General features: G+C 45.1%; 1 protein-coding gene across 5 annotated transcripts; it reads right to left on the bottom strand.

Moving 5' to 3' along the window:
• Positions 1–22,514: 22,514 nt before the first annotated feature.
• Positions 22,515–101,194, bottom strand: ZBTB40 (zinc finger and BTB domain containing 40). Of its 5 annotated transcripts, none has more exons than XM_058553174.1 (20): positions 101,059–101,194; positions 82,148–82,345; positions 77,704–77,795; positions 60,495–61,263; positions 59,909–60,042; positions 51,539–51,731; positions 50,781–50,923; positions 46,676–46,868; positions 44,750–44,883; positions 44,139–44,340; positions 43,630–43,763; positions 41,845–42,013; positions 41,061–41,525; positions 40,067–40,273; positions 36,069–36,233; positions 33,229–33,443; positions 31,831–31,993; positions 31,015–31,101; positions 29,557–29,783; positions 22,515–27,811 (listed from the first exon to the last, which is right to left on the bottom strand). In XM_058553174.1, exons 4-20 carry the CDS (start codon positions 61,177–61,179, stop codon positions 27,617–27,619), a joined length of 3,711 nt encoding a protein of 1,236 aa, XP_058409157.1. In that variant the 5' UTR covers positions 61,180–61,263; positions 77,704–77,795; positions 82,148–82,345; positions 101,059–101,194; the 3' UTR covers positions 22,515–27,616. The 5 variants fall into 5 exon arrangements, with proteins under 5 accessions (XP_058409157.1, XP_058409159.1, XP_058409155.1 ...); XM_058553176.1 differs by having other exon boundaries at positions 60,495–61,253; XM_058553172.1 differs by lacking the exon at positions 77,704–77,795.
• Positions 101,195–141,135: the final 39,941 nt, after the last annotated feature.

Genomic DNA, 141,135 nt, shown 5'->3' with positions numbered 1-141,135 from the left:
TGAATTTATGAACCAACTCACAATGCAACAGCTCTGTCCTGAGCCCCTCCTGGGTGCCAGGTGCCAGGAATGAGATGGTGGACCACACAGACCTGGTCCTTCTTCTCATCGAGCTTCCATCTAACGGGGAAGCAGATAATCAAATAGGCAATTACAAAATCCCCTTCCACATAAGGGAACATTTCAGAAACTGCAGGCACCAAAACTTAAAATAAAATTTACAGTTTAAAATATTTCAAAAAAAAGTCCTCTTTAAGCAGAAAATAATGTAATTTAGCCCTCTCTCAGTGCTCAGGGTCATCGCTGTGAACAAAGAATCACTGAATCTTGATGTGGAGAAGGACCTAGGGATGAGTTAGTTGAAGCCACTGCTTGTGGGACAGAATATGGCAGAGGTGCGTGGATCTCCTTGCCCTTATAGACTAAGGACCTCAGGCTTCTCTGCTTGAATAGTGTTTCTGTCTCCTCCCTCTCTCTCAGGCTGTCAGCCGCCTCTTCTTCCTGCTGCAGGGCCCCTGCCTCTGACAGTTCCCACCAGCCCCCTAAATTGCTGCTTCTAATCTATTGTGGACTAAAAAATATATATATATATATATATATATATATGAATGCTTATTAGAATTGTATGTAAAGTAAGAGTCAGTGGGTTCTAAGTGAGGGACCTCCCTAATAGTGAAGAATGTGAGTTTAGAGTCAGCGACTGTGGCTGCTCAGAGGTCTCTTCTGCTTATTCCCGGTTGTTCTCAGGTTGGAGGGTAAATGAAGTGTCGTTATAAATACATAAGAGGCTTATTAATGGCCGGGCATGCACAGACTAATTGCTTCCTACTGTTTACATATAATCAGTCACTTTCACTTTTTGGAACCACTGGCAAGCAGCAGAATGGAGTAGAGAGATGACTAGATTGGGATGGGCCTCAGAGGTCTGGGCTGCTCCATCCTTCATGCTCAAGTCTTTCCTGTCCTGAAAAAATCCAAACCAAACCAACCCTTTCTCTCTCATTCCCTTGCCTCCTGCCTTCTCCCTGTCTCCTCCCCTTCCCAGCACACGTCTTGAAGGAACCGTCTCTTCTCACGGACTCCGTTTCTTTCTCTCTCAGTCTCTCCTCGTTCATTAGAGCTTCCACAGCCCCTCAACCACCACCTGCCCCAGACCGACATGCCACGATTCTCCGCCCCACACCTGGCCCTCGTCCGGCACCACGGTCCGCCCAGCTGTTCCACTAGGAACCTGGCCTTTGTCCCAGCACCTCCTTCTCCACCAGCTGTGCATCCACGACGCCCAAGTCCTTTGACTTCACCACCAAAACCTATCTTGAATCTGTCTGCTCCTCGCCATCTCCCTCTCCACTGCCACCAACCCGGTCTGAGCCCCCGTCACCGCTTACCTGGGCAACTGCGGTGGCCACATCTCCGTCCTCTCTGGACACTCTCTGGCCCCTCTGGTCATGCACCACGCTGCAGCCAGGAAGGCCATTCAGTGCAGAAGATCGTGGTCGGCCCCTGTCCCATGCCCTCCCCTCCCCGGGTTAGAACCTTTCCAGAGCCTTCCACCGTTCTCTCTGGATAAAGGGCCCGTCCAGGTGGTCTGGACTCCGCCACCTCTCTGGTCACTTCTCCTCTGCACTTCCTCACGTGCAGCGTGCCCCCCACACACACAGCCTGTGCCTCCGCAGCTCCCTCTTTGGGACACCACCCGCCCCAGGATCCCCTGTTCCTCCTCGGGGAAGCCATGCCTGACACTGGCCTGAGTCAGCTCTCACAGAGCCCAGCGCAGTTTGGAATCCGACTGCACGTGTGTGGCTCCTTGATCCACGCCACCTTCTGTGAGAGCAGGGACCCCCTCTGCTCCTGCTGGGCACCAAATCCTCTACAGCTGGCGTGCGGGCAGCCCTCCATAAGGACTTTCTGCCTTGGCCCTGGCTCCCTTTTGAGGCCTGGCCCAGACCTGGAACGGAGGCCAGGTTCTTTGCCACGAACTGCCTGTGTGTGGTAAACTGCCTGTGTGTAACTTTAGGTAAATGGTGTTACCTCTCTGGGGTGCTGATCAGCCTGGGGAGGGCTCTCAACATCTAGGATAATAGGGCACAACAGTCACTATTCTTATTCATCTTAGGAACAGCCCCTTGAAGTAAGTTCTATTATTATCTACACTTTATAAGTGAGGAGAATGGGGTGGGGGGGCTGACATGATTTGTCCACCATACCACAACTCTTAAGTGGCAGACTTGAGATTCAAACTCGGATCCGTGGTTCTGAAGCCCAGGTGATTAGTCGTGAGGCAGCTGGGAGCGGGGAGAGCAGCGGGTACTCAGATGAGTGGAAAGCCCAGACCAAGGGGTTGGTCAGCGGCGAGGGAGAGAGCAGAGGCCACGTGGGCTATTGGTCTGTGGGTGAGCTGACGCTTCCCCGAGCCCTGCAGACTCTGCCAGGAAGGCAGAGGACCACATGGCCTGAGGAGAGGCCACCGCTGGGCAGCCGCAGGGGATGGCACATGGAGGTTCTGCCAAATCTGGGGTCTCCAGGGACTCCCTGGCCCCTGTAGGAAGGCTGGATTATCAAGCAGGGCCTGGGCCAGGCCAGAGCTGGGCTTGACCTGTCTGCTTGACTGTGGGGTAGAGCAGGGCCCCCCCCGTGGAGTGTCAGGGTGATGGGGTTCCCGGGCAGCAGCCGGGGGGAATTTGTTGAGAGGGAGCAAAGAGCTTGGGCCCTGGAGTCAGACCTGGTTCGAATCCCAGGCCTGACCCTTCCTGTGTGCAGTGTGGCTTTGGGAGGCCACTTTACTTCTCTGAGCCTCAGGTCCAGATCTGTGAAATGAGGACCACACTATCTGCTCTTTAGGGTTGTGGAGATTAGCAGGCGCCTGGCACACAGTAGGCCCCCGTGCATCATAGCCCTTTGCCCCCCCCTGCCCCCCATCAGCCCCAAGACTTTCCTCAGGGAAAGGGAGAGATCAGGCCGTGGCTCATTATCAGAAAGAGGAGCACTAATATCCTTGATATTAAAAAATAACCTTATCATCATTCTGCCTTGTCGGGAGGAGATGAGCCCACATCAGCATTCTGACAGATGGGAGCGGCTCTCTGTGTTTGCGATGTTTGTGGGAGAGAGACAGACAGACAGAGAATGAGGGAGGGAGGGAGAGAGGGAGAGAGAGACAGACAGAGGGGGTGTGGGGTGTGTGTGTGAGCCTGGGGGACAGTGACTTGCTGGGGGGCAGAGGTTGTGTGAAGGAGAATGTGTGGGTGGGTGGCCATGGCACCTCTCCAGAGCAGGGAATAGTTTGAGGAGGGTGACTTGGTAATACCCAATATTGAATGTATTGAAATGCTAAGCAGCTCTAAAGATCTGTGTCTGATTTTCATTAAAGCTGCAGAGGCAGGGGTGTGATGGGAGGGGCAGGGGCTCCATCACCGCCTGGCAGGTCTGATTACAGGAGCCAGAGCCAGGTCCTGGCCAGCACCGAGGCCACCCACACCACTGCTGCCACCTTCCCAGCCGCCACCACCGTTGCCAGCCTGCAGTCACCTCAGCCCGGAGGCGGCCCTGGCCCTACGTTAGACCGTCTTGGTGACTGAGCAACCTTAGCTTCTGCTGCTACAAACCAAGGCGTGCCACCCCCATGCTCCACTTGGGCAGACCCCCTCCCCCTGCCTCCCAGGCACATCTGCTCCTCTGTCACACGGGCAAAGAACCCCTGTGCCACCTCCAACCCATTCCATCCACGCTCATTTTCCGAGGCCTGACGGTGTGGGGGCAGGGGGCAGGGAGCTTTGCTGGGCGCCAGGTGTGGGGGACACATCACTTGTCCTCTGGGAACTGTTAGTCTGATGGTACAGTCAGATCCAGAATAGATCATTTCATGGCAGTGCGGTGGGAACACCAAGAAGCTACTGAAGGGGCAAAAGGCGGGAGAGCTAAACAGTGTGGTGCCAGTGCGCACGTGGGAGGAGGGGGGGAGGGGTCAGTGCCCAGAGAGGGGAGGTGATTTCCCTGAGGTCACACAGCCAACAGCAAATCTGGGACCAGAATCCAGAGTCCCGGGCAGCCAGGACATGGAGAGGGGTTTGTTCACATGTCAGGCTTGTGGAGGGGTGGGCGGTGGGCATCTGTGCCCCAGCAGGGCAGGGAGGAATAAGCAGCTGAAGGAGGGTCATCACTGATGAGGTGCCCACTGTGAGCTGGATGTTTTGCAATTCCCCTCTCCAGTAACCCCACACCAAGGCTACAGGGGTATCATACCACTTAACATTTGGCTCCCTGAAGGTTTCAGAGGGGGAGAGCAAGCTGTCCAAGGTCACCCAGCCAGGAAGCAGCAGAACTGAGATGTGAACCTAAGGTTATCTGACTCTCAAGCCTGTGTACGTCCCCTTGGCCAGACAACTCCCTGGGGTGGGTTTCTGGGGAAGGACACAGAGTGTAACTCGGAAGCTGGAGACCCATCAGTGGCTTGTGGTCACCTAGAAGGAGCTCCTGAGAGTCCAGTTTAATCTGGAATTGTCCCAAATGCAGATTTACTTCCTGGGATTTGAGTGGAAGAGGGGGCGAGAGCCCAGGTCTGCTGGGGGCCCAGGCTCTTTGAATTCCGGCCAGGCTGTTTCTGGCCCTGCCCAAGGTCATTTGTTCGGGGAAGAAAGCAGCTTCTCAGCCCTGTGTGCCCCGCCTTCCCCGCTCTGCGCTGGGAGCTGGGGGAGGCTGAAGGACAATGTTTCTGGTGAAAGCAGATTACCCGGTGAGAGTGAGGGGCTGGCTGGGTGGGATGGCACTGTGGTGACAGGTCCATCAGGCGCCTCTCCGAGGGGATGTTTCCTGGGGCTGCTGGTGACAGGCCTCGGCTGCGGAGGGAGTGCTGATGAGGTGGAGACGGGCTGGCCCCACGGCTGGAGATGGTGATCCCCACGCTCACAGTGGCCTCGTGGGCAGGGGCTCAGCCGAGTCTCTGATGCCTCCTCCCGAAGCCGGAGGAATCTCCCATCACCAGGCCTGTTCTAGCTCAGGACCACCCACTGGATCCGTCCCCTCTAAGCCCATCGCACACCCGATCCCACATCCTACCCTTGATACCTCGGCTTCTGGGGGCTGTTCTGGGTTCTGGCTGGATGCCAGCTCTGTTCAGCCAGACTTTAGCCAGGACTAGCACCCCCCGCAGCCCTCAACCTCTGGACCCTGAGACTTCTGAGCAGCTTCCCGGGGTGGGGGGCATGGAGGGGCTGCTCCTCCCAGTGCAGGAATTCACAGCTCTCCCCTCTGGCTCTTCCAGCCCCATTTCTGCGGCCCCTTGGCTGACTCCTAGAATTCCTGACCTCATCCAACTGTGACCTCCTGGCTTCTGGATCTCGCCTCCTGCTTGTCCCGGGATGCCCATCTTCTCACTCCACATCAGCCTCTTGGCCTCACTCCACCTTCAGCGTGCTGGCTCTGTGCAGTGGCTGGGGATGTGTTTCCAACCCTGGACCCCGCTGGAGGCCCTGCCCCGGCCCTCAGTCCAGGCTTGGGCTTGTTCTGTCAGCATATCCCCCCACCAGAGCTTTGAACCCAACGTGGGAGCTCAGCACTCTGGCCCCACCTCTTCTCCCCACCACCGCCAAGGGGCTGGGGGCTGGGGATGATGAAGTCGTCTGGGAAGGAGGAAGCTAAAGATGTAAACGAGCCCGTGAAATCCCCGATGACAGCCGTGACCACTGTGGCTCCAGCCATTAAACACGGAGCTTTAACGGCCCCCGAAATACACCTGGGGCACTTGTCAGAAGCTCCTGCTCATCACACGTGCACATGCGAGCCATGCACACACGTGCAAACGCATGCACACACACACACAGGCTCAGCAAGCAGCGCAGAAGGCAAGGATGGGGGACCCTGGGAGACGGTTCCAGTGGTCCCCTTGGCCTAAGGATGGGGAGACTGGGGCCCAGGGTGGGGGACCCAGGCATCCTTCCACAGTCTGTGTCCCTCGTGGCCTCCCCCTCTTTCAGATTGCACTTTACATATGCATCCTCTGCATCCTCTTAAACGGCTTTGATGTGGGTTGGATGCTATGGAGTATCCGCCCCTCCTCTGGTGCCGCAGCGCAGCTCCACACATGCAGCACGGTGCCTGGCACACAGCAGGCACGCGGAGAAATGTGTTGACTGCTCCATCAGTTGCCTTAGCATCACGGAAAGTTCCTAACCGAGAAGCTCGTGCTTTGTCTAAGGCCCACTTGGTCGAGCTTAAAGTCCTGGAGGGGGAGCCTGGGCTCTGAGTTCTGGCCGTGCCACAACTCCTGTGTGATCTTGGCCTCCTGTGTGACCTTGGCCTCCTGTGTGACCAAGGCCTCCCCCTTTGGCACTGGTTTCCTTATCTGAAAAGTCCCTGTCCTGGCCTGGCCATCGGGGCATCCCGTGGTGGTTGTCTGAATCACGTGGTGAGTGGTGGCTGACCTGTGGTCCCTGGCCAGGGATGCTGTTCTGGCAGCTGTGGGAGCTCAGAGCCTGCTGGGCACTCGGGGCTGAGGAGGCTCTGTTACGGGTGCTTCCTCTGTGGGCAGTCATCATTGTTCACACAGCACTAAGCCCACGGCACGTAGCAGATACTCGGGGAAGGTTGGTTAGTCTGAACTTGGCCACCAAATCCTGTAAGAGTGCATTTTCAGGAAGCATTCAGGAGTCTCTCCTTGTGTGTCAGTTCCCCACTGAGGGAGTTCTGTGTCCTGATTCTTGCTTACCTCTCTAGCCATGGGTCTCACCACTCCTACTGTCCCACTCTATGCAATAACCACTCTGAGCTTTCAGTTTTCCTGGTCTGCTGTGATCTCTCTGGCTCCCCTCTGCCAGTCCCTCGGCTGGCACACTGCTCTTTCCCTTTGCCTGGTGAACTCAACTTCAAACTAAAACTTCACGTCTCCAAAAGCCTTCCCTGATTGCCCATGCCTGGGGTGGGTGCCTCCTCAGGCTGCCCAGCCTCCTAAACTTCTGCCGTCAGAGCTTTTCCCCGTGACCTGTCCATGCTGGGCTGTCTCTCTTCTCCAGGCGCCTGGGGCTTGAAAGGGCCCAGGTGGCGTCTTCCCCAGGCTGGGCCTGGCACATGGTGGGCACTGACCTGGACCTGCTGAATGAACGGAGGACCCAAGGGCAGCTCAGGGCTGGCAGGGTCTACCGTACGCTCCTGTGGCCCCACTGGTTCCACCTCATGATTTCAGTGCCCACCTGGCTCCGCCTGAGGGCTGCCACATGCGGCCATTTCTGGGGCCGAGACCCCTCCACTGGGCTGCCTGTCCTGGAGAGCCCACGGCCAGCTGCTCTTGCGCAGTGGGCTCCACCCATTGTGCTCAGCTGAGACCATCCTTCCAAAGTGCCAGGCCCAGGGCTGGTGCGACAAATGCTGGCCATTCCCTCCTGGGCGCCCTTTCCAAACACAGCGGGCCCCTCGCTCATGCTCCCAGGGGCCCTAGGGCTCTATCCTCCCCTCTTAGCCTCAGTTACTGGTGCCCTTTCCAGGGGTCACCTGTCATAGGTAAGGGGAAGCAGGGTCCAAGGACGTTTATTGAAGTTCTTGAGCAGAAAACCACCTGTGCTTGCCCAGCGGTGGCCCGTAATGAGACCAGACCCCAAAGGATCATCTGTGGTGGAAAAGGTTAGGGCAGACCTTTGCAGGAGGGGACAGGTAATGGTGGAAAAGCAGGCAGGCCGGGCTGGAAGGGATGGTGACTCCAGGCAGGCAGAAGGAGCGTGATGGGCCCTTGTCCGGCAAGCCACCATCGTCAGAGGGCTGACAGCAGGGTAGGCAGAGGGTTGCCAGGGGAAATTTAAGTGCAGACGGTTGGCGAAGGGCAGGCTCAGGACAGAACTTTAGATCCTGGGATTGGGGACACTGTGGAGTACCAGGAGAGGAGGATGGGGGGAGATAGAAGGTGGGGAGGAAGCTACTTAACTCCTCTGGCCCATTTCCTTATCTGTAAAATGGGGATAATAATAATAGCTTCCCCATAGGTTGTTCTGAGGAGGAAATGAGTTAACATAAATACAGCTCTCAGAACAACTCCGGATGCGTATTTGCTATGATAATGATGATTACCGACTGTACACGTTTTGCTGTTATTGTTTTAGTAATGACGACCATTTGCTGAGCAGCAGCGCTGCTGGCTACTCACATAAGGACTCATTTAAGCCTCACCGCACCCTGTGGTAAATTCCCGTATCCGGACTTGCAGAGGAGGCCTAGAGGGGTGAGGTCAGTTACCGGGTCACAAGGCTGGGGAGCTGCAGAGGGAGAAGGACCCGGACACCAGCGTCTTAGAGAGCCCACGCTCAGACTTTTCCCCAGGGCCTCCTGCTCTCCGTCCAGGGCTCCTTCCTCTGTTTCTTGCTGCTTCAAGGACACAAGTCATTGGTTTGGTGATCCCCGGGGGAGAGGTGGGGAGCCCATAGGGCAGTCGCATCTTGGCCTGGTAAGGCTGGCAGTTGACCCAGTGAGCATGCTCTGAGGGGGCCACTGGTGACCACTGGTGGCTGGGCATGTTGGAGAGTGGGGGGGCCCCCACTCCCTGGCCCTGGGAGGGTGGCCCTGCTCAAACCCTCTGCCCACCTTCTCATTTCCAACAGAGACTCGTTTAAGAGCAATGACCAGCTTGCTAGAGGACTTCAAAGGTAGTATTTGATGAATTTTAGCAGCTTCAGCAAAACTCTAATTTGAATTTCAGGCGCTGGTGTGTGATTTCCTCGGTGACAGCTCCAAGGGATGCTTGGGCTCCGCTGTCATCCAGTGGGGCCTCTCGCTGGCTGCCGCGGCAGCCGCCTGCCTTCCCGAGGAGGGGACAGGAGGCTGAGAGGAGCTGGAGCTCCACTGAAGCTCAGGGAGGAGGGGAATAAACAAGTGACAGGGAGAGAGGGGTGGGTGGGGGAGGGGACCCGAGAGCAGAGACGAGGGACAGAGGGAGACGCTGAGACAGCGGGAGGAGGAGGAGAGTGAGGGTGGGGTCAGGGGCACTGGGGAGAGGCAGAGCCACAGAGGACAACAGAGACGGAGGGGAAAGACAAGAAGACCCAGAGGTAAAGAGGCGAGAGAAGGGGGCGGGGGGGAGAGAGAGACACCAACAGGCCAAACTCCAGACTGAGGGAGCTGTGAAGAGCCCCAGGACAGAGGTGGAGACAGAGACACAGGGAAGACAGCAGAGGGCGGGAAGAGACAGGGAGTGGAGGACGAACAGAGGCAAACTGAGAAAGACGGGAGAGGGGTGAGGAGACCCCGAGAAAGAGGCTCATTCAGCCGACCCACGTTGACTAAGCACCCGCCCAGGGCCAGGTGTGGGGGGTGTAGGGCCCTGGGGTCCCAGGGGCGAACAAGAGAGGCAAGATCCAGGGGGGTGGAGGGGGCCTGTGCTCAGGGCACTGGGTGAGTGGCAGAAGGGAGTTCTGCCTCCTGCCCCAGGCCCGCCCACCTTAGCTGGTACGGCTGTTCCAGAGGTGAGGGGGCAAAGTCCTGTGTCTCCCGACTCCACAGTCCTGCTCTGAGCCCGTCCTCCACCCGCTGCCCCGACCCCCAGCAATGGGGCAGCTTGCAAGCAGGAACTCTGATGCCCAACCCCAAGGCTGTATGTGGCAGGGGGCTTATTTCCCATGTAGCCCTCCACCACACAGACACACACACACGCACACGCACGACTGGGAAGGAGAGAGGGAAGGGAGAGACAGAATGAAAGAGGGATCTAGGAGCAAGGAAAAGAGCCACTTGGTCTCTCTGAGCCTCAGTTTCCCCCTCTGTAAAACCCGGGGCAGAACATCACACGTCTCAGGGCTCTTGGGAGGTAAACTGAGAGGATTTGGGGAAGGGTGTAGCCCAGCACCTGGCCCAGATGACTCTGAGCTGAAGGGGCACACATTCAAAACAATGGAACTGGGTTCTGAGATCTATCTTCCCCATGACGTCCCCTTCCTGGGGAAGAGGAAGCCAGTGCCCTTCTCTCCTCCCAAGCTGGCATGGAGGGAAGCCTTATGGGGCTGCCTGAACCTTCAAGGCCACGCAGGACTCCACCAGCCTCAAAGCAGAGCTCTTGGGGTCACAGGCCTGTAGCTGCCATCCAGGCTGGCCCGTGGCCAGGGAGGAGGGACTAGGAGAGGAAGGGCAGCCCAGTCCCAGCAGGAGCCACAGCCCCCCTGCATGGTGAGAGTAAAGGCTGGGGGCAGGACACGACATGAATTCTGGCGCAGCACGGTCCACTATGATAGCCACCAGCCAGCATGGCTACTGAGCACTTGAAATGTAGGTAGTCTGAACTGAGATGACTTACTATAAAAAAACATAAAATATCTCATTAGTATTTTTATATTGATTACATGCTAAAATGAGAATAATTTGGATATATTGGGTTAAATATATTAATTTCACCTGCTTTTTACCCTTTTAATGTGGCTATTAGAAAATTTAAAATTGCACGTGGCTCATATTATATGTCTGTTGGACTGCACTGTTCCAGAACATCTGAGCTGGAAGAACCGTCAGACAGCCAAGACTTGGATCCTCCGTTGTATAGGTGGGGAGACTGAGGCCCAGAAGGGAAGGGACTGGCTCCTGGTCACACAGCCAGCAAGGAGTGTCTGGAAAATTCAAACTTAGGTCTCAGGGACAGAGTGGGAAGGCACCAGTCTCTCTTGTGTCACCCTGGCCACTAGTTCATTAGGACGGGATGAGAAGACATCAGTTCTGAGAGTTCTAACAACTGCGAGGTGGATCAGGAGCTTGAAAAGACTCCTACCAGGGCCGTCGAAGGATCCCGACCTCAGGCCTGAGGCCCTCACCAAGGATGGGGGCCAGAGAATTAATGATGCCACAGCCACTGAAGGAGTGTGCTCATTTAAAAAGAAAAAACAGGCGAAGCTGCACTGTGGACAATTAGGAAGTCCTTACATGCTTGATACAAGGCAGAATGGGAGTGCTGAAAATACGACCTGCTCCGTGTCTAGGGCCCTCGGGGCCCCAGCAGAGGGCGGTGCAAGGAACAAAGCCAGCGTCTGTAGCCGCATCTGGCTGGGGGCCTCGGCCAGTCCGTCAGCCTCTCTGGGCTTGTGGATGTACTGGGTTAAATAAAATACGTTATTTATATTTTCCTCGTTCGTGGCCCAATGTCTTAAGAGTGCAGGCTTTGGAATCAGACGAACCTGGCCACTGGCTCTGATACGTTATCAATGACCCTGAGCCAGTCACTTAACCTCTCTGGGGCCCCACATCCTCATTTGAGAAATGTGACTAACTCCTACCTCAAAGGACTGCTGGGAGGATGGGCGATGGCAGACGTGACGTGCTCAGCCCCTGCCGGGCACACAGGGGCATCTATCGGTTCAGCAGATATTCACCTGCACCTGCACTGTCCTGGGCACAGGAGCCAACAGTGAACAAGACAGGCTGGGTCCCTGCCCCTGTGGTGCTTATGGTGTAGGTGAGGAGATACACCAGTGAGTGATTTATAAAAATTTAGATGGCGCTAAGTGCTATGAAAAAACTTAAAGGAGAAAGGCCAGAGAGTGGTAGGGGACTGTTTTAGGCAGTGTGCACAGGGAAGGCTCTTTGAGAAGTGACATTTGAGCTATCGTTAATATTGCCAGAATCTGAGAATCCTGGTGTCAGGAGGGTCTACGAAGGCCACCGATCTCAGTCCTCCACCTCCCTGTCCGCCCACCAGGAGTGTTCTTCCAGCACGGCTGAGATGCCCTGATACCAGACTTCCGGGGTTCAACCCCACTTCCACCTCCTAGCAGCCATGTGACCTTGGGTAAGTTCCTGTACTTCTCCAAGACTCCGTTTCTTCACCTGTATAATGGGGATAATAACACATGACGAGGCCGCACTGGCCTCCCTGTGAGGGCCAATTGGGCAGTCTGTCCACCCCCAGATGCTGACTCTGGCCCGGGCATGTGCTGGCAAGGCAGACACGGAGACAACTGCGCTCCTGCCCAAGTTCCAGGACCCAGGAAAGGATAAGGTGCAACAGAAGCACAAAGGAGGACTTCCCAGAAAAGACGACATCTGAGTCACAGCTCACAATGCCTTCAGGCACAAGCAGGAGCTGGCCGGGAAGGAGGAGGACGGGCCTCCTGGCTTGCGGGAGAGCACAAGCAGAGGCTCCAGGAGCAGGGAGCCGCTCTTCCTTCTGGCCCCAGAAATGGGGCCAAGCACAATGTGTGGGGGGGCTACTGGCAGTTTGATAACCTGGACAGTGAACTACGAGGCAGGAATCGCGAGTGATGAGGCTGGGAGGCTGGCAGAGGTCAGATCTCGGAAGGCCCTGTCTGGCCAACTAAGCCGCCAGGACTTCATCTCGGGTGCCGTGGGGGGTTGGAGCCAGGGCATGATGCGGTCGGGTCCGTATCCTAAGCACATCTCTCTGACAGTTGAAAGGTCTGTGAAGACAGCTCTAGGGCCCCTTGGGCCTTCCCTTTTCCGGCTTGGGGTCTCCAGGGCCCCCAGCTGCTCCCGAGCCCGTCTCCTCAGCACATGCTCTGCTTGTAAATGGCACCCACCAGAGTGAGAGATCGTGGCTCTCAGACGGACAGCCCAGGGCCACCCATGGGAAAGCTGAGCATAGAGGACCTGAAGGGCCCGGTGCATGGGCCTCCCTAAACCCAGCCCTGCCTGGGTCTTCTCAACCCACCCAGACCTGCTTTCAGCCGGTGGTTTCCAATCCTGGCTCCCCCACTTACTGACTGTGTGGCCTTGGGCAAGTCATTAACTTCTCTGTGCCCCAGTCTCCTCACCTGTGAAATGGGGAGGAATCTCCTCATCACAGGTGTGTGTGAGCAAATGAGCGCGTGTATCCAAAGGCCATGACCGATGGCTTCCATGTGCCTCCCCGCATCCATCACCCGTGGGAAGGAGATGGGGGAAGGGACGGTGGCCTGTCCCAGGATGCTCACTCAGCACATCAGGGCACAGCTGGGACCAGGACTCAGGTAGTGTAGCACCTGGTCTGGAATTTTTCCCACCGTATCAGGTTGCCATCAAGAGCAATATCTCAACTTGAGGATGAAGCTCTAATGGGGGGATTCCAGACAGCTTCCTGTGGTGAGATGTTATTTTTGAGCTGAGGATATGAAAGAAGGAAATTCTCAGCCTTCCCTCAACCCACTCTGCACCCCACTTACCCAAAGGAACCCCTCTATGTAGGCATCTGCTTACTCTGCCCCTGGACAGGGAGCTGGGATCCGAAGGCTGGCCACGCCCAGAGCTGTGTATTCACCTGTTGCAGCAGCCCTGCTTGGCCCAGTCTCTGGAGCCTTTCTGATGCTAGAGCCCCGCCCCCGCCTGCACCCCCGCCCCCAGCATGGCTCTTGTCATTGGCTAGAGTGATTGCCTATTTTCTTGCCTGCCCCTCACTAGATTGTGGCTTAAGGGCAGTGTCTCTGATCTTGGTCGCCTCTGTCCCCAGCACCAGGACTGAGCCCTCTGCTATTGTGTGGTCAAATGAGTGTGTGGTCCAAGTCCTGACCCCTCCCTCTCCTAACCTGGGCTTCTCACCGTTTTTTTCAGTATTGCTCCCCAAGGAGCCTTTTAAGACATTTTCTCCCCTAATTTCCACTCCCATGGGATCTTAATACTACAGCTATACTGTATATCTGTGCATGTACTGTATGCATATCTGCACTTCATACATAAAAAGTAAGATTTTTTTCACCCCCCAGTAGTCAATTATCGTCTCCCTTGAGAATCCAAGCCTTAACCCAAGTCACTTGTGAGTCCTGCAAACTGCAGACCACACTTGCTAGGTTGACTTAATTGCTTCACCACAGTTACTTACTTCTTGGTGGAACATGAAGACGGCAAAATCGATGTCAGGACACATCTGCTGGTCAGATGGGTGTTACAGGAGCAGGAAGCCAACACGGATCCCTCTCCCAGCTCTACCCAAGCTGTGGGGGCCCAGCTCAGAGATGGGCAAGCACAAGGTGGCCTCATGAAGTTACGAATTGGTGGGGCCCTTAAAGATTGTCTGGTCCAAACTCATTTTACCAATGGAGAGCTTGAGACCAAGGGAAGTATGGGGCGAGGGGGCTAGAGAGTTTGTAACCAGACTGTGATCCTGCTGAGGGGAAGCTGTATCTTACTCATTCCTGTAACCCTAGGGCCTGACACTGTGTCTGACACAGGTGAGATGTGCAGGGGATGGATGGATGGAGGGATGATGGATGGACAGAAAAACAGATGGAGGGATGGACAAAGCAAGGGCAGACTGCAATGCCTGGTCTCCTCCCCACACTAAGGAGGCGGAGCCCAAGCTGCAGCCTGGGTCTCTGGAAAGCTCTAGTGATGCCAGGTGCCGGCTGGGCCTCAGAAAACGAAACAGAATGCTGGACAGCGTGACCTCAACATCCCCAACTCGAGACTCATGCCGCACCTGCCTGCTCTACATCTCTAGCTGGGGGTTCAACTGGCGTCTCCAACTTAACAGGCCCCAAAGAGGACTCCTCATCTTTCCTCCCAAACCTGCCTTCTCGCGGTTCTCCCATCACAGCACACGGCAACTTCTACACTCCCACTTTCAGACCAAACATCTCGGGAGTCATCCGAGTCCTCTTTTTTCTCAGCTCCCACGTCTAACCCATCGGCAAGCCCTGTTTGCTCTACCTGCAGCCTCTGACTCCTCCTCACCACCACCCTGGGCGAAGCCATCATCCTTTTCTTTGCTTGGCTAACAAACGCACCACTCAGAAACTTATTTTGGTTGCAGCCTCATTTTTGTTTTTGATTTTTATGAAATTCTGCTGTGATGAGATACTGCAATACGCCCTAAGTAATCTCCAAGCCTCCACCCTTTCTCCCTGTATTTATTCTCTACACAGCAGTTGCAGCACTAGCTCAAAACCCTCCACTGGCCTAATCCTTAAAATGACCTAGAAGGTCCTGTGTAATCTGGGCCGTGATTACTTTTCTGACTTTATCTCCTACTGTTCTCTCCCTTGCCCACTCTGCTCTGGCCACACAGGCCTCCTCGCTGTTCCTCAGACAGGCCATGTGTACTCCTGCCTCAGGTCCCTTGCACCGGCTGCTCCCACTGCTGGGAATGTTCTCCCCTAGACACTCACATGGCCACTCCCTCAAACGTCAGGTCTTTGCTTGGGTCATTTAACAAGCAAGGCCTTTCCTGGCCACCCTAAAATTGCAACATTGTGTGACACTTCCATAAGCCTCCCTACCTCCCCCGACCCAATTTAACTTTTCTCCTTGACGCTCAGCATTACCTAGCATACTGTATACTTATTTACTGTCTGTCTCTCCTACTGACCTCCATGAGAGCAGGGGTTTCATTCTGTTCTGCTGTGGTGTCTCCAGCACCCAGAACACTGTCCAGCCCGCAGTCAGTGCTCAGTGGACACCTGTGGAACAAATGAATTCTAGGAGTTTGGTGATGGGTGAGGGCGTGGCAGGGACCGGCCTGTCTCAGGAAGCCTTAGGCATGGCATCAGCTTCGTTCTTTTGGCCCTTCATTTGCCCCTTTTACCCAGTCACTCAGCAGAGGCACAGGGCTCTGTGGAGGGTTAAGACATGAACACAGACAAATCTGTATAATTCCACTGCTATGAGAAACTTAGACTAGTCAAATTCATAAAAAGAGGGAGTAGAGTGGTGGTCTCCAGGAACTAGGGGCGGGGGGGAGAATGATGCTAACAGGTATGGGGCTTCTTTCAGGGTTGATGAAAATGTGTCATGGGTACAGAGCTTCAGTATGAAATGATGAGAAAGTTTTGGAGATGGATGGTGGTGATGGTTGCACAACAATATGAATATGTCACCGAACTTTACATTTAAAAATGGCTAAAATGGGGGCCGGCCCTGTGGCATAGCGGTTAAGTGTGCGTGCTCTGCCGCTGGCGGCTCGAGTTCAGATCCCGGGCGCGCACCGAGGCACCGCTTGTCAGGCCATGCTGTGGCGGCGTCCCACATAAAGTGGAGGAAGATGGGCACGGATGTTAGCCCAGGGCCAATCTTCCTCAGCAAAAAGAGGAGGACTGGCATGGATGTTAGCTCAGGGCTGATCTTCCTCACACACACACACAAAAAATGGCTAAAATGATAATTTTATGTTATATATATTTTACCACACAAAAAAGTAAAAACAACACAAAAGGACAGGAACACTGATTACCACATGCTCAATACTGTGGGTCATACAAGGTCTCAGGGGAGTCCAGGGGAAGACACTTTTGGCTGGGGTGACTGGAGGAGACTTTCTGGAGTGGGAGACATTCAGGCTGGGCCTTGAACGATGGGGAGAAGCTGGCAGGAAAAGGCAGGTGGAGGGCATGGGTGGAGGAGGGGACAGCTTGGGACAGGTCTGGAGGTAAGTCTGGCCTAGAGTACGTGTGCCTGGCTGGGGTACGCAGGGCCCCATGCTGGGAATCTTGACTCCTGTCACCACCTCCTTCCCCCTGGCACCTGGGTGTGAGCCCCCAGGAAGGCTTGTGGAGCAGCCCATGGAATGCAGGGACCCTATCTGCTCAGGCCTCCTGAGTGGTGGGTTGAGGAAGCCCCCCGTAAACCTGGGGCTCTGGTCTTGATCACCCAGCCAGCCAGGCAGAACCGGGAAGACTCAGGACGCAGAAGCACCAGGCTTCAGGGCTTGCTGCTCCCCGTGAGCTCAGGGGTGGGTTTTCTGGCCACAGATGGCCTTTCATGGCTATTATTTTATAACCCTAAGAGGCAGGCAAGTACTATTATCCTCCCCATTTCACAGATAAGGAAAATAAGGCTCAGAGAGGTTAAGGGACTCGCCTAAACGAGAGTGCTGGGCAGCAGCAGGCTGACATTAGACCATGTGACTCCGCAGCCCTCAGCCCTGGGGCTACCCTGGGCTTGCTTCAGACCAGGGCTCACAGGGAGGGCAGAGCCACTGTCCCCAAGCCCCACTCTCCTCCCGGGGCAGCCCCCCTCCACTAGCCCTAGGAAGCTTCCCTCTTCCAGGCCTAGATGCTTTTGTCACCTGTCCCTGCCAGCTCCTCCCAGCTGGGCCAGTGGTGGGCACGGGCCCCTGCCCACACTAAGGTGAGGGAGAGGCAGGGCTGTACCAGATGGAAGCTGCCACAGGAGGCTCTCTGGTATAGCTCTCAGCACCTGTGCCAGCGTCTCGGCCCAAGAGGAGACGTTTCCCCTCCCACCTAAGGACAGAGAGTTCTTCCAGTGTCTCCTCCCCGAGCAGGGCGATGAGGTACTGCCGGGTACTGTGCACGCAGCACAAAAGCCTATCAGGGCCTTCACTGCGCACTCGCCACGTGGCAGCCCCTGCCGGGCTCAGTCCTCACAGCACCCTGTGGGGGCGGCACGTTACAGACGAGGAGACTGAGGCACAAAGGTAAGTCGCACAATGTGCAAGCGGCAGAGTCAGGCCCAGAATCCCGATTCCTCTACTATCTGTGCTATAGAAGGAACCACAGACTACTGGAGATGGGCCCTTAGAGGTCATCTAAGCCACTTGCTGGGGTGGAGCTGAAGAGATTTGTCCAAGGTCATGCAGCACGTGAGTGACAATGAATTTAGTTTTCCCATGACTTCCATTATAAATGTGCTGGCATGTTGCCACAAATCTTGTTAGTTCCAAGATAAACAAAACTGGAATTTAAGATTATAGCAGGCTTTAAAAAAAATGTGTTTAATTGAGGCAAGTACCTTCTACTGCAATGTCAGAAAGCCACAAATACACAAAGGTGAGCCTGCCCCTGACAGCATGCCTGGCCCTGCCGCCCCCCCTATGTGGACAGCGGCTGGTGCCCAGGCAGCAGGCTCAGTGTGATGGTGTCTTCTCAAAGACGGGGAAGGGAGAGGGCTTCCTGGCTGCCTCTGTGGCACCTCCTAATTTCAGTTTAGCTGTCTGGAGCTGGAGAGAAACCAGAGCAAGAGTTGGGCGTTTTATGTTTACACCACTGTGACTCTTGCGGAAAAAGACCACCCAGCTTGGACAAGTTTCTCAACCTTTCGAGCTTCAGTGTACTCATCTGTAAATGGGATAGCAGTATCATTACTGTAGAGTAATTATCAGGATCAGTCACGATGGAGGTAGAGCCCCTGGCACAATAAATGGTATCGACAACTATGAGGACGAAGACGAGGAGGGCACAGAGCAGTGATGGTACTAACGGTACAAGAATAAAGCAAGAGATAGCCTGAATGAATGAAACAAGTATTCTGGACCTTGCAACTGATGTTTACTGCCTGAGTGCATTTCCTTCCAGGCACTGGGCTCCAGTGGAAATGTCATGGGCTTTGGAGTCTGACAGACCTGGGTTTGAATGTGGACTCAGCCACTTCCTGTCTGACTCTCATCCCTCAGCCTCCACCTAGTTCTATGCCATCCAATACAATAGCCACTAGCCACACGCGACTACTTAAATTAAAATTTAAAATCCGGTTTCTCAGTCACACTAGCCACATTTCAGGTGCTCAAAGCCACATCTGACTAGTGGCTCCCATATGGGACAGTGTAGAATAGACCACTTCCCTCACCACAGAGAATCCTACTGGACATGCTCCTCTGGTGACCTGAATGCAGACGTGGTGCCTGCATTGGGGATGATGCGCACACGGCCTGGCCAGGGCAGAGAGTGACGAACGGGCGTGCTCAGCCCACCCCTGCTGCGAGGACTCTGGCTGAGCCCCGAGTCTCCACACTCCCCTAGCCTAAGTTGTGCTTTTCCTGGCACAGTGGATGTGATGCGGGGTCCAGCTGCCCTGACTGAGTTCTGCTGCTGCCTTACCATGTGACCGAGTAACGTGGACTCCTGGAACCTCAATTTCTTTATTTGCAAAATAATTCATGCCCTTCCAGCCTCAGAGCATTGCTGCCAGAGTCAAGCAAGTAAATGATTGAAAGTGCTCTGAAATATGGGGACCATAGTGACGCAAGGGACAGCAAGGTGAGGTGGGACAAGCCTACATGTGGTGTCAGAAAACTGGGCTGCAATTCCACCTCCCACTAGCTGAGGACCCTTAAATCCACAGAGGAGGCTGGGTCTGAATTCCTTCACTGTGAAAGGGGTAACAATGAAGATACTTACTCTAAACTTCCATGTTACTGTGAGGATCAATAATGTATATGAAAGTGATCTGAAAATAGCAGAGTGCTACTCAAGTGCAAGGCATTGTGGGACTACGGTTACCTGTACAAAAACGAGGGAGGCCAAGTTGGTCCAAGCATTTGCCACCCCCTCTCCCTTCTGTGCTCCACCTGCCTGAGAGCCCAACTCCCACCTGCTGAGGCCTCTCCTGCTCCAAGCCAACAGACCACAGTGGGACAGAAACAGGGACACCAAACGGGTCAAAACAACCTGTTGTGCTGACGCCAGAACAAGACATAACTCCACTGGGGCTGCACGGCTGGGACCCCGGGGCACCGTCAGATCCAGGAAGTGCGCCTGCATTTGTGACGGCCCTTTGGGCTGCAGGGTCTTACCCTGGGTGGCTCCGGTGCAGCAGGGAGCGGCGTAAGGAACACGGTCCGGCATCCACAGAGCCAGGCTCTACTCCTAGTTCTGCCACTCACCTAGTCACACAACGGCTGTTCCCTGGCCACAGACATGTGCCGGACACCAGGGAAATGGGGGATAGAAGGACGGCTGAGACCAGGCCTGACCTCCAAGGACTCTGTCCAGCTTGCCCTCTTTTTCACCTTCCACTCCCCCCAGAAGCCCCCCCTCCTGAGCCCCAGAGCACCCAGCGGGTCTCTCCACTGGACGGGAGCTTTGGGTCCTGACAGCATGAGGGTATCGTTTTTATTGAGCACTTGCTACGTGCCATGACCGTACAGTCTTACATGGGCCACTCTAATCTCCACAGTTAGCCCAAGGGTGTGCATTACCTCCATTTCACAGACAAGAAAAGTTATCAAAGTCACACATCTAACAAGGGACAGAGCAGGGATGTGAACTCAGAGCTGAATCTAACATGGGGCACTGAACCACTGCATTTAGATTGTCTTCTGATCTGATACTCTTCAATAAAATGGTGGTTGTTCTGGAAATCATTCTTCCTTCAGGAGCCCAGGATTAGGGGAAAGATGGGGAAGTCAGAGAGGCCAGGATGCTTCCCAGAGCTGCCTGGGTTGGGGAACCACCCTTGCACATTTGTGCCAAGCACCGTGTGGGCTCAGCTGCCCGTGCGGGAGCTCAGGCAGGACCTGTGGCTGTCCTTCTGCCCTCCCAGGAAGCGCCCTGACTGGGCCATCAACGGTCCACTGAGGAGGTGAAACTGTGAGGGCGGCAGGGGCCCTAGGCCACACAATCTAGTCCCCAAACAAGGCAAAGGACATGACTCCTGTTGCTACTGGACCCCACGTTTCCAGCAGAGAAAAGCAGAGTTTCAGGCCTGGCTGGCTGTCTCAGGCAGGATGGAGAGAGGGGAAGAGAAAGGAGAGAGCAGGTGGGGAGACTTGGCAGGTCTATGACAACAGTCCAGGTGTGACAGACCAGGCTGCTTAAGGACTGGGAAGTATGGCTGAGTGGGGAGTAAGCAAGAAATGCTTGCATGTAGCATGGTGTTGAAGAGCAAGCTCTGGAGCTAGACAGCCGGGGTTCACACCCAGCTGTGCCGCTCACCAGCCATGTAACTCGTCAGGGCACGTCTCAGTGCCGGTTTCCTCCCTGTGCCACACCTACACGTCACGGTGTGGGTGACATAAGAACTACATAAAGCTCTTTGTCCAGTGTCCAACATGTAGTAAGCACTTAATAACAGTAAGTATTAATTATGAGAATATTTCTCAGAAATATTAACACGCTTCCTCCATGAAAAAGACAAAAAAGAGAGAAAGAAACACAGCATCTATAGGTACTTTAGGCCTGGAGTCTGGACTGGCATGGGTGTTTGTGGTACTTGTTTCTCACATATAATCCCTGCCTGGCCAACTAGGTTATCAGTCCCCTAGGAGCAGGCATCACGCATCATTTTAGCTGGATCCAGCATCTAGCAGGGGACATAATAGGACCGCAAAGACCCCAGAACTTCAGGTCTAAAAGACACCAGATGTGCAAGGCTAACTGTGTGTGCGTGCGTGTGCGTGTGTTAACAAAAAGGATAACGCAGTTCTTGCCCTTGAAGGGTCACAGTTTAGTGAGGGAGAATCTTAAGTCATCCTGTGACAATCGAATAATCCCATGCTCCCACACCCACACTCGCTCTTACCTGACATCCCTCTCACCCCCACAGTCACGCGTGCACGCACATCTCGCTTCAGTTCCCTGGGCTCACGGGAAGCTGCAGCCCTGGCCTCTCTGGAAATGCTGGCTTTGGTCTGGACCCTGTGTGGAGCACAGAGGTTTCAACCTTAAATGGAATGAAAACCTGCTCAGTCCTGTGCCAGCCCCATGGACCCTCTTCCCCACCCCCTGCCATTTTTACCAGACCCTCCTGGTGGCAGGTCTATGAAATCTCCCCTGGAGGGGACTGTGGGTCCCTGGACTGACCTTGTCCTGGTGTGTTTGATCAGCTGTTTCTGGCCTGCGCTGGGGGAACCAGTGCAAAAGGCGGCAGAAGTGGTGTTTGATCAGAGCGGCTGGGGAGCCCCGGGCCTGGCGAGCTGCTCTTAGCCTTCTGCTAATCTCTCCTCAGAGGACAAAGGAAGGAGGATGTCCTGATAGACCAGCCCGCAGGTAACCTGGGGAGCAGCCTCACTGGCAGGGGTGAGATGAGGAAGCTGGCTTCTTCCTGAGCGGCCATGAGGGCAGGTGAGAGGAACACTGCCTGGTCCTGGCTGAGCGCCCCGGGCTCACCGTCTGATGCCAAGTGTGTGGAGGAGATACGGCGTCTCAGTGGACAGGGGCCCTACGCTCTGGTAGCACTGGGTGACAGGGCAGAAGATGGGACAGATGCACAAGGAAAAGCCTGAAGAACATTCACAACCAGTAAATGAACTTGGTTCTCGGTGAAACCTTGAGTCCTGGGGTATTTTCCAAGGAAGGGTGAAGACACTTGGTCTAGGACACGTCCACGTGGAGCCATTTTTCCACCCAAACACACCCCTGAGTATAAGCTCCCGGAGGGTAAGATAAACAGTGAATATGAAAGCTCAAGTGGCAAGGCAGGAAGGCCAGAAATCACCACCCCAGTGTTTCCATTTCCCTTGCCCTCACCACGTGTTCCCACCTGACGCTCAAGTCTGTGCTTTACTCGACACAACCCCTCAGCTGTGGGACCGCGGGGCTGCAAGTCCCCACTCCAACCCAGGGGACCCTGTCCCCTCTTCTCACCACTCGCTCTGGTCTGGGACAGCGGCTCTGGGGTTACTGTTAGTGCAGCGCAGAGGTAAATCTTACATTGGTCCTGGGCACCCCTGCACTCCATTCCAGGCCTCTCCCTAGGACGCAGTAAGCATCCTCCTTTCCTGACCCCCCTGCCCTCTTCCCCAGGCCCCTTTAAAGTATTAGAGACGTTAACAGACATCATTTATGAAGCATCTACACCATGCCAGGCATTTTACAATGGTTAACTTCCTCCTCACTCACTGTGAGGAACACTGGCCCAAGGTCACACATCTGTGCAGAGAAGCTGGAGTCCACGCCCTTCCAACGTGTTGCTCAGCCTCTCACAGCCAGCCCGCGGCCCGGCCTAAGATGACAGATCACCAGGAGGCACTCGGCCCATTTCCTACCTCTGCTCATCCCTCCTGACCCGCAGCAGCACTTCACCTCTGCACAACTCGCCTCCACAGCTGGAGCCCGGCGGTGTGTTACAACTACCCCTTGCGGCTGCTGGGACACTCTCAGGATTATTGCTCCAGACACGACAGGCAGCTCCAGCCTCTCTCCAACGACACAGCTGAGGCAGAGGTGCATTCCTTCATGAAGGCCGTGGGCTCTGGACAGGGCTCAGTACGTGCTGCTCCAGCACTGTCCCAGGAGAGGTTAGCACAGAGCCACCCCCTCACCCGCCCCTCCCCCAGCCGCGGGGATGACCTGAGCCTAGAGCCTGCAGGATCCGACGCACCTCCACTTGCCTTACAGGATGGATTCTTACTGCAGAAATGCTGTATATCCTACCTGTGTGTCTGCCTCTCTTGTTTCCTTGTTGGCTGCCAGCAATGTGACATTTTCAGCTGTTCACCACGAAAGGTTTCTGCTTATTTTACAGTTATCTGCTCAGCACTTTGTGCTCTGGGGGAAGCTGAGATTCAAGAGATAAATGAAAAGTGGTGGGTGCTACAGGGATCTCTAAGGATTCAGAGAGAGAGGAAGAAGGGAGACCCGTAAAGGTGCGGGAATGAACATTTTCCTCAGTGCTAGAAATCGCAAGGAATGGCTAACCTGTATGTGAAGGACTTTATTAATAACAACTAAAAATTTCCACACTAAATCCAGGCTTTTAATTAGTATTACAATTCTGTGGGGGTAAATACAATAATGTCCCTCATTTATAGATGGAAGCTCAGAGAGGTAAGCATCTCACCTCAGGTCACACAGTCTGGAAGTGGCATAGCTGGGACGTACCCAGGTCGGGCCCACAGCCTGTCTCAGACGCCACACCACACTTGCTCCCTGGGCGAGGTTTCAGGAAATGAGACTCCAGCTGACAGGAGAGCTTCCTCCCTCACCCCCAGGCCCTGCTAACACGGCCCGAAGCTCCTCAAGAGCCCTAGGAACCAGGCCTGTGAAGCCTGTGCCCATCCAACTGCCCAGAACCCAAGAGAAAACAGGTCTATGTCCTCACAGGCCACTTGAAACTCAGGCGGCATAACTTTTTTCAAAGCACATATTTTATTTCTATAGAGTAGTGCAAGTTGCACGCGAATAATGGTTTCTAATCCAGTTTACACAGCATCACGTGCTGGCTAGCTGTCCTGACCACGGGTGGTGGCAGTGGGGCTGGCCTCTGTAAGGGAAACGATAAACACTCCACCATTTGGAAGTGATCTCAATTAGCCCAGGGATAATTTCTTTTCCCCTCCGACAACGTAGTCCCCAAAGCACAGGCAGCTTCTCTCTTCCTTACAGGCCACGGCGCAGGTGTAGCAAGTTTCTGGGTTGTGGCTGTGCTTCTGAGCTTTTGGCCCAAGAACTACTAGCTCCAAGGTTTTCCATGGCAAAAAAACAATTATCAACTTGCCTTCGACACTCCCTTCAACCCCAGATCTTTCTTTTACTCCCATTTTCTTCCTGCCTCCCAAGCATCCCAAGGATACACCATGCCAAGCAGAGCGGGGCTGGGCTGCTGAATTCTTCCTGTGGGAGGACTGATTATGGCCTCCCAGTATTCTCTCCACCAATGTCCAACTGTCTAGCCCCATTTAATAGAAACACTGCTTATCCCCTAGACCCATTCTCTGTAAGGTTAGTAGTTTCTTCCATCCCTTAGTCCATCCACAGACCTCAGGCACATGAGATTTTAAAGGCACAGTGAGCCCATTACCATGTCATCAGCCTGTGGAGACTGCAACATCACCTGGGGTGAGAGACTCTGGGCCCCTCTCATCTTTCTCCTCGACTCGGGGAGTATTGCTGCTTTAGACTGTGAGCAAAGAACAGGGACCTTGTCTCCCCTTCACCCCTGTAGGACTAGACCTCATTTCATCCCTCAGCCTCCAACTGTCAGAGCTCTTCCCTGGGGACGAGGCTGATGTGCGGTCTGTGGTCGGTGGGAGGGAGAGAGAATCAGGATGCTTCCTCACAGAGGACCTGAATCGCCAGAGGAACCCAGTATTCACACTGCACACTGTGGTACTCACTGGGCTCAAAGTTTTCCAAACACAGAGCTTCTGAGACAGAAGAGACAGGCATTCTAAACAAGTACATGCCTGTGTCTCTGCCCCTTTGCTGCCCCTCTGGTCCCAGGTTCTGCTCACGTACTTGGCCAGTCCCATCTTCCTACAGCAATCTTGCTCTTGAATCATCTATTTGCTGTCTCACTTACCTGCGAGGGGCAAATCCTGTTCCATAAGTGACCCCCTTTATTCCCACACCATTAGACTCCAGCTTGGAATCTGCCTGCCCTTCCCTCCTCACCAGCTGATTCATGAGCTCTGGGAGCAGATAGGCTTGGGGTCCCCCTGAATAATTCCAAGTGTTCCAAGAAGCCCAGAGACTCCTTCACACCACGGCGAGTGCTCCAGGGTTCAGCCCGGAGGCCACAAGGGCAGTACCCAGAGCAACGAGGCAAAGAGAACATCACTGCCACGCAAAAGTAAGTGGTGTGGACTTAGGAGACACGGTAACAATGTCCTCTGTGGCAGTAATTCAGAAGATCTTTGGGGGCAGAAGTGGGAGAAAATAATAAAATGGCTAGAAAAAGTCTTCCTACAATAAAATCCATGCTTGGGGGTGTCCAGGGAGCAACACTGTAAAATCACTGCCAGGGCGGCGTCTTGCGGAGGTCCCCTCAGATCAGAGACTGGACTCAGAATGGACCCCTCCCTCATCCTTCCTAGAACCGCACGGGGCGTGCCGCCCGCCGCCGAGTATGCCGTGGGGACGAGTGCACCCAGCAGGGAATCCCATCTCTCTGTTTGCTCCTGGCAAAGCGAGTTGCAAGTCTGGTGATTCTGAAGAAAACGAGTGTCCTGCCACAATCTGGGTCTCCGTCAGAAACCTGAGACAGGGTTTCTCAGTACCTGAAAGGATCTGAAACTTGGATTTAAAATGCATAGCTTTCTTTATTCAGAAGACTTTTTAAAAAAGAAAAATCACTTTCCCCTACAGGCCCTCAGCAATTAATTTTTAAATTTATGTTGTTTTTTGGCTAGAAGAAGTCCTGATGACACTGCGATTCCCAACTCTCGCCTGCAGCTTGTGAGGAGCCTGCTGTCCGCTGGGCTTGGCCTCCAGGCCCTATGGGCACGGGCCACTCCACTCTCTTTCAATGGGTTTTCTCTGGTGCCTAGAGGAGATTCAGTGCCATTTTGCCACTTGCAGATAAGAGCTCTCGTGGTCTGCCAGCTCACAGGACTGAAATCCTTAAGAGAGAGACAGCCTCAGCAGAAGCAGTGAGGCCTTCCATGGAGGCGAAGTCTTAAAGGTTTGAGCACCATCTTCTGGTCAGTTTTTGGCTTTTGAGGCCCACGTGCCTTTGACAACTTCATTTACTTCGGAATGGAAAGATCCCTGAGCAGACCAGCTCAAGTGATTTGCATATCAAAATGAGGACACACTCGGGGCTGGAGTAGACGCCTGGGGTAAGCCGGCCCAGCTGCCTGCACAGAGCAGGATGGCCAGCTGTGAACATACCGGTCAGCATTAAGGTTCCACTTCCTGCCTTTCCAGCAGTGTGTGGTGGCAATAAAAGTCCTGACCACGACCCAGATTGAGCCCCCCACCCCTTCTTGTACCTGGTGATGTGAAATGTGCTTAGAAAAAAGGGGTGGCTTGTGTTCTGCGGCCTGTAGCTTGAGGGCAAGTGATATAATTGGGCACTAGCCTCTGCAAGGGGTTAGGCCACACCACATGGCAGGGAGCCCTGCTGGACGTGTAAGCACTGCTCTAGCCGACTTCAACCTTCTGGCACCGAGGACAGGAAGATAAATGCAAGTAATTCCCTCCAAACAGCGGGAACCTATATCCATCTAATTGCACTTCATAATGGATTCCACAAACCATTAATTATCAGATTATATTTTAGGAACTGAAGATAAAAAAGCTTTGTGAAATTCAGACTCCAAAGGATCACTGACCTGCAGTAATAGTGGTAGCCAGGAAGAGCTCCAACAGCAGGCCACTCACAAAGCATGCAAGACCATGGCAGGAGGAAGAGCCAGGGACAATCACGGGCGCTACTCCACCTGGCGCTGGTTCATTAGCTATAGTACATGCTCCAGAGGGAGGGGCATGGCCTCCAGGTTGGGTAGAAGTTTTAGGCTTTGATTAGGGAAAGGGGATGAGGACAACACGGAAAAGCTGCAGGAACCAGCCTTCAGGTACAGAACACCACAAAGAATATCCTGGAAAGGCAGAGTCTTTGCAGCTGGATGGCCTCACATGGAACAATTCCAGCAGAATTGTTGTGCTGGAGTGGAAACACTCCAAAGGCTTCGTTTTGGGAAGGGCTGACTGTACCGATAGGGTGGGACTCAGCATGGAAATGAGGCCTTCCTTCATTAACACGCTGCCACCTGTCCTATTGCCACAACAATGGGGGGCTGGGTGACCCAATCAGGTGGGAGGACTTCTGGAAGCAAGGAAGGGGCCAAGTGTGCTCAAGGCTGGGGTCCCTGGATGGTGTGCTGGTGCTTGTCTCTCACTTTTAAACGGTCAGAAGGCACTGGCAGCATTTGCAGCCCCGCTCTGTGGGCCACAGACCCATGTCTAATGGCCATTCTGCACACTGAAGGCTGCTGGCACCCGCACCTCTCTAGCTGCCCTGAGAGCTCCTATCCACTGCTCTTTCAGACTATTTCAGAAGCTCCGCTCCACTTGGGGATGGACAGTGTCCCAGAGGCCGCAGCAGCAGACTTGTGGGGAAACAGGCCTGCCCGCTACGGAGGGCAGTGGTGCTGGCGGTGATGACTCACACATCGTTGGTTCTATGAGAACAGTGGCACTTCTGTCTGTTTTCCAAGTGAGACCATTCTGGCTGGTGCTAGGCTAAGATGCTCCCCACTCAGGACCGCCAGGGGTGGGGAGCAAAGGGCAAGCATGTTCTCTGCTGCAGACGCAGGACCCTCCATGGGAGGAGCAGCCGCTCACTTGGCCTCACCGCAGATCAGGGTCACAGTACCGTCCAGCAAATCCTCCACGGTTACCGCCACGAGCTCAGAGCTGGTCTGAGACGTCTGCGAGTCTGGCAACGTCACAAACACCTGCGACCCAGCAAGCTGGGTCTCCTCCAAAGTGATCACTTGCTCTGTCGGGGCTGCCGGCTCTGGGGTGTGGATCACCTGTAAAGGAAAGACCACGAGGCTGCTCTGGGCAGTGTCCACAGTCAGCGCCCCGGAATTTACATGGTTTTCATCTCACGCTGTAATGATGGTATTTATGCTTTCACCTGAGGAGAGCAATTACCTGTGCCTAATGGGAAGAGGGAAATCTAACACACCAGTGATGCAAAAGAGAAGGCTGGCAAACGATTTAAATAACTGTGTGCTAAATTGCTGTAATTTAGCCCAGCCATCTCAGGGCGCCCGACTCTATGATTACACACCAGCGAGTGCTGGCTCCGTTTCTCACTGGGTTTTCCTGTCTCAAGGATCACACTGTTGAGGTAAGTGCCGTGTGAAGGGAATGCTACTGAAAGTGGTTAGTTTCACGCTTGAGCCATGGAAGCAGGAATGGTTTACCAGAAGCCTCGGTTTGCCAAAGGTGGCATCTCTGGACCTTGATCAGGCTAAGAGCCTTCCTTGGAGGCTACATGGCTACAGGAGGAAGAATGGGTGGACAAATGTGACTTTCATCAGCTCACTCGTGGCTCACCAGGCTGGAGGGCAGGCCACACATACCCCTTCCAAATCTGCATCACCTGTTAAAGATGACTTCCCTCTCTCCGGGAGAACTAGCCTGTAGGTAAGTACACCCGGTTCCTGCCTGAACCTGCAAGTTGATGCTTCTGACCCCTGAAGCTCAGGACAGGTTGATGCTCCCTGATATTATCAATCCAGAGTGCCCACAGAGGGCACAGCCACCATGGCTCTGGAGAACTAGCTGAGGGCAGAGAGCACCCTGCACTAGACCTGAGTGGGCAGAAATGGGGAAGCCAAGTGCAGCCATGTCTCTGTGCGATGGGAATGAAGAGACCAATTATGATGTTCAATCAAAAATCATCTAGGATAGTAGTTTTCAAACTGTTTTTCTCTTAGCAATGGAATCCTTTTTTTGCCCCCAAAGGACATCTTACCAAGAATCCTAATATTTAAAAAAGATAAAAGCAGAGCCTGGTTGATATGGCAGCAGGAGTGTCACCCAGAGGCCTGCCCACCTGACTTGCTCTCTGCTCCCCACAGAGGCCAGTAAGAACATGGTTTACAAACACCTGCTCCACGGGACTGGGCAGTGGACAGTCCCATCAGTTTACAGCAAGAGAACTGAGTTTCTTTTCCTCTTCTGCCCGCCGTCTCCGGAGAAGACAGCAAGAGCAGTAAGAGGACCAGAGACACAGAGAGGGGCTGGAGCAAGCTTAGCCTTGAAACATCAGAGGTGGGCTTTTCACTCAGGTAAAAGTGAGAGGCCCAGACATGTCCAAATGTGCCCAGCCCAGAGGAGCTAGCAGAGTGTATCAGCTGAAGGTGGTCCCAACAAAGAGCTCATTCATCCCCCTCTGAGGTTTCCTGCGACTCGCACCACATCACATAGTGTTTCGCAGAAGGTGGGAAAGTGTGTGAATTGGGAGGAGAAGCCAAGGTCAATCTGCTTTTGGAAATGCTGCAGACTCTGGGACACTGTCCATCCCCAAGCTCCCTCTACCCAGGCGCATTTCAAATGTAGCCATTAGGAGACTAGAATTTTCTGTTCTGTTTGGTAAGAGGTCCAGAGACACTCTTGTACAAGATCCTCTTTGTCATGAATGCATTACTTTTGGGACCCTTTGAGCGCCCCAGTGAAAAAGGCTGGGTGTTGTGACAGAGCTGCCTCCAGAGAAGCCTTAGGAGCCCCGTGTTAGCACCCTCATATCCGACGGCCCCAGAATCACCTGCACCATCTTTGAGGATGCTGCTTGGGTTTCAGTGCCCGTCACCTTTGGGTGTTCAGATTCCAAGTGACCGTCAAGCTGGGACTGGGAGGTGAAGAGCTCCCCACAGAGCTCACAGGGGAAGGTGCTCTCCGACTGCTTGAAGTGCTCGGTGGTGACGTGGTGCTGCAGTGCTCCCGGGAAGCGGAAAGTAGCCGCACAGTACAAGCACCTGAACGGCTGCAACCCTGAAGGAGGGGAGACAGAAGGGACGGCTATGGGTGGAATGACTTAGAGAAAAAAGAGCAGGGAGAGGAGGGAGCAATGAGGATTGAGGTGCAGAGTCAGATCCAGAGGCAGATCTTCAGGTTCTGTGGGACCTGAAGCTTGTACAATTTGGGGAGCCCTCTTTAGGAAAAATAACACAAAATTACAGGATTAGAGACAGAGCTTTGGAAGGCTCCCATGCAAACGAGGGGCCCTGAAACCATAGCTTCATTAGTGTTAGATTCAGGCTAAATCTGTCTCTGCTGAAGCCCATTATTCTTTCAACTGTAGATAACGATGCTGACAATACTGTATCTCATCAACTCTAAGAACATCTCCGAAATGGGATCCATGGCATCTTATGGCTGCTATGGGCTAGGTGGCAGTTGGGTGTAATTGTCAATGACTGCACCTGCCCCACAGGGCAGCATCAAGACTTGTAGAATGCATGTCCACGGCTTGGAGGCATCCCTAAGACAGGAGTGGTGCATATTTTTAACTCTCAGGAGTCAAATGGTTTAGGAGGGAGGAGGTAAGGGCTGGATGTTCAGCCACATTCCTAAAGCAGGAATCAAAAGTAGACTAGTTTTAAATAATGCTCAAGAGACTAAACCCAGTGGCCTTAGCATGTGCTCCATCACCAGTGCTCTTGATGGCAGAGTATACCACCACATGGAATAACGTGCATGTCAACAATCTGAATTGACAGCTACTCTGAGAAGCTGGATTCTTACCTTAATCAACTTATTTCTTATGTTTCCCTTTTTATGTATGCATACAAGAGTGCATAAAATCTATGTCAAATTAAGTCCAAAACAGCACCTAGAATAACCTGCAAATTCTAAGTGATAAGAAAGCACAGTTTAATTGACAACAGTTTCTCTTTCTTAATGGTGCATTAAAAAGGATGCATCTTATAACTGGCATTTTAGATTTGATGAGGTATAGGAGTAACAACCATAATCACAGGTAACACTTAAGGGATGCTTACAGGTGCGAGGCTGTCTGTGTTTTCTGAGTACTAACACATTCAGTTCTCACAGCTACCCTATGAGGTAGGCACTACACTTGTCCCCATTTTATAGAGGAGGAAACTGAGGCACAAGTGGGTTAAGTAACTAAGCCTAGTTTGCCCGGCTGTGCAAGATGGAGATGAGAGTCACTCCTGGGCCCAGGGGTCCAGCCCCGCAGCGTCTCGGGAGGGGCACTGACCTGAATGCTGGCACTTGATGTGAACCTGCAGCAGAGCCGGCGTGGGGAAGAGCTCCTTACACTGGTCACATTCGTGGAACTTCATATCTGTGGAGCACACGAGGAAAGAAGTGGTGGGAAAGAGCAAAAAGATGGCTCTCTCAGGCTGGAGAGTAACAGGGCTGGGGGTGGGGTGGGGGTGATGGCTAACACTTGGCAAGCATCTACCAAGTGCCAGGGTCCTTATACCTATGACATATTAGTGCAATCTAGTGGTAAAGGGCACCAGATGCGGGTCCAGACTGCCTGGATGCAGAGAGGGGTGTTGTGAGAATTAAATGAGACAACACACAGAGTGCTTAGCACAGTGCCCTGCACACAGGAAATGCTTCATAACTGCTAGCTGTTGTGATTATCCCCAAATTTACCTGCAAGGTAGGTATTAATGATTGACTTTCCAAAGAGAAGGAAACAGGCTCAGAAAAGAGAAGTCACTTGCCAATGTCATGCAGCTGATCAGTACTGGAGTCAGGATTTCCACCCAGGCCTGTGTGCCACCAAAGCTGCCACTCTCCCCATGTGCTGTGACTGATCATGACACTTAGGGGCTGGTAGGAGCTTACACTGCTCTAGGTCTCCGGGTGTGAGAACCAGTGCCACTCAAACTACTGTTACTGATGGACCTTCCGGTGTGCTGGGGCAGAACAAAGGTAATTACCACAGCATACCAGTCTAGCACTGGGACACGGGATTTGGGGATAGAACCCAGGATCCTATGTCACCAAGCCACTCCCACTCATCAGCTCACACTCCCTATCTATGGCACCCCAACTTCACCTGCATGCTCCGCTTTGATGTGCTTCTTGTGTTCAATGGTGTTGGAAAAGGTTTTGTCACAGGAGCTGCACTGGAGTGACGAGAACTTGGAAGATCGATGGTTCTGAGCAGCAAACACGTCGGGGTGGTGGGTCCGATTGTGGTACCACAAACCAGACAATTGCTGCAAGAAATCTGGCAAATGTTAGGGCTTAGAATGTTCCAGCAAGCTGGAGACTTCACAAGGCCCTCATGCGAGAGAAAAATGTTCTCAGGTAAGCTTATGGCTCTGGAATCACACTTTTACCTACTGCACCAAATGTTGACATGAGAGGAGAGGGAATAAGGACCTATGTATTTATTGAGGCCACTACAGGGCAGGGCCCAGCTGATTCCTTCAGAAACTCTCATTCCTCACAACAAGCCTATGAGGGAGGTGTCAGAATCTTTCCAGTGAGGCAAATGCTGAGGTACAAGACTTGCCCAAGGTCACACAATTAGTAAACAGTGGGACCAGGATTCAAACCCCAGCCTTCAGACTAGAGATCTGTTCTTCACCACTGGGCTATATCTCATGCTTCAGAGGCCCAGGGTGCAGCAGAGAAACCTGCTGGAGCAGGGGGCGTGTGCTGTCCCTGCTCCATACACAAGTGCCCCCTCCTTCCCGGGTTCCAGAGCAGCATCGGGACGCTCTCCCTACAATTCCATGGTTTCCTAGAGACGAGGCCCAGGTCTTACAAGGCTTGGCACAAAGTCAGCTCTCAATTTTTGTTGAGCTGAAATTAGCTACTGTGCTTCTCTCTATATACAAATCTTATAGATGCCAGCAAAGACCATTCTTTTTTTTTTGCCGAGGAAGATTCGCCCTGAGCTAACATCCACTGCCAATCTTCCTCTTTTTAAGGACCATTCTTCTCTCTGTGGTTTTAGAGTTTCTCATAGATGTGGTTTCTTTTTAGTTCTAGATGGGGTTTCACTTTAGTTACATACCAAAGTCTAAGGTTAAAAAGCAGAGTCCTTCCCTGGGAGTTTTAAAAAACCCCAATAATTGTGCTATAAACAAGATAATTCCAGGCAGTGTTACACACCCCATTGTCATTCTCACCTCCTTCGACACATGGGGTCAATAGGTTCTAGAGAATGTGAGACCCAAGGGGGAAAGCAGCGTTCAGTTCATGACCAGGCTGAAATCTAAGAGGAGGGGTAAGAACTCTGCTCCAATTAAAGCTCCCCGACTGCATTACTCTGACAAGATCACCTTAGAGAATCTAATAATTACAAGCTGCATTCTTCATGAGAACCAGCCAAATCCTGAAGGCAAGATGTGCTCCACAAACCATAAACACGGGAATCAAGGAAGGCCAAAGGGAGAGTAGGTGAGGGATGGGGGGAAGAGCTCCCAGCAGAACCTGGGGTCACCTGGTAGGCCTTGTTGCAGATCCCGCAGCTGAAGGGCTTCCCTCCAACGTGAGTCACCATGTGCCGCTCCAGCATGGAAGGGGCACTGAAGATCTTCCCACAAGTGGGGCAGGGGTGGTATTCCTTGGAGTGCACCTCGTGGATGTGCTTGCGGTGATCCTGCAGAGTGGGGAAGCTCATCCTGCACTTCTTGCAGTCATAGGGATCTTCTATGTCTGGTTCCATGAGGGACGTCCATAAGAGGAAGGGGGAGGGGAAGAAAAACACCACAGGCAGCAGTCAGTGAGATGTAGGCTGTCGTACACAGCTCCAGATGCAAGGCCCTGTTTAGAGGGCATGCAGTGTCACAGACTCCAAGGACCAGAAGTCAGTGCACTGATCACCTGACTACCCCTACCTTCACCCCAGGAGGTGGGATTCCTCCAAGGCTTGTGGATTAACCACCTCTGCAGAATCAAACGTTCAACTTAATTCCTCATTTTACATCTTACAAGTTAAATTCTATTTTACTACTTTCCAGGGAGTATCGCCCTTGCTCTTCGTCTGCAGTGGGCATTTTTGAGTTTTCTAATTCTCTCTGGAGATTTCCAACACGCTCCCCGGAGCATCACCATTCCCTCTCTTGTCAGTAGTATGACTGAGGGGAGGAATGCCCCCCCCGCTCCCCACTTTAGATTCAACAGTGAAAACATTTTCATAGGTAATGTTTTTTAATGAGTGCTATATGACAGGCATATTTTAAGTACCTTAGACGTATTAACTCACTTAATCCTTCCAATAACCCTATGAGTAGGGTCTCTTAACAGTCCTGTTTTACTGATTAGGGAAATCAAAGCTTAGAGAGTGCCCAACAGCACAAGTAGGAGATGGCTGAACTGGGCAACAATGCCAGCTTTCACTCCCAGGGCTGTGCTCCGAGCTACATGCTTAACTGGACATGCCAACTCTTCAGAGGACATGCCAACTCCTCAGTGGCACCTCAAAAATAAGAACTAGCACTGAGGAAGAACACATTTGCCATCCCTATGGCAAGAAACTTTAGTCTTTTTCTGAAAGCAACAGAAAGTGGAATGTTTTAGTAATAAAATCCTTTGCCCACAGGAAAGGTCCAGCCCACAAGCCAATCTCATGTGTGCACTGATTCATATTCATTCAGGAATTCTGATATGCAGCACCATTTGGTATCATTAACTAGTTTCCCTGTGGATATGAGCTCTTGAAATCTCAGTTTTACATGTCTTGTAAGATACTTTGAAGCATTTCTCCATATGCAATGATGTGGTCCTATGAAAACAGGCAAGGAACAGTCAATGAAGGAGGCGCCTGGATGCTGGGCCCACTGCCGATGACATACCCTAAGGCATAGCAAAGTATTGTGGGTCCTTTCCATTCTGAAAATTGATAATGTCTTCCTCTTTCCTGACTCCCATGCAATGCTACTGGGAAAAGGAGACTAAAGCAGAATGTCATTTAAAGAGGTTGAGAGGACATCAAAATCGTGGCACTGGATCCAAGCCAAATCTCACTCATCTGGAAGTCTATTGCAACTGGATCTTTTGGACAGCCTTATAAACTCCTTGGGGGACGGGGTGGCACTCTATATTCCTCCTGCAGTGCCCGCTGTCCAGCAGCCACATGCTGGGCACATAGCGGAGCTCTGGCAAAGCCCTTTGCTGGCTGGCTGACAATAGACTTGAATGTCTTCACAGAAGGCAGCTGTTCGTGAGGCACTGTATTTGCTGACAGCTAGAAACTGGTGTGTGGAGAACAGGGGTGTGGAGGGGAGAAGGGAAGAAAGGGATGCAAGGTGCATGGTATAAAAAAAAGACATGCTTTGATGGGACAAATGGCACCTGAGAGGGCTGCTCTTGTCACCAATAATAGTCTCTGGCATTTGTTGAGCATTTCCTAGGTATCAGACACGGAGCTTCATACTTTACACGTGGTATCTACATAATTCTTACAACAATCCAAGGTGGTAGCAGTATTTTCTCTAGTTTACAGAAGGGGCATAAGAGGCTTAGAAAGGTAAAGAAAGTTGTTTAAGCTCTCAAGGAAGTGAATGGCAGGGTCAAGACTCAAGGCCAGGCTTGTGGTTGCAGAGCTCAAGCTCTTAGCCTCCCTGATGCGCTGTATGATCACACTCCTGCTGCAACAAGAGCGGCGGAAGAGGACGTGATGTGGCTGGCATATCGGTGACTTCCTGATGCTGTAATGAGGGATCACAGCGAGTCCTTCTCCTTCCTGTGTCTGTTTTTGTTTGTGTCAGTCCTCGTAGAAGGGGAGAAAGAAGAGGCAGACCCTACTAACTTAATGAATACAACGGCCCTTGGGAGAGAGTGCTGGGCAGAGGCTTTTAAGGGCGCGTGACCAGGGGCCACTCACAATGGCATACATTAACTCAGACAGGGTTCGAGGTGCTTCCATGGGGAGAGGCGGGTAGGACTGTAAGATGAGAGTTGGGGAAGGAGCGTGGGGGTAGAAAATGGAAGCTCGGTGGACTAATGGGAATATTCTGGGGCTCTGCTGGCCTTCTGTTATAGAGGCTCTTTCCTTCAAACATAATTTGCTTCTCTCAGCCAAACATGGCCAGGTGCGCTAAAAAGGAAGACAAGGAAACAGCCTGGACAGAGAAATAGGCATCACACAATGACATGGTAAAATGGAATTCTTCTTGAAATAGGAATGAGGAACTCTGGCTTTTTCAGGAGAATAGGGGAGGGGAAGGCACTAACGGGGCCCAGCTCTGGTGGAGTGACAACTTCTGTCATGATTTTTACATGCCTTCTCAGGGCCAGGCCTGGTGCTGAGTGCCTTACACGCACAATCTCAGTACGTACTGTGAAAGGTGTGCAGGTGGATGGAGAGGCCATTGGCTTGCCGGAAGCCCTTGCCACAGTCCCTGCAGACATAAGGCTTGTCCCCGGTGTGGGTCCTCACATGGCGGGACAGCTCAATGGACTGGGCAAACACAGCATCACAGTACTGGCATGCATACATTTTTCCTGGAAATACACATGAGTTTATTAGAGCCAGCACTAAACATTTATAGCATTCCTAAAAACAAAATCACATTCTAAGGCATGTATCAGGGAAGTATAATCTGGGAGATGACATTAAAACCTCAGGCAATTTGTATATACTGGGTGAGAGGTCTGAGCCATCCTATCAGATGGCACCTCAAACACAGCCGATCACACAGGGAGGGGGTCAGGGTGGTCTCCTCACCCTGGGGAATAAGGACACAAGATTCCCCATCTGTTAACCAGGCTACACAAGTATGGAGGAGCTCTCTCCATTCCAAGGCGACAGATACATGCTTGTGCCCAGAAATAGCTGAGTCTGGATTCCTTGCAACATATCCAGTGAGGATCGTAATTGCACACAAAGGTGAGAGACGTGGATTCAGAATGAAAGCCTTCTCCCAGTGACTTGCTATCAAGTTATTACAAATCATTTGGCTTCTCTATTTTCTCATGCACATAATGAGAATATAATGACCAGACTGACAAAAACTATTAGAAAATATAAGTAAAGAGCAAGTCTGGAAAACCGGCATTTGTAAAAAACACTAGACCAAGCGTTCCTCCAAGCTCCCTTATGGGCCAATAGAGAAGTGGGGAATCAAGGAGGTGAGGGCCAGACCCCTCAAATCCTGGGGCCTACTTCAACTAGAGCAATCAACCTCATTTTTTTATATATTGGACTTTGAAATAAGATTTTGTTACAAAAAAAGCATTTCTTGATTCAAGAGTTGAAATTATTGAGAAGCCCAGGACTCAGTCCTTGGGTTTCTTCTCTACCCTCACTTTCTAGATGATCTTATCTCAGAGCCTTACATCCCATCTGTACACTGATGGCTCCCACATTTATAGCTCTAGCTCGCAGCTTTCCCTAGAACTCCAGACTCAGATATCCAACCGCCTGTCCCTCTATTTCTCTACTTGGAGGTCTGATAGGCATCTCAAATTTATCATATCCAGAACAGGGCTCCTGATTCTCTGTCCCCACCATACAACACACACACACACACACACACGCTCCAATTTCCCCCACTTCAGTAGACGGCAGCATGATTTACTAGTTGCTCCTGCCAAAACCCCAAAGCCATCCTGAATTCCTCTCTTTCCCTCACATCCCTCATCCAATCCATCAGTGCCGTCACTTCCACTTTCAACAATATATCCCCAAACTTGAACGTTTTTTACATCCTCTCCCCCCTACTGCCCAGCACAGCTCTAGTTGAAAACCCTCTCACCTCTACACTGGACTCTGCAATGCTCCTGACTCCCTGTTTAGACCATACTCTTGCCCTATTACAGTTTAATGTCCAGAGTGGCCAGAATTAACTTTGAAAAACATAAATGAGATCCTACCACTCCTTTACTCAAAACTCTCCTATGGCTTTCTGTGGCAGACAGAATAATGGCCCCATATCCCAATGTCCATACCCCAATCCCTGAAACTTGTGAATGTTACCTTACATGGCAAAAGGAACTCTGCAGATGTGTTTTTTTTTTTAATTTTATTTATTTATTTCCCCCCAAAGCCCCAGCAGATAGTTGTAGGTCATAGCTGCACATCCTTCTAGTTGCTGTATGTGGGACGTGGCCTCAGCATGGCCGGAGAAGTGGTGCGTCGGTGCGCGCCCGGGATCGAACCCGGGCCGCCAGCAGTGGAGCGCACGCACTTAACCACTAAGCCACGGGGCCGGCCCTCTGCAGATGTGATTAAGTTAAGGATCTTGAGAAGGGAAGATTACCCTAGATTGTACAAATAGACCCAATGTAATCACAAGGGCCCTTGTAAGAGGGAGGAAGGAGAGTCAGAGGAGGAGGCATTGATGACCGAAGCAGAGGAGGCATTGATGTGGCCACAAGCCAAGGCAGGCAGGCAACCTCCAGAAGCTGGGAAAGGCAAGGAACAAATCCTCCCCTAGAGCTTCCAGAAGGAACACACTCTGCCAAAACTTTGCTTTTAGCTTCATAAGACCTATTTTGGACTTGTAACCTCCAAAGCAGTAAGATAACACACTTGTGTTGATGTAAGCCACTATTTGTGGTAATTTGTTACAGCAGCAATAGAAACTAAAACACTTCGCATAAAAACCAAAGTCCTGACCTTGGCTTGTCAGACCCTCTGAGATCTGGCCTTTGGTGACCTCTCTGACCTGATCTCTCAACACTCGTCCCTCGCTTGCTATGCTTTGGCCCCTTCTAGTTTTCTTTGGTCTCAAACAGGGAAGGCTCCTTTCCACATGGGGAGGGGGGTTCTGCACTGAGACACGCTTTTCCTAGATCTTCCATTGGTTCCATCTCTCACTTCATTCGGGTTTCTGCTCAAATCTCCTCTCTCAGAGGCCTTCTCTGACGATACCAATAGGGCCCCACCCCCAACCCTGTCCTCTCACTGCTTACTCTGCTTTACTCTTCTTCACAGCAGTTACTACTGTCTGAATTTATTTGTTTATGGTCTGTTTTACCCACTGGAATGTAAGCTCCATGAGAGCGAGGTGTGTCTAGTTACACCATCCCCGGTGCCTGGAATAGTGCTCAAGAAATTCATTCACTCAGTACTATGTTTACCGAGGGCCAGCTATTGCTAAGTACTATTCTGAGTGCCACGGATGCAAGCAGTGGAAAAAGAAAAGACTACCAGCTCTACCCTCACGAAGCTTGCATTCTAACAGGGGGAGACTAACTATGAACAAAATAAACTAATAAAGCAGATGATAATATCATATGATAAGCACTATGGAGAAAAATAATGCAGGGGAACTGGGGCCGAGTCACCGAGATTTTACACAGGGTGGTCAGGAAAAGCACTCACGGAGAAGGTAAAGTGTGAGTAAAGACTTGAAGGAGGTGAGGGAGTGAAGCACGGAGGTGTCTGAAGGGAAAGCGCTCCAAGCAGAGGAACCGCAGGAACACAGGCCCTGCAGCAGGTGCCTTGCAGCTCTGAGGCCTCGTGTGGAGGCTGCAATGGGAGCACAGGGCACGTCGGGGGAGAGCAGGCACAGACGAGGTCAGATGCACCCAGGCACTTGCTCATGTGGGGCCCGGCAGGCTATCCTAAGGCCTTCAGATTTTACACTGAGTGAGGTGAAAAGCCTTTGCAGGGTTTTGAGCACAGAAGCGACAGGATATGGTTTAGTTTCAAAAGGATCACTTGGGCCTGTGTATTGAGAACACTGTCCAGGGAAGGGGTGAGAGCAAGGAGACCAGTCAGGAGGCTACAACAACAATCCAGGTGAGGTTGTGGTGGTGGCATTACTACTTACACACAAATGCTCCACGTGACACAGAGAATCCCCTGAGAAGCCTTCCCTGACCACACACCCCCTCCCCTCCGACTGGACTACAAACTCCTGCCTCCTTCTTCTGTGTCTCCCTAGCAGTAGTCCACGTTCCTCCACGGACGGCTCTGCCCCACAACTGTCTCTGTACTAGCCTCTCTAGACCACCAGCTTGTGAGCACAGGAATTCCAACCAGTCACTCAGCATCCACCACTGCCGGATCCACAGCAGGTGCTCCACCAACGTTTTTCTCATGCTTGACCTCCACCTCAAAGCCCAGGGAATTCCTGGCATTACAGAAATTCTACAACCGTAATGCCATAATACGTCAGCCAGCCTCTCTTCAGAAACTCTCACCATAAGCATTTTACATGCCTGTGCACGTAAGTAGTCCTAGTCATCTGTGTGCGTAGAGGTTTTGTGTTCTGTTTTTGTTTTTAATCTCCTTGAGATATATATCATGCCTAATTCCAAATGGGCTTTTAAGGAGCTCACACAGTTCAATTCTGCAGCAGAAATGCAGAAAGTCTCCAAGGCCTTACCTTCTGAGTGTTTCTTCTTGGTGTGGTAGGCCAGGGCAGAGGCCTGGGTGAAGGTCATCAGGCAGTGCTTGCACATGAATGGGCGGTCCCCAGTGTGAAGGCGAAGGTGGTTCTTCAGGGTAGAATTGGCTGCAAACTTAGCCCCACATTCTTCACAGGAGAAAGGCTTCTCGTCGAAGTGCTCTGTCAGTTTGTGGTACTGCATGCCTAGGGAAGCCATGCCAGGGACCAGAGAGATACCAGTAATCAATGTTATGAGTCCAGCGTGAGGATACATAACAGCTCTGTCTCAGGCTAGGCCTCAAGAGGAAGCACAGCATGGACCACAGGACACCAGGCCACGCTCACTCGGACCTCACATAGCCGTGCTGCTCATCTGCCCCCCACCTGGCACTCCAAAAGTCACCTTGGTCCCACTCCTGGTTGGATCAGGCGTGAAGTGTTCTGTGTTTATCTTTCCTATCCTCTCTCTCTCTTAAATAGGACCCAGTCACCCAGAAAGAGTGAAACAAAACTCACTTTTATGTTTCATTAGGTTTATCCAACATCTGGGGCAAGGGAAAAGAAGTCCAACTATACATCCCGGGGTTTCCGTGATTCTCGTTTATTATCAAGAAACAAGTGCTTCATGGAAACCAGGGTCAGGTGTTCAACAGCTGGTTATTATTATGAATAATAATCACCACAATTTATTGAGTATTAACTCTACTGTAGGCACTGTACTAGGAGTTTAGCTATATTATCTTAAATCTTCCTAACAATCCAAAACAGTAAGTGGTAGCAGGGTGCCTATTTAACAGACGGGGAAATTAAAGCTCAGAGTTGATTCCAGAGCTCATGCTCTTCTCAGAACCTTACCCCGCCTCTGTAGGAACCTGCTCTATTTTCTAGGCCCATCCACAGCCCTACCGCAAACAAGTAGAGGCAAGGCCTGGAATCCAAACTACAGTATTCAGAATTACCATCCTCTGCTACCTCCCCTTCTTGAATGTACCTGAGGCATGAGCAAATTCTCTTCCACAGAGGTCACACGTCACCGGAAGCCTCTTCTTCCTCTTCTTGGGGACGTCAGGCTCTCCAGCTGCACCGTGGGCTTCCAGCTGATGTTTCTCCAGCTCCTTCCTCGAATCCCTGGTCTCGTTACACTCCTTGCACTGCACCTGCTTGCTCCTGGCCACGCGGCAGCGCTTCACGTGCACCTTGAGGCGGCAGTAGAAATGGAAGCTTTTGTCACAGGCCTTACAGACGAAGCTCTTCTTGGCAGAGTCTGGGGAGGCAGAAGTGCCTTCCTCTTGCTGTTCTGGCAAGGAACCAGTCTCCCCTGGGTCGTTCTGCTCCGCAGACTGGCAGCCTTCTTCAGCTGGCTCAGCCACCTTTTCATCTGCTTCACTGTTGGCTTCAAGGTGAAATTTATTACTCACCTTCCACCCTTCCTCTCCATTTTCCTGAGCAAGGAAACCTGCATAGGAGAGAAATCGCATGGCTCTGGGAATTCTCTGTGTTTCTACTTTGCTTTCTAACCTTTGCTTCTTAGAGGAGAATGGAGACTACTTGGGACCCTCATAAAACTCTGAAGCAATATCATTGTCATCATTACTTTCTGATAAACACAAATAGCATCATTTTACGTCTATGTCTGTGACTTTTCTAAGTACTGAGGGCATATAAAATAAATAAATAAGGCAGTGATGGATGAACTCTTAAATGAACTGCTGCCTTTTCTCGCCAATAAGGTGAAAAGCTGGGGGCCTGACAGGACCCTACCCCCCGTTTCTTACCAGTGTATGCTAACTCCTGCATGACAGGCTGTAGGCCTGGGAAAGATCTGTGGATGCTGCACAGGAGGTGACATATTTCAATGGCTGAGACGGATTTTTCCATGGCTCTGCTCAGCACTGCTCTCAGGGAAGCTTCAGGGCTGGCTGTCTCAGAGGAAATGCTCAGAATCTAAATGAATACCATGAGACAAAGGTTTGTGGTTAATATCAGCAGATTTTCTCCATGGTTTTCAACAACAACAACAACAACAACAAAAAGCTAATTTCAGGATGGCATTGTTCCATCTATAACAAGTTTACATTTCTTGTGATAAATGTAGTGGAGCGCCCTCTTTTCCAAAGAACAGGGAAATTAACAAAATAATAAAAAGGAGGCACATGTCAAGACAAATGTGCAAATACAGAGAAGGTGTAAGCAAAGAAGCATTAAGCATTTTCTATGAGAAATATCTTCTCAAAAACCAAGAGTCACCCAGAGAACTTTTCTAGCTCTTAATATTAAAAGCTTAAAACTATAGGATTTGGTTGCTGGCATTTCTGTCTTGAAGATCAAGATAATTTTTCATAACGCATCAACGTCTGGAAGTAATTCTGTACGATCAGTGGCTTCACATTTTTAGATACTTAGATGTACCCTTTTAAACATCATTTTCTTTCATAAAGAAACAGCTTTTTAAAGGTTCAAATAGGGGCTTTAAAGAGGCCAAGAATATTATTTCAAAGCCATCTTCTTTCAGAATGTTAGAGCTATCAGCAGAAAGACTCAGTACATGAGAAAATAAAGCTAAACCATCCACAGATGGCCAAAGGAATTTTCACTTTGGAAGATATTTTATTTCTGCTCTTTTCAAGTCTATCTAAATAAACCTGATGTCTCTGGAGGCAGGCATGAGACTAATTAGTGAGGCTAAAACTGATCAACTGCAGAAGCCCCATCTCTGAAGTATGAGGCATGCTAGAGAGTCTAGCAGATGAATCTCTCCTCTGAAGCCGCTCAGACATGTGTGCCATCTTCTTCCCATCTGAGAGTCAGACTGAGGTGGGGCTGTCACCTGTGTAGACAGAGTTAGAAACCAGCCCTTCTGCACACCTTGTATGCCTAACTTGGATCAAAAGCTTCTACAGGTGAATGTGCAGTTTAATTTTATGTTCCTTTATAATTCTTCCCCACTCAAGATACACATGATCCTGGACTGGACATCCATGAATGCCCCCCCAATCCCCACCTGGTTTTTCTGGGATGCTGCCCACACTGTGAGAAGCCTTTCAGAAAATGAGTTGGCACTATTTGCTACCCCATATGGGCAAAAGCTTTGTTCTTTCTATGTTTATCTTGGCTCTTTCTAGAAGGCAGAATAGAGCATGTAATAAGACCAATTTTACTTTCCTTTCTCTGAAAGAAGTTGCTTCTTAGAACATGTTAGAGAACAGTATCATGGTTCCCTTTGAGTTTACCTAGGTTCAGACAAATGGGATAAATCTAGATTTGAGTCACATGAACCAGGGTTCAAATCTTGGCTTCACCTCTGCCCAGCTGGAGCATTCTAGACATGTTACTGAACCCCTTGGAGCCTGAGTTCCCTTATCTGTAAAATGCAGATGACATCGCTAGCCACTTAGAGTTGGGAGGATTACAAGAGCAAGTGTTATGAAGTGTTAGCTCAGCACAGGGCCCGGCAAACAGCAGGCGCTCTACAGAGCTGGTTCCTCCCTTAGGAACAAGATAGTCTGAGGCATCAACTCTGTAAAACTCCCTGAAACAATGTGTTTTTATTCCCACCACACCTCTTTCACAGTCTCTGCCAGGTTCTCCTCCTCTGAGGTAAAGCACTTGAGTTCAGTCCTTTGTTGGATGGCCTCTAGGATCAATTTGTGATGCCTCAGGATGGTTTCTAAGGCAGCACTTTGTGGCGTGGTCACTGAAAGAAAGGGGGATCGGAAACTCTTTAGTAAAACTATGAGCATCATTTTTTCCCGTCACCTTTTCTCAACTCAACTCTCCATAATGAGAATACACTTCACCTATCTCCTATCTCCTACCTGGGGTCAGGAGTGAGGAAAATGGCAAATTTCACTGTGATCAGAGTACAATTATTAATATAAGGTTAGAATGTTTACTGTGTATTTTATTTTAAAAAGTTTACAAACTCCCATGTCCTTGAACGAAAGTGTCAGTCCTGACTTCCAATGGTAGGGACGTGGAAGACTACCACAAGAGAGCTCTCCTATTTTCTGGCAAGACTGACAGTAATCTCTGGTGGGGGCAAAGCCATGACAGGGGTGAGGTGACCCACCTGCTTGGAAGAAAGCATCGGCCCCAGGCTCCCTTCGTATTTCCTCCATGAGCAGGTTCAATGGGCAGGTCTTTGTCTCCTGAGCCATGAGCAGCAGTTGCCAAACAGCTGTTGCAGAGAGAGTCTGCTTCTCTAGAACTGCTGACATCAGAGAACTGAAACCACCTGAACCAGAGTCACGTTTCACAAGCTTCTCCATGACCTTCAAGATGCAGCACAAAGACACATGTGAGGGACTTCACAGCCACCAGCCCAACTGCAGAGCTGCAAGGCTGAGTCCTGGGTTCCAGTGAACATACTTCTGGGGAGAAGTTTTTCAACATCCTTCACCTCGCTCAACCTGAGAGGCATTTATACATGACAAGCTTCTTCATTCCTCCTTGTCAATGCGTTTCCTTATCACTGCAGAAATTACAACTATCCTACTTGTCACTCTGCCTTAGAAATTGAATCACCTTCTACTTCTCCTTCTCTACTGACCCCTTAGCATTTCTCAACATGGCTGTATGTGTATATTTATATAAGATATAAACATATTTTAAAAATATACATATGTGTATTCACCTTTATTCCTACTCTCATTTTACCCTCCCTCCCTCCATCTCCCTTACCTCTCTTTCTCCAGAGGCTAAACTCTTCACGTGTGGGATCATTTTTAATAACATCTGGTTGTCAGTGAAAATCTCAGAGAGGTTTTCTTGATACCGTCTCAACAGCTCAGTCCCATAATCAGCACTTGCTTGGACTGTAAGGATATTAGCAAAACAATAACGTTTGACACAACAAAGCCTCCTTAAGGGCTTCTCCTACAGAAGAGAAGGGGGTTACAAAGGAAAGAGGAGAGAGATCAGCATGAGAGCTCCATCTCCTCTGGAGAGCTAGTTCAGCTCCTGGCTTGGGGCCTCATACACATGTGTTCAGATCTCCCTTGGTCTACACTTAATCACGCGGTGCTTCAGGATCACAAAACCAGTAACACTTTGAAAGTTAGCCCCCGGTGGTAGAAGCTAGCAATTGCTCAACAGGGGGGTAATTAGAAGGCTGCACTCGTAAGAGATGCAGATGTACAGATTCAAGGGGTGTGAGTCGTCCAGCCTGAGGTCAAGGATCCATGTGGTGATCCAGCACACAAGCAGGCATGAGTCAGGACTGTGGAGAGGAGCTGACCCATCCTTCTTCTGTGTGCATGCCCTCTGAGCCAATCAGTTAGGTACTCTTTTAAGAGTCATATTTACTTGAAAGTAAAGAAAAATCAAAACTCTCAGGCCTTTCCCTTAGCTTTGCAGATATTTAAAACTTTATTCTCCTCTTTGGCCCAGTAACTTCACTTCTGGGAATTTAACTTAAGAAATGATGTAAAGGTAAAAAAATCTCTATCTACGCATAATTTCTGATGATGATGATGATGATGATGATGAAGATAACAACTAACATTTACTGAGTGCCCATTATGTGCTAGGTACCGTGCTAAATGTTTTACATGTATTATCTCATAGTGGCTACAAAAACGAGTATGACAGGTTCCATTCTTATCCTCATCTCACAGCAGAGAGATGAGGTTCAGAAGAGCCAAGTCACTTGCTCAGGGTCACATAGCTACAAAATGAGTCAGGATGCAAACCCAGATAGTCTTGACAGTCTTACCCATTACACTACATGTGCCCCAAACAAGGGCATGAGTAATACATCATATACATCCTTATGATGGAAAACTACATAGCCTTCAAAAAATGTGCTTATAGGGAGATTTTTGAAATGTGAGGGACAATGTTTATGTTATACTGTTAAATGGGGGAAATTATAAAATATAGTATGGTATCTCAACACTGAAAAATAATGCGATAGATAAAATATGTCAATATTTTATTAAGTGGTATATAATTAAGTGGTAGGAGTTAAGGTTATTTTCTTCTTTATTTTTTAAATTGTTCAAGTTTGTATAAGTATATATTACTTTTATAAGTTAGAAAAACAGTTCTCTCATTTTCCGAATATCCTTTTTCTGAAAACCATCTCAGTCTCAAACGCTCTCGCATAGGGGAGAATTGGCTGGAGTTGGGTAGTTTTTCTAAGGAACAGGATATAGGCTCACTTCCCCAAGCTGAATGGACTGAGGGGCAGTTAATTCTGGGGACTGCTGGAACCAAAGAGCACTCGAATGGGGACACGGAAATCAAGATTTGAGTTTTTGCTGTCACATTTGTCAACATAGCTTGTCAAAATCATGTGCTTTGTGAGCCCGTCTGCTCTTTAGGCATTCACAGCTGACATGCAACAGCCCTGGGAAAGCCACACTTAAACAAACCCTGAACAATAGGAACATCATGAGGGAGCTTAATGGAGAAGAGTCACTCTCAGATTTCAGATCTTAACTCCAGAAATACTGAGAATCACTGATTTGTGACAGCTAGTTTCTGTTTTGCAATGGCATTTCTTAACACTGTCTTATAAGCCCAGCATGGAACCAAAAGGGTGTTTCAAGCTATAATTTTCTGTAGGAGTGGTTCCAGTCCAGAGAGTCCACAATTAACTAATACCTGGGGTGCTCGGCAAAGTGGCTAATTTCTGCAAATTCTCCAGCAGAAGGCCCAGCTTTGGGAACGTCATCTTCACAGCCTGGAGGAGTTTTACCAAACTCTCAGCAGTCAGGGTCTTCTCTTCAGACATCCTATACAGCAAATTTTCTATTGTCTCCTTGGGTGTTCCGCTCTCACAGCAATTCAGAATCACCTGCAGTGGCAAGCAATCAAGCAGACACCGGTTACCGGCAATTCTCAATGTATCTGACACACCACTGGAAAACCTAGCAAGACGGCATTACACGACGCCCTGTCTCCAGGTCCTCCTCTGCTGGTCTCCAGCGCTATTTTCACAGTCTCTTCCTTATGCTATTTCAGTAAAAATCCAAAACATTCTCCAAACAAATAGCTCTATGAAAATCTTTTTTTCTCAATTGCAGAGCTGTGTATAGTCTTTGCCTCCAACAGTTTGCATTTTGTGAAAATATTCTTACACTAGGCCTATATGGCAGAGCAAGTAGCTTACATCTAACGTGATTCCTTAGATTTAGTTTGTTCAGACACTAAGATTGAGAAACAGACTGGCAATTAATACAGTTACAGTGCTTTTCAATTTCTGTTCAGTAAAGTACATGACAGGGTACAGGTGGCAATTTCAGACCAATTCTATTATTTTACTTCCTTTTTTTATTTGTATAGAAATTTAAATACCAAGATAATTTATATATTAGTCTGTGGCCTCCAAAATAATAGATTAACTGTGCATTTCTCGATTATTTTTCCTGTGGATTCTTTATTATCTATCCTTCTCATTCTCAATAGCCACACACACAAGCTCCAGTCACCATCCTACAGGTCTACTCCCTTCTTCCTTTGCGTGCTAGGGGATGTGCTGAGTCAAGAGGGCATGGAGCTTCAGCAAAAGGTTGAAAAATGAAACATGTGACAGCTATTTTACAGATAGTTTCCTATTATGATAGAACTATTTCTTAATGGATTACGACTCAATATGCTAACTCAGTTATTATGGAACTGATAATGTGGGAGATTATTTTAATACATGTAATCTACGGATTCACAGTAACTGAATTTTGAGCTTTCCTTTGGGAAAATGCCAGCTCTCATGAGAAACAGGCAAGCAGATCGGTCACGGTGGCATGCCAGAGGAGGCCATTATCAAATTAACTCCCCTTTTAAAATAATGAATTTAGCTACAAAACCAAATAAGTTTTACACGTATGAAAGGAATATCTATATTATATATATGAAAGGAATGTATATATTATAAATCAAGTTGTCATATTCCTTGTCAGTACAGAACATAGTCATTCTCTGTTTAAGGTCTAATATATATTAGATTTCTACTAAATGAATCATAATTTAAAATTTAAGTGCTTGTATCTAAAAACCATACTGATTTCAGTGCTATCTCTTACTTCCTAAACAATAACCTGGTACATAATGAGGCAGCCAGATACTCTTAAGAGCAGGTATAGGCTTCAAAGACAGACAGCGCTAGATAGAAGCCCAGTTCTAAAATTTATCGCCTTTGTGACCTTGGGCAAGTTATTTAATTCTTTGAACCTTGTTTTCTTCATCTGCAAAAGAAGATAACAATACCAATTCTTGCACAGTTGTTATGAGGATTCCATAAAATGAAGTTGTTTTTTGGTAGAGCCGAACATAACTCCCAGGACATATGTGATCTTTAAAGGACAGTGGTTATTGGGGCCGGCCCCATGGCTTAGCAGTTAAGTGCACGCACTTCGCTACTGGTGGCCCAGGTTTGGATTCCGGGCGTGCACCGACTCACTCCTTGTCTGGCCATGTTGAGGCAGCATCCCACATACAGCAACTAGAAGGATGTGCAACTATGACATACAACTATCCACTGGGGCTTTGGGGAAAAAAAAGGAGGAGGATTGGCAATAGATGTTATCTCAGAGCCGGTCTTCCTCAGCAAAAAAAGAGGAGGATTAGCATGGATGTTAGCTCAGGGCTGATCTTCCTCACAAAAAAAAAAAAAAGAGAGAATATGCTTTGTTTAGAAGTCTGGGTTCCAGTTTGGCCCCAAGCAGCTATGTCTTTGGGTGAGCTGCTTAACCTTCTTAATTGTCTGTTTCTTCATCTTTAAAATTAGGGTAATATCCATAACTTAATAAATTTGCTGTGAGGGTAGAATTTAGCGATGTTTAAAAGGCCCTCAGCACACTGCTTGGCACACAGTAAGCAATAAATAAGTGGCAGCTGTAGTAATGACTGTTTTTGTATGTTTCCCATCCTGAGGTAAAGACATTCCTATTTATCACTTCTTACAGAACCCAAGGTACGTACGAACAAGGGTCCTGGTGCCCCAATTACCATCATTCCAGATGACAGAAAAGTTCTAAAAGGCCTGAGCGCACATTCCACATGATGTCAAGACACTGTGGCTATTCAATCAACATTCACCTCTACACTCCTGCTTTATTATTTTGCTTCAATTTTCGTGAGAAGGAGTAGCTTAATGAAGCTCTGGTGTAACCCCAATCCTGAGGGGTGTTTTTGTGATTTATAACTAATTTAAGTTCTTCTGCTTCAGCCCTTTTGTCAAGTGAACTGAAAGTGACAGAAGAAAATGACAGTGTGGTCTGTCCTGCTGCAGAGAATGAGGCAGAGTTTAGGTTCTTCCTACAAATGCTGTTTTACCAGGATAATGAAACAGTTCAAGGGACACGTTCAATCTAGCTAATAAGGAAAAGGTTTGAATGACTAATCGAATGAAATCACTAAACAGGGAATCAGGTACTTCTAGAGCTATAAGCAACTTTAACGAGTGCCTGAAATTATACTTAATATGAAGTCTAAGGAGAAAACAAGGGTTTAACCTTATTTTGTATATTATCTTTCTCTAAGAAGTTCAAAGCAGTTAAAATTTTAAAAACATAATTAACTTGCAAAACATAATTTTGAGATTAAAGATTGCTCCCATTTTACATGAAAAAATAGGAATATAAGATCACTGAGAAAGAGAAAATCTAGGATCTGGTCCTCACTCGTAATCCAGTCCTTAGCCATTGCGACAGTTGTTTCTAAACATTTTCTCTCCTGAACATTTAAGCCACTTCCCACAGTTTTAAGAATTGATGCTGCAAAAGTTCCCTGTCCCTACTCCTTCCTTCCAGATATAAAAATATTTTTAGCACAAAGTTGAAATCAATAACAGCAACAAATACAGTTATCTAGTTGACCTGAGAAGTCATGCCAGCAGTTTTACGAGGATTTTAGTACCTAGCTGGTGGGAGAGTAAATTGGTACAAGCTTCCTGAAGGGCAATTTGGCAATATATATCAACCACTTGAAAATTTTTACTCTCTCGATTCCCAAACCTCTCTTCTTAGAAATTATTCTAAGGAAATAATTTTAGAAGTATGCAAATATTTGTAGGCAAGGATGTTCTCTGCAACATCATTTATAATAAGAAAATATTGGAAAACCAAAATATTGGAAACAAATACCCCAAAATAAAGAATTAATGAATTAGAGTATATCCATTAGACAGAATACAATACAGATACCAAAATCCATATTGTAGGTATAGAAATGTATTCACAATATATTAAATAAAAAACCAAAGTTACAGAATTGTATGATAACCCCATCTCTGGATGATTCAAATGAGAAAAACTGGGAGCCCATGCTCTAGAATGTTAGCGGTGATCATCTCTGAGTGGTGAGATGATGAGAGATTTGAATTTTTTTTCTTTCTGCTTGTTTTCCCAATTTTCTACAGATGAACAGTGTTATCATTTCTATAAAGAGGAAAAGTGTCATAATAATTAAAAATGTGACCAAACACTTTAATTCTTGGGGCGACTGTCTTATATTAAAACCTCACTGAGTCAGAGCAGGAACATCCATCTGTCTACGCGTCTACACGTTTCGTGTACAGCTGCAACGCGCAAGGCCCTCCCTCAGCAAGCTGCTGCAAGGGACACAAAGAGGCGTGAATCGAGAACTTCAAGGGGCTTACTATGCAGTACACACGAAAATACTACAAGGCAAAAAGTGCCGTGTGCCACACAAGAGGTTTAAACAAGTGCTATCTGAATTCAGAAGGGAGAAAGATACTCGACACAGTTACCCTTTTCTCGGTGCCAGTCAGGAATTCCTCCTTGGCTGTTTCCAGGAACTCCGTAATAGGTCTCAGCTGTGTTACACACTGGATCAGGTCCTCTTTGTGTTCTAGTAACAGAATAGACAAGGTCTTTCCCTCCTCTGTGCTCCCTGGGGGAGAAAGAGATCGAGACGCACAAGAGAAGCTCGTCAATTTGAAGAAAATGACAGCAGGGTTTGTCACGAGAGATCTAACAGAATAGTAAAGTGATTCTCAGCCTTTTCTGAGCACCCGAATGCAGAATCTCTTTTTGGAAAGGAAAATACTTTATTATTCTGTTTAAACTCTATGAAAGGAAAAATGTTTCATTTATCTGTCGAAACACAAAGCTGCAGAGCCAGCCAGAGGTTAACTTCTGGTTGGCAAGGCTACTGCTTTGTACCTAACCCAAATGAGAGAAACTTCAGCCTTTAACTGCTGTCAGGGAACCAGCTCACCCTGGGCACTAAAACAGTGATTTGGATGGGTGGCTTTTTGAAGGGCAGGAGAACACTGATGGTATTCTCCAACTGCAAGGTGTCAGACTAGTTAACTAGGGGATAGAAATGGAGACTCAAATTTAGTCTGTATATATTTAACATGCAGCTTCTGGCATGACATGTAGAATTTATGTGAAAATCACTTAACAATAGCCACGCCACTCAAGAAATGTATCACTGGAGCACACTTGACAGCATCTTCCCAGAACAAAATTCAGTCACTCAGGTGGATAGGGTTTCTCCTACCTTTTGGCTGCACTGCTTCTCCGTCTCCTGGCTTTCTGTCTGACAGCACGGTCTTCACTGCAGGATTAGAATCTTGGTACAGCCTCAACATGGACACAACAGTCTGAACATCCAGGCTCTCATCTCTCACTTTACCCAGGATTCTCTGGAATGCGGAATGTCCTTCTTCACCCTCAAGACATCCCATTATGGTCTGCGGAACAGAAGTACCCAGAAAGACTAGCCACAAGAACCCATGCTCCTTGGATTTGGCAAGTAAGGCCCTCAACAATTTGATCCCCGCTTACTTGACCTTTTCTGTAGCATTTGGCATTACCACTGCCTCTGCATCACAATTCTCCTCGGACTTCATAACACTGAAGCATTTTGGGTAAACACTCATCTTTCTGACCATGCTTTTTCAGCCTTTCTCATCGGTTCTTCTTCCAAATCCATAACCATAAGCAGTACCTAAGACTTTTTATTTTTCTCCCTTTAGAAAAGCTCTCACATGTATAGCTTTAACTGTCACCTTTATGCAGATAACCCTGAAAACTAGCTCTCTAATCTTAAGCTTTCTGTTTAAATCTAGAGCCACACAGTTTCTGCTAGATATGCCCTTACTCTCCAGAGGTCTCAGCACCACACGTCTAAAACCAAGCTCACCATCCTGACTCCTCTAAACCTAGAGTACTAAAATATCAACAACTCCAGTGGTAAAATAAACAAAATTAACATCTTTCACACAAATGGGAGGAAGGCCAATTGGAAGGCAGGATTAGTATTTCTATTTTACCAATAATGAATTTATTTGAAAAAAATCTGGAACCAAAACTTCATTTCATGTGTATAGTCTTTATATTTCTATTTGGCAAAACTACAACCTACCTTTGATGCTTTTTAGTGTCAATACTATAAAAGAAGATAGAGATTTCTCACGAGAGTCTTTAGAGAGCAAAAAGTTCAAGTTTTCTATATACACACATAACACCAAAGGATCTCATGATTATCTACACTTGCAAAGTTCAGTCAGACAATTATAAATTCTGGTAGTAATTATATATTTAAAATTTTTATTTAGAGAGATTTTATCTCTCTCTCCTCCTCCCAAATAAATAGGAATTATAAATGAGTTAGATTCTATGTTTCTTGGCTTTGCTTTACCTTGTTTCCTGATCACAGAATGGCTGTATAAAGCTAAATTAAAATTAAAAAAAAAAACGGTCCTATGTTTTTTGGTCATCTACAAAAGTAAACTTAGATAAAACACAGTTTAGTAATCCACATTAAGATTATACTGCAATAAGTAATTTCCATGAACCTAAACTAACTTTTCTTGTCTCTATTTTAAAAATAATAAACAAATGAGATAAAGACATCAGTTGAATGTTTAATCCCTTTCAGTTACATTTATTCAACCTTTCATAGTTTTGTTAGTTGGCCTAAAATTTCTTTAGAATGCCTTCTCCCTGACAGTGGAAGGGACCTGAGGTAAGCAGCCTCTACAATGGTTCCCAACATCCCTGCCTCTAGGTATTCAGGCCCTTGGTCTGAACCTAGTGCCATGCTTCTAAGGAAGAGAATATGGCAAAAGTACTGGGATGCCACTTCTGAGGCCAGGTTACTGTGACTTCCATCTTGTCTATATGTGCACTCTCTCCCTCTGTCTTTGCTCCGGAAGAAAGCTGCCACATTGTGAGCTGCCCTACAAAGAGGCCCACCTGGCAAGGAGCTGACTTCTCCAGCCAACAGAGACTGGGTGAGCTTGGAAGTGGATCTTCTGAAGCCTGTCCACAGTCATGTGAGTGAGCTCAGAAAAAGATACTGCCACCCACCCCCGGCTGATCCCCTGAGGGCAGCCCTATGAGTCCTGAGCTAGGGACTCAGCAGCTAAGTATGCCTGGATTCCTGACCCACAGCAACCACGGGGTAATAAACGTTTGCTCCTTTTTTTTTTTTTTTTTTGTGAGGAAGATCAGCCCTGAGCTGACATCCATGCCAATCCTCCTCTTTTTGCTGAGGAAGACTGGCCCTGAGCTAACATCTGTGCCCATCATCCTCCACTTTACGTGGGATGCCACCACAGCCACCACAGCATGGCCCGACAAGCGGTGCATCAGTGCGCGCCTGTGATCTGAACCGGGGCCGCCAGTAGCAGAGCGCGCGCACTTAACCACTACGCCACGGGGCCGGACCCCATGTTTGCTCCTTTAAACTGCTAAATTTTAGAGTAATTTGTTACACAGCGATAGACAGAATACAGACCCACTCATTGCCAATGCCCTTAGTAAACATGTTTTTTCCTCTTTATTTTCCCTTTCCTTCCGTCCGTTCTTTTACGCATCTTAACTGATATAGCATATAGCTGTCTCATTCTACCCTAGGCCAGTGTTTTTTCACCCGAAGCTCTCTGAATATCCCAAATTCACCTCTCTCAGTATCCAATTTGTCTGGCATTACCATTTGAGCCAGTGGGGAAGAGAAGCTTTCATCAATGGTGGCATCTTATGCGCTTCTCATTATCCTCTCTGCTATATCCTCCTCTGCAGAACTACTCAGCAGTGAAATTAAAACATTTGTTAACTTCATTGCTCAGCAGTGATGCTAGGGTGACCATCTGGGAAGAGAAGCAGGGGTGGGCTGATGAAAGGGCCAGGAGGGAGCAGTCAGCTGCCTGGACAAGCCCTGCTCTCTGCTCTTTCTTCCAGAACCTAGTGGGGACCTGCACCTGAGCCAGTGTTGTTACTGTTAATCCATCGGCCTCCTGAGCTGCCTGGGGCTCCACAGTGGAGTGAGAGCTTTTCTGAAATAGTGCATCTGCCTGAACAGAAGGGTGTCACATATTGCTACAGGCTGGGGTTCACTAATTGCTGCTATGTAACAGAACTCTAAGAGATGAACCCAAACAGAGTTTTGTTCTTTAACCATACATTTGGAACTCCTTTGATTCTTAGAGTTAAAGGCGCTTCAATAAATTCATATCAATTCATGGTCACACGTGTAATCAAAGCACTTTTATCTCTGAGTGAAATATAGGTCAACACATTTAAAGATGGGACAGTTTCCTTTCCCTCTATTATATGTGAAAAGTCATTTAATCTTTCCCTTACACCTAGGTCTTTGAATTGAATTTACTCATTTTCCCAACGGTTTGCCTACTGCCTACTATGTGCCCTATGTTTAGGTTACACTCTATTCTTGTTCGCTGGTGCCTCCCCTGAATGTGAAGGGCCAGACCATGGCAGTAATGATACAGACCACAACAGCTCAACACCGTCCCAGACACTGTGCATCCACTTTACTCTTCGCATTAGTCCTTGGAGGCATTACTACGACTACTTACATGAGAGTCACAGAGGTGAAGTAACTCGCCCAAGGCTGCACGGCTAGTTAGCAGAGCACCCTGGATGAAACAATGAGCTCATTCCATTGACCTGGCACCCCTTCTACCGAGTTCCATCTTCCAGATTTTGAGTGTAACCAAATCCATTTACACTGGATTCTACTGGACTTACTAGAATCAACATGATTTTGAATACTGGGTAGTATCTAGACAATTTGTACTACTCCTCTTGGTGTCAATGATTAGTATAGAGACTGGTACACAGTAGGTCTTTAATAAATGTTTGTTTAACTGAATGAAATTCCCTTCCCATAAAACCACTAGTTCTTCTATCTATGGCTGCATATCTTAGACTTCATAATTAGCAGAGAGGAGATCTGGAAAAACAACAATTTATTTTCATCTCTCATAGACCTGTAAAATGAATCCTACTAACTCCCTTCTCAAGAGGGTCACCCTACACTGTCAGCACCACAGCCGATGAAACAACCACCTGCACTTCTTGACAAACCTCATAAGTAGTGACACGCTGGAAAACATCAGTCACAAAGGAGCGGAGACTTGTTTGCCTTTGAAACAAAATTGAAGGAGAAAAAAAGGCTACCAGGTCTTCAGCTTTGGGAGTCTTTCTAGAACTTTAGGTGAAAAGTGGATCAAAAGGCAAGAAAATCAATAGCAGAAAAAGTTATCTGCTTATTCTAGTCAAAGACTCACTTCGCTATATACACAATTAATTCAAAGCAGGGACGTGGCTAGGAATAAAGAAAGAAAACAACTAAAAGTTCTAGCATAAAAGCTGAAAAAAGTATGAGTCTGCCTTTAAATACAGGTTTTACTCAGCTCAGCCAGAAAGCCTCTTAGGTCAGTATCTGCTTTTTCTAACAGGTAGGGGATATTACACTGAGATCAAGACAGGCAGAAGACACTTTCCCATCCCAGCACCCAAGAGACTTCTCCTTAATCAGTTTTGGCTTTGGTTTCACAAAATTCAAGCAGCCCAGCCTCTTCTCATGTGGCTGCAATCACTGCTCAGGGAATGGCTTTGCCACCTGTCATCATTTATCTCAGGAAATAAAATAATCAGGACACTGGTTCATGGTGTCCTCCCTAAATTCAATACAGTCCAGATGCATATTCCTTTTCAGAAAAGGAATAGGGTGGTCCATCTCAACCAGAACATCACTCACAAGCGTTAGCAAGCCTCAAAATTACACATCTAAGGGGAGATTATTTTTAATGTTAAGCTGTCTCAAGTTATGTTATGATGATTAACCAAATAACAACAACCAATAACAATAAAAAACATTCAAAGCTCTTTGGGGCTAAAAATGTATAAACAGAAAAACAACAACAAACAAACAAGCAAAAAACCCCAAACAACCTTTACGATGGTAGCTGAAATGCAGAATGATGTTCCAAGTGAAGAGTTCTTAAACGCTCTCAACACTGAGGTCTTCTGGTGATTCCCGTAGTTTGGTGACTCCCCTGCATACTTCCCCAAAAATTACACATGTGGCAGGATTTCTTTGCTGTCAAGACATTCCATAAGGATAGGGATCCAGTCTAACTTATGTTTATTTTCCTAGCAGCTAGCTCAATGCCTGGCATGTACCAGTTGCTAATAAATATTTGCAAATCAAGGGGAAAGCAAAGAGTAACACGGGAAAAATGGGTAGTCAGTGGCCCCTCAAAACACCGAGTTGTCAGCACAGACATTGGGACATCTGCCCTCATACATTAAGAATTTTGCAAGCCATTAACTTCTCCACCAGTGCTTCTCAAGATGTGGTCTAGAGGCCAAAACAGCAGTCCATGGGGAACTCGCTAAAGATGGAGATTCCCAAGCTCTATCATAACCTAAGAATCAGACTCTCTAGAAATGTGGTCTGGAAGTGCACAATTTAACAAGTGCACCAGATGATTTTTACACATACTGAACCATTGTTCTAGAACCTGATGGCTTTGTATGAGACACTACACCTGCAGTTCAGGAAGCTACTTCCCAGTGGATAATGTACCTATTTGAAAGCATGACCTGCAAATTAAGCTTAAAGTAACAGCAAACCATTCTCACGTGCCAGAGTAAATGACCATGGCACTAAGATATTAAGTGAAAAAGGGGTTTCAAGGTCCACCAAGTCTAAAAATACTGAGTTAACGTATAAACAAATAGCAGTCACCACCTACTGAGCTCCTTCTATGTGCCTGGCATTTTAGCATGAGTTTTACATAAATAATCTTAATTAATTTCACAATGACCCTATAATGTAGGTGATAACATACAAAACATACATAACATTTTACAAATTTTACAAATTAGGAACTTAAGGCTTACAGAGATTAAGTAGCTCAAGGTCACAACGCTAGTAAATGGTAGAGCGGATAAACTATATCCATACAATGGAACACTGCTCAGCAATAAAAAGGAATGAACAACACGCATGAAAAACATGCAACAACATGGATGAACCTCAAAAATAATTACGCTGAATGAAAGAAGCCAGACCAAAAAGAATTCAGACTATATAACTCCATTCATATAACACTCTAGACGATGCACATTAACCCACAGAGCTGGAAGCAGCTCAGCGTCACCTGGGGCTGGGTGAGTGGAAAGAGAAGGGAGGGATTACAAAGGGATGTGCAGCAACTTTCAGCGGTGATGGATACATTCACTTGATTGGGGTGATGGTTTCAAACCATACACTTTAAATATGTACGGTTTATTGTATGTCAACCACACCTCAATAAAGCTGTCTGAAAGAAAGTAAAAAAGAGAGAGAAGCACAGAGCCTGAGCACAAAGCAGTACCTCCCCAACTCTATATTTTATTTAATTTAATCTTATGTTCTTAAAGTATCTTTTCCCTTTTTCTTTCTGCAGCTGAAAGACTTATTATGGAATATAAAAGAATCGTTTTAAATATAGCCACCAAGCGATTTGTAGGGCTCTCACTCTGACCTCTGAAACCGAGGAAGAAATAAGATAAGCCTATAATGATCACCAACAGTGAATCAGCGTTCTTTCACAGTATTATTAATGTTATTGCCATCAAAAGATTAGAACAAGATTTGGGGGAAAAAATAAATGTTGAATGAATCCATGTACAGCAAACATTTCTTGAGCACCTGTTTTGTGCCAGACACTTTTAGGCACCAGTGTTAGGAAAAAAATACACCAGACACAGTTCAAGTGAGTACAGAGGTGACACTAATAATCTGAGAATCGCTGATCTAAGGAACCATGTTGCTCCTCTGTAACCCAAGTTAAGTGGAGAGGAAGCGTTAAGAGAAAATGAAGAGGTGTGTCTACAAGCTATCAAGGTAACAAACTAGTGACAAAAATGATGGATTGAATAGTTAAGAGAACATCCAAGTGCAAAAACATAACCATAACGTCCTTCAGCATAATCTGTACAGAGTACCAAGGATTTACAACTTGAAACCTCCCTAACAGAGTCATCAAGGTTAGCCAAGTCTTGTAAACAGCTTATCTCTCAAGAAAACAATTTATAGCCAACTGTCAATTAATCATAGTTAAAATAAATACTTGACCTTGAGTTTGTTGTTAGAAAAGTAACTTGCTATGAATCAGGATAATATTTCAATAGTAGAAGGCATCTATTGCTTGGATTAACATAACTAGCAGACACTAAATTGCCTACAGCAACATGGGAGACCTCCCCAGACCACCTCAACAATCAGATGAGCAGGCCTGCGGGGACAATGCCCTCTCACCTCTCAGAACAGGAGGCGGGGCTGGGAGAAAGGGGGAGCAAGGGAGTTCTAAGGTGGCTGTGGAGTCAATCCTGCAGGGTCAACTGTGAAGAATCAGGCAGTGAGAGAGCCCACAGGTGGGATGTGTTTCACCGAGATATTGGAAAAAAGAAAAAGTCAGCTAAGAAACGGAGCATGATAACCATTTGGCAGTTTTCTGTCAGGCAATTCCTAAACACGCATACGTACAGGACATACACGGTATCATTTTTACCCTGTTAGAAGGCAGTATAAGTCAATGTGTAAGAGAACAGCTCTCAAGTCAGAATGCTTAGGTTTGAATTTTTGCTCAGAGTCTTCGAGCTCTGTGACCCTGGCCAAGTTACATCACCTCTCTGAAACAGTCTTCTCACCCATAAAACAGGGCTAAAAAATAGTAAAACAGTATCCACCTCAGTGATTTTTGTGAAGATTAAATGAGAAAACATATGTACCAAGTGTAGCACAGTAAGTATTCAATAAATGTTCACCATTATTGTTTTTATATCTGAAAATGGCCATTGTATTCTTTTTTGTGTGTGTGTGAGGAAGATCAGCCCTGAGCTAACATCCATGCCAATCCTCCTCTTTTTGCTGAGGAAGACCGGCCCTGAGCTAACATCTATTGCCAATCCTCCTCCTTTTTTTTTTTCCCTTTTTCTCCCCAAGGCCCCAGTAGATAGTTGTATGTCATAGTTGCACATCCCTCTAGTTGCTGTATGTGGGACGCCACCTCAGCATGGCTGGACAAGCGGTGCGTTGGTGCGCGCCCGGAATCCGAACCCGGGCCGCCAGTAGCGGAGCGCGCGCACTTAACTGCTAAGCCACGGGGCCGGCCCCGGCCATTGTATTCTTAAACACTGGATGCAATTTACTATGTAAGTTTATATTAAATCCTTTTTGTACCATGTTTTAAGTATTTGTTATAGTTTTGTTTTGTTTTTGTTTTTATTATTTACTCTGATTTGAGGTTATCCCTGACTATATTCTGCCTCACTTTATCCTTGATTAATCAGGAGAGAATGGTATGAGCAGTTAAATATCCTAGATCAAAACTGGCTGCAAGCTGCGATTCACCTAGTGATCAAAATATAACTTTGTTTTGAAATTATCTTGTCTAGTACTTTTGCAAGACTGCCCTTTAGGAAATACATGTCAAAGAAAAAAATTAAAGTTGGAAAAAATTGAGACCCTGCGGTATTCTGTATTTTCATATTTCTGCCCCATATGGGAAGATGATCAGGTATGCTGAGAACACTTAACTAGCAAACAAATAAAACTCACGGTACCTACCTCCTTCTGTGCACCTTTAATTTCTGAGCATTCTTCTAGTCTTTTTAAGACATCCTGGGTAATCAAGAGTGCGTCTGAGAAGATATTTTCATTTTCTAGAAGAAAATTCAGCTGGTAGTGTTTCTTCGCATACTCTGAATGTAAAACAAATCAATCAGTGATTCATTACTTCAAATGATTTTAACAGTTTAAGCTGAGAACCCTTAGGTCACATACTGCATTTATAATTGCATTTATAATTGGTACCTAGCACACCAGTTACGAGCAATAGAAAACAGCATCTCTAACAGCTTCCTCCTCCTTTGTGCCACCCTCATCCTTGTTACAATGATGCGTAAGTATCAAAAATGGTACATCGTACTCCCATACTGCTTTTCTGCTCTGTGGTTCATCTTTAGACTCCCAACACTCACACACTTTTAACAGAAGATGCCCCAGTAGGAGTATCACACTGGATTCTGGTTTCCTATCTAACAGTGGTCTTTGGTAAATTTATCAACGAAACAAAAAAATTCATAAAGATCATTGAATCCAGTCATCGACAACACAAGGACAGATTATAAAACAACTATTAAATGAATGTTACCTGGTTCTGTGCTTGCGTCCTTTGCCTCACTAAAGGCTTGTACAAGAGGGGAGAGGGAACAAACTTGAGCTGCATGAGGAGTCTCCACGGGGGTGTCTGCATTCCCCTGAATCTCCTGGGCAGTAGAAGGATCCACACTCATCTCTTGGATTGCTTCCTCAGTCTCAGCTTTCACAGGGCCACCTGGAGGGATAGAAACCTCCAGGAAAGAATGAGGCTCTCCAGCACCCTCGGAGGAAAGGATTTCTACTTCTGGCTTCTCCAATTCCTTCCTGAATGACTCTGAGGATGGTACTGAGACATCCCTCACCACCTGACCCTGAACAGAGCAGTTTACAAGGCTGCTTAGAAGATTTTTACAACTTACAGCCACATCAAACATCTGTAGGCTGTCAGCTAAAGAGATGATTTTGGAGAAGTTGTACTTGCCCACAGGTAGTTTGCCAGTGTACATCATTTCTAACAAAAGGGCAAACTCCTCGGGGCTCACCACAGATGCATCAATGGAGATGGTGTCTGTGGTGTCCAGCAGGGTTTTGAAGAGGAGGCTGGCAGCAGCCAGGACAAGCTTGTGGGCCTTGAAGTAAATGGTACCAATGGAAATGGTGCAGTCACAGAACTGCTGCTCCTTGCACAGAGTGTAGAGCTGCTGCAGCAGCTGTCGGCTGTAGTTGGGGAGCTCCATCGCAGCTGCTCTGCCTGAGGACTTCTCTTCCTCTCTTCTTCCAGAATCCACTTTGTGAGGATCAGCACTAGATTCTAGAGAGATCTGAAAAATGCCACGTTACTACTTCACAAGCACACAGGGAAACACCTTGAATAAAATATTAAAACAAACAAACAAACGAATAAAAAGGCAATTCACTCAATCATTCAATAACTGTTGCTCAATAGGGAGGGGCACTGTGTCACGTATACTAAATTAACAGTCAGGATAATAAATGTCACATGTTTAACTACAGTCATGCCCTGCATAACGATGTTTCAGTCAATGATGGACCACATATACGATGGTGGTCCCATAAGATTAGTACCATATAGTCTAGGTGTGTAGCAGGCTATACCATCTGGGTTTGTGTAAGTATACTCTATGATGTTCACACAATGATGAAATCACCTAACGACGCATTTCTCAGAACATATCTCCATCATTAAGCGACGCATGACTGTATATGAATAGGATTATGCTTAGTGTTTCATCTGTATGATCTCATTTGATCCTGACAATGGCTCAATGGAAAAGATACTAGATCCTCCCCATTTTACAGATGAGACTGAAGCTCAGAGGGACTGAGAGAACAAGCCCAAGGAAAATTAGCCATTAAATGGCATGACTGTATCTCACTGATTTCAAAGCTGGAACTACATTGCTGTATGCGTTCTTGCTCCCAGTGAGTTCTCAGCCAACTGAAGGAGACAAATACATAAACAGAGACTTATAATACAAAGTCCTCATCTTATTCGATCTTTCTGCAACACTGGACATGGGTCATCATTCCCTCCTTCTTAAAATGCACTTTTCACTTGCTCCTGCTCTCTTTGGTTCTCTTATTACCTCACTAGCCATGCCTTCTCAGTTTCCTTTGCTGGGTCCTCTGCATCACTTTGGCCTCTAAAGTGTAGAATGCTCCACCTCTTATCTTCTCACCTCTTATCTTCTCTCTCATCTCCTCCATACCTTTGGAATATCAACTAATGCTGACGGCTTTCAGATTTTCATCTCCAGCTCAGACCTCTCTTCTGAACTCCAGACACACACCTCCAACTACCTACTCAATGTCTCCAATTAGAGGCCTGAAAGGTTTCTTAATCTTACATCCAAAACTCTCCTGCCATCTTTCCCACTTTATAGCATTCTGTTGTTCTAGTTGTTCAGACCAAAAACCTAGAAGTCATCCTTGACTCCTGTTTTGTTTCTCAGACTCCTTATTCAATCCATTATAAATCCTGTTGGCTCTACCTTCCAAATATATCCAAAATCCAATCACTTATCACCACCTCCACTGGCTCTATGCTGGTCAGTCCAAGCCACCAACACCTTTCATCTGCATTATTGCAACAACCTCCTAACTGGTCTCCAGGCCTCTGCCCTTTCCTTGCACTCCCTCTTCCCCACCCCAGCTTCAACCCAGTAGTCAGGGTGATCTTTTTAGCACATAGCCACATCGTGTCCCTTCTTTGCACAAAAGCCTCCATGGTTTCGGGTCTCAGAGTAAAAGCCAAAAGCCAAAATTCTCATAATGGCCTATAATCCCTTCATGATCTGGCTATCATGAGCTCTCTAACCTCATCTTCCACCACTCTCCCCCTCACCCATTCTGCTGTAAGCACATCGCCTTCCTTGCTGATCCTGGCACACACTAAGCACACTCATCGCAAGGTTTCTTCACATATGTGCATGGCATGTTCTCTCTTCCATCAGCTCTCTGCTCAAAGGCCATACTATCAGTGAGGTCTTCCCTGACCATGTTCTTTAAATAGTAACCTCCTCTCCAACCTCAGAAGATTCCATCCCTCTTACTTTATTTTTCATCACAGCATTTATCATCTACGGAAATATATTTTTACTTGTTTATTATGTATCTCCTTCACTAGAATGTAAGCTCCCTAAGGGAGTAAACCTTTTTTATCATCTGCTGTATCCTAGTGCTTAAATTTCTGCCTAACACAAATACTGTTGGTTAGTTGGTGGAATGAATAAATGAATGAAAGGAAATGTAATGATCGAGACTTGCTCCTAGAAACCCAGTTTGGGGAATAGGGGTGTCCAGGAGCTAGAGTAAGGTTTTTAGGAGGAGCTAACAGCTGACCTGTCTTAATAAGTGAGTAGGCATTGAGGAGGTGAAGAGAGAGGGAGAGAGGAGGCATTCCAAGCAGGGAAGGCTGCATGAGGCACACAGATAAGAAGTGAAGTGGCGGGGAGGAGTATTTGGAGTTGGGATTACACAGAGCAGGGGAGAGGGAGCACTGGCAGATGAATCTGGAGAGGCAGGCTGGGGTTCTGGCCACAGAGACACCCAGGCCATGCTTAGCAGCTTGGATTTATCCTAAATGCAATCAGGAGCCCGTGAAGGGTTTGAAAGGCTGTAAGCAGGGAAGTCTCATGGTTATATGTGAATTTTAAATGTATCATTGAAGTGACATCTGTACAGAAGTTGAGGGAGATAATGCTAGAGACAAGCTCTATTTTTGCAGTAGTTAGGGAAGAAGCGATGAGGGCTTTGACCAGGAGAAGCGGTAATAGAAGGGACAGGAAGACACAGCCAAAAATATTTAGAAAGTGTAACGGTCATGATTTAGGGTATGAATGGCTGTGAGGGAAGAGAAAGACAACTCCCAGGTTCCTGGTTTGGTAAGTGGGGACAGATGACCAGATGATACAAGAAAAAGATCGTTTAGGGAAGGAGACATCTAGTTCAGTTTGGGGTTTGAGGATCTTATGATGATAAGAAAACCGTATAATCTCACTTGTATAAAGAAAAAAATACACTCAGAAAAAGGTGGAAAGACATATATCAAAATAGCACTGGTTGCCTCTGTTAGCGGGATTATCAATGATCCCCATTCCATGCCACCATTATTTCCTGATCTTCCCACATTTGGAACTGACAGGTAAAAACAGAAATAAAAACATTTCCAAGTTCTGGTTTCTGGTCCAGCATGTAAGGAGCTTAGAAGTCACCATTCCATCCTAACAAGTAAAAAGCTGAACAAATGGAAAAATAACAACTCTTCTTAGATCCATCTCAGAAGTGAGGTCACAGGGCAAAACTGCCCCTAAAATTGGAGAGACATACAGGTAGATACAGAGAATCACAACTTCTGGGAGCAGAAACCCACCAACAGAAAGCTCCACAGGAACCAGCCCCAGAACAGGAAAAGTAAATGGATATTGACAAACTGCTGGAGGCTCAAGGTGGACAAGGTGGAGAGTTAAAACTCCAGAGGGATGGAGTCGTCATTTTGGGAGTTTTACCCCCAGGAGCTCTGCTGGATTCTCACAGTGAATATCGGAGAAAAATTCCCTTCTGCTTCTGGCAGAGGGAGGGGGAAGGTAACCATTTGGAAATATACCAGAGCATTCTATTCTTCTTAACAAGGCCCAGCCTCAGGAGAAACTATTTTGCCAGAGTCTAACCTAACTGGGAGAAGGGAAATACCCAACTTCAGCCCACTCTAGCCATGCTGCACCACCCAAGAAGGGAAAACTGAAAAGCAGGGTGAAGTTCACAGTCCAGGGACACAGGCTCACCAAAAGGCCGAGACTGATCATAGGTCTCTAAAGGACTTCCTCCCCACACACCTTACCACCCTTCACTACAGGCCTGCTTACCACAGTTCCCTTTACCCTCTGCTTTATGTCCACCTTTCAAGAACAAATTACAAGGCATACTAAAACGCAAAAATCACAGTTTGAAGAGACTGAACAAAAATCAGAACCACAGTCAGATATGTCAGGAATTACAGGTATACCTCATTTTATTGTGCTTCGCTTTACTGAGCTTTGCAGATACTGCATTTTTCACAAGAACCTCCACCAGCAAAAAGATTATGACTTGCTGAAAGTTCAGATGATGGTTAAAATTTTTAGCACAAAAAGCATTTTTAAATTAAGGTATATACATTGCTTTTTTTTAGACATAATGCTATTGCACACTTAAGAGACTATAGTAGTGTAAACATAACTTTTATATGCATTGGGAAACCAAAAAATTTGTGTGACTTGCTTTATTGCAATATTTGCTTTATTGTGGTGGTCTGGAACCAAACCTACAGTATCTCTGAGGTATGCCTGTATCAGACCAGGAATTTTAAAAAACCATGATTAGTATGCTAAAGGCTTTAAGGGAAAAAGTAGACAACATGCAAGAACAGATGGACAATGTAAGCAGAAAGATGGAAATTCTAAGAAACAATGAAAAAGAAATGCTAGAGGTCAAAAACACTGTATCAGAAATGAAGAGTGCCTTTCATGTGCTCATGAGTAGACTGGATATGGCTGAGGAAAGAATCTCTGAGCTTAAGGATATGACAATAGAAACTTCCAAAATTGAGAAGCAAAGTGAAAAAAGATTGAAAAAAACAGGACAGAATATCTGAGAACTCTGAGATAACTACAAAAGGTAAAACATACGTGCAATGGGAATATCTGAAGGAGAAGAAAGAGATAAAGAAACAGAGGCAATATCTGAAGCAATAATTACTGAGAATTTCCCCAAATTAATGTCAGACACCAAACCACACACAGGTCTAGGAAGCTCAGAGAACACCAAGCACTATAAATGCCAAAATAACTACACTTAGGCATATCATATTCAAACTACAGAAAATCAAAGGTAAAAAAAAAAAATCTTGAAAAAAACCAGAGAAAAAGAACCCCTTACCTACAGAGAAGCAAACATAAAAATTACATCTGATTTCTCCTCAGAAACCATGCAAGCATGAGAGAATGGAGTGAAATATTTAAAGTGTTGAGAGAAAAAACCAACCCAGAATTCTATACACTGCAAAATTATCCTTCAAAAGTGAAAGAGAAACAGACATTCTCAGAAAAGCAAAATTGAGAGACTTGGTTGCCAGTAGATCTGCCTTGTAAGTTCTTCAGAGATAAGGAAAATGATGAGGTACAGAAAACTGGATCTACGTAAAGAATGAAGAGCATGGGAGAATGAATAGGTGAAGGTAAAATAAAAACTTTTTTTCATTCTTAATTGATATAACAGATAAGAGTTTGTTCAAAAGAATCAAAGCAACAATGTATTTGATTATGTATGCTTATGTTTATATATGCTTATGTATAAGTGAAATGAATGACAGCAATGATACAAGGGACGGGTGGGAAGAATTAGGATTACTTTATTATTATAAGGTATTTGCACTACCTGTGATGTGGCATAGTGTCATTTGAAAGTGGACTTGGATTAGCTGTAAGTGTATAATGCAAACTATAGGTCAACCACTAAAAAAAGTTAAAAAAGAAGTATAACTGATATGCTAAGAAAGGAGAAAAAATGGAATCACGTCAAATGCTCAATTAAAACCAAAAGAAGGAAAAAGAATGGAAGACAAAAATAGGAACAAAGAACAAGGGCAACATATAGGCAACATTAACAAATATGGTAGATATTAATTCAACTACATCAATAATTACTTTAAACATCAACGTCGGGGCTAGCCCAGTGATGTAGTGGTTAAGTTTGCGCACTCCGCTTCAGTGGCCTAGGGTTCACAGGTTCAGATCCTGGGCACAGACCCATGTACCACTCACCAAGCCATGCTGTGGTTGTGTCCCACCTAAACAGAGGAAGATGGGCATAGATGTTACCTCAATGCTAATCTTCCTCAGCAAAAAAAGAGGAAGATTGGCTAGGGATGTTAGCTCAGGGTCAATCTTCCTCATAAAAAACAAACAAACAAAAACTTACCATCCTAAACATCAATGTCTAAATACATCAATCAAAAGACAGATTGTTAGAGTGGATCAAAAAAAAACATGCTGTATACAAGAAATCCACTTTAAATATAAAGACACATATAGATTAAAAGTAAATGCATGGAGAAAGATATACCATACTAACACTAGTCAGAAGAAAGCAGGGGTAGCTATTAATTTCAGATACAGCAGATTTCAAAGTAAGGAAGGTTATCAGGGATAAAGAGGGAAGGGTGTTACATAATGAAAAATGGGTCAATACTCCAAGAAGACATAATAATCCTTAATTTATATGCACCTAACAATAGAGCATCCAACTATGTATGGCAAACTGAAAGAAATGCAAAGAGAAACAGAGGAATCCACTATTATAGTTGGAGACTTTAAACACTCCTCTATCAGAAATGGATAGATCCAGGAGGCAGAAAATCAGTAAGGACATAGTCGAAGTCAATAGCACCATCAATCAACTGGATACAATGGACATCTATAGACTACTTCATACAACAACAGCAGATTACACATTCTTCTCAAGATCACATGGAATATTCACCAAGACAGACCACATTCTGGGCCATAAAACACACCTTAACAAATTGAGAAGAACAGAAATCATACAATCTGCTCTCAGACCACAGTGGAATTAAACTAGAAATCAATACCAGAAAAATAACTGGAAAATCCCCAAATACTTGGAGATTAAACAACACACTTCGGAATAACACATGGGTCAAGGAAGAAATCTCAAGAGAAATGTAAAGATGTTTTAAACTAAATGAAAATGTAAATACAACTTATCAAAATTTGTGGGATGCAGCCAAAGCATTGCTTACGGCATTGAATGCGTATATTAGAAAAGAAGTAATATCTAAAACCAATAACCCAAGCTTCCACCTTAGGAAACTAGAAGAAGAAGAACACAGTTAATCCAAAATAACTAGTAGAAAAAAAATAACTAAAGGAGAAATAAATGAAATTGAAAAGAGTAAATCAATAGAGAAAAATCAATGAAACCAAAAGCTGGTTCTTTGAAAAGATCAATAAAATCGATAAGCCTCTAGCCAGGTTAACTAAGAAACAACAGAGAGATCACAGATTACTAATAGCAGGAATGAAAAAGGGGATATCACTACAGATTCCATGCACAATAAAAGGATATTATGAACAACTTTATGCCTACAAATCTGATAACTTGGACAACATGAATCAACTCCTTGAAAGACACAATCTGTCAAAACTCACACAAGAAATAGACAATCTGAATAGGACTATATCTATCAAAGATATTGAATCAATAATGAATAACTTTCCAACACTGGAAGCACCAGGCCCACAGGTGAATTCTACCAAACATTTAAGGAAGAAATGATACCAACTATCTACAATCTCTTCCAGAAGACAGAAGCAGAAGGAATACTTCCTAACTTATTCCATGAAGGCAACATTACACTAATATCAAAACCAGACAAAGATATTACAAGAAAACTACAGAATATATCTCTCATGAACATAGATACAAAAATCCTCAACAAAATATTAGCAAATTAAATCCAATAATGTATAAAAGAATTATACACCATGACCAAGTGGGATTTATCCCAAGTATCCAAGGCTGGTTCAATATTCAAAAATCAATAAATGTAATCCATCACAGCAACAGGCTACAGAAGAAAAATCACATGATCATATCAACAGATGCAGAAAAAGCTTTTGACAAAATCCAACACGGATTCATGATAAAAACTCTCAGCAAACTTGGAATAGAGGGGAACTTCCTCAACTTGACAAAGAACATCTATAAAAAAACCAAGAGCTAACGTTGTCATTAACGGTAAGAAATCTGAAGTTTTCTTGCTAAGATCAGGAACAAGGAAAGGATGTCTCCTCTCACCACTGCTTTTCAACACCATACTGGAAGTTCTAGCTAATGCAATAAGACAAGAAGAGGAAATAAAAGGTTTACAGATTGGGAAGGAAGGACTAAAACAGTCTTTGTTCACAGATGATATGATTGCCTAAGTAGAAAACCCAAAAGAACCAACAAAAAAAAATCAATAAGCATTCTAGCAAGGCTGCAGGACACAAGGTAAGTATATAAAAGTTAATTGCTTATCAGCAATGAAAAGTGGAATTTGAAAACAAAACATTACCATTTAATTAGCACTGCACAAAATGAAATTACAAAAATGAAATACTTAAGAATAAGTCTAACAAAATACGTACAAGATGTATATGAGGAAAACTACAAAACTCTGATGAAAGATATCAAAGAAAAACTAAGTAAATGCAGAGATATTCCATGTTCAAGGATAGGAAGACTCAGTATTGTCAAGATTTCAGTTCTTCCCAACTTGATCTATAGATTCAACACAATCCTAATCAAAATCCTAGCAAGTTATTTTGTGGATATTGACAAACTGATTCTAAAGTTTATTTGGGGCTGGCCCCGTGGCTTACCGGTTAAGTGCGCGTGCTCCGCTACTGGCGGCCCAGGTTCGGATCCCGGGCGCGCACCGACGCGCCGCTTCTCGGGCCATGCTGAGGCCGCATCCCACATACAGCAATTAGAAGGATGTGCAACTATGACATACAACTATCTACTGGGGCTTTGGGGAAAAAAAAGGAGGAAGATTGGCAATAGATGTTAGCTCAGAGCCGGTCTTCCTCAGCAAAAAGAGGAGGATTAGCATGGATGTTAGCTCAGGGCTGATCTCCCCCCCCCAAAAAAAAAGAGAAATTAAAGTTTATTTGGAGAGGCAAAAGACCCAGAATAGCCACCTCAATATTGAAGGAGAAGAACATAGTTGGAGGACTGACATGACTCAACTTTAAGACTTACTACAAAACTACAGTAACCAAGACAGCGTGGTATTAGTGAAAGAACAGAGAAACAGACCCACAAAAATACAGTCAACTGATCTTTGACAAAGGACAAAAGACAACACAATGGAGCAAAGATAGTATTTCAAGAAACAGTGCTGGAACAGCTGGACATCCACATGTAAAAAATGAATCTAGACACAGACCTCACAGCCTGCACAAATTTAACTCAAAATGGATCACAGACCTAAATGTAAAATGCAGAACTATATATATAACGCTTAGAAAATAACATAGGAGAAAACCTAGATGAACTTGGGTATGGTGATGACTTTTGAGATACAACACCAAAGGCATAAGTGACGGAAGAAATAACTGATAAGCTAGACTTCATTAAAACTAAAAAAACTTCTGCTCTGTGAAAGGTAATGGCAGGAGAATGAGAAGAAAAGCCACAGACTGAGAGACAATATTTGTAAAAGACACATCTGTTAAAGGACTATTATCCAAAATATACAAAGAACTCCTAAAAATCAACAGTAAGGAAAGAAATAACCTGAATAAAAAATGGACCAAAGACATTAACAGACATCTCACCAAAGAAAAGATACAGATAGCAAGTAAGCATATGAAAAGATGTTCAACATCATATGTTATAAGAGAAGGGCAAATTAAAGCAACCTATTAGAATGGCCAAAATCCAAAACACTGACAACACCAAATGCAGGTGAGGATGTGGAGCAACAGGAACTCCTATTTACTGCTGGTGAGAACGCAAAATGGTACAGCCACTTTGGAAGACAGATTAGCAGTTTCTTAAAAAACTAAGCATACCCTTACCATATGATCCAGCAATTGTGCTCCTTGGTATTTACCAAAATGAACTGAAAACTTATGTCCACACAAAAACCTGCACACAGATGTTTACAGCAGCTCTATTCATAACTGCCAAAACTTGGAAGCAATCAAAACGTCTTTCAGTAGGTAAATGGATAAATAAACTTGTACACCCAGACAGCAGAATATTATTCAGTGCTAAAAAGAAATGAGCTATCAAGCCATGGAGGAAACGTAAATGCATATTACTAAGTGAAAGAAGTCAATCTCAAAAGGCTACATACTGCATGACTCCAACTGTATGACATTCTGGAAAAGGCAAAGCTATGGAGTCAAAAGGTCAGTGGTTGCCAGGGGTTGGGGGAGGGGGGATTAATAGGTGAAGCACAGAGGAATTTTAAGGCAGTGAAACTATTCTGTGTGATACTACGATGGTGGACTCGTGTATTATACATCTGTGAAATTCCATAAAATGTATAATACCAAAAGTGTACCCTAATGAAAACTATGGACTTTGGGTGATAATGATGTATCAGTGTAGGTTCACTGATTTTAACAAGTACATCACTGTGTTATAGGAGAGTGGGGGAGGCTGTGCTTGTGTGGGGACAGAGTTATATGGGAACTCTGTACTTCACTCTCAATTTTGCTGTGAACCTAAAACTGCTCTAAAAAAGAACGTTCATTTACTTAAAAAGTTTTCTCAAAATCACTGTAAATTTTTCAGGTCTAATTTCCCCAAACCCTATTTATACCATGGTATCTAACATTATAGAGCATTCATGAATTCATATAACTTTTTCAGATACTCTCAAAGAGTATCTTTGAGAACATCTAGCCCTACTGTTTGAGTACGGTTTGTCTTAGTATCTGTATTATAAAAATGCACACTTCTTTAAAACAGAGAAACTGCAGCCTAGGAGCTAACTGGCTTGCTGTAATAGAGCAGCAGGAGCAGGACTGGAATCCCTATCTCCTGGTACTTCCAGAAAACCAACAAAAAAAATCTATGAAATTTAAAACAGGCAAAAGTAGGCAGTATCTTTAGAAAAAAAGGACATAATTCTGAAAATCTGTAAATAACATTTTAATATCTGAGAAAAAACCAGCAAGAATTCAATTTGGAAGTAAACACAAAGCATAAACTACTAAACAGGCACTGACGTGGTTTTTCTTTCTTTCTTTATTTTGTGCTGAGGAAGATTTGTCTTGAGCTAACATCCACTACCAATCTTCCTCTTTTTTCTTTTTTGCATGTGAGCCGCCACCACAGCATGGCTTCTGACAGACAAGTGGTGTAGGTCTGTGCCCGGGAACCGAACCCAGTCCACTCAAGTGGAGCGTGTTGAACTTAACCACTAGGCGACCAGGGCCGGCCCTGATGTGGTTTTTCTAAAGAACAAATAATATCAGTAGAATGTGATTTTTTTCTTAAAACAAGACATAGGCCTTATGGATTACAGTAAAAGACTTATCTGGTCATACATCTTTTTAAACATTCTTACCAATAAGAAACAAGTGATTGGGATTATGTTTTCAGGATAAAATAAAAACCTCCTTAAAGTGTTGTTTTTTGGTCATTTTTCTGGGGAGAGTACCCATAATCTTTTATCAGATTAAAAAATAAGAAGAACCATTAAAAGATCCAGAGAGAGGTATTTTGAGCACTGACTAGAGGACCTCGTGGTGAGAGCTAGTTCACATTTTTGTTAATAACTAAATAAGAGAATAATAAAATATAACTGTAGCAGAATAAGTAACTGAGCAAGGTTAAAAATAATTGAACCAAATTATGTGGCTTACCAATACACAGATACTAAAAACATGGATAAACTTGAGCAATAAAAGGAGAATGGGGATAGCTAAGGCAGAAAACATTGAAGGGTGATCAACGGCTACTTAATGAATGTAAGTTAGCAATGTTGAAAATTAAAATTTTACTGAGATGAATAGGAATACTAATTAAAGAACAGACTTTTGGCAAAATGACACACTGAGTTGATGTAAATGGACCTTTTCTCCAGCTTCACAGACACAGAAATGCTGGATAAAACATAACAAAAATGCTTTTAAAATATATAGTCAAGCTAAAAAAAAAAAAGAGGAAATCTCCAGGTAACTGAAATGAAAGAGATATCAAAATCAAAGCTGGAACAGTAAGTGGGAATTGAGACCATGGTGGCCCATAAGGGTTTCAAAGTCCAATACAGGTCCTGGGCTTGGAGGAGAAAGCATTGATGCTCACATGGAGACTGGAAATATAGCTTATGGCAGGTAGAAGGTGGGGGAGTTGGAACTGAGACCCTTATACAAAGCCCAGACCTCAAACACCTATCCCTCCTTGATATGCAGTCTGAAAAATCTCTGCTTACTGGCTCAGGGAAACAGCAATAAAAGTTGCGAATTACCTAGGCCTTGAGTAAGGGAAAAGGCACTCACAAGGAATCTAAAATGTAGGCCTACGCCATATGGAGGTGTGTAGGATCCAAACTCATAACGCTGTACCATACAGGAATCCTGAGCTGAGAAATTAACATAAAAACTGGTCTTTGACATGCAGCAGAAAAAACTGGAATACTTTCATAATCCAAGGCCAGAGACTCACGCAGGGAAAAAGAAAAACATAGAAAAGAGTTCACTATTACAAACCATATGAGGAAGACCTGAATGTGAAAGGTAAATCTATAAAAGCTAGCAGTAGAAAATGTGAGAGGATATCTTTGAAGTAGGGGCAGGGAAACTTCTTAAACAATGTCCCAAAAGCCAAAAAAAAAAAAAAAAGGATGAATTTGACTACAGTCATGCACCACATAATGATGTTTCTTTCAGTCAACGACGGACTGCATATATGACAGTGGTCCCATAAGATTAGTACCATACAGCCTAGGTGTGTAGTAGGCTGTACCATCTAGGTTTGTGTAAGTACGTTCTGTGATGTTCACATGACGAAATCGCCTAACGACGCATGACTGTATACTGATATTAAACGTTTGTGTCAAAAAACTCTACAGATGTGATTAAGAGACAATGGACAAATGGTAGAAATAGAAGATAATATTTGCAAAGTTTAAAGGCAATAAGGAATAAATGTCTAGAAGATATAAGAAATTCCTGCAGATATTTGGGAAAAAATTAAAACCCCAGGGGGAAAAACGGGCAAATGCTGTAACTAGGCAATTCAGAGGAGAAGCTTACTTAATCGGCTAACAAGCAATAGCAATTGTTATAATAGCAGTAATAGCAGCTAACATTTATTTGATGTCTACTATATTCAGGAAATGCTTATTATACTCAGGAATATGCTTTACATATTATTAACTCATTTTATCCTCTTAACAACTTGATGAGGCAGATGCTATTATTATCCCCATTTACGAAGGGGGAGACTAAGGCCCAGAGAGGTTAAGTAGTTTCTCCAAGGTCTCACAGTAATATGTGGTAGAACATGAACTTGAATCTAGGGCACCATTGGTGGCTATATAAATTGATATAGCTGTTCTCGAAACACATTCTGGTAATATTTAGTGAAATTTTCTATGCATATATGCCTTGTGACCCAGAAATCATACTTCTGGGTACATATCCCAGAAAAATTCTCATATAGGTCTATAAAGAAACATGGCCATAAAGCTCACTGGGGCATTGTTTTTGATAGCAGGGAGATGAGAGGCAATCTAGATGTCCATCACTAAAAGAATGGAAGTAAATGTGCAGGATGTATACTATGGAATATAGTACATTAGAAAGAAGCAACAGGGCCGGCTCCGTGGCTTAGCGGTTGAGTGCGCGCGCTCTGATGCTGGCGGCCTGGGTTCAGATCCCGGGCGCGCCCCAGGGCACCACTTCTCCAGCCAACCCGAGGCCGAGTCCCACGTACAGCAACTGGAAGGATGTGAACCTATGACATACAGCTATCTACTGGGGCTTTGGGGGGAAAAAAATGAATAAATAAAATCTTAAAAAAAAAAAAAAAAGAAAGAAGCAACAACTAGTTATTCAGACAGAAACACGGAGAGATCTTAAATATACAGTGTTGAGTGAAAAATTAAGAAGCAGAATGAGATCGAGAGCATAATACCATTTATATAAATTAAAAACACATAATCAAAACAATACTATATATCAGATAAAGCTATATATGTAGCCAAAAACATTTTATCAAATACATTAGAGTGGGTGCCTATAGGGGGGAGAGAAATGGGGGTAGCGGTTGGAGGTGAGGGGAAAAAATAAAGCCAAACAAGAGGGGCCTTGCCCAGATAGAAAAACGCTGGAGTGTCATAGATGAGAAGGCTCCCTGCACTACCCCAAAATGCAAAAAATAAAAATAAAAAGTCACAGGAAATGAATCACCACAAAGGAAAGTCATTAGATGCAGGAACAGCACAAACAGCATCCCCAAGAATTGAAAACCATAAAAATTATAGAATACTATGAAAAACTCTATAAATTAATTGGGTTTCATTTTAATAAACAGGGAAAATGAAAGGAAGTCATAATTAAAGAACAAGATAATATGAAAAAAGAAGAGGCAGATGTGGGGGGGAAAAAAACCCCAAAAGAACTTCTAGGAATAAAATATTAAGTCACTGAAATCCACACATTGATAAATTAGATTAGATATAGCTACAGAGAAAATTAGTGATTAGGAAGAGATATCAGAGAAAATTACTCAGAAGGTACTAGAGAGTTTAAAAAACAGAAATAGGAAAGAGAGGTGAAAGGACAAGGAAGATAGAATGAGAAGGCTGCACATGCATCTAATAGGTGTTCCAGACAGAGACAATGCAGGACATGTGAGAAACGCAATTTGAAGATATAATTTCTCAGAATTTTCTAGAATTAAAGACAGACACAAATCTTCAGAATGAAAACTTCAAAATATCAACAGGGGCTGGCCCAGTGGTGCAACGGTTAAGTGCATGTACTCCACTTCAGCGGCCCAGGGTTCGCAGGTTCAGATCCCAGGCATGCACCAATGCACTGCTTGTCAGGCCATGCTGTGGCGGCATCCCATACAAAGTAGAGGAAGATGGGCACGGATGTTAGTTAGCCCAGGGCCAATCTTCCTCAGCAAAAAAAGAGGAGGATTGGCAACAGATGTTAGCTCAGGGCTAATCTTCCTCACACACACACAAAAAATATATTGACAACACAGAGCAGAAGAAATCATCAGCAAACCAAGAGAAAAGATATTGCTTACAAGAGAATGAGAACTGGACCAATAGAGACTTCTCATTAATAACAACAGATGCCAGAAGAAAATGGAGTAATAAGTTTTCAAATATTAAGGAAAATAACAATCAACCAAGAATCTATTTCCAGGTTGAAATAAAATCATCTTCAAAGATAAGAAACTCAGTAGACTATCACTGAAAGAATTACTCTAAGAAAACTGAACCAGAAAGAAGGGATAGAATGTAAGAAAAAATAGCAAGTGACAAGCAAAGAAATTGCCAAACATAGCCACTAAAAAAGTTAAAATCATAAAGACTGATAACACCAAATGCTGGTGATGATGTGGAGTGACTAGAACCCTCATACATTGCTGGTGGAAGTATAAAACGGTACAACTACTTGGGAGAACTGTGTGGAGGTTTCTTACAATAAAGAATGAACTGCTGATACATGCAACAACATGATAAACCTTAAAAATATTAAGTCAAAGAAGCCAGGCACAAAAGAGTACATATGTATGACTCAATTTATAGGAAATAGAAATACAGACAGTCTCTCACTTACAATGGTTTGACTTACGATTTTTCAACTTCACGATGGTGTGAAAGTAATACGCATTCAATGGAAACCACACTTTGAATTTTGATCATTTCCTGGGCTAGCAATAAGCAGTATGATCCTCTCTCGTGATGCTGGGCAGCGTCAGTGAGCTGCAGCTCCCAGTCAGCCACGCGATCACAAAGGTAAACAACTGATACACTTACAATCATTCTGTACCCATGACCATTCTGGTTTTCACTTTCAGTAAAGTATTCAATAAATTCCATGAGATATTCAACACTATATTATAAAATAGGTTTTGTGTTAGATGACTTTGCCCAACTGTAGGCTAATGCAAGCGTTCTGGACACGTTTAAGGTAGGCGAGGCTAAGCTGTGATGTTCGGTAGGTTAGGTGTACAGTATTAAATGCATTTTCAACTTAACAATATTTTCAACTTCTGATGAGTTTATCGGGACATAACCCCACCATAAGTTGAGGAAGATCTGTACAGGCAAAACTAACCTACAGTGATAAAAATCAGATAATGGTTGTGGAGGCTGTAGAGGGTAGTGTGTGGGGAAAGGAACTGACTGGAAAGAGACACAAGGGAACTTTCTAGGGAATGGAAATGTCTACATCTTATTTTGGGTGGTGATTACAGAGGAGCTTTTTGTCAAAACTCTTCAAATAGAACACTTAAACTCATTGTACTATATGTTAATTATATCTCACCAAAATGGGTTGGAATACCTAAAATGCACTGACTGTTTAAAAATGGGTATGGGAAGGGGAGGTTAAAAACAAGGTAGAATAATGACAACCATAGTAGTGTGAAATGAATAAGAGAAAACTCAACTAAACTGGAGTCAGGAAGGCCTGTGGGGGAGCTCTCACGCCCTATCATACATCGTCAATCACTCCAAACAGGAAGAGACGTATGTCTGCATCTCAACAGGAAGTACAACTCAGATTTCTCTCCCCATCTGGCAAAAGTCCAGCCAATGAGAAGCCACTGCCACCCTGAAGTGTCACTTTCCCCCAATGGCCTTTTCTTTAGAACAGCCCCTCCTTTCTCCCCCTTTTGCTCTATAAAAGCTAGCCTCTTTGTTTGTTCTCAGGATTTGCCTATGGTTCACCATAGCATGCACATCCCTAATTGCAATTCTTTTGGCTATTCCCAAATAAACTTGTTTTGAGGATAAAATAACTGGTGAATTTGCTTGTTAAGTTGACAGTAGCTACCACTTATTGAATGCTTACTATGTGCCAGGCACTGTTCTAAATGCTTTGCATATATTAACTCATTTAATGCTTTCAACAACCCTACGAAGTAGGTACTCGTATCATCTCCATTCTACAGATAAGAAAATCATGGCACAGAGAGGTTACATAACTTACTCGGGGTCGCACAACTAGTGTGTGGAAGAGCTGGGGTCCAAACTCAGGCAGTCTGGCTCTGAGGTCTGTATTCTCAAAAACCCACTGCCTCTCTGAAATTAAAAACCAACAATAACACGGAAGATCAAAGAAGAGAAACTAGAGTTAGGATATTCTAAGAGTCAAGAGGGCGACAAAAATAACGATTAACTTTAGCCTTTAGGTGTTTAAGTGAAGTAAAGGATAACAGGAAGGGTATAAGGAAATAGAAGCTAAATAAATATTTGCAAACAATATCCAACAGCAAGGGGGAAAAGGGAAAGAGGAAGGCAAAGAAAGTGTAGTAAATAGAAAATGGTAGAAATAAGTCCAAATGTATCAGTAATCACAATAAAGAAGCAGATTAAACTTTCTTGTTAAAAGGCAGAGATTCTCTGATTAGATTTTTCAAAAACCAGCTATATACTGCTAATAAGAGAATGTGTGGGTGTGTTTACACTTAAACAGAGCCTAGCATGTAGTAAATACTACATGTGTTAGCTGTTATTATTATAACCAAGAGAGACTGTGAATCACCCTCACTAAATAGTTTTGAAACTAGCTGACATGATAGCTGAAGCGTCTATAAAAAAACAATTAAATTATATAATCTTTGTAGACCATTTTCATGTACAGAATGCTGTTATTAAGTAAATCTAATATATAATCATGAGGGATACACTAGTGATTTGGGGGCTACAGAAATGTACCATAGAGAGAGGCTAAACTATACTTTGCTGATCTCAAGACAGAAATGTGAAAGCCTCTAACATAATTTTACTGTGTTTCCTCGTAACTCCCTTTGCAAGGAAGTTAAATGGAGGAGAGAAAATATAGCACTCGATATAATGTCGTGAAAGCGTGCTTTTCAGAGTTAAGAGACTATAGCGGAACACTGCACGTTGGAATCTCTAAGTGAAGTCCTGTAGACTCCCATATAGAGTCAACCTAAATTATGTTATTAGGCACTTACTGAAATTGCTAGGCTTGGGAAAATTGTCAAAGGTCCCAAGGGAAGAACATTTAAGTAACAAAAAAGCACCAGAAAGAGAGATGTTCCTCAAAGGAACAATATTAAAGCCTCAAGAAAAGGCTATACTGATATAGAATAAAGATACTTAGAAAAAACTTAATTGGCTGAACCAAGTGCTGCATAACGACCCAAAACACAAATGGGAATTCGACACAAAGTGGAAACTAGGCCAGCTTTCTAAAAGGAGCACAAAGACTATTTATTTATTTATTTAAAGTTTTACTCCGTCTACTTTCAAAAAGGATTTGAAAGTTTGAGGATTCTTTCCGTTACAAAGAAACAACAGTCACACACAGGAGAAAAACCGGAAAGAGCAAAAGTGAAAATGAAGTCATAGTAGGAAAGATGGAATCCCTTTAATGAACAAAGAGGAATATAACACTAAAGGCTTACAGTCTCAATATACCTTGCTTAATTAAATAAAGGAGATGTTCTGAACTCCACAATTGCTGGCAATGTCCTTAGGAAGGCACTCAAACCAAGGCCTCTGCTGCTACTGCTGGAGGCTAAGAGGCTCTTTTCTGTGTCTCAGGTCCTGGACCTGCCATTCGCCAATTTACTGTACTTATTTTCTCAGACGTCTTCAGCTAGCAATACACACATGTCAACCCATAACTATTTATGGGTCAACTGCCTACTATTTACTCAGCACATTGCTAGGCGCTGTGTGGGAGCCAAGTGAAACATAAAACAAGATCCTTGTCCACAGGGAGTTTGCAATAAAGTTGACCCAACACGGGAACGATGGAAAACAACTCTTAAAAGGACTCAATCCACAAGAGACAAGAAGAGGGAAAGGAAGAAGAGGAGAGAAGGGAAAAACAGATTGATCCCAGTGAGTGTAAAGGAAACAGAAAGGGCTGGAGCTGGTAAATGCAGGTGAGGTACAATTTCAACAGGCAAGGTGAAAAGGGAGGGAGAACCCAGGTCCCGAAGAGGCACGCTTGGCGTGTATACTGGAAACAACGTACGTGCACAGGCAACTGGCACTGCACCTGGCATTGGAAAGGCATCCAACAAGTGGCTGCCATCATCACTGGGCTGGCTAGGGTGGGTCTCCAAAAACAGCCATGTAAGAGGAAGTGTGGAGCACAAGGCTGCCTAGGTGAGGGAGAACAGAAGATGAGCGGAGGAACTTACACCTGCTTTGAGGGAGGAGCTTCTGAAATAGAAACAGCACAAGTGAAGCAGAGCTTTAACAGTGACAGGTGGGATGGACTAACAGGGAAAAGAGACTAGCAATGGGAAGGAAGAACAGGCGTCCTATATATATCGTCTACCAGTAAATACCTGGAGTTTCATGGAACAGAAGTTGGACCCACCTCTGCCTGGATTTTTGTATTCCAATATCCAAGAGGGAAAAGCCATTCTAATACTTGTGATCAAGGGTCCACTATTCGGGTTCCCCTAACAATTCTGCACTCTCCTTTGGGTACATCTATCTCATGGTCTGAGACGTGTCTCTTACGGTCTGGCTCTTATCTGCTTAAAATATTTTTTTTTACTGTTGCTATTGATAATCCGTATCTTCTGAATAAAATCTTTACTTCTGTCTTGATGACTGGGCTCTGTTGGAACCAGAGAGCTGGAAGGGACCTTGGAGAGCCCTATTCATTGCTTTCAGCAAACAGAAGTTCATTACTTTATCTATCACGCACTCTTGTCGCATGACCAAATGACCTTAGTCCAATCTCTTCCCTTTTTAAGAGAGGAAACTGAGGTCCTGAGAGGCAGAGTTGCTCTTTGTTCTGAGTCGGCTTTAACCCCATGGCTATTTAGTATCTAGCAAACAACCAGAGTCAGGTGAAATAAGAGGCACACTCTCAACATAATTAGAGCAAAGATCACACATTCAGAGACAAGAAATGGGGCATTTGCTACACACAAAAAGATGATTTAAAATGTAAGGTATCTAAGGAATCAGCTAAGTTAAAAGAGAACCACTAGCAATTATTTCTGAGACTGCAAGGAGGATTGGTGAGGTTAGAAAAGGGTGACTATAGCTTTTAGCGGGCCCAGATTTCTCAAGTTCAAAAGCAACTGTCATTTGGTCTCTCGCACTGAGGGCCTAAAAGCAGCAATGTATAGTGTAAAGGATGGAGATTTTTGTATTTGACATTCCTGGGTTCATGGTAGTATCTTTTCAGATGTATTGTCATTGTTGTTTCTAATGTTATCATCAGTGTCATCATCATTTCATCCCAAATGCTGGTCTATTACTATTCCAATCCTTGAGATTTGTAACAATACCCAACTGTCCTGTGCTTTCCTAAGGTACATTCTGGTCACTGGGAAATCCAGGTAGCCAGAACAGACCTGAAGAACTCCAGGACTAAAGATTCTAAAGTGGCCGAATCAGGCATAAAATTCACCTTTGAGGATTTGGGAGGCTGTCTAGTGAGGTCTATGGTAGATACCAAGTGGGGATGATGCTGAGATAATAACATCTTATTTATGTATTGGGATTTACATCTCATCATCCCATTTATCCTCGTTCTACAGATAAAGACTAAGGCTCAGAGATATAATGCCTTGTAAAGGGCCACAGAGCTAACAAGGGGCAGAACGAGCCCAGTTCTCAATTCTCAAGCCATGGTTCTTTCCTCTATAATGCAAAGGCCTCACTGGATGCCAAGACTTAGGTACCACTTCTGCAGATAATTCTCCCTTCCAAGAGCTCAGCAGCCATTAAGAAGCATAACTGTCAACTCTTGGTTACTTAACAAGTACACTTAGAGTCTCACCCTGAGGGAACTGGTCAGTGAGCCAACTACATCCACTGCCCACTGCTCAGGAGACCATATTTTTCTCAATTATCAATTCATGTCTCATGACAGAATTAGCCCTAATGATATCCTGCTCTCTCTTTTCATATTCTATCAAATTATACAAGGATATTATTTACCAAATAACCACTAATAAGAGCTACTAATAATTACTAATAAACCTTACTATGTTTCTAAGCACTTTTTACATGTTACCTCCTTTAATACTAACAACCCAGCAGGATAGTTAAACCCAATTTACAAATAAGTCCTGATAGTGGAGAGGTTAAGGAACAGGCCGAAGATCACATAGCAAATCAGCAGAGGAACTGAGATTTTAATCCAGTCTGCCTGAGCCTAAAGCTCATGCCCTTCTATCCACTAGAACAGTTTCTCAAACTTGAATGTGCGAAAGAATCACCTGGGGATCTTGTCAAAGAAAAGATTCTGATCCAGAAGGTATGGGGTGGGGACTGAATTTTGCATTTCTAATAAGCTCCAGGTGATATGGATGCTTTCAGTCCAAGGAACCCTCTCTGAGTAGCAAAGCACTATATGACATTGCTTGTTCTCAAATCACATTTTTTCACATCTAATTACCATCAAATATGTTTTAAGCAACCTTTACCTCTAAAAAGTCACAAGTCATCCTCAAATCCTTCTCTTTTGCACCTTCCCTTGCTCCCGTCAAAAAAAAAAAACAAAAACAAACTCCAGGGGCCAGCCCCGTGGTCCAGTGGTTAAGTTCACGTGCTCCGCTTCGGCAGCCCGGGATTTGCAGGTTCAGGTCCTGGGCGCGGACCAACGCACCACTCATCAAGCCATGCTGTAGAGGCATCCCACATACAAAACAGAGGAAGATGAGCACAGATGTTAGCTCAGGGACAATCTTCCTCAGCAAAAAGAGGAGGATTGGCAATGGATGTTAGCTCAGAGCCAGTCTTCCTCACACACATACACAAAAACTCCAGAATAGATTTGGGAATAAAACTTACAAAATGTGGAGGATTCCAATAACCAGTCCTTAGGTGAATAGCTCTGTGGCCTGGCACCAACCCAAACTCCTTTAGAATGCATTTCAGCAACCTGGTCTTCCAGGGCTAGCCTAGCTTCCCTGGCTGCTGTCAAAGTAACTAGAGGTCAAACCGCTCCTCATCTAGAGTGAAGTGGTCAACTGAACCTGGGTAAGCTGTGGAAGGGCCTAAGATGGTACAGCCAATCAATAGGTGTATGCTGAGCTGAATACAGAGAAGAGAGCTTGGCTCACGACACTATTTATGACCTACTGTGACATTTCCTTTCTAGCCACTACGCCATCTGTCTTCCCCCACAGAATCAGACAACTTTACAATCTTCCATAGCCTTCTACCCAGATCCCCTGAAAGCTATATTACATAGCATTTCAAGGCCTGTATTCTCCTTTATGGTATAAAGTCTAAAATTAAGTCTCAATATTATGTGCTACCTTGATATGTGGTAAAATCAGGAGGGCCTCAAATGGCCTAACCACATATTCTATGATCTACTCTGCTCCTGTGGACAAGGTCCCCTAGGCAAATAATCCTCCTTATCAAAGGGACCAGCTACAGTTCCTGCTTATCCTTGAGTAGTGGGTTTCAGTTCGCTGCCAGTCCCCAAAATTATACAAACAAACCAATCACATACTCTGGCAGAAACCAAGAGGCACCCCACCCTTATGATACTACAAAGCCTGCTTCCCACAGCCCCTAGTTGTTCACTCTGCTCCAGAGTGCAACCCCACATGGCCGGCTGTGTCCTCCAGGGCTGTGAGTATAAGTGACTAATACCTGCTGTCAATCTCATCTGCCAGTGTCCAACATTGTATGTTCAGCCATCCCATAACCCTAGGGTCGGAATCCCTCCCTCATCAATGGAGTGAAGAGGAGGTGATTAAAAAGTCTTTTTTTGCCCAGTCCACGGGTCTCTGCTCTTTTTCATATCCTTGCATCTCTTGAAGGCCTTTGGCAAGGTCATCAACTGCTCTATGATGGTAATAATGTCCACCATTGTGCTAAGCACTGTCCATAAAGCACGACTTTCCCATTTAATTCCCCTAACATCTCTATGAGGTAGATACCATTACTATCCCTAATACACAGATGAGGAACTAATGTCCAACAAGGTTATTTATGCTACTTGCCCAAGACCACACAGTTAATAAGTCTGAGCAGAGCTCAAATGCAGATCTGCTTGGCTCCCTGTTCTTACTGACTACCTTAGTCTTGACAGGATTTCTGGGCTCAAGGCTATCATTCCTCAACCCCTCACACAGAGAGAGATGTGCTGCTGGATGGCCTGACAGGTACACCTGCATTTGAGGGGCCTAGTTTCTTCTGGTGGTCTCTGCTGAAAGACGGATGGAGATGTGTATCTGGGAAAGAGCACTGTTGGAACAGGCCAGTTGGCTGGCTGGCTGCCAAGAGACTTCCCTTGATGGCTTGAACCTAATTTACCAAAGGTCAAATCTGGTTGTCAAGCTTGCAGATACAAACACCCTGTCCTGTAAAAGTCTCACAGTTAATTTGACTTAGGAAGGTTGGATAACACTGTCTAAATTCAAAAGAGAAGAAATATAAATCAGAAAGTCAATTTATTTGTTCACTTATTAGTGAAATATGCCTACTCTTTGCAGTTAGCTGTGAAAAAATTCAAGTGGCAAGGTCAAGTATCATCAGAAAGCCTTTTAGGAAGCACAGAAGAGACTGTGTGCTACCAACGTTCACTGGAAGCCTGGTGCATCTGTCTTTGCCATGGAAGGAAATGCCCGGCCCCCAGACCGGGGGCAGGTGGAGTCTGAGGGTCAGTGTGCACTGCACCGGCACTGCCAGCTGACATTCTGTGTCATCCCCTCTATCACCGAGTTCCCGGACTCCTCTCTGGCTCCAGTCTCTCTCTGACATAGCTGGACTCAGCTTTGTCTCTGAGGTAATCTTGTGCAGGTATCGAATAGCACTGACCATGTGCTAATTTTTCAGTCTCTCTCAGAATGTAAGGAGTGCCCTCCTGTTGCTCCCGCCCACAGGCTTTTCTTTCCGGGCTCCAAACATCTACCTATAGCAGATGGGAACTACTCCTCCTTCAAGGAGCCTAAGCCCAACAAGGCTCTCAACTCACTTCAAACTTCTCCACCTTCTAACTTCCCTCGGAGTCATCCGCCCAACACTGGCTACCCCAGATCCAGTCCTCACTCCCTTCCCTCTGTGCCCTCACCCACGCCGTCCTCCCATGCACTTCTATCACCTGTTACTTTGCCTTCCTTCAGGCCACTCTGCCACAAATCACTAATTAAAACTCAAAAAAAAATTATTTATCAATACCAAACATACATGAAATGATATTTGATCAGAAGGATAATACAAATCAGAGAATTTGGCAACTAGAATTATCCTTAGAAACTATGTAATTCAGCCCTATCATTTTACAGATGAAGAAATTGACAGAAATTAAGTGACCCGCCAAGTCATGTATCTAGGTAATAGCAGGGCCAGATCCAGGACCCAGGTTTCTGGGCTTTTAAGCCAGTACTTGAAACAAAATGCCAAACTCCTAAGTATACAGAACAGGCCCTCAGTGGCGAGGGCTTCCTATGTATCTCACAGACTCATAGCCAATAGCATTAGACATGTTATACAGCACATTTACTATTTTTTTTCTTGGAATGATGCTTAAATATCAACCATTGATAGCTCTTTCAATGAGAAAATCACTATCCTCAAGCCATAAAACTGCCCAAACATGTCTCAGGGAATATAAAATTGCAAATTTCTGAATCCACTGTCATTAGTAGAACCATAAGGTGGATTGATGACTTCAAAAAATACAAAACGAAACATTTGTTAAGTGACTATTTAAGATATTTAAAAGATAATACATTAATGAATACCTGAGGTCAGGATGGAGAAGGCCTTTCTATGCATAAAGGAACAAGAAAATCACAAATGATCAATAGATTTGACTACATGAAAACATAAACTTCCAAAAAAACACCATCAACAAAATTAAAAGATAAATGATAAACCAGCGAACACTTCGTGCCATATGAAGTGAAAAATAAGTAGTTAATATTAGAATAGAAAGATCATACAAATCAAAAAGGAAAACGTTAACATTTAAATTTCTTTAAATGGGCAAAGAGAAACAGATAATTCACAAAAGAAATAAAAAATCAGTAAACTGATAAAAAAGTTCACCCTCACGAACAATTAAAGAAACGCAAATTTAAACATTAATACTATTTGGAGGCAATCCAGCCAGAAGAGTTTTGCAACCATCATATTTAATTGGGAAGCAGTGATTTCAGACCACGGCCTCTGACTTGGCAGACTTCGGTTTGAAGGCTGAGTTGAACACTTACTCAGTGATCCTTGGCGAGTCACTTTAATCACCGTGAGCCTTAACGTCTTTACAGTTTGGTGTGAAGATGAAATGAGATAATGCATCTGAATTGTTTTAGCAAAGTGCCTGTCAACAGTAATGCTCAATAAGTGGTAGCTGCTATTATTATAAAAATATCACTTGCATTAATAATGCAGGGAAGAGAACAATGAGACAGGGGCCCACTCAGTGCTGATGAAGTATAAACTGGTAAAAATCTCTCAGGAAAGTAATGTAGTAAGTAATTGCTCATCTAGAGCTATAAAAAATGTCCTTGGAGGGCCAGCCCCAGTGGCCTAGTGGTTAAGTTGGGTGCGCTCCGCTTCAGTGGCCCAGGTTTGGTTCCTGGGCACGGACCTACACCACTTGTCTCTCAGGGGCCATGCTGTGGTAGTGGCTCACATACAAAAAGAGGAAGACTGGCAGGGGATGTTAGCTCAGGGAGAATCTTCCTCAGCAAAAAGAAAAAAAAAAAGTCCTTGGAGAGAGACATGAGAATTTGGGGGGGTGGGTGTTGGGGAGGCTATACTTCACGTGCACTGTTTGAATGTTTTACCATAATATGTTTACATGTCAGTTGTATAGTTAGAGATTAATAAAAAAGAACAAGAAGTCTATGATAGAAGAAAAAAAATTTTTTTTAATGTTTATGCCTTTAGACCCACTTCTAGGAATCTATCTATACAGAAATATTAGAGATATAAGGAAATATTTATGTACATCATATTCAGAGCAATAGCAGTAACGGTAAAAAAAAATGGAAACTCAGATGTATAATATGAGGTTTGTAAGTAAATATGGTATATAGCCATATTAGGGAATATTATGCAGCCATTAAAAATTAGGCTTTCTATATGATATCTATAGCACAAGTAATCAAAGAAAAAAATAAATTGGACTTCATCAAATTTAAAAACTTTTGTGTATCAAAGAACACTATCATGAAAGTAAAAAGACACCCCACAGAATGGGAACAAATATTCTCAAATCATATATCTGATAAGAATCTATTATCCAGAATATATAAATATAGTATATCAGAATATAGTAGCCAGAACTCTTACAACTCAACAATAAAAGGACAAATAAGCCAATTAAAAAATGGACAAAGGATTTGAATAGACATTTCTCCAAAGAAGATACATGAAAAGGCAAATAAACACATGAAAAGAGGCTCAACACCAGTAGTCATTAGGGAAATGCAGATGAAAACCACAATGAGATACCACCTCCACACCCACTAGGATGCTATAATAAAACAAACACAGATAAAACAAGTGTTGCTGAGGGTGTGGAAGAACTGGAACTCTCATACATTGCTGGTGGAAAGGAAAATGGTGCAGCCACTGTGGAAAATAGTTTGGAAAACTGTTTTGAGGAACAGGTAAACGTCAAAAAGTTAAATGTCGAGTTAACCATATGACCCGGCAATTCCACTCCTAAGTATATACCCAAGAGAAATGAAAACATAGGTCCACACAAAAACTTGCACACTGATATTCACTGGAGCATTATACATAACAGCCAAAGGTGGAAATACCCTAAATGTCCATCAACTGATAAATGGACAAACAAAATGTTGTCTATCTATACAATGGAATATCATTCAGCTATAAAAGAGAATAGAATACAGATACATGCTACAACGATAAACCTTGAAAACATTATGCTAAGTGAAAGAAGCCAGACACAAAAGGCCACATACTATATGATTCCATTTATATGAAATGTCCAGAATAGGCAAATCCATAGAGACAGAAAGTAGATTAGTGGTTGCCAGAAGCTGAGAGAAGAGGGTACTGGGGAGTGAACGCTAATGGGTACAGGGTTTTTTTTTCGAGTGATGAAAATGTTCTAGAATTAGAAAGTGGTGATGGTTACACAGACTTTTGAATTGTACACTTTAAAACAATAAATCGTATGGTATGTGAATTATATCTAAATAAATCTTTTTTAATTAGGCTCTTGAAGATTTTTTAATAACATGGAGAAATGCTCTCAATATACTAAAGGGGAAAAAACCAGCATGCAACTGTATACATAATTCCAATTGGGTTTAAAAATATACGTACATGCATATACACATTTACATTAAAAAAGACAAAATATATCAAAATGCTAACAGTGGTTATCCCTAGGTAGTGTCATTATGGAGGACTTATTTTCTTATTCATACCTTTCAAAATTTTCTCTAGTAAACATTCATTATTTTTATAATCAGGAAATTTAAAAATAGAAATCCAGGCAAGTCTATCTGGCTTCAAAGCTAGTGTCATTTCCAACGTACTATTCACTCATTAAACATTTATTTAGCTCCAACTATGTACCAAGCAAAGTTAAATAAGATATAATCTCTGTCCGCAGCAAGTTAAGTCTAGGGTGGGGTTTGAACCTGAGTCCATGGACTGGGAAGGGGGACAGGAGTGCATATGCTCTTTAAATTACATGCAGTGCTGTCCAAGTACACGCTTTCCGGGGGAGAACAGTGCAGCTTAGCTGTCATGAGCAGTAGTGTAGCTTAGTAGTCAAAGGCTGGAGCTGGAGCCAGACTACCTGGGTGTGAGGCTTGAACGTCCAATTACAAACTGTATGATCTTGAGAAAATAACCTAACCTGCGTGGGGTCCAGTTCCCTCATCTACAAAATAGGGGTAATAATAGTACCTCTCTCATCGGGTTGTTGGAAGATTAAATGAGTTAACCCAAAGCACCAGCTCTCTATGCTGGAGACATAGTAAGTGCTCAGTAAATTAATTAGCTGCTAGCCACCACCACCATCACCATCACCATCATCACCATCATCACCACCACCACCACCTCACCACCAGATTCTCAAGGAGGCAGAGACAAAGCAGATCAAGGACCAATAGAAAGGTTGTTTTCCACATTTCAAAACTGGCAGCTAGCATCCGATTCCTGATAAGCCTATAACAACCATTACATTCAACTAACTTCTTTTTCCAGATCTCTCAATTTCTACTGAAACTTCTTTTGAGGCATTCTACAAAATACAATGAGGCAAAACATCAAAATGTTCGGCATAACAAACTGCTTGTGTCCTCTTCTAATTCATAGAAACAAGCGATTTCTCCAGGTTATGATAATGGAAGGAGGCTCTAAGAGACTCATCTGCCTTTCTGGGCCATGATGCTCTGATCCAGTAGTTCCTCCAAGATGACTCTTCCCAGGCCAGACTGCAAAATCTCCTGAGCAGCACATTCACCTAATGAGTGATGGGGATTGGCCTGCATTACACCTAATGCCGACTCTGCCATCCTGCAGTCAAGAGTCTCAACAAGAAATCATCACTTCAACCTTTCACATCCAACTCTCGGGTGTTAAAAAGCCCCTTGGCTTTGTCGCCGGTGCTGATGGGCATTTTGCTCTGACCTGACAATGTGGATGAGTTCTGAGTTTTCACCAACTTGATCCTGAGAATACACTTTTCTTCAGCAGGGAATAAATCTGGACCACAGAGTAACACAGTACCAAATTCCAAATTCAAAGATAACTGTCTAATGTAAAATTTAAAGAGCTCAGGCAACTAAAGAATATCAAACCAGGCCTTGGGACCCCAGAGGCCGTGTGCTTAACAGTCAAGGTTTGGAGCAGACAGACAGCCCAGGGGTGAATCGCAGCTCTGCCCTCTTACCAGCTGTGTGACTTTGGCAAGTTGCTTAACTCTCTGGACCTCAGTTTCCTCACACATAAAATGGGGCTAATGTTAGTGCTTAATCTCATGGGGTAGTTGGAGGCATTAAGCCACTACACGTAAATGAGTCAAGACATAAAGGACATTTCCTGTAACTGTCAACATTCATTAAATGTTAAAAGAAAGCAAAAAAATACACCAGCCAAAATATTTATTTTTACAGTCCTTAGGTTGGGTGATCAGTGATGTACTTCTTATTAATCACTCTGCCTCATCACTTATATAAGTTATATATGTTATCTCCTATATATGTCAAATATTACATAATTTTTTAAAAAAGAAAAGAACTTACGGACAACCACATTGCTAGTTTCATACAGCTGGTCTAGGATGCGAGTCAGCCAGGAAAGGGAGAGAAAATGGGGAGGGTGAGGCCTCTCAGAAAAGAGTGCTGGGCTATAATCTGGGAGATTTCATACAAAACCTTAAACTCACTGAAAATTAGCAGGAGGTACAGAGAACTTTTGAAGTCACAAGTTCCAATTTCCTCAGCTGTAGATGAAGAGACTGAGGCCTTGAGAAGTGTTTTAAGATCTCCCCGTTCACTAACGACAGAAATGAGGCTCCTCCTGTTACCTGTGTCTTAGATATCTACCCTAAGGAGAAGGCAGTGAGGAAGACATTTTGGAAGAGGAAAAACAGACACGGTCTGGAAGGGTTCAGGCAGTGACCTAACACCAGGAGCTCACACTGATGAAGATTTATTATACCCCAGGCACTGTGTCAAGAACTTTGCATGGGTGGCCTTATATAATTTCTGCAAAACCTGTGAGGTAGTTCCTATTATTAACTGCACTTTCAACTGAGAAAGTGGAGACCTAGAGAGATTAAATGACTTGCCCCAAATCACAAAGCCAGTGAGTGGCCGAGTCAGTAAATGAGCCCACGCTGTCTGAGCCCAGAGCCGGAACTTTTACCACTGGATACTGCCCAAGCTTGAGAAGTTAAAAAGCAGTGAAGCTCTTGATCCCTGAGTCTTTCTCCTACTTTTTTGGTAACTTCTCTATTCAGAGGCAGTGCAAAGATACACAGCAAATAAAGTGGTTTTTTAATTAATTTATTTATTTTTATTTTATTTTTTTTATTTTGTGAGGAAGATCGGCCCTGAGCTAACATCCATGCCAATCCTCCTCCTTTTGCGGAGGAAGACCGGCTCTGAGCTAATATCTATTGCCAATCCTCCTCCTTTTTTTTTTTTGCCCCCAAAGCCCCAGTAGACAGCTGCATGTCATAGTTGCACATCCTTCTAGTTGCTGTATGCGGGACGTGGCCTCAGCGTGGCGGGAGAAGCGGTGCGTCAGTGTGCACCCAGGATCCGAACCCAGGCCGCCAGTAGCGGAGAGCGCACACTTAACCGCCAAGCCACGGGGCCGGCCCTAAAGTGGTTTTTAAGTAAGAAGTGATGACATTTATTTAGAGCCTACTGACTTTCTGCTATGTGAGGCACCATCCACGCATTACTCTAGCCCCCGACTTGTCCAAGGCCATGCAGCTGGTAACAGTGCCGTTGCGGTTAGGGCTCCAAGTCCCCGTTTTCCAGCCTAGTCAGTGGACGGTGTGCTCATCTGTCCAGCAGGTCTTTACTGAACTCAGCCAAAGGCCCTTAACTGAGGCCTGGCACAACATAGAGAAGAAATTCAGCAAAACCCCTGCTCTCAAGGAGCTTATGGCACAGTCAGGAAGAAGAGACCACTTTCAGCTTAAAATCTTTCTTCTATTATCCCTTTGTAGTTAAGTAGCCAAAGCACTGAAGAGACTATGGACCCCCAACTTCCTGCAATATTACTCAGATCGCCCAGCCTTCAGCACACCTCTGTGTACTTTTCATAGATGAACTCCATTCTCCTCTCCTCCTACTGCCATAAGCTTTTTCTTTTGTCTTTGAAGAAGTGGGAATTATTTTCATCTCTTTCTCTTATCCATCACCAGTGAGTGTGACAAGAGGTTAACTTAAGGAGCTAACAAAAAAAATGCAAAAGAGGATAACTTCTCTACTGCCTTTAACTTTGGGAAAGAGCCTATGGGATTCCATAGTATTTGCTCAAAAATGTTCAAAGGAAGACCTGGAAAATTTCATCCTCAACATTGTGCTGCCCAAGAAAAAATCCAGAACTCTAGGGGCCAATTATTCTGCTGTTTTGGACCCTGACCTTAGAAAGTCTCCCTCTGGTTTGAATCTGACTGGAACTGAGGGCAGCTGACAGCAGAGTGCTAGCTGTAAGAGCAGCTTGTGTCTGGGGTGGTCAAAGTTAACGAATGCCAGGGCTTCAGAGCATCATTCAAAAGTTATAGTACCACACCAAACCTATGGGCTAAATGAATGAGAGCAGTAAGTTTCACTGTTATTTAAATTTATAAGTTCCTGCTATATTCCCAACATCACGCTAGGAGCTAGGTACTCAAAACAGTGGTAGGCCTTTAAAAATCAACTAATGTCAGATTGCACTAATAAAACTAGACAAAGAGAAGGCAAGGCGTGAGCAGAGCATGTAAGAGAAGCAGTAAAGATGGAGTGATAGGAGGCCTAATGCTTGCAAACAGAAGTGAGAGAAATATTTGTGATGTGAATTAGAAGGGAAGACTGATATAATGCCATGAGAGTGGCTCTTGACTATCTCTCTTGCTTCTGCTTTTCTCTGGCCACTTGGAGTTTAAAATTCGAAAAATAATAAGGAGCTAAAAAGAGTTGGGTTCTAAACCTTAGTTTAGCTTCATAACCTTGAGTTACTTAGCCTTTCAAAACCTGTTTTCTTAAGTGTGAAATGGAGTTAACATGTATATGGGAGCTCATAATGATATTTTCACTTTTATATGCTTGAAATTTCCATAATAATTTTTAAAATGGGGATAACAGTACCTATTGCTTAGTTGCTGTGAGGATTACAAGAAATAATTATATCAATCACCTACTAGAGTGCCTGGCACTTTGTAGGCATTCACTAAATGGTAACTATTATTATCAACATGATATTTTTTAAAGTTCTGGGATGGGGGTGAGGAGGAGAACCAAACACTGTGAACCAGTGAATGAACGGCTGTAGACTGCAGACTCAGGAATATCTGGACGTCTGTATAACAAGGACAACCTTTCAAATACAGGTCTTACGGGCTTCTCACTCTCTCATCCACTTTCCTTTTCCCCTTACTGCCTTATTCATTCCACTCCACAACTACGTACTGACTGCCCACTGTGTGTAGGTACTGAGAATGGGAAAGGGAGGAAGACAGACAACAGAAGAGGTTCTGAGGAGACAAGAGAACAGAATGGGCTTTTGGAGGAGGGTATAATATGAACCATCCAAAATGATACGCAAAAAGTTTTGAGTATACAAACTATATGAACAAAGATGTATACAACTTCTCTGAGAAGTTCTAGAGGGATTCTAAAAGGAATTACTTATTTTTTAAAAAAGATAAGAATGAAATCTAATAAGCTGAACAAGAGGCATACAAAATTTATATAAGGAAAAACATAAAACTCTCCTGAAAAATCACAAAAGTAGCCTTGTGCAAATGGAAAGACAGACCATGTCTTGGATAGGAAGACTCAATATCATAAAGATATCATTTCTCCCTAAGCTAATTTATAAATTTAACATAATATCAACAAAAATACCATGACGTTGTTTCATCCTGAGATTAGACAAATTGATTACAAAGCTTACATGGCAGAATAAACAAGCAAAAACAGTCAGCAAAACCCTGAAAAAAGAGCAATATGAAAAAACTGGCCCTTCCAGGTATTAAAACAAATTATAAAGCCTCTAAAATTAAGATGGTTTTGAAATGGCATATGAACTGACAATCAAACCAATGGAACAAAACAGAAAATCCAGTAAGAAACCCAAAGGCATACAAGAGTTTAAGATCTAACAAAAACAGCATCTCAAATCAGTGGAGAAAAGATAAGAGCTTTTAATACGTAGTATTGGGACACATGGCTGGCCAATGGGAAAAAGATAAAATTGGATCCTTCCTCAAACCAAATACCAAGATAAATTCAAAATGGATCAGAGTCTTAGATGTTTAAAAAAAATAATGAAATCATATATGATTCTAGAAGAAAACATTAATGAATTCCTCATAAATTAAGAACGGGGTTGGGGCCGGCCCAGTGGCGCAAGCGGTTAAGTGCGCGTGCTGCGGCAGCCCAGGGTTCGCAGGTTTGGATCCCCGGCGAGCACCGACACATCGCTTGTTAAGCCATGCTGTGGCGGTGTCCCATATAAAGTAGAGGAAGATGGCCACGGTTGTTAGCTCAGGGCCCATCTTCCTCAAGAAAAAAGGGGAGGATTGGCATCAGATGTTAGCTCAGGGTTAGTCCTCCTCACAAAAAAAAAAAAAAAAAAAGAATGGGGCAAACTTCCTAACTCTGACTCAAAATCTAAAGCAATACACTGTTATATCGATAAATATGACTATATAAAGATGTAAAACTTTTGTATAACAATAAAACAACACATGTAAAGTCAGGCATATGTCAAATGGAAAAAATATTTTTGCAACTTATACCACAGACATTGGGCAGATATCTTGTATCTCATAAAAGGAGAAAACAAATTTAAACTATAATGAAATATTATTTCTTACCTAACAAATTGGCAAAACCCCCAAACCCAAGAGAAATAGAGAAGAGGGTCAGGCATGAAATAAAAAGTTCTGTGAATATACTTTGATATATAGTTTTGATTCTGAAACCAAATAAATAGTTTTCATAGTTAAAAAACAAAATTATATTTTTAAAAGCAATCCTTAAAGTTTAAAACAAATGAGCCTGTTTATGAAGTTGGTGGCATAACTACACAGAGAAAATAATTAAATCAAGTGACTTTACAACATTATTGACTATACATCTCAAGTAGCATATATTCTAAGGACAAAAGGAACCACAAAGAAAACTAAAACATTCAGTAATCTGATGGTCAGTGTAGATAACGGCATTGCTACTGGCCTGGTTAATAACACCGCCAGAGAAATCGAAGGAGAGGGAGGAGCCTGAAAGCCCCAGCGTGGCCCACTTATCTCAGAAGGATGAAATTCTGTGGCCCACTGAGCATTAATGACTGGTGCTCAAGTAGAAGGGTGAGAGGGGAGTGGAAAGGGTGCTAAGAGATGAGGCTTAAGACAGGCACAGCCAGAGCTTGAAGGCAGCATATGCCAAATCAAGAAACTGCACTATCCTGAGGGCAGGCAAGCCATCCTGCAGTTTGGTTTTTTTTTTTTTTTTTGCTGGGAAAGATTCGCCCTGAGCTACCATCTGTTGCCAATCTTCCTCTCCATTTCTTTTTTCTTCCCCAAAGCCCCAGTACAGAGTTGTATATTCTAGTTGTAAGTCCTTCTAGCTCTTCTACGTGAGCCGCTGCCATGGCATGGCTACTGACAGACGGGGGTGTGGTTCTGTGCCTGGGAGCCCAGCTGGGCCGCTGAAACCGAGCCCACCAAACTTGAACCTCTAGGCCATCAGGGCTGGCTCCCATCCTGCAGTTTTAAGCATGGGAGTGACATGTTGTGCTTTATAAAGATCATGGCAACAGTGTACAAAATAGATTGGAGAGGAGCAAAGCTAGAAGCCGGCCTGCTGGCCAGCTAGAAGGCTGTTACAGTAATCCAGGATAAGAGATTATACCAGCTTTAACCAAAGGAGACAGGGGACATCAACAGGTTTGTAGCCTAAATAAATGTGTGCCATTGGGGGGGTTGGGGGGGAGTTGCGGGGGGTGGCTTGAGAGACGGGGAAGAACATGGGATGACCGTCAAGTTTCTGCCTCTGGGAATTCGGTGGGGCAGCCCAGTGAGACTAGGAACCGAAGGGAAGTATCAGATGGAAGAGAAATGGCAGAGCCAAAACTGCTGCCAGAGCCCTGATGCGGGCTTTCAGAGCTAGTGGGGACAAGGAGCTAAGGGCGCCAAGAAGGAAGACCCAATGGTGAGGCCAGTCCTAGAAAGTTGAGAAAGAGAGGAAGCCAGAGGGTTAGATTACTTCTTGTAAAATGTTCCCAAAGTCAGAAATAGAATCACATGCTGTTTGCTTTTGTTTTTATACTTAAAAAAAAAACAAAAAACCTGCAAGTAATCAATATTTGGAGCCTCAAAAGAAATTATTTACACTTGTAATCCTTTGTTTCTAATCTCCCTCAACTTCCTTGGGCCCTTTTCTTCATAAAACGTCCTCTATTGTTTGTCCCAGGACCGGACTCTAGGGCCTATAGCAGGAGCCACTCATGAAAACCCCTCCAGGGGTCAGACAGATGTAAAATCTCTGATGTTTAAACATACGCAACTAACAGTTAAACATTATATGGGCCAAACTCTGGCCTACAGCAGTTTTCTACTGAGGTCCCATTTTTACAAAATATCCTAAGATAAACATTTAAAAGATATTTCCTTCCTTTTTTTCCCCATCGGGTACTAATAAAACCAGAAATTACATCTATGCATTGACTTTTTCAGAGGTCCTAGTATTAGATAAGTTCTGAGATAAGTCTGGTTTCAAAACAGAAGCTCTTTACTGTCACAGAGGGACCCCAGGACAAATGCAGGGGAAGGGTCCTCTCCTCCTTTACTCCTGTCTCTGCCTCCTTGAATCCATCCCTCTCCTCCTCCCTCCCTCCTAACCCTGCTTTCCTAACTCAGGAACTGCCTCCATCTGCAAGAAGCTGATGCCTAGAGCCAAAGTACTAGGCTTCTCCTCCTCTTCCTTTCACCCGCCAGGAGAAACAAATCCAGCATCTGCTAACAAGGCTGCTGAGACAGTAAGTCCCCATTTCACCAGTCTCATGTAAAATAACGACAAATGACGGTCTCTAAGGTGTTTCTGGGGCACCTCACTGGGTGAATGCCTATATTACAGCAAACATTCAACTATGCTTGGCCACTTTAGACAGGAAACAAAGCCTGAAAAGACACTTTCAAATCTTTGAGGTCAAGGCCACAGAGCAGCAGAAAGTCCTGGTTTCAGGGGGATTCTCGTCACTGCTTTGGTTCAGTGGTGTCATATGTGACGTTTCACTGTTGGCTCTGCACCTTTTGAGGAGTCAGGGACCTCTCCGAGATCTGATTAAAGTAATGGGCTCTCTTCCCAGGAAAAATGACATTCACACAAACTTGCAGGCAAATTCAAAGGATTGATGGTTCCCTTGCAAGTCGACCATTTACCCCAGATTAACAATCCCTGCCTTATGTGGATCAGCTATAATGTAGTATTTACTTTATCTAAGGAAATGAAATACTTGATATCATGATTTTGAAGATATGGAGTTAAATAACAACATTAGGGAAATGTAAGGAAAGTCTTTTCTTACCCTTCTCTCCCTTGAGGGCTGCCAGTCTTAAAATTGCATGCTCTTTGCAAATGAAATACCGCACCCTCTGCATGACTTAAAGAAATCGACAATCTCATCTCTGAATTTAAATGCCCTTAACATTTAATTCTTTCCTCTATGTGGTTATAGCTTGCTTTCTTCACATTATCAAGATGATGGCTTTAGAAGGCAGGCTATTGGAGATCTAGAAAACCATATACCCCAATTCAATTTCCTTGTGAAAATCAAAGAGCTCACTCTCTTCAAGAGTTGAAAGAGGCTGAGAGGTCACTGCCTTCCCCCAGGGTGCTGGTACAGGCGGTACTCCAGAAGGATAATGTAAATACTCAGTATGAGGCAAGAGAGCATACCAATTTGTTTTTCAATCTATTTTATTTCAGTTCAAAGCATCTTTGCAGACAGACAGTCCAGAAAACAAGCCACACTTGGGTTATACTCAGTCTTCCTCAATCTCCAAAAGCAGCTGAGTATTGCCAAAGTGTGGCTTGTTTGCCTGCGCTGCCTGTCTGGAATGATGCTTTGAGAAATAAAATAGACTGAAAAACAAACTGGTATGCCCTGGCTCTTCCTGCAGTTCTATATTATCCTTCAAAGCTGGCGTTACCACCTGCTCTTTACCGGAACCCAACAGACTCAAATCACAGAGGAAAACTGTAATACTTTAAATGTGAAGGTCCCACCCAAACCTAAAATAGCAATTTAATTCAGGGCTTGTTGTTTAACACTGCAGTAACACACCACTCTCTGTCCAGCTCCTTGCTCCATTTGCTAGGCTGGATTCCATCTTCTGACGACATGTGCAATATGGTTACTGGACACAGTTTAAAGCAAAACTTGACATTGCTGATCTTCTTATGTAGTTCGCTCGATTTATTACTGCCTCCGTAACTTTTCAAGTTCATGAGCCCAAACATCATCTTATTTTTACCTATTCAAAAAGTCTGCTACTTGCTTTAAAGCATTCAATGCTCTGCTTAAAGCATGCAACATTATTTTGAAAACTTTTAGAGAAAACCCAAAAGCATTTTTCAAACAAATTTTAAAATTACCACCAACTAGAAGAAGCCTTAAGAAAATGCACATGCCTGACATGGAGAAACACAAACCGTTTCAAGCTTAAAACACTAAAATGATGAAAAATGCACTGCATAAGACAAGTTGTATAATTTGGTTTAAAAAAATTAAATCCCATTTGAAAAGTGCCTCTTAACAGAAACATTAAGAAAAAAATTCGATCTGTTGCCCTCCCCACAAAGACAGAAAAACACACACACCCCCTCAATTTTGTCTGTAACATGCTTTTGGATTTTTGTTATTTAGCACTTTAAATAAGTTTCCATTTGGAGTCAAATTTGGTTAGGTTTCTCTAATCGGAATTCAGCAATACGTGTAACAAGCAGAAAACACACAACAACCCTTTGAGAAGGTACCATTGTCCACATTTGACAGATTAGACAACTAATCTGTAACGGGCCCAAGCACACGCAGCTCTGTTGGCAGTAAAGCCGGGTTCAAGGTGAGGAACCAAGAGCACAGGCCCGGGAACCACAGCCCAACCACTCGCCTCTTCCCGTTCTGTAGCACTCCAAGCTCTTGCCACCTCACGGTCTCTGAACTCGCTAAAAAATTCTTCCTGCCAACTTCTCTCTCTTCTCTTCTTGCTAGACTGGATCCCTGTCACTCAACAAGTTTCAGCTTACACTACCTTTCTCAGGAGGGGCCTTCTGGGCCTATCCTGGTTAAAAGGTGGTCTCCCAGGTCAGCACTGTTTTGTTTTCTTTATAGCAGTTGCCACAATTTGGAATAACTTTATTTCTTTACTGTCTTAGACACTAGGTTTTAGGTCCATCTTGCTCACCCTGGTAACCACAGGGCCTAGCACAGTGGTGACTGGTACACAGCAGGCATGCAAATTATTTGATGAGTGAATGGCCTATTTGTTTAATATTTACCAGATACCAGGTTGTGGGCACTGGCTAGCTGCTGATACAAGAACAGGTAAGGTGTGGTCCCCGCCCTGAAGGACCTCCCGCGCTTAGGAAAGAGAGTACACAGATGGAATAATGCAGGGTGGTGAGTGTGATGGGTTTAGGTTCAGATCCCAGCTCCCTATGCGTTATCAATGTAACCTTGGACACCCCTCCTGAATCTCAGTTTCCTCATCTCTAAAAATGAGAATATTAATACTACCTATCTCACAGTGTTGGTGTGAGGATGGATAATCCTGTAAGCACACAAGAATCACTCAATAAATATTAACTACTAATTTTATTATGATGTATCCAGCTGTATTTGAAATGATCTTTGTTTACAGGTATACCATCCCTCAAAGCCCCAACAGAATTTAAATTCCATGGAAGGGCAGAGATCATGTTGATCTTGTGCACCACTGTATTTCCAGGAATTTAAACCTTCCCTAGTATACAGTAAGTGCTCAACAAATACTGAATGATTACTGAATGCATGCATGCAAGCATGGAGTGTTCTGAAACCATTTGTTTGTTAGACTAGTGATGAATACCTAGGTTTGGGAACACCTGCCATAAAAGAAAGACATCTAAATTAGCAAGTGAGGTGTGGCAGAAATTTGATGATTTAGCCAAGTAGAGAAAGTTTTCACTTTGAGGTTGTAATTAAATCTCCATAAACCATACGAAGATTTGGATTCCATTCCAAGGAAAAACCAATAGTCTCAGATTGAGAGATTTGAAAGAATCAAGTCCAAGCAGTATGAGGTGCATCACCAGGGAAGGGGGCTCCCAGGGATGAGCTTAATTTGCTCAGCCTAATCTAGTACACCTTTAAATAGCTTATTACCCTCTCAGAATCTCGGCTTCCTACTCTTGCAAAACGTACACATGGGCACTTACTCACAAAGCATTGTTGGCACAAAAATGCTGTGTATGAATATAAACAGAGCATCTGAGTTATTGTAGGCGCTGGCTGGATGGTATTATTGTTATCCAAAGCAGGGGAAACAATTCCCAGGATAAACAATAAATCAGTAAGACCAGAAGAGGTCATGGAAGCCAGTGTTTGGTCCACAAAAGAACTCCAGAGCCAGTCCTGATGGCCAGTGGTTCAAGTTTTGGAGAGCTTGCTTCTGTGCCAGGTTTGGTTCCCCGTGTGGAACTACACCACTCCTCTGTCAGTAGCCATACTCTGGCTGCAGCTCACATAGAAAAACTAGGACTTACAACTAGAATATGGAACTACGCGCTGGGGCTTTGGGGAGGGGAAAAAAAAAAAAAAGAGGAAGATTGGCAACAGATGTTACCACAGGGTGACTCTTTCCCAGAGGGAAAAAAATTATAAAGAACTCCAGATCCAGGGGCAGTTGTAGCTGAGTTTCCCACCCATGAGAAGGGACCAGAGGCATCGTGAAGGACAACACTGACCCAATCTACTTGTGTCTAGGGCAGGGGTCGCACGCTTTTTCTGTGAAAGGCCGGACAAAAATGTTTTCGGCTTTGCGGGCCAAGCCATCAAAGCCAGGCGACAGCTGTCGCAACCGCTCAACTTTGCTCTCCTAGCAGGAAAGCAGCCAGGGACAATACGTAAACAACACAAATGGCTGTGTCCCATGAAACTTCATTTACGGACACCGGACTATCTGGGTTCACAAATTATGTGAAATATCTTCTTTTCCCCCCAGCCATTTAAAAAAGTAAAAGCCGTTCTCTGTTCCCGGCGGACAACAACGGGAGGGGGCTGTGGGGCGGGTTTGACCCAAGGCCCTGACTTGCCGACGCCGGTGCAGGGGCTTGGCGGGAGGGGGACGAGCCTGCGAGCAGCAGCGGCGAGCGGAGGCTCCCACCGCGCCGGGCGGCGGGCGGTGCGGCGACGGCAGGTCCGGGCGGGGACCAGGCCGCACCGAGCGCCCGGGCCCCGCGGACTTCCCGCCGGAGACTCCCGCCGAGCCTGCGCTGGGGATGCGGGCCGCCCCCGGGGGTCCACGTCCCGGAGCTGGGGAGGCGGCTGCGACTCGGCAGAGCCCGGCGCAGTTCGCCACGCGGAGGGGTCTCTGCGCGCCCCTCATTCGAGGCGCCTCTTGGGCCTCAGCTGCACAAGGGGTCTCCACGCTGAGTCCCAGCCCCGTTTCTATGGTTACCTGTTCAGCACCGATTCAAACTGCCGTTCTTTATTGACAGCGCCATAGAGGACACGAACACCCCTGCCCGAAGGGAACAATAAAGCTTTCTCCATTCAACAGCGCCAGAAATGCCAGGAGGCGGCCATTTTGAGGCCGGCGCGGAACGGGTATAAGCCGGGAGGGGCGGCCCGGCCTTCCCCGCGCGCCGCAGTCACGTGCTGGGGGCGGGCCTCGGGGGCGGGGCCTGCGTCGCGCGAGCGCTATCCGGTGCTAGGACGCTGGGGCGAGCCGGTTGCTGACCTCTGTCTGACCTCTAACCTTTGACCACTCCTCCCCATCCCCAAACTCCCTTACTAAATTTCTAGTAAGGTTCCGCGCCCCCTCGCTGGGGGAGCACTAGGGTTAGGACCTTTTTTCAAGTGGACACAAAAGGTTTCTTTACATTTTTCAAAACACGTTCACGTGCAAGGCGGAGACGTGACCTGAGCCGCGTCCCAAGGCTCGTTCTCATTGGTGGAGAGGCTTAGCGCCGCTCGGTCGTGAGAGGCCAACAGAGCCACGTATGGGCCAATCGTGGGCATTGAAGGCATTTTGATCCCGCCCCTCCCTCCTCGCGGTCTTGGGATTTAGGAGTTTGGGGGGAAAGTGCACTTAGCTTTTCTTTTCCTCAGTTTCCCTTTCTCACACGCTTTGTTGCACACTGTGCGTTCCACGTTGGAGCTCCTCTTGCCACCCTTGTAATCCAAACAGATGAAGTCAGACCCAGACAGTATCAGACAAGTTAAGTCACATCAGTGCTGGCCCACTGAACCTCACGCTGTCACTCTGGCATTGACACGCAGCCAATTTTTCTGTCACTGCCAGTCGTGCCGCCCAAATCCAGTTGTCTCAGTGCAATGCCGAGATCCCTCTGTGGTTACAGCTGTTACTCCACAGTGTCAATATTCAGTCGTTCTGAGAGCTGTCATTGTCAGAGTGACCCCACTCTGTCACCGTTTTTAATCAAAAATTCAATCTACTGAGCAAAGCTGTCACTCGCATTGTTACTGTCATCCGGTTCATCATTTTTTACTGTCGCTGTCTGACGTGTGATCCCTGTCAATGACCACAAACTTCAAACAGTTCTGTACAATATAGCGTTTGGACTGTGTGCCCAGCTGTCACCCTTTCAAGTTGTTTTCACTGTCATTGTCACTCAGCCAGTTTCACTGCTGCATAGTCAAGCCAATATTTAGTAGGCCCCTACTGGGTACACAGCTGTCCTTATTACTGCCCAATTAGTCACTTTCACTATTATACTCACAAATCACTGTCACATTCAGGGTCAGAGTTACTGCAGCTGACATTCAGTCACTTTTGTAGTCACTAGAAGCCACACCACAGCTGTTATGTCTCCCGATCACTCATTTCCAGTATCTCCTGCATTCTCCTTTAGCGGGTCCCCAGTAGAGGGTTGCCAGATTTAGCAAACACACACCTAGAATGGTGCCGGGCACATGGTGGGTGCTCAAGAAATATTTATTGAATTAATGGATTTTAAAAAAAACAGTATTATTGTCAATGTACTGTATGTGAATGTGGATAACTTGAGGCTTATTAGTCTCAAACAATAGGAATAGTTTGCAGGCACAATTTGTTCTCCCTGTTCCACTTAACAAAACTCTGTGTCCTATAGGGACTAGAAGGAGAAGGCATGAGAACTGTGGCTACCGTGTGCACGCTGAATTCCTGGGACTATGGTTACAAAGAATAGGACTTTTTTTTTTAAGTTTTTATTGTTATTGTTTAAAGTTTTTATTTCTTATTTTATTTCATGTTTTAAAACAAAAACACGTTTGTTGTAGGGTATTTAGAAAATAAAGGAAGGACTCTTTCCTTCTGAATGATTGTTTTAGACATAACAAAGAATGCCTTCCCCCAGTAGACCACCACACACCCACACATAGTCAACAGGTCAATGGCCGCAGTTTATCCATAATTGTTTACGTGAGGTTTTGCATTCTTAGAAATTCCTATGGGACTGCCTTGCCTACAGTTCATGAAGAACAGCATAGGGTCACGGAGAGCAATGGCCCTTGCTTCTGGCTGGCCATCACATGAGAGAAAAATGGCTGGACCCTCTAAGGACCTCATCTCTCTGGAGAGCCTCAAGGGTTTTGGAGAAATAACTTGTGCTTTCCAATCTCCAGAGGACCCAATCCTTGACCTTGAGGGGGAAGGTCTTGGGGAGTTTTCACCCTTTTTTTTTTTTTTTTTTACCTTGACAGAAAATGTTTCCAGGCGATGCGTGAGGTGGCTCTAGCTAAACTACCAACTGTTTCCAGAGAGACTACTACGTACCAGGTCACTGGGGTGAACAGAACATGGTCCTTGCTCTGGTAGGAAATAACAGAGCCACCACCACTTCTACTGCTAGTATCAGCAGTCATCATTTATCTCGCTCTTATTCTCTGCCAGGTACCATGCCAAGCTCTTTACCTAGACTATCTCATTTAATTCTCATAACCACTCAGTGAGGTAGGTAACATCATTACCTGCTTTTATACGGGAGAAAACACAGAGTCAGAGAAAGTAAATAATTTGCTGAAGGTCACACAGCCACTAAGCAGTGGAGTTGAGGTTGAAACCTAAGAAGTCTGACTCCTGAGCCTTTACTTTTTTCCCCAGATTAATTAATTGTGGTGTTTTACAAAATATATATGTTCATTTTAAAGAATTTAAGGATTACAGAAAAATACAAAGAAGAGAGAATCACAGAATCACTATAAATCCTACCACTTAGCAGTAACATATCATAGACGAGCGTTTCTCCATCTCTGAGCATATATACATATAGGTAGGTAGATGGAGAGATAATGATAATAATGACAGTTTCCCTCCAGTAAGCCCTACGTGCTGCGCACTGTTCCAAGGGCTTTCCATGAATTAACACATTTAATTTACTCAGAGAGATGGATAGATATAATTTTATTAAAATGAGCTCATTTAACATATTCAGGCTTCACATCAGCAGCCAACCACCTGGTGATGATTTTCCCCAAATCTGGTTCTTTCCTCAGTCTTTGCTGTATTCTTGCCACCTTCCAATCAAATCCTAAGCCCAGAATCCTTGGGCTGCAAGAGCTGAGTCTTTAAATAGCACCCTCTGCACAGCTGCTGCCCGGTCAGATGTCTCTGCTGCTCCCCAAGGCAGTGGTGTTATTTGTAGAAGTGAAGTTTGCTAGAGGCTCAACACATGTTTTTATTTATTAGAGTAGGTATCTGGGCCTTGGCATTCTTTTTTCCGGCTTTCTAAGTGTTAGAATTTCACTACCCTTTTCTCCGATCCAAATGAAGCTTAGTCTTCAGAGCTTGCCCAGTGGAGACCAGCGAGTCTCAGATGAGGATGCTGTTGGAATTTGCCAAATGACTCGGAAAGGTCAGCCGCCTGCTCATCCATCCGGGATGACAAAAGACCAGGAGGAGGGAGAGACCGCCTGGCTCCAACGGGGCTGGCCAGCCAATGAGAGTCTGGAGCACTTCTGTGGGTCTGGCCCTACCAATATAGTATATTGTGAATGAATCCTTTACCTCAGTTTCCCCCCGGAGACAAAAGCCTCTCTTGCATTCAGAATGCGGAATCAACATCTCCACGGAGATGGCTCACAGGCCCCTCATATTCATCTAATCCAGAACAGCAACTCTGATTTTCCAGCCAAGCCTGCTTCTCCCCTCCAGTTCCCTAGCTCAAAGAGGACAGCCCACCCACCATTCTCTGCCCAGATTGCTCAGGTCAGACACCTGGGGGTGTTCTTGACACTTCTGTCGCTCACCTTCCACCAGTCACCAAGTCTTGTTGATTTTACTTCTAAATATACTCTCTCCATTTCCACCGCCAAAATCCAAATGACCTCTACCTCTCTCACCTGCTGCATATCCTCCTCCCGCAGCCTCTTTTGATATCCTTGACTTTGTTCTGCAGACAGCAAGTAGCGTAGTCTTTCATTTCATTCAGAATCCACTTTATTCAGTGTATTACAGACAAGAAAATGTACTCATTTAAAGTGTAATTTTGGCAAATATATTCACCTGTGTAACCACTACCATCTCAAGATGTAGAATGTTTTTATTTTTTAGAGCAATTTTACCTTCACAGCAAAATTGAAAGGAAGGTACATGGATTTCCCATGTTCTCCTGCCCCCACACACGCATAGCCTCCCCTACCATCAACGTCCCCCACCAGAATGGTACATTTGTAACAACTGATGTACCTACATTCACAGATAATTATCACCCGAAATCCATAGTTTACATTAGGGTTCACTCTTGGTGTTGTCCATTCTATGGGTTTGGTTAAATGTATAATAACATGTATCCACCATTATAACATTATACAAAGTAGTTTCACTGCCCTAAAAATCCTTTGTGCTTCACCTATTCGTCCCTCCCTCCCCCCAACCCCTGGCAACCACTGACCTTTTGACTCTCTAGCTTTGCCTTTTCCAGAATGTCATATAGTCGGAGTCATATAGTATGCAGCCTTTTGAGGTTGGCTTCTATCACTTAGTAATATGTGTTTAAGTTTCCTCCATGTCTTTTCATGGCTTGATAGCTCATTTCTTTTTAGCACTGAGTAATATTCCACATCTAGATGTACCACGGTTTATTTACCCATTCACCTATTGAAGGACATCTTGGTTGCTCCCAAGTTTTGGCAATTGTGAAAAGAGCTGCTATAGACGTCTGCATGCGGGCTTTTGTGTGGACATAGGTTTTCAATTCATTTGGGTAAATACCAAGGAGCACACTTGTTGGAACTATGGTAGGGGGAGGTTTAGTCTTGTAAGAAACTGCTAAACTGTCTTCCAAAGTGGCTGTACCATTTTGCATTCACGCCAGTTCCTTTTGCTCCACATCCTCACCAGCATTTGGTGTTGTCAGTGTTCTGGATTTTGGCCATTCTAATAAGTGTGTAGTGGTATCTCATTGTTATTTTATTTTGCATTTCCCTGATGACATATGGCGTGGAGCATCTTATCATATGCTTACTTGCCATCTGTATATCTTCTCTGGTGAAGTGGCTGTTAAGATCTTTGGCCCATTTTTTAATCAGGTTGTTTGTTTTCTTATTGTTGAATTTTAAGAGTTCTTTGTATATTTTGGATAATAGTTCTTTATCAGGTATGTCTTTTGCAAATATTTTCTCCCAGTCTGTGCTTGTCTTCTTATTCTCTTGACAGTGCATTTTGCAGAGCAGAAAAGTTTAATATAACGAGCCCAGCTTATCAATTCTTTCTTTCATGAATTGTGCCTTCGGTGTTGTATCTAAAAAGTCATTGCCGTACCAAGGTCATCTAGATTTCTTCCTATGTCATTTTCTAGGAGTTTTATAGTTTTGCATTTTACATTTAGGTCTGTGATCCATTTTGAGTTAATTTTGTGAAGAGTAAGATCTGTGTCCAGATTCATTTATTTGCATGTGAATGTCAGCTGTTTCAGCACCATTTGTTGAAGCTCTCTTTGCCCCATTGTATTGCTTTTGCTCCTTTTGTCCAGTATCAGTTGACTTTATTTATGTGGGTTTATTTTTTTGGGGGGCTCTCTATTCCTTCTATTGATCTATTCTTTTGCCAGGACCAGTCTTGATTACTGTAGCTTTATGGTAAGTCTTGAAGTTGAGTAGTATCAGTCCTCCAACTTTGTTCTTCTCCTTCAGCATTGTGTTGGCTATTTCTGGGTCTTTTGCCCCTCCATATACACTTTAGAATCAATTTGTCAAAATCCACAATATAATTTTTGGGAAAGCTTCGAGTTTCTCACCATTAAGTATAGTGTTAGCTGTAGATGTTCTTTATCAAGTTGAGAAAGTTCCCCTCTAATTCTAGTTTTCTGAGAATTTTTATCACAAATGGGTGTTGGGCTTTGTCAAATGCTTTTTCTGCATCTATTTATATGATCATGTGATTTTTCTTCTTTAGCCTGCTGATATGATGGGTAACATTTATTGATTTTCAAATACCGAACCAGCCCTGCATACCCGGGATAAATCCCACTTGGTTATGGTGCCTAATTCTTTTTATACATTGTAGGATTTCATTTGCTAATGTTTTGTTAAGGATTTTTGCATCTATGTTCATGAGAGACATTGGTCTGTAGTTTTCTTTTCTTGAAATGTCTTTGTTTTTGTTATTAATGTGATGCTGGCCTTAAAGAACAAGTTAGGAAGTATTCTCTCTGTTTCTGTCTTTGGAAGAGATTATAGGTACTTGGTATAATTTCTTCCTTAAATATTTGGTAGAATTTATCAGTGAAACCCTCTGGGCCTGGTGCTTTCTGTTTTGGAAGGTTATTAATTATTGATTCAATTTCTTTAATAGATATAGGGCTATTTGGATTGTCTATTTCTTCTTGTGTGAGTTTTGGTAGACTGTCTTTCAAGGAATTGATCCCTTTCATCTAAGTTATCAAATTTGTGGTCATAGAGTTGTTCATAATATTCCTTTATTATTCTTTTATTGTCCATGGGATCTGTGGTTATGACCCCTCTTTCATTTCTGGTGTTAGTAATTTGTGTTTTCTCTCTTTTTTTCTTAGCCTGGCTAGAGGCTTAACGATTTTATTGATCTTTTTTCAAGGAACCAGCTTTTGTTCTGTTGATATTCTCCATTGAGTTCCTCTTTTCAGTGTCATTTAATTCTGCTCTCATTCTTATTATTTCTTTTCTTTTGCTTACTTTGGAATTCATTTGTTGTTCTTTTTCTAGTTTCCTAAGGTAGCAGCTTAAATTATTGGTTTTAGATCTTCCTTCTTTTCTAATATATGCATTCAATGCTATAAATTTCCCTCTAAGCACTGCTTTTACTGCACCCCACAAATTTTGATAAGTTGTATTTACATTTTCATTTAGTTTAAAATATCCTTACATTTCTCTTGATATTTCATCCTTGACCTATGTGTTTTTAGAAGTATTTGAGGATTTTCCAGCTATCTTTCTGGTATTGATTTCTAGTTTAATTCCATTGTGGTCTGAGAGCAGAGATTGTATGATTTCTATTCTTTTCAATTTGTTGACATGTGTTTTATGGCTCAAAATATGGTCTATCTTGGTGAATGTTCCATGTGATCTTGAGAAGAATGTGTAGTCTACTGTTGCTGGATGAAGTCAATGAAGTTGTCTATAGATGTCCATTATATCCAGTTGATTGATGGTGCTGTTCACTAAAACTATATCCTTATTGATTTTCTGCCTGCTGGATCTGTTCATTTCTGATAGAGAGATGTTTAAAGTTTCCAACTATAATAACGGAGTCATCTCTTTCTCTTTGTATTTCTTTCAGTTTGCCTTATGTATTTTGATGCTTTGTTGTTAGGTGCATACACATTAAGGATTACTATGTCTTCGTGGAGTATTGACCCCTTTATCATGATGTAATGACCCTCTTTATCCGTGATAACTTTCCTTACTTTGAAATCTGCTCTGTCTGATATTAATATAGTCACCCTTGCTTTCTTCTGACTAGTGTTAGCGTGATATATTTTTCTCCATCCATTTACTTTAATTTATATGTGTCTAAAGTGGGGTTTTTTTTTGCAGATAACATATAGTTATGTCTTATCTTTTGATCCACTCTGAGAATCTGTTTTTTTAAACAACTTTATTGAGGTATGATTGACACAAAAAGGTGTACATATTTAATGTAAACACCTTGATGAGTTTGGAGATATGTATACAGCTGTGAAACCATCACCACAGTCATTGCCATACACACATCTATCACTTCCAAAAGTTATTTCCTACCCTGTTTATTTTTATTATTATTATTATTATTTTGTGATAAGAACACAACATAAGATCTATCCTCTTAGCCAATTTTTAAATATACAATACAGTATTGTTAACTACAGGAACTGTGGTGTACAGTAGATGTCTAGGACTTAATCTTGCATAACTGAAACTTTGTCACCTTTGACCAATACCTCTCCTTTTCCCTTTTCCCCCAGGCCCTGGCCACCACCACTCTACTCCCTGCTTCTATGAGTTTGACTATTTAGATTCCTCATATAAGTGGGATAATGTAGCATTTGTCTTTCTGTGTCTGATTTATTTCACTTAGCATAGTGTCCTCTAGGTTCATCCATGTTGTTTCAAATGGCAAGATTTCCTTCTTTTTAAGGCTGAATAATATTCCATTGTATGTATATACCACATTTTGTATCAAACTAAATGTTTGATACAAACATTTATCTGTTGTTGGACATTTAGCTTGCTTCCATGTCTTGGATATTGTGAATAATGATATAATGAACATGGGAATGCAGATATCTCTTCGGGATCCTGATTTCAATTCCTTTGGATATATACCCATATGCTACCATCGCTGGAGCATATGGTAGTTCTATTTTCATTTTTTGAGGAACTTCCATACTGTTTTCTGTAGTGGCTACACTAATTTACGTTCCTCCCAAGAGAACAGAAGGGTTCCATTTTCTCCAAATCCTCTTCAACACCTGTTATCTCTTGTCTTTTTGATAATAGCCCTTTTAACAAGTATGAGGTGATAGCTCACTGTAGTTTTGATTTGTATTTCTCTGATGATCAGTGATGTTGAGCACCTTTTCATATATCTGTTGGCCGTTTTTATATCTTTGGAGAAATATCTATTCAGTTCCTTTGCCCATTTTTAAATCAAGTTTATTTATTTATTTATTTTTTGCTATTATGTTGTAGGAGTTCCTTATATATTTTAAATTTTAGCCCCTTATCAGATATATGGTTTGCAAATATTTTTTCCCACTCTATAGGTTGCCTTTCACTCTGTTGATTGTTTCCCCTGCTGTGCAGAAGCTCTTTAGTTTAATTCAATCCCACGCGTATTTTCACTTTTGTTGCCTGTGATGTTGGTGTCATATCCAAGAAATCATTGCTAAGGCCAATGTCAAGAAGCTTTGTCCTATGTTTTTCTCTAGGAGTTTTATGGTTTCAAGTCTTACGTTTAAGTCTTTAAATCATTTTGAGTTGGTTCTTGTGTATGATTTAAGATGGGATTTAATTTCATTCTTTTGCATGTGAATATCCAGTTTGTCCAACACCACCTATTGAAGAGACTATCATTTCTGGGCTCTCAATTCTGTTTCATTTGTCTATGTATCTGTTTTTATGTCAGTGCCATACTGTTTGATTATTGTGGCTTTGTAATATATTTTGAAATCAGGAAGTGTGATGCCTCCAAATTTGTTCTTCTTGCTCAAAAAAAGCTTTGGCTTTTTGGGGACTTTTGTGGTTCCATATGAATTTTAGGATTGTTTTTCTATTTCTGAAAAAAACAAGTCATTGGGATTTTGAGAGAGATTGCATTGAATCTTTAGATCACTTTGAGTAGTGTGGACATTTTAACAATATTAATTCTTCCAATCCATGAACATGAGCTGTCTTTCCATTTATTTGTGTCTGCTTTACTTTCTTTTATCAGTGGTTTATAGTTTTCAGTGTATGAGTCTTTCACCTCCTTGGTTAAGTTTACTCCTAAGTATTTTATTCTTTTTGATGCTATTGTAAATGGGATTGTTTTCTTAATTTCCTTTTCAGATGGTTTGTTGTTAGTATTTAAAAAGGCAACTGATTTTTGTATGTTGTGATAATCTCTTTTACTTGGTGCATTTAGACTACTGTTATTCAAAGTGATTATTGATATAGTTGGATTAATATCTTTCATATTTGTTACTGTTTTCTATTTGTTCTCCTTTTTCTTTGTTCCTAATTTTGTCTTCCACACTTTCTCATTCTTTGGTGGTTTTAATTGAGCTTTTTATGTTATTCCATTTTCTCTCCTTTCTTTGGATATCAGTTATACTTCTTATTTTACTTTTGTTAGTAGCTGCCTTAGAGTTTGCAATATACATTTAAAACTAATCCAAGTCCATTTTCAAATAACACTATACCACTTCACAGGTAGTGTGAGTACCTTATAATAACAAAATAATCCTAATTCCTTTCTCCTGTCCCTTGTATCATTGCTGTTCTTCATTTCATTTATACATAAGCATACATAAGTGCATGTATATGCACACATAATCAAATACATTGTTGCTATTATTGTTTTGAACAAACGGTTATCTGTTAAATCAATTACGAATAAGAAAAATAAAAGTTTGTATTTTACCTTCACTTCTTCTTCTCTGATTCTCTTCCTTTCTTTATGTAGACCCAGTTTTCTGACCTATATAATTTTTCTCCCCTCTAAAGAACTTTTTTTTTCAATTATTTTATTGAGGTCATGATGGTTTATAACATTGTGTAATTTCAAGTGTACATTATTGCTTATCAGTTTCTGTATAGACTGCATCATGCTTGCCACCAATAGTCTAATTTTTATCCGTCACCCTACATATGTGCCCCTTTATGCTTTTCACATACACCCCCAACTCCCTTCCCCTCTGGTAACCACTAATCTGTCCTTTTTATCTTTGTGTTTATTTATCTTCCACAAATGAGTGAAATCATGTGGTGTTTGTCTTTCTCTGTTTGGCTTATTTCGTTTAACATCATATCCTCAAGGTCCATCCATGTTGTTGAAAATGGGACGATTTCATCTTTTTTATGACTGAGTAGTATTCCATTGAATATATATACCACATCTTCTTTATCCATTCATCAGTTGATGGGCACTCAGGTTACTTCCACATCTTGGCTATTGTGAATAATGCTGCAATGAACATAGGGGTGCATAAATATCTGTGAATTACTGATTTCAAGTTCTTTGGATAAATACCCAGTAGTGGGATAGCTGGATCATATGGTGTTTCTATTTTTAATTTTTTGAGAAATCTCCATACTGTTTTCTATAGTGGTTGCACTAGTTGGCATTCCCACCAGCAGTGTATGAGGGTTCTCTTTTGTCTACATCCTCTCTAACATTTGTTATTTTTTGTTTTGGTAATTATAGCCATTCTGACAGGTGTAAGGTGATACCTCATTGTAGTTTTGATTTGTATTTCCCTAATAATTAGTGATGTTTAACATCTTTTCATGTGCCTGTTGGCCATCTGTATATCTTCTTTGGAAAAATGTCTGTTCATATCCTCTGCTCATTTTTTGATTGGGTTGTTTGTTTTTTTGGCAATATCTGCTTTCTTTTGTTTGCCATTTGCTTGGAGTATCATCTTCCATCCCTTCACTCTGAGCCTATGCTTGTTTTTAGAGCAGAGATGTGTTGCCTGGAGGCAGCATATTGTTGGGTCTTGTTTTTTAATCCATTCAGCTACTCCGTGTCTTTTTATTGGAGAATTCAATACGTTTACATTTAGAGTGATTATTGATATATGAGGGCTTAATATTGCCATTTTATTTCCTGTTTTCCAGTAGTTTTATATTTCCATTGTTTCTCTTCCCTTGTATTTCTGACTGCCACTTCAGTTTGGTGGTTTTCTGTGATGGTTTTCACTTTATTTATGAATTGTGGCTCTGCTCTGATTTTTTGTTTAGTGGTTACCATGAAGTTTATATAAAAGATCTCATAGATGAGATAGTCCATTTTATGATAGCCTATTATCTCCATTAGCCTAAGCAGGTTCCATCCCTCTCCCCTTCCACTTCCGAGTTATTGTTCTCAAATTATTCTGTTTTGTGTTGTGAGTTTGTGACTAAATTGAAGTGTTTATAGTTATTTTTGATGCTTTCCTTACCTTTATCTTTTATGTTATAATTAAGTGTTTGCTAACCTGTTCTGATAAAGAGCTGCAATTTTCTGATTTTGTCTGACTTTTTATCTCCTTGCTCAAAGCTTTGTAAACCTTTGCCTTTTTGTTTCAGGCATGAGGTCTTCCTTCAATGTTTCTTGTAAGGGAGAAGTAGTGGTGATGAGCTCCCTCAGCTTTTGTTTATCTTGGAAAGCTTTTATGTCTCCATCGTGTCTGAAGGATAGTTTCACAGGATAGAGTATTCTTGGCTGAAAGTTTTTGTCTTTCAGTATTTTGAATATATCATTCCATTCTCTCCTAGCCTGTAAGATTTCTGCTGAGAAATCCACTGAAAGCCTGATAGAGGCTCCTTTGTAGGTTATTTTCTTCTGCCTTGTTCCCCTTAATATTTTTTTTTTGTCATTGACTTTTGTCAGTTTTACTATTATATACCTTGGAGAAGGTCCTTTTGCATTGATGTAAATAGGAGCTCTATTGGCTTCATGTACTTGTAAGTCCAGTTCCTTCCCCAGGTTTGGGAAGTTCTCAGCTATTATTTCTTTGAACAAGCTCTCTGCTCCTTTCTCCCTCCCTTCTCCATCTGGAATATCTATAATCCTTATGTTGCATTTCCTAATTGAGTCAGATATTTCTCAAATAATTTCTTCCTTTTTAAAAAGTCTCAGTTCTGTCTCCTCCTCCACCTGAAGCATTTCTATATTTCTATCCTCTAAATCACTAATTTTGTCCTCCATAATGTCAGCTTTGTTATTTAAGGATTCTAGAATTTTTATTTTATTTTTTTTTGGTGAGGAAGACCAGCCCTGAACTAACATCCGATGCCAATCCTCCTTTTTTTTTTTTTTTTTTTGCTGAGGAAGACTGGCCCTGGGCTAACATCCGTGCCCATCTTCCTCTACTTTATATGTGACACCATCACAGCATGGCTTAACAAGCAGCGCATTGGGGTGCGCCCAGGATCCAAACCAGCAAACCCTCAGCCACCGCAGCGGAGCGTGTGCACTTAACTACTTGTGCTACTGGGCCGGACCCTAGAAGTTTTTTATCTCATTAATTGTGTTCTTCATCTCCAGAATTTCTGTTTTTTTTTTGTTTTGTTTTGTTTTGTTTTTTTGAGAGTTTCAATTTCTTTGGTTAAGTATTCCTTCTTCTCATTAATTTTATTCCTGAACTTGTTGAACTGTCTTTCTGAGTTTTCTTGTAACTTATTGAGTTTCTTTATCACAACCATTTTGAATTCTTTGTCATTTAGATTGTAAATTTCTGTGACTTCAGGATTGCTTTCTGGAGACTTGTCATTTTCCTTCTGTTCTGAAGTGTTACTGTAGTTTTTCATGGTGTTTCATGAACTGATCCTTTGCCAGGGCATTTGTAATGGTATCAGGTCACAGATTCCACCTGCCACCTCTAGGGGGAGCAGGAGTTGTGTTTTCTGAACGCACTGCATCTGTTGGAAGTTGTGCTGGTAGGGCTGGTCTGCATTTGCCCACTGGCCTCAGCCGCTTGGTGGGTCACACTTGCACATGCAGTCACTCTAGTGTGGGACCACTGCCTTGTCAGGCAACCGGCCGAGCTGGTGTGCTAGGTGGGAGGGGAAGGATGCTTTTTTTCAGACCACAGGCCGGCTCTGCACTCATGGGTGGTTCACCTGAGCTGCTACGCTTGGTGGGGGCTCTTTCTCTGGGGCTGAGCCACGCCACTCAGTGGAGAGCATTCCCATGGGTGGGGCCACCATGGCACAGTGGGCTCTCCCACTGCTGGGCCACAACTCTGAAAGTGAAAGAGTTCATGCACAGGCCTGGCTACCCACCACCTCCTCTTACAGTCGTGCACCAGCTGCTGTGTGAGGACCCGTGACCTAGATTGCTGCCACTGGGGAGGGGGAGCAATCTGCTCACCTCTTTCCACCGCTTCCTGGGGATCCATCCCCCCAACTTTAGATGTATGGTTGCGTGGACCTCTCAGATGTCCTGTTGTGCTTTGTAGGGCATCCTCTGTTGATTATCAAATGTCTGTTTAGTTGTAACTTAGGAGGGAGAGACTAAGGGAACAACTCACTCCACCATGATGCTGATGTCACTCTAAAGAACTTTTAACATTTCTTGCAAGGCAGGTCTACTGACAACCAATCCTTAAATTTTTGCTTGTCTGAGAAAGTTTTTATTTCTCCTTCACTTCCAAAGGATAATTTGCAGGGTACATAATTCTAGCTTGGTGGATTTTTCTATCAACTCTTTAAATATTCTACTACACTTTCTTCTTGCTTGTGTGGTTTCTGAGGAAAAGTCAGATGTAATTCTTATCTTTGTTCCTCTATAAGTCCAGTGCTTTTTTCCTCTTACTTCTTTCAAGACTTTTTTCCTTATCTTTGATTTTCTGAAGTTTGAATATGATATGTCTAGGTGTAGTATTTTTGGAATTTACCCTGCTCTGTGTCCTTTGAGCTTCCTGGATCTGTGGTTTGGTGTCTGTCATTTTTATGGGAAATTCTGTCACTATAGCTTCAAATATTTCTTTTGTTACCTTCTTTCTTCTCCTTCTGGTATTTCCATTATGCATATGTTACTCCTTTTGTAGTTATCCCGCAGTTCTTAGATATTCTGTTCTGGTTTTTTTTTTTTCAATCTTTTTTCACTTTGCTTTTCAGTTTTAGAGGTTTCTATTGAGATATCCTCAAGCTCAGAAATTCTTTCTTCAGCCATGTCTAGTCTACTAATACACCCATCAAAGGCATTCTTCATTTCTGATACTTCATTCTTCAGTTTTTGATCTCTAGCATTTCTTTGGGTTCTTTCTTATAATTTCCATCTCTCTGTTTACATTCCCCATCTGTTCTTGCATGCTGCCTACTTTATCCATTAGAGCACTTAGCACGTTAGTCATAGTTGTTTCAAATTCTCAGTCTAATAATTCCAACATCTCTGTCATATCTAAGTCTATTTCTGATGCTTGCTTGTCTTTTCAAAGTGTGTTTTTTGCCTTTTAGTATGCCTTGTAATTTTTTGTTGAAAGGTGGACACGACGTACTAGGTAAAAGGAACTGCTGCAAATAGGCATTTAGTGATGGTGTATTTCAGAATGGTTCCTTTCTTCCTTCCCCTGCCAGAAACACCAGGGGATTTTTCTCTTATATTCAATGTGAGAACCTGGTGGGGCTCCAGGAGGCAAAACTCACAAAAGTGTCCCCCCCATGAATGGGTCCCTCTGGAGTTTTTAACTCTCAGACTTTTCCACACTGAGCCCCCAGCAATTCATCAGTTACAGTTCAGGTTTCCCTGTCCACGCACTGATTCCCACGGAGGTTTATGTTTGTAGGTTTCTGCTCAAGTAAGTTGTGATTCTCTGTATGCACCTGTCTGTCTCTTCAATTTTTGGAGCAGCAGTTTGCCCTGTGACCTCACTTCTCTGACGGATCTAAGAAGAGTTATCGATTTTTCAATTTGTTCAGCTTTTTACTTGTTGTTAGGATGGAGTGGTGATTTCCAGGCTTCTTACATGCCAGACTGGAAACCAGAAGTCCTAGAACATTTTCATCACCTAAAAAGTTCCCATGTGCCTCTTCCCAGTTCAACTCCCCTCCTCCCTCTCCCAGTCCCCCAGCAACCATTGGTCTACTTTCTGTCAGTATAGATGACTTCTGTCTGTTATAGAATTTCATATATTGAAATTATGTAATATGTAGTATTTTGTGCCTGGCTTCTTTCACTCAGCATAACATAGTTGAGTTTTATGCCTGTTGTTGCATTTATCAGTACTTTATTCCTTTTCACTGCTGGGCCCATTGGTATAGATCTACTACAATTTGTGTATTCATTCACCTGTTAATTTGGGTGTTTCCAGCTTTAGGGTATTATGAATAATGCTGCTATGAATATTTGTGTGCAAGTCTTTGTGTGGACATGTGTTTTCATCTCTCTTGGGTAAAGGCCTAGGAATGGAATGGCCAGGTCATATGGCAGCTATTTATTTACCTTTGTAAGAAACTACCAAACAGTTCTCCAAAGTGGTTGTACCCTTTACACTCCCAACCTCAATGTACAGGAGTTCTAGTTACTCCACATCCTCATCAACATTTGGTATTGTCAGTTATTTTAAATGCAGTCTTTTAATGGGTATAAAGTGGTATCTTATTTTGGTTTTCATTTGCATTTCCTTTCCCATGCTTATAGACCATTAATATTTTGGGGGAAGGAGGAGCGTCCAAATATTTTACCATTGTTTTTGCTTGGGTTGTTTTTCTTCTCATTGTTAAGTTATAAAAATTCTTTATATATTTTGGATACAAGTCCTTTATCAGATATATGTTATTATGAATATTTCAGTCTGTGGCTTGCCTTTTCATTTTCTTGATGGTGTCATTCAAAGAGCAGAGGTTTTAAATTTTGATGAAATACAGCTTATCGATTTTTTTTCTTTTAAGAGGAAAACTATTAGCACAGTGCATCTGCTTAATGGGGAAACCCCAGTGAGTTCCTTCTAAAAGTTAGGAACAACACAAGAGTGGCCACTATCACCACTATTTTTTAACGTTAAATTGGGATTACTCAACACAATCAGACAAAAGAGAAATAATAGGAATATATACCTGGAAAACCCAAGAGAGTCAACTGAATAAGCTATTATGAGAGAAAGAATGAGAGAGAAGAGAGAGAAAGATGGGGCATGGGGAGAAGCGGCCGTAAACTAAGGTGGTGGTGGGGAATTAAATAATCTACAGAAATAAGTCAGAAGAGGAAAGCCCTCAGCCTTGGACTGAGAGCTTCCTCATTGGCTCCCCCAGTTTTCAGGCCTTCAGACTCAGACTAAATTGTAGCACTGGCTTTCCTTGTTCTTCAGCTTACAAATGGCATGTCATGGCAGATCTTAGCCTCTGTAATTCCCATAATAAATCTCTTACATATCTATTTATATCCTGTTGGCTTTGTTTCTCTGGGGAACCTTGACTAATACACTAATGTATAAACTTTATACAGAAACCAGTTAAAAGAGATAATGGAAGAAAGGACTGTATTTACAATAGCAACAAAAGATAAAATGCCAACGTATAAACTTAAAATATTGGTGAAGGATGCAACAGAAAACTTGAGTGGAATTACATACCATTCCTTAAATATCAAGAAGGCTAAATATCATAAAAATGTTAGTTCTCAGCAAACACACCAACAGGTTTCTTCTGCAACTAAGAAGCTGATTATAAAGTTTAAATGGAAAATAAACAACAAAGAATATGCAGAACCTTTCCTACCAGATATTACACTATATTCTAAAGCCTCAACAATTAAAATAGTGGGTAATTAGCACATAAATAAATAAACCAATAGAATGAAATAAAGTCCATGAATAGAGCAAACTATATATAGAAATTTAGTATATGCTAAAGGTGTGAGAGTAAATATCAACTTTATAATTAATGATTTGAGGATAACTGGGTAATTATTTGAAAAAGTTTTTTTTTAACTTCTACACCTTTTAACTACACCTCTATATCTATACCTCACATCTTATGCTAGGATAAGCTAAAAATAGATCAAAGATTTAAGCTTAAAAATTGTAGACATTAAAGTACTAGAGAAAACAGGCAAATTTCTTTATAGTCTTGAGGTGGTGAAGGCCTTTCTAACTGACTCAAAATCCAAAACCAAAAAAGAAAAGATTGATCAATTTAACCACATTTTTAAAAACCACAAACAGTCTAAATACAAATGACAACCTGGGGAAATATATTCCGCAACTCATGTTACAGACAGAGGATTAATTTCCCTAATACGTGATGAGCTTCTCAAAATTCACAAGAACAAGACCAAGAAATCTTTTGAAAATATTAAAAAATGGGCAAAAACATGAAGAGGCAGTTCACATACACACAAAAAGATGTGAAGATGGTACACAAAAAGATGTCCAATCGCAGTTCGGATCCCGGGTGTGGACCTACACACCACTCATCAAGCCATGCTGTGGTGGCATCCCACATACAAAAAATAGAGGAATATTGGTATAGATGTTAGCTCAGGGACAAGCTTCTTCAAGTAAAAAGAGGAAGATTGGCAACAGATGTTAGCTCAGGGCCAATCTTCCTCACCAAAAAAAAAAAAAGGGATGCTCAATCCATTCATAATATAAGCAGTGCAAATTAAAACTATCCTGGAATATCTTTTTTCTGTCTATCAAATTGGGAAAAATTCTGGAAATTTGACAACGTGATGGTAAACAAGTACTCTTGTACATTGCTTGTTGGAATATAAATTAGTACAATTCCAATGTAGATCAACAATATCTATCACAATTTAAAAATGCTTTTTCCCTTTGACCCAATAATTTCACTTGTGGGTATTTAGTTTATACATATACCTGCATGTGTACAAAATGATGCATATACGAGGTTATTCACTGAAGTAATTCTTGAAATAGGAAAAAAATGGAATTTAAACCAAAGGACTGGCTTAAGTATTTTGTGATGTGTCCATTCAATGGAATATTATACAGCTTAAAAGAAGGAGGGAGCTCTAACTTCCTTATAGGGAAAGAACTCCAGTATATACTGCTAAATTTAAAAAGCAAGATATAGAACAGAGATCAACAAGCATTTTTTTTTTTTGTAAAGGACCATACAGTACATATTTTCAGCTTTGCAGGCCATACAATCTCTGTTGCAATTACTTGACTTGCTGACTTGCCATTGTCACATGAAAGCATAGACAATACATACACAAATGGGTTGTGGCACCACAGTTCAGTGAGGAAAGAATGAATTTAATAAATGATGGTGGGAGAATTGGCTCATCATGTGGAGAAAGTGAATATATCATACGCTACAACAAAACAAAACAAGTCAGAATACTTCCAGATGGATTAAAGACCTAATGTGGAAAAGCAGAGCTATAAAACTTGTAGAGGAAAAATGTAGGCAAATGTCGTTGTGACGTTGGGATTGGCAAGAATTTCTTAGAGAGAAAAACAAATGGATTTGACTACTTCAAAATGACAAACTTTTGCTTCTATCAGTTAGATTTAGGTTTAGCTCTGAGACAAGTGAGCAGTCTAGAAGTAAGCTGGCTAGGGCTGGCATCAGGGACCCAGTCCTTCCACTGTGGTTTCCCCTTCCCTAACACATGGCTCCTAACTCATGATCCAATACTCCAACCAGTGAGGAGAAAAGAGGAAAGAAGGAAGCTCTTTCCCTTTAAGAATATGTCCTATAAATTTCCCATAATGCTTTCTTTTATATCCTATTGGCCAGAGCTTAGTCATATGGCCAGACCTGCAAGGTATGCTGGGAAATGGAGTCTTTATGCTAGGAAGACTTGTGTCCAGTCAAAAATCAGAATTTGTTTGTTTTAAGAAAGAAAAAGAGAGTAGTTGTGGGGGATAGCTAGTAGCTAAACAACAAAAAAAACACCATAGACAGAGTTAACTGGCAATTAACAGACTGGGAGAATATATTTTCATTATATATGACTGACATTAATACCTGAAATGTACCGGAAATCAGCAAAAAAAAAGGTGGTGGGGGGAGAATTCAATACAAAAATGTGGAAAAAAGGGATATGGGCAAGCAATTCACAGAAGAGGAAAACCAGAAATCAGAATGACTAATAAACATGTAACCATTATAGACCAATCTGTACCGGCCCTATTGTATCAATAAGAGAATATCAATGTTACCTTGCAGGGGCAATGAGCAAAAACTGCGGGTCATGTAGCTGGAGCACGTGCAGAAGATGGAAACCGTGTCCTCAGATGACCTCGAGCAGCCTAGGAATGAAATGTTCAATGTGATGAGAAAGTGGCTACAGGGAACCTAATAAGAAGTAAGGCTCCCTTGATTTGAAGCACACCAGACTTATAAGACCCTTACACTCCCACCATCCAATCAGATTCCACCACGTTAGTGTTTTGCGTAACCACTGCCACTCCCAACTCCTTAAACGTCTGTCCTCGGTTCAGCTCTAAGAGACAGATTTGAGCTTTGCCCCCTGTGTCCTTGCAACAAAGCCCTTTCTTTTCTCAAAAGCTGGTGCCAGAGTATTGGCTTCTATGTGCATTGCGCAGCAAACCCTTGCTTGGTAAAAAAACAGATAAAGAGATGTTTAACTTTATTAATAATCAGAGAAGTGCACAATAAAATGAGAAACGGATACCTCTTTACATCCAAAGATAAAATATGAGATAATATCAAACTGCCAAAGATGTGGGGAAAATGCAACTCTTATGCACTGCCAGGGGAAGTGAAAAATTGGTGCAGTTATTTTGGAGAGCAATTTGGAGGGATTTAGTGATATGGACAAAATGCATATCACTTATACTTCAAATCCTGTCTTGTGTATAAACCCCAGAGAAATTCTTCCTTAAGTACACAAAGAGATATGTTCAAAGATGTTTATTGCAGCATTTTTAATAATAACAGAGTTGGAAATAACTTAAATATTCTTCAATAAGGAATTATTAAATAAAGTATAATATCTGTAAATGATGGAATATAATGCAACAGTCAAAAGAAGAGGACTAGGGGCCGGTCCAGTGGCGTAGTGTTTAGGTTCGCATGCTCTGCTTCGGTGGCCTGGGGTTCACCGGTTCTGATCCTGGGTGCAGACCTACACACTGCTCATCAAACCATGCTGTGGTGGCATCCCATATACAAAATAGGGGAAGAGTGGCACAGATGTTAGCTCAAGGCTAATCTTCCTCAGCAAAAAGAGGAAGATTGGCAACAGATGTTAGCCCAGGGCCAATCTTCCTCACCAAAAAAAAAAGAAAGAAAGAAAAGAAAAAAGAAGAGAACTAGATCTACATGAGTCTGCATGAATAGATCCCAAAGAAGCAGAATGAGATATATAGCAACGTATCATTTATGTATATTACATATACACACATAACAATACCGTATGGTGTTTATATAAATGCATATATATGCATTTAAAATTTAAATGCATTTATAAGTATACATAAAATGGACAGAGAACTTGAGTGCAATGCCTATGGGGAAAGGAGAATGGACAGGAAATGGAAGATGAACAGAAAAAAATTAAATTAAAAAATAAAATAAAAATAAATAATAAATATGCCCCAACCTGGGGCAAGATTGAAGCTCCTTAAGTATCGATGGGGGCTTGATTCATCTTTCCACCCACAAGACACCCAGTTTTACAAATAATCGGGTGCTCCATAATGTTTCTCGAGTGAATGGATGACTATTCCCCGAACAGAAAGTCGCTGAGTCTGCTGTGCTACAACATGAGATTTGTGTAATGATTCATGTGAATATCCTCTTCTTTGGGGCTGGCATCATTTGCCTCCAACTGTTTAATCTCATCAAGCAGCGCACTCACAATTTCAAGTTATTTCTTGTGAGGCCATTATCGTTGCTGGGTTTTTTGTTTTTCATTTGGAATTGTGTTTCTAAAGCTGCTCTTTCCCGGCAGGTTGTGAGCCATCTGCGATAAAGGAGGTACTTAAGATTTCAATAACAACAAAAACAGATTAACTAAAGGCTTGCCTTTCCTGTTGAGGATATTTCCTTCAACTTTCAGGCAATGCCCTGCAAAGAATCTTTATTTTGTTTCAGTCGATTGAACAGGAGGCCTACGTCCTGGCTGAACTGCGTTTGTTCTCTTTTCAACTGTTTCCAAGTGTGGAAATCACTTCCCTCAGATATCCACATGGCTTCACTCGTGTATCTGCTCAAATGTCATTTTTCTGGAGAGGCCTTCGCTATTTATAACAGCATCTCCATTACCCCTAGCTCCTTGATTATGGTTTATTATTTTTCATGGCACTTATTATTATATCATATTATGTGTTTATTCACTTATTATCTGTCTCCCCACTAGAATGTCAGCTCCATGAGGATGGAGACTTTGTTTCCTTTGTTCATGGCTCTATTCCCACATCGGGAAAAGTGCCTGGAACAGAGAAGGCGCTCACTAAATATGTAGTGACTGCACGAATTAGGCATTTTCTGAAGTGTTTTGTAAAAACCTCTCCATTATACTCCTATTCAGTTCAGTGTATTTCTTATAATTAACCCTATAAGCATTTCTCCCTTTTGCTGTTAATCTTTCCACCCTGTCTACATATTTATTCATTCAATATGTATTGAGCTCCTACCGTGTGCCACGCATGGTGCTACGTGCTGGGGGATCCTGTGGCAAATAAGACAGGCCATGCCTCAGAATTTTTGTTTCTGCTTTCGACAGTGACAATGACCTCACGTTTCTAAAATCGGCATCCGCTTATTAAAAGTTTACTCCATGCCAAGCACAGGGTGAATCTCATTATATCCATTATCTTTTTCAAACCTCACAACAATCCTATGAAGTTGATATTAGACTGTCTCAAAATTTCTTTCCTATAAGCATGCAGTTTATGGGCAATAAATAGAACCACAGAATTATGTTGTAATATTCAGCCTATGATTTGTCAAAACCACAGAGAGGCTTCCAGAAAGCGGCATGCAGGGCATAACCACATGGAGTAGGTGCAGAGCCCCTGTGAAGACCCCCCACTCCCCCCACCTGATCTCCAGGGACTTTGATGCTCTTTTCACATCACGCATGCCTTTGCCTTCAACTTCACAGATTTGTTTAGCAACTGTCTACCACGCAAGGCTTTTATCCAGAAGAAATGCAGACGTACACGGTCATGAGGGCTTTAAGACATATTTGAACGTGATGCCAAACGTGTTTATGTACCATCATCTTTTCCATTCCACGCTCAGCACTGCCCCTTCATGAGAAAGGACTTTTGAGACACCTTAGTATTTTTATATCACTTTAGAGACAAGAAAATTGATGGTTAGAGAGGTTAAGAAACTTACTCAAGGTGAATAAGTGGCCCATTCAGGATTCATACCCAGGCCTGTCCCCCAAACCCATGTTCTCATCCACTGAGCTGTGCCCACTCTAATGGGACCATTTTCACCCATTGAAGCCTCTGCGAATTTCCCTATCATATTTCTCTCCAAGGGTAGGGTCGCTAACCTGGGAGACAGGAGATCTGGAGTCTAGTCTTGACTTTGCCCCTAATTTACAGTGTGACCTTGGGCTATGTGTCTTCCCCACTCTGACCTTTAGTTTCCTCATCTGAAAAATGAGAGGGGAAAGATGAGCATTTTTAATATTTAAAAACAATAGCCCTTTCTTCAAATGAAATCACATATAGAAATAGAGTATGCAACTATGTAGAATGGGTGACCACGGAGCTTCTCTAGTTGAATCTGGAGTTGGGGGTTCAGAGCTCTGCCCACGTGGCCCTCCCCCACCACAGGGGAGAGTCACGGACAGGCTTCAGGGTATCTGTGAACCTCCAAAATTGTGTCCTGAATTGTGGATGTGCACATGCACATTCTTCATCAGTCTCAAAGGGGTCTGTGATCCCCGTTACAAGGTGATGATGATGATGATGATACCAGTCATAGCGGATGTGCCCCAGGAGCCATGCTACAGCACTTTATATGCATTAACTCATTTCCTTCCAATAACCTGATGAGTAGGTACTAATGGTAGAATCTTCATTTTACAACTGAGAAAACAGATAAACAGAGTGGTTAAGTCAGTTGCTGAAAGTTGTCCAGCTAAGAAATGCTTTTCTAAACATCTCCTAGGTTTCGTAAGGATGACCGACCTGCTCTCTTTGGCTAAATTTTATATACTCAGAAAACATTATACTGTTTCCTATGGGATATTGTTTTTCATTAACTGTGATATTTTGCACTTTTTAACCAGGCTTTGCCCAGGACACATCTTACGTGGTTCTGCTTTCCCCTGGGCTGGCCAGCTTGGTCTCTGCCTGAGTGGTCGTGCCTTCTCTGGGCTCTGGAACAGTGCTTTTCAAAATCTGATCTGGGAACCTCACCTTGGGGTCACCTGGGCTGCTGCAGATCATCTCTGATCTGAATCAGGGTCTCTGGGGTGTGTGTGTGTGTGTGTGTGCATTTTTCACACACGAGGGAGTACAGAGGTTGGAAGGTTCTGGTTATGAAATCCCACTGCCTGGCTTCCTTGCCCAGGGAAGCCTTCAAAGAGAGGGTGTAGGTAGGAAACATGTAGCAAGAGTAAACAGGAAGGGAGGCAGGTCATGTTATCCAGCTCTGCATCGAGCTTTGTGCTAAACACCGTGTTTGCTAGTTTTTAAACTTCACGATAACCAGAGGTGGGTAGTATTGCCTGCATTTTAGAGAGGAGGAAACCAAGGCTCAGAGAGGTTATGAAACAACCCCAAGTTCACACAGCTGGTAAGCAGATGGGGTGCAATTTGAAGTCTTCTCCTACCATTAAGTCATGAGAATATTTTCCTATACTATCTTCTAAAGTTTTATTGTTTTGCCTTTCACACTAATATCTACAGTCCAGTTAAATTTTGTGTGTGCGTGTGGTGGGAGGAATGGTAGGAGATAAACTTTTTCTATGTAGATGTTCAATTTTCCCAAAACCATTTATCAGAAAGACCATCGTCACCCCTTAGTGTAAATCCAATCTCCATATAGGGGAGCCCGCTCTGCTTCTGGGCTCTCTATTCTGTTGTATACTTCCCTTTGTCTACCCTTGTGCCCACACTTCACTCTTAGTTTCTGGAGCTTTGTACCAAGTCTGGAGGAACAGTAGAGCAACTGTTTTCACTTGTTCGCCAAGATTCCACATCTCTGGCTGGCTGGGCCCCAACTTCATTCAGGTTTCTACTCAAACGGCCCTTAAAGAGGCCTTCCCTGAACACCCTACAGAAAACAGCCCTCTCTCCATCACTCTCAGTCTCCTCTGCTTTATTTTTCTTCCTGGCACTTATCACTACCTGACATCTATCACGTGCGTAGCTGGATATTTCCTGATACACATGCACTAGAAGGTAAAGGCCAGAAGGCAGGGACTTTGTCTGTCTTGATATATTCCTAGTGATACAATAGATATGTTTGGCACATGGTAGGCTAAACCTTGTTTATTGGAGAAGTGAATAACTGACTGACTGACTAAATGAATGAATGACTGGGAGGGTTTTAAGCAGGGGGATCATATTCTAATTTTAGGACGATCACTCTAGTTGTAGGATTGCTAATAGATCACAAGGGGATAAGCCCGTAGGCTGTTGGGCAGGCTGCTGTGTGGCTAATACGGTGCCCAGGCTTGAGATGATGGTAGCTTTGACCGGGCGGTAGTGAGGGCTGGTGGAGAATGGACAGAGAGCCTTGGCGGGGGAATAGCTCCAGGACGTGATGACCAGGGCGCTGAGGGACAGGCAGGAGTCAAAGATGGTCTCCGTAGTTTTGACTTGGACAACTGGCTGGTTGTGGTGCCACCTGGGGGTTGTGGCTATAACCGGCCTGCAGCCAGAGGTGACACCTCACGCCCATGATCGTGATGTTGGGGTTGCCCCGTGACTTCAGAGGACGCTGACTAGAGACTCATGCCCCCTTCAGATCCACCTCCCTCTTCTCCCGGGGAGCGAAGTGGGGGCATGACTCCCAGGAAAGGAGGGGAGAGCACCTGCAGGGGAGGGGGCTGCTGGGCAGAGATGGCGTCAGTGACTTCGGCAATGCAGGCATCTCAGGCTTCCTGGCATTTGCACAATCGAGGCTCCCTTAGGACCCTGGAAGAAATATCATCCAACAACCAGCAAATACCCCTGGCTCCCAGAGATGCAGTGCTGCCAATGACCTTGGTGATAATGACCTTCAGAGGAAGATCCAAGTGAGCACAAAGCCAGCTGGAAGAAACCCTCCGACCCAGAGGCCGTGGCCACACTGGCTTCAAAGTGCGCGGCTGCTCGCCTCTCCAGCCCGGTAGCAGTGAGAATTCTTCTGCACTGAGCGCGTCAAGATGAAACAGGCAGAGATTTGCCGAAGATCTGCCTTCAGCCGGCACTCGGGCTTTTATTCTGGTGACTCAGGACGCACCGTGACACCTGGCCTCCGTTCCCGCTTCAGTTACCCAGTGATGGATGCCCTCATACCCACAGCAGCACAGAGGTCAAACCCGAGCCGTCTCCAAGACAGAGTAACTCCTTCAGTGCTGTTGGTTCGGGTCCTACTTGGCAGGTTGGTGAGCAGTGGTTTCTTTATGACGTGAGAACATCCTTGGCCTGGCTGCTTCTCAGCAATGGGGGCAGCGATCCTGCTTGAGGGGGCTTGGCGGGGCGTTTGGCTTATCCGGATGTAACCCCCGTCTCCTTGCCTTGGGCCCTGAGGGGGATGGCATGTTTTTTGTCTGACCTCTAGGCTTTGGCACATGCTGTTCCTTTAGCCTGGAAGGCCTTTCCTGCCTGTTCTTTACCTGGCCAACCGTCTTTGTCCTGAAGTGCTCAGATCAACTATCACTTGCCTCTCTGTCACTCCCACCTGCTCGCCAGGTGTCCCTCCTCTGGCTGCCCCAGGCCCTGGGCTCCCCACTCCTGGTGCTGATCATGCTGGTCTCTCTTGGTATCTACTTGCTTTCCTATCCTGTGTGCCTAACACAGGGTCTGGCATGTGGCAGGCCCCCAGTAAATGTTTGTGGAGGGAATGAAATAAATTCACGATGCTGTACTGGTGAAAAAGAACCGGAAGATTTAAATTCCACAAAAGACCTCGCAGCAGTAGGATTCCTTTGTACCCACTGGCATGGGGGGAAGCAGGATGGAAGACCAGGAACCGGGCTCTCCCCTGCCACGTGATGCTGATTTCTCTCTTCTTCTTTAGAGACTGTCGTCACCAACTTCATCTCAGAGACCTGGGATTGAGACTCTGCTCAGCCACTCATCTGCTGTGTGGCCCTGAGCAAGACAGCTCCCCCTCTGGGCTTCAGGGTTCTCCTTCTTGAAGTAAGATGGTTGGATACATACACAGAGCTAATATGTGCAATTTTGGGTTCTTACAAGTGCCAGGCGCTAAGTGCTATATATGTGTTACCTCATTTAATCCGTGCAACAGCCCTACCACATGGGTAGTGTTTTCCTCTTATTCTTAATGGGGAAACCAAGGCACAGAAAGGTTAAATAACTTGCCCAAAATCTCATAGCTAGTAACAAATGGAGCTGCAGATTTTATCCAATAATCTGTTTCCAGAGCCCACTTCTTCACCCCAAAGCTGAGCTGCCTCTCAGCTGGATGATTTAGAAGACGCATTCCTATTGTACAGTGGAAACTCGATTATCCTCGTATTGAGGATATCTACATTCGCTGCCTTCAGAGCCCTCTTTTTTTTTTTTTTTTTTGGTGAGGAAGATCAGCCCTGAGCTAACATCTGTTGCCAATCCTCCTCTTTTTGCTGAGGAAGGTTAGCCGTGAGCTAACATCTGTGCCCATTTTCCTCTATTTTGTATGTGGGATGCCGCCACAGCATGGCTTGATGAGTGGCGCATAGGTCTTTGCCTGGGATCCGAACCTGCGGACTCCGGGCCGCCAAAGCGGAGTGCTCGAACTTAACCACTACGCCACCGGGCCGGGCCCCAGAGCCCATTTTTAACTGGCCACTTCCCTGAGAGCACAGAGGACTTCAGCCTTCTCTCTCGGCCCCTTGTGTCGATTACAGAGGCGACGGGTAAGGGGGTAGATTCATGAGCTGGGCGGGCCTGGACTGGTCCCCCAGCTGCAGCCCCGCTGCTCACCTGCTGAGCGACGTGGGCAAGTTCCTCTACCTCGTGGAACCTTCATTATGATGCCTGTCAAAGTGGATGTGGCTCCAGAATCTTCCTCCTCGGTGGCTGTAAGGATGACATAATACAGAGAGGAATGTCAGATTTAGTAAATAGAAAAACAGGATGCTTGGTTAAATTTGAATTCCAGATAAGCAAGGAATAATTTTTTTAGTGTGTGTCTCGTGCACAATCTGGGACACACTTACGCTAATAAATTATTCCTTGTTTATCTGGAATTCAAATTTACCTGGGTGCCTGTATTTTATCCGACACCCTTACGTGCGGGGGAAGCACTTGGCGTAGTGCCTGTCCCATTGGAAGTGCTCAGTAAGCTTTAGGGAGATCTCTGCTGAAACGCACTACTCTGCATTTCCCGGGGACTCACCTAGGAGGCCTGGACTGTGGTTAAAATCTTCATTCACTCATGTTTGGGTGCACTTTACTGGTAATAACGGTGATCAGCTGATTAACCGTGTGGCTCGATTGTCTGTGGGTTTGAGTGGACTGACCTAGGATTTCAGGAGAGGAGGCTTGAGAGGGTCTTTCTGAAACGCAAGCTGACGCTGAGACGCCCTCCTCCCCAGCTGCAGGGTGGAAACTGCAGGCTGCCGCATCAGCAGTCCCCACAGTCGGCCTGCAGCCTGACCAGGCTTGCTCCCGTCGGTCCCCTGTCTAAGGGCGCCATCTTGTGCCAGCATCTGGGTGACCAGCCTGGTGTGTGGCTCTGAGTGGAGGCTGGGACGCAGGCAGGGGCCCAGAGAGGTCTGGACTGTAGTCCTGTTCCCACCCCAACAGAGCCCTCTTCCTAGTTGCCTAATGCTCCTGCTTTCTCTTTTCCTGTCCATCTCTGCTGTCTCTCCCTCTTCTTCCACACTCACATCAACCCACTGAACACCTGTACCCCACCACAGAAGGTCTCAGAGAGGCTGCCGGTGCCTGAGAAACAGCACGGCTCAGGAGTCAGAGAAACTTAGGTTGGGACCCAGGGAAACCACTTACTAGCCGAATGACCTTCGAGGGGATTCCTGTAACTCCTCTGAAGCTCTTCGCTTTGTAAGATTGTGATGATAATCCTGCCTTGCGTATCTTGAAGGACTTTGGTGAGGAAAAATTGGTTGTGCATGCAAAAGTGCTCTGAAAATTATACAGTGCCATGCGCTGTAAGTAATTTTATAGCATATTATTACATAGCATCTCTAATAATAGAGTGTGTTATTAACAACACTAACAACAGCAACATTTGCCGGGCACCCTCATACTCTAGCTCTGCACACCTGGAGACATCTATACCTGCCTGCCTCTGCTTGCTTACCACCTTCAGACCCAGGATGCTCCCCTCAGGTTCGCTCCTCTGTGCTGCATCGGGTACCACCAGCACCCGGGAGGCAGGAGGGCTCACGTGGCAGTAAAAAGCCCTGCCTCTGTCGGCAGTGACCCAAACTCACTGTGCCTCAGTTTCTCCATCTGTAGAATGGGGATGACAGACAGCAGCCTCCCTTCTTGTGAGGATTAAATGAGATCATAAGTGTGAGGCACCTGACAACTTTAGCAAACTCCAAATAAACGCTACTCATTATTTCCTTCGGATGCTGGCCGTCATTCTGACTGCCCCTTTTAGGAAGCAGTGCAGAGAAATGGAAATTGCGTGGGCTTTGTAGCCAGAGAGAAGTGACTTTGAATATCAGCTCTGTCACCAACATCGTCCCTGTGGGACTCCGGCAGGTGTCCTCACTCTCTGAGCCAGTTTTCTCCTCCACGAAATAGGAACAGAAATAGACTCTGTCTCCACAGTTGGGGTGAGGATTAAATGACTTCACTTTGTAAAGTGCTCTGCGTGTTTCTGTCACCGCCTAGCTACCGGGTAAGTGGGAGCCCTTACATATTTCTTCCTCCTCTTCCAGCCACATCCGTTAAAAAGTGTCTGCTAAACTTCGACTAGGGGCCACGTCTCATGCTCGTTGCTGGGGCTACGAGGATAAATAAGGCAGGAGTCTTGCCCTCCAGGGATTTGCAGTCCTGTGGGGGAAGAGTAATGAAAAGAACCACGTCCATTTATGGAGCACCTACTGTGCAGCAGACGCCATGCTGGGGCTCCACGCGTATCCTCTTGGTAAATCCCCACGAGGACCCAGGACTTGAGCCCAAGCCATGTGACGTGGCCCCAGAGGCCTTGTCTCAACCAGTGCTCTCTCCTGTCTTCTGGGACTGACTGGTCAGGTAAGTGTGCCAAAGGCAGGTCGGAAGGGCCATCGCGGAGGTCTGAGAGAGGCTGGCGAGCCCAGAGGAGAGAGTGCTCAACTCCAGGAGAGGAGAGTTGGGAATGTGGGGGCAGTCGGAGGGCTTGCAGAGGAGGGTTAAGAGAGAGATGGTTGGGGTGGTTGGGGCAGTGGGCAGACGCTTAGAGGCACAAAGTAGCAGGGCATCTTCAGGGGACCAGAGTGCTTTGGGATGGCTGGGGCAAGGGAGTGGGGTGGGAGTTGATGACGCTGGGGAGGGGGTGGAGAAGGGGCTCAGATCATGGAGGGCCTCGGGCGTCCCGGCTGTGCTGAGCGTTTGGGACTCCGGGCTGTAGGGGAGAGTGCGGGTTTCAGAGTGAGGCGAGCGAATGGAAAGGGGCTAATGTATCCACTATGGCAGCAGTGTGGGGGGGTGGAAGGAGGAAACCGGCGAGGGGGAATTTGCCGTAACCCAGTCCTGGAACAAGGACTGTGGCTGAAAGGGCAGAGAGAATTAGCCAGGCAGGGAAGCTGTGACGGGATTGACCTCCTCGCTGGCTGAGTTGACACAGGTGGGACAACATGGGCTGCTCCTCATTGGATGGCTTGAGGGAATCCACGAGGAAGAGCACAATTTGAGGGGAAAGATGGTGAAATTATTTTGAATTGCTGTTCAATAAGCAAACCAAAGTACCACGTTCCACATACTGCACTGGGCACTTGATTCTGACTCCAGCAGCTCTGTACAATCCTATCACCATCCCCACTGCACAGACGAGGAAACTGAGGTTCAGAGATGTCAAGTCTCTTCCCAAGATCACACAGCTCGTGAGTGGCAGGGCCAGGATTTGAACGCACATCTGCCTGGCTCCAAACCTGGTGGGAAGGAAAAACCAAGGAGGGGTTTTTAAGGCTCCCATCATGAAACTCGAGCCTGCTGGTGTCCAATTGATAGAGCTGGGCCCTCAGGATGATTCCAGAAGCCCAGGAAGGTGTTGACCATGCCCCTCAACCTGTTCTCCTCTTGGCCCCAGAGAAACCCTCTGGGGTTTTAGCCCTTCTCCAAGACTCAGCCTTGGCCAAGCTCACCCTGGGCCAGAGCATCCTGATGACCTGCAGGGGGCAGTGTCGTGGTGCTCGCTCTCCTGTCCTCCACCTGGCCACCTCCTCTTGCAGCGCCTCACAAGGGACAGACGTGAGATACAGGATTAATTTGCCACTTTGGGGTTTGGTGAGAAGAAATGGAATGAGAGAAGGAGAGGAGATGTGCCTGGGAGAGCTTGTAGCCCCTCAGAAGTGAGCCAGTGAATTAGAAGCACCAAACAAATAACAATAAACACAGTGGCAGGGGTTGCATGTTTGGGGGCTGCTTACTACCCACTAGGTTTTGTGCTCCCGGCCTTTCCTACTTTCCACCTTGTTTGGTCCTCACAGCAACCGTGTAACATAGGTACTATTATTTTCCTCATTTCACAGAGGAGGAAATTGGAGCACCGAGAGGTTAAGTACCCTGCACAGGGTCACACAGTCATCAAGACTTTGAGTGCCCATCACTGACGCTCTTCTTCTTCAACCTGTCCCACTCTACCTGGTGTGTCTGGCAGCCCCAGGGGCAGAGGGGGAAAATGGAGGTGGGGCAGGGACAGGGGCAGGGGTGGTGGATCCAGCCTCCCTAAACTTCCTGCTGGGGCTGAAGGGGGAGGCAGGTGATCTGGGCTCTGTTCTCCACTCTTCCCTGACTCCCCATGTGACCTTGGTGCACTGTCTCCACTCTGGGTTCAATAATTCCCTCTGTGCAAAGACAGAGGGTGGTAAGTTTCTTCTCAGATTAAAGTGATGCAATTCTAACAGCCTTGGACAGAGGGAATATTAGGGGGTTAAGGAGCCAGTGACCCTGGCACTCAGCTGGAATGGCGAGGGCGAGAGCCGACTGTACCCCTGATCTGCGCCCCTCTCCTCTGGGCTGCAGCCCTTGTGAAATCGAGGTCTCTCTGACTTCTGCTCTCTCGCCGCGGCACAGAAGCCACTGGAGGGCGCTGTGTCCTCACAGTTGGCGCTGAACTTACCCCGGATGGCCCAGAACGTCCACCCAGGCTGGAGAGAACTTGGGAGGCCTGGGGCCAGGAACTGGGAGGCCTCTGGACACAGCCAGGCCCGCTCAAGCCGTATGGGGCGAGTAAGATCTGCCCTGTGAGAGGATGTGCAAAAGCATGGACCAGGAGACGAAGCCTGGGCCTCAGTCAGCCGCTGACTCAGGATGAGCTTTGGGCAAATTGCTTCGCCTCTTCGAGCCTCAGTTTCAGCAGCTGTAGAATGGGGACAGCGATGTCTGCCTCAGGGGCCTGTTGTAAGAGATGCTGTAAACGAGGGAGCACATTTGAGTGCTTCCAAGAACACGGATGTTGTCCAGGCCAGAGCAAGTATCTATTGGTATTACCCTCAAAAAGTTGTTCAATGACCCCTCTCAAGGGAGGAGAAAATGCTTGGCAAGGGCCTACCACGCATTTAGGACTGGCTCCGGCACTTTCCCTGGTTTACGTCCTTTCAGTTCTCCCAGCGGCCCCATGAGGTAGGAGCTGCTGTCATCTCCATTTCACAGCTGGCACAGCGCAGGCCCAGAGAGGCGACACGGCTTGCCCAGGGTCCCCCAGCCAGTGAGCGGCCTTAGTGGAATTCAAACCCTGCTCTGTCTGGCTCCACAGACTTGCCTTCGACCACGACACAGCCCCACACCGCCTTGAGCCAAGGCAGGAGGGGCTGGTACCTTCTCCTCAGGTCTCTGAGGCTGAGGTTTCAGAAGACGTCCTTGATTTAGTCCTTTGGAGGCGTGGGCTGTCCTCCCCCACTGTCCCACGGACCAATATGTCCTTGATGTGGAAGCGCATTTCAGTGGGGCCGGGGACTCCCTGAATTGATTTGACAGTTTTCTCTTCCCCTGGGCTTGCACGCGATTCCTCCGCCCTGGGGAGCAGAGCTGGCCCTGGGAGGCAGCGGCTTCCCCTGCAGCTTGCCCAGGCTCCCAGGATGAGTGAGTGGCGTGTGGGTGGAAGAAGCTCGACTTCTGGTCCATCTGCAGCTCCCCAAGATGTTTGGGGTGGGGACATTTGCTGCGGTGGAGGAACACACCTCCATGAGATGGTCCAATGGAAGGGCTTGTAGTTGCTCTCTGTTTTTATTTTCTATCTCGATGAGAGAAAGATTGGGCTATTTCCATGGTTGTAGACACATAGAAGTGTGGCTTAGTTTTCACAATTTCCGTCTCTTTCTCCCTATCCTTCCCTCAGCTTGAGACGGGTGGAGGGAATAGCCAAGTGAACTCTGGAATCTTCCAACCGGGGGCTCTTGGAGTCCCAGAGTCGTGGAATCGCGGTGCCGGGTGGAGCCGTAGAGACCAGGTGAGCCAGACCTCCCAGGGCAGAGATGAGGCACCTGAGGCCCAGGGAGAGGACCAGACCGGCCCAAACTCAGCGACAGGTGGGGACCAGAACACACCTGTTCTCCTGGGCTCACGCCCACACATTTTGTTAAGTCACTTGCCACCTGTCCCTGGACGGGACAGTGGAGTGGGGACGGGAGGGGCTGGCCTTGCTCTTTGGAACCTCTGGTGGCTGGTTGATTGTCTTCATTTGACATCAGCCCCGGGGCCAATAATGGCCACGGAAAGCAAATATTGTGAGAGTAAATGTGTGAACACAGAGCTGGCGGCAGAAACAGGCCGAGGACTCCGGGCTCTACCAGACCAGCACCCTGAGGCTGCCTCTCACCAAGTGATGGGGAAGCAGGACCTGTCAGCAAAGATGGGGGCACGGTCCCCTGAGAAGCTGCAGTGGGACTGAGGGGGGCAGCTAGGCGGGTTCTGAGAGGACTGGGGAGATGCAGCTTGCCCCGGGTCTGGAGGAGACTGTCCAGGGATACAGGAGGAAAGAAAACCATCAATCACTGAGCACCCGGGCCCGACTGAGCACTTTATAGAGATTCTCATGTGATCTTCCCAGGAGCCCGAAGAGACAGGCATTGTTGTGCCTATTTTGTAGATGAGCACACTGAGGCTCAGAAAAGTTAAGTAACCTGCCCAGAGTCACACAGATAGGAAGTAGCGGGGCAGGGATTTGATCCCGGGTCTGTCTACCCTAGTGTGTTTCAAAATCTGGGCTAGGACCTCCCTTTATCAGAATCACCAGGGACACTTGTCACAAAGGAGATACCCAGGCTTCACCCCAGACCTACTGAATCGGAACCTTGGGGTGGGCCTTGGAATGTTACTTTTAACAAGCTCCCAGGGAAGTGGGCGGTCTTTATGCTCAGACCTGGGAATAATTGCTCAATAGCAGGTGTTGGCAGACTTTTTCTGTAAACGGATAGATAGTAAATATTTTAGCCTTTGCAGGTCTTACAGTCTCTGTTGCAACTATTTAACTCTGGTGTTGTAGTGTGAAAGAAGCCATAGCCAATACACATACAAATGAGCGTGGCTGTGTTCCAATAAAATTTTATTTACAAAAGAAAGTGGTGGGCCAGATGTGGCCCATGGTAGTTAGCTCCCACTTGTGTAGTCTACAGCAGCCCTGTGAGGAGAGTATGATTATCTCCATTCTGCAGATGAGAAGACTGAGGCCCGGGAAGGTTAGACATCCGCAGTTGCACAGGGAGTGCATGGCAGGGTTGGGATTAGAACCAGACCTCCTGATTCCCAGTCCAATGGCGCTGAAAAGTATGAAGCCTGATAAGAATGCCTGGGCCACGGGGATTGTTATTATTTAGTGAAAGCAGCCACCATTCAATGAGCCCTTACCATGTGCCAGCAGAGTCATTAGCTCATCGAAGCTGCTACCCAGATGTTGAATGTCATTGTCCCTGTCACATGGGGCTGTCACAACCTCCCTGGGAGGTAGGAAGGCATCTGCAATGTGTCAAAACCAGCTTATCTCGAGTGCCCCGTACACCTGACACGCTACAGCTGGACAACAGGAAGGTGGAAGTCACTGACATGACATATTTGCCTTTCCATTCTTGAGTGTGTGTGCACACACCCCTACCCTCAAACAAACATCAAACAGACATGTGCTCACGTCGGTGACCTCCTGGTCGCAGGTAGAACACAAAATCCAAGGCCTGGAAGTGACTCGTCTGGTTTACAGGGGATGTCCCCACTGAGATCAGGAACCAGGAAACAGCCTGGGGTGGGGAAAAGAATGTTGGACTTCCAGTTGACCTAGATGCCACTCCACACTCTGCCCCTGGTCTCCTGGGTGATCTTAGGTGTCACTTTCCTTATTTATAAGTGAGTGTCGCTTTCCTAATTCATAAAATGGTGGGAAATAGGTGTACTCAGTTGTTCAAGCCATTCATTCATTCATCCACTCACTCGCAGTATTAAGCACCAACTATGAGCCAAGTACAATGAGATCATTTTGATTTGAAATTCCAAAGATTTGAGATTCAATCCTTCCTACTCCTGAATAGGAGTTAGTGCATAAAAGATAGGTCCTTTGCTTCAAGGATGCCTTGGGCTAGGATTTCTCTCTAGGTAAAAAGTTTATCTCTTTCCCCTGCATAAAGTAGCTCCTGGCAAGAACGTAGAGTCAACTCCACCTGCCAGTCCATTCATTGATCCAACCTTCCATCCATCCACCTATCCATCCATCCATCTTCCCATCTATTCACCTACCTTTGCAGCCCTTCATCCAATCATCTATGTATCTCTCTCCATCCATTTATTCATCCAAGTATTTGTTGAGCACTTACCCTGTGCCTGGTCCAGCAGTCTGCCCACTACCTTTCCACCCCAGGAAGTCCCCACTAGTACCCACACCAACTTGGGGTTTGAGGAAGAGAGGATGGAAAGCCCAGAGTCTAGGGAGCAATAATTCTCCATGCTTGAAATCCAGGGAATTTCTGGAGTGCTTTCAGGCACTTTGAGGGTATACAGGGCCACAGACTGATCTGCTCAGGCTGCACACACCTCCCCATCCAGACATGGCCCCTCCTCCTGGTTCTGCTCGGGTCTTCCTCCCTCTGAGAACACTCAAGGCCCCAGCCCTGGATCTGTATGAACTAAAAGTAATCCAATGTGAATGGGTAAACAAAATGTGGTATATCCATTTAACAGAATATTACTCAGCCTTGCAAAGGAATGAAGTATTGACACATGCTACAACATAGATGACCCTTGAAAACACTATGCTGAGTGAAAGAAGCCAGACACGAAAGACCACAAATTGCACGATTCCCTTTGTATGAAACGTCCAGAACATGCAAATTCATAGAGACAGAAAGTATATTAGCAGTTGCCAGGGGCTGAGGGGAAGGAGGCGCGACTGCTAATGAGCACAGGGATCCTTTTGGGGTGATGAAATGTTCTGGAATTAGATAGTAGTGATGGTTGCACAATCTTGTGAATATAATAAAAACCATTGGATTGTATACTTTAACAGGGTGAATTTTATGGTACATGAATTATTTAAAAAGATTTAAAAGTTCTTAGAAAACATTAAAAATTTTAAAACAATATTCCCATGTGTTATCACATATGCTTCTGCGGACATCGAGCATGATGCTGTTTTTCAGCTGAGAGACAGGGAGCTCAGACAGGTGAAGGACCTGTCAAGATGGCATTGCTAATTAGCGGCAGAGGGGACTGAGAAGCAGGGTCGGACTCCTCGTCAAGTGCTCTTTCCTGCACATCAGGCTGCCTGATGAGTAGACGATGCCTCATGAGCCAATCCCCCAGCAATGTCCTATTTGCCACCTTCAGGTCAGGGGTCTCTGCAGGCAGGGATTGTGTTAGAAGAGGCTGTCATGACAGCTAATAGCTGCCATTCCAGAGTGTGACTCGGTGCCAGGCACAGCGGATCCAGGTGTGTTGACTTATTTCCTTCTCACAGACCCCTGTCACGGACCTTTGTTGTTAGCTCCAAACCCCCTTCTCGTGAGCACCCTGATAATTTCTGGGGAGTCCTCAGTGATCATAGACTGGTGGGAGGTCACACTGCCCCCACTATGGAAGCCAAAGAAATGGGCAGGGGACAGGCCTAGAACTCAGGTTGGGCCGTGAACACTGAGCAAATGATGTGAAGGCTCGGGGAGCACTGGAGTCCTGGTCATCACGGCAGCTGCAGCCTGCACCTGGGCTGGTCTCTCTGCCTTGCCCTCCACCAATCCTTGTTCTCTGCCCACTTTCTAGGTCTGGTCTTCCAGCTTTCTGTAGATTCTGTGGGCTCCCAATATCCTTCCAATAAATGCCCTTTGGCACTCAGGAGAGACAGAGTTAGGCTCTGTTGCTTCCAACCGTTTGCTCTGACAATGTATCCGTATGCGATTGATACTGTTATTTTGCCCATTTTACAGATGAGGAAACTGAGGCTCAGAAAGGTGAAGTGACTTGCGCAGGGCCCCCCAGAGAATGAGTGGCAAAGCCAAGATGTAGACCCAGGTCTGTCAGAGTCCAGAGCCCATTCTCTCAACCTCAACAAGAGAGAAGGGACAGCAAATCTTTCCCATAAGATGGACACTGAGCTGGGCATATTCTTCCAACTGCTCTATGTGGGGGAGATTGTCCCTATTGTAGAGAAATGAAAACTGAGGCCCAGGGAGATCAGGTAGCTGATTCACGGGTCCCAGAGCTGATCCCAATCCTGTGCTATTAGGCAGAGGCGGGAACGGAGACTCCCACGTGGGTGTCCCCTCTGCCCAGTTTGCAGAATTCTGATGGGTGCTCTTGGCTCCACCCACACCTCCCTGCCCAGCCCTGAGGGATAGAAATCAGACTCCAGCCATTAACGCATGAGCTCAGGGCTGGGGAAGCCCCAGGGGGAATCCTGCCCCGCAGCCCAGGTCCCCTATAAGTCAGGGGCCGAGGAAGCCACAACCCCGATAAATATTGACTGTTGCCTCAAAAAAAGTCTCACTTGATATATTTTATTCATGAAAAAGCAGTAAATGGCAGGGCCCCATTACTTTTGCCCGGTTCAGCAGAGCTGTTAGGATGCTCTGTCCCTGCTGGAGCCGGGGCCCAGCCTGTCCCCACTGGAGCACCTCCATGTCTCTGCATCACAGATGGGTTTGCTTGGGCTCCAGTGGGCTGTGGGCAGGACTCTGGGAAGGACCCATTGGGCAAGCTTGGTGGAGAGAGGCATAGGGCCGGGGCAATGGAAGGAAGGGGGCCCTAGACCCTTTTCCTCCAAAAGTCCCAGAACCAGCCCCAGCCCAAATCCCAAGGCCATTCCACTCCAAACCAGCTTCAATTTAGGCTGGACATCAGCGCCCACCTCAAACACCCCTTCAGCCCTCATCCTGGCCAGAACTCGGCACCAGCCCAGCTCTAAACACCACCCACACCTTGCCCCAGGCCCAAATTCATCCAGACGTCAGCTCTGTCCCAAACTCAACTCACGCTCAGCCAACCCCAGGCCCAGCCTCAGACCCATCGCAGCGACAGCCCAGCCCGAACACTTACCCTAACCCACCTACATCCTGCTCCCAGCTCTTGCACACCGTGGTGCCAGCCTCAGCCCCAGCTAGCCCGGGCCCCAAGGCTGGCCAGCAGTATGCTCTGGTCAAGGGCAGAGGGGTCACCAGATGGCTTTCCTTTGCCTCAGGGTCTGACACAAATATTTATTAAATACTTCCTATGTGCCAGGCCTTCTTCTCCATGCTGGGGACACATCTGTGAGCATGAACATTGCCTTGGGCAGAGGGCAGAGCCTCCCTTCTCCTCCCAGCCTCCATCCTTCCAGTCTCAGCCTCCCTCCTCCCTCCAGCCTCCCAGCTTTGAGATATCCGCTCACCCTCCTCCTCCATCTGTTCTCTGCCCTCCCTTTCCAGAGCCAGGAGGCGCGGGCTGTGCTTCTGGACAGCCACGATCTCCCTGTGTGACCTGGGCAGGTCTCCTCATAGTGGACAGTGAGAGAGGGGGCGTTGAACAACCTGGCTTTTGAGGTTCCACCTGCTCGTGACCTTCTAGAAGTCACCCATCTGTGCACAAGGTTAATATCTGAGTGGTAAACACATGCTGGTTTTCTGGACTGGACTTCGGTGGTTGAGAGGAGGCTCCGGCGTCAGGAACCAAACATGGTCTTCTCTCTGGTGGGGTCTGGAGAGCACAGACTCTCTCCTGAACCCAAACCAGAGCCGTGCAGGTGAAGGAATCATACAGACCGGCCCCTGGCCACTCAGCCTCCGACTCTTCCCCTGTCACTGAGGACCGCGTCTCGGGGCCCCCAGGGTCCAGGCCCTGGTCGGCTTCCCCAGTCTTCTGCCTCTCCTCGTTCAGCCTCAGCCTCTCCCATCCTCACTTTCTGTCCTGCATCTTTTGCCCTTTCATGCATTATTTTTTCAGTCCCTCTGATTGTCTTAGGCCCCTCTCTGTTCCTCCCTCTCCCTCCCGTCTTGTCATTTTCTCTGCAGCGTTTTTCTTTTGTCTCTTGTCTCTGTCTGTCTTCCTTTTAATTCTCATTGTCTGTCACTTACAACCAGTAGAATGCAATGGAACTGGAGCATCGGATCAATGACAGCTTAGGAAACGTGAGGAGTTTTAGCCCTCCATGCTTAAGAAAGTCTTGTGATTTCGCCCCACACAGTAGACACCCTTATTATCTGTGTTAAGCACACCTCTAGGTGCTTAGAGGCTGGGTGACCTTCAGCATGTTGTTCCTTGAGGTTTATTATGAGTGGCAAAATCTCACCCTACCTGTGAGGAAGGCGGGGCACGCATTAATGTCCCCATTTCCTGGATGGGGAAACTGATGCTGAGAGCAGTGGCCTCCTATGGCAGGTCGGGAGCCGACCCGGAGTCTGGTGCTTTCCTTTGCCCCCTTCATTACGCTGTGGACTGTAGCACCCACCCCGCACACTGGGAGGAAAGTTTCCAGTTATTCTGGGACCTGCAGGGGCCTCCAAAGCTGGGTAGTGGGTGATGTTTTGTGCCCAGCTCCACGATCTACAGGTCACTGTGATCTCTGCAGAAACACAGGGAGAATCATCCAGTCCACCTCCAAAGGGCGGCTCCGTGGAGAATTCAGGGGGGAGGCTGATGCTTTTTGAAGCCAAGAGAAAGGGGAACTTCCTTATGAAGAGAAGACCCGGGGGGAGGGTAAGGCTGGTAAGGGAGGGTAAGACCCTGCCAACTCCCACCCAAGGCGTTGGCAGTCAGCTCAGAAAAGTGGCCCATGAGAGCACACAGCCTGACTCAGGACACAGGCTTGGGATTCGAGTGCTGGCTGCCAAGGGATCTCTCCAAGGCTCCACCTCCGTAATGCCACGTGGGGATGCCGCCCACCTCAAAGCGTGGTGGATAGGAACGCCCTTTGCTAAGTGTATGGAGGACAGGTGCTCGTTGTTAATAACACGGACCATGTATATTGAGTGTCGAGGACTGAGCATTTAGCAGGGGTCTCTCTCTTTACCTACGAATCCACAATAACTTTAAGGGGTTCGTGATTCTCCCCCAATTTGAAAAAGCAGTGGAATTTGGATTTGATTTATTCCACCATCTTGAAAAAAAAATCTGGCAGCTGATCAACTATTCATCAAATAGTCTTGTGTGTAATTGAGTTGAAATTGGACGTGGAGGTGGATTTTGTCAAGATACTGGTCATGTTGAAT

Source organism: Diceros bicornis, chromosome 13, assembly GCF_020826845.1.
Source record: "Diceros bicornis minor isolate mBicDic1 chromosome 13, mDicBic1.mat.cur, whole genome shotgun sequence".
In the NCBI taxonomy this organism is placed as follows: Eukaryota; Metazoa; Chordata; class Mammalia; order Perissodactyla; family Rhinocerotidae; genus Diceros; species Diceros bicornis.
This window is presented reverse-complemented; position numbering and strand designations above follow the sequence as displayed.

Bases quoted from the DNA above. Each gene is read 5' to 3' on its own strand.
- ZBTB40 (XM_058553172.1), bottom strand. From the start codon at position 82,336: ATGAGTGGTGCGTTGGTCCGCGCCCAGGACCTGAACCTGCAAATCCCG. The intron at 42,014-43,629 runs GTGTGGTGGGAA...GTATTCATTTAG, and splicing joins TGGCAGAGACTGTGAAAGAG to ATTCTGAGCATTTCCTCTGA. The intron at 40,274-41,060 runs GTACATTCAAGA...TGGCTTCCCTAG, and splicing joins AGAATTTGCTCATGCCTCAG to GCATGCAGTACCACAAACTG.